The 132,510-nt window shown below is 30.5% G+C and overlaps 15 protein-coding genes and 1 long non-coding RNA gene across 20 annotated transcripts; 8 read left to right on the forward strand and 8 right to left on the reverse strand.

The window, feature by feature from the left end:
- Positions 1 to 5: 5 nt before the first annotated feature.
- On the reverse strand, positions 6 to 3,416 carry LOC116766581 (cytochrome P450 CYP12A2-like). The gene is made up of 10 exons (XM_032656486.2): positions 3,278 to 3,416; positions 2,980 to 3,083; positions 2,523 to 2,656; positions 2,290 to 2,408; positions 2,093 to 2,209; positions 1,616 to 1,894; positions 1,375 to 1,531; positions 927 to 1,139; positions 498 to 669; positions 6 to 197 (listed from the first exon to the last, which is right to left on the reverse strand). Exons 1-10 carry the CDS (start codon positions 3,358 to 3,360, stop codon positions 43 to 45), a joined length of 1,533 nt encoding a protein of 510 aa, XP_032512377.2. The 5' UTR covers positions 3,361 to 3,416; the 3' UTR covers positions 6 to 42.
- A 10,891-nt stretch (positions 3,417 to 14,307) lies between these two features.
- On the forward strand, positions 14,308 to 17,340 carry LOC116766338 (carboxypeptidase Q-like). The gene is made up of 3 exons (XM_032656169.2): positions 14,308 to 14,593; positions 15,117 to 15,246; positions 16,135 to 17,340. Exons 1-3 carry the CDS (start codon positions 14,391 to 14,393, stop codon positions 17,224 to 17,226), a joined length of 1,425 nt encoding a protein of 474 aa, XP_032512060.2. The 5' UTR covers positions 14,308 to 14,390; the 3' UTR covers positions 17,227 to 17,340.
- Positions 17,341 to 27,097: 9,757 nt separating this feature from the next.
- On the forward strand, positions 27,098 to 27,936 carry LOC116766265 (probable DNA-directed RNA polymerases I and III subunit RPAC2). Its single transcript, XM_032656069.2, has 3 exons — positions 27,098 to 27,259; positions 27,571 to 27,671; positions 27,745 to 27,936. The coding sequence occupies exons 1-3, from the start codon at positions 27,236 to 27,238 to the stop codon at positions 27,929 to 27,931; spliced, it is 312 nt and encodes a 103-aa protein (XP_032511960.1). The 5' UTR covers positions 27,098 to 27,235; the 3' UTR covers positions 27,932 to 27,936.
- A 1,926-nt stretch (positions 27,937 to 29,862) lies between these two features.
- Positions 29,863 to 31,325, reverse strand: LOC116766453 (small ribosomal subunit protein uS5). The gene is made up of 3 exons (XM_032656295.2): positions 31,169 to 31,325; positions 30,353 to 30,872; positions 29,863 to 30,160 (listed from the first exon to the last, which is right to left on the reverse strand). The coding sequence occupies exons 2-3, from the start codon at positions 30,869 to 30,871 to the stop codon at positions 29,894 to 29,896; spliced, it is 786 nt and encodes a 261-aa protein (XP_032512186.1). The 5' UTR covers position 30,872; positions 31,169 to 31,325; the 3' UTR covers positions 29,863 to 29,893.
- Positions 31,326 to 32,182: 857 nt separating this feature from the next.
- Positions 32,183 to 34,483, reverse strand: LOC116766193 (N(4)-(Beta-N-acetylglucosaminyl)-L-asparaginase-like). The gene is made up of 6 exons (XM_032655946.2): positions 34,169 to 34,483; positions 33,949 to 34,102; positions 33,407 to 33,635; positions 33,088 to 33,281; positions 32,909 to 33,016; positions 32,183 to 32,732 (listed from the first exon to the last, which is right to left on the reverse strand). Exons 1-6 carry the CDS (start codon positions 34,293 to 34,295, stop codon positions 32,489 to 32,491), a joined length of 1,056 nt encoding a protein of 351 aa, XP_032511837.1. The 5' UTR covers positions 34,296 to 34,483; the 3' UTR covers positions 32,183 to 32,488.
- Positions 34,484 to 34,603: 120 nt separating this feature from the next.
- LOC116766194 (adenosine deaminase-like protein) lies at positions 34,604 to 36,427 on the forward strand. The gene is made up of 7 exons (XM_032655947.2): positions 34,604 to 34,825; positions 34,909 to 35,057; positions 35,196 to 35,384; positions 35,461 to 35,680; positions 35,755 to 35,911; positions 36,040 to 36,140; positions 36,235 to 36,427. The coding sequence occupies exons 1-7, from the start codon at positions 34,787 to 34,789 to the stop codon at positions 36,421 to 36,423; spliced, it is 1,044 nt and encodes a 347-aa protein (XP_032511838.1). The 5' UTR covers positions 34,604 to 34,786; the 3' UTR covers positions 36,424 to 36,427.
- Positions 36,428 to 36,635: 208 nt separating this feature from the next.
- Positions 36,636 to 37,363, forward strand: LOC116766196 (mitochondrial import inner membrane translocase subunit Tim8). Its single transcript, XM_032655949.2, has 2 exons — positions 36,636 to 36,850; positions 36,999 to 37,363. Exons 1-2 carry the CDS (start codon positions 36,752 to 36,754, stop codon positions 37,170 to 37,172), a joined length of 273 nt encoding a protein of 90 aa, XP_032511840.1. The 5' UTR covers positions 36,636 to 36,751; the 3' UTR covers positions 37,173 to 37,363.
- LOC116766195 (RNA transcription, translation and transport factor protein) lies at positions 37,361 to 38,595 on the reverse strand. Its single transcript, XM_032655948.2, has 4 exons — positions 38,412 to 38,595; positions 38,104 to 38,328; positions 37,850 to 37,936; positions 37,361 to 37,780 (listed from the first exon to the last, which is right to left on the reverse strand). Exons 1-4 carry the CDS (start codon positions 38,470 to 38,472, stop codon positions 37,482 to 37,484), a joined length of 672 nt encoding a protein of 223 aa, XP_032511839.2. The 5' UTR covers positions 38,473 to 38,595; the 3' UTR covers positions 37,361 to 37,481.
- A 267-nt stretch (positions 38,596 to 38,862) lies between these two features.
- On the forward strand, positions 38,863 to 40,927 carry LOC116766447 (dehydrodolichyl diphosphate synthase complex subunit DHDDS). The gene is made up of 5 exons (XM_032656287.2): positions 38,863 to 39,163; positions 39,237 to 39,370; positions 39,454 to 39,602; positions 39,999 to 40,174; positions 40,475 to 40,927. The coding sequence occupies exons 1-5, from the start codon at positions 38,972 to 38,974 to the stop codon at positions 40,673 to 40,675; spliced, it is 852 nt and encodes a 283-aa protein (XP_032512178.2). The 5' UTR covers positions 38,863 to 38,971; the 3' UTR covers positions 40,676 to 40,927.
- Positions 40,870 to 42,729, reverse strand: LOC116766446 (protein FAM50 homolog). The gene is made up of 6 exons (XM_032656286.2): positions 42,221 to 42,729; positions 41,997 to 42,086; positions 41,600 to 41,804; positions 41,347 to 41,501; positions 41,135 to 41,247; positions 40,870 to 41,041 (listed from the first exon to the last, which is right to left on the reverse strand). The coding sequence occupies exons 1-6, from the start codon at positions 42,563 to 42,565 to the stop codon at positions 40,942 to 40,944; spliced, it is 1,008 nt and encodes a 335-aa protein (XP_032512177.2). The 5' UTR covers positions 42,566 to 42,729; the 3' UTR covers positions 40,870 to 40,941.
- Positions 42,730 to 42,956: 227 nt separating this feature from the next.
- Positions 42,957 to 51,003, forward strand: LOC116766226 (gem-associated protein 5-like). The gene is made up of 18 exons (XM_032656009.2): positions 42,957 to 43,332; positions 43,400 to 43,559; positions 43,758 to 43,974; positions 44,110 to 44,737; positions 44,888 to 45,073; positions 45,247 to 45,492; positions 45,590 to 45,776; positions 46,000 to 46,162; positions 46,405 to 46,561; positions 46,851 to 46,990; positions 47,309 to 47,430; positions 47,686 to 47,860; positions 48,291 to 48,659; positions 48,942 to 49,089; positions 49,420 to 49,499; positions 49,649 to 49,781; positions 50,129 to 50,215; positions 50,344 to 51,003. The coding sequence occupies exons 1-18, from the start codon at positions 43,133 to 43,135 to the stop codon at positions 50,597 to 50,599; spliced, it is 3,654 nt and encodes a 1,217-aa protein (XP_032511900.2). The 5' UTR covers positions 42,957 to 43,132; the 3' UTR covers positions 50,600 to 51,003.
- A 219-nt stretch (positions 51,004 to 51,222) lies between these two features.
- Positions 51,223 to 69,469, reverse strand: LOC116766086 (kinesin-related protein 4). 2 transcript variants are annotated; one of them, XM_061522757.1, is made up of 29 exons: positions 69,165 to 69,469; positions 68,570 to 68,804; positions 68,142 to 68,295; positions 67,784 to 67,858; positions 66,960 to 67,165; positions 66,335 to 66,460; positions 65,961 to 66,096; positions 65,092 to 65,300; positions 64,059 to 64,174; positions 63,858 to 63,917; positions 63,237 to 63,346; positions 62,950 to 63,117; positions 62,729 to 62,882; positions 60,136 to 62,606; positions 57,185 to 59,643; positions 56,937 to 57,111; positions 56,721 to 56,850; positions 56,203 to 56,314; positions 56,084 to 56,114; positions 55,871 to 55,979; positions 55,348 to 55,387; positions 54,955 to 55,120; positions 54,465 to 54,567; positions 53,653 to 53,824; positions 53,273 to 53,441; positions 52,952 to 53,075; positions 52,616 to 52,695; positions 52,220 to 52,315; positions 51,223 to 52,021 (listed from the first exon to the last, which is right to left on the reverse strand). In XM_061522757.1, the coding sequence occupies exons 1-29, from the start codon at positions 69,313 to 69,315 to the stop codon at positions 51,875 to 51,877; spliced, it is 8,484 nt and encodes a 2,827-aa protein (XP_061378741.1). In that variant the 5' UTR covers positions 69,316 to 69,469; the 3' UTR covers positions 51,223 to 51,874. The 2 variants fall into 2 exon arrangements, with proteins under 2 accessions (XP_061378741.1, XP_032511628.2); XM_032655737.2 differs by having other exon boundaries at positions 57,185 to 62,606.
- Positions 69,470 to 69,866: 397 nt separating this feature from the next.
- On the forward strand, positions 69,867 to 72,381 carry LOC116766087 (protein MAK16 homolog A). Its single transcript, XM_032655739.2, has 8 exons — positions 69,867 to 70,013; positions 70,084 to 70,130; positions 70,212 to 70,355; positions 70,474 to 70,656; positions 70,828 to 70,957; positions 71,192 to 71,395; positions 71,682 to 71,753; positions 72,265 to 72,381. The coding sequence occupies exons 1-8, from the start codon at positions 69,999 to 70,001 to the stop codon at positions 72,364 to 72,366; spliced, it is 897 nt and encodes a 298-aa protein (XP_032511630.1). The 5' UTR covers positions 69,867 to 69,998; the 3' UTR covers positions 72,367 to 72,381.
- A 13,620-nt stretch (positions 72,382 to 86,001) lies between these two features.
- On the reverse strand, positions 86,002 to 88,805 carry LOC116766350 (tenascin-like). Of its 4 annotated transcripts, none has more exons than XM_061522781.1 (7): positions 88,640 to 88,805; positions 88,069 to 88,122; positions 87,869 to 87,997; positions 87,203 to 87,334; positions 86,706 to 86,810; positions 86,389 to 86,556; positions 86,002 to 86,194 (listed from the first exon to the last, which is right to left on the reverse strand). In XM_061522781.1, exons 1-7 carry the CDS (start codon positions 88,719 to 88,721, stop codon positions 86,085 to 86,087), a joined length of 780 nt encoding a protein of 259 aa, XP_061378765.1. In that variant the 5' UTR covers positions 88,722 to 88,805; the 3' UTR covers positions 86,002 to 86,084. The 4 variants fall into 4 exon arrangements, with proteins under 4 accessions (XP_061378765.1, XP_061378764.1, XP_061378767.1 ...); XM_061522780.1 differs by having other exon boundaries at positions 86,706 to 86,837; positions 88,640 to 88,800; XM_061522783.1 differs by lacking the exon at positions 86,706 to 86,810 and having other exon boundaries at positions 88,640 to 88,804.
- Positions 88,806 to 90,628: 1,823 nt separating this feature from the next.
- LOC133319245 (uncharacterized) lies at positions 90,629 to 93,871 on the forward strand. Its single transcript, XR_009752925.1, has 2 exons — positions 90,629 to 91,079; positions 92,484 to 93,871. It is a non-coding gene; the product is annotated as an uncharacterized LOC133319245 (long non-coding RNA).
- Positions 93,872 to 97,336: 3,465 nt separating this feature from the next.
- Positions 97,337 to 98,706, reverse strand: LOC133319251 (gallerimycin-like). The gene is made up of 2 exons (XM_061522974.1): positions 98,546 to 98,706; positions 97,337 to 97,924 (listed from the first exon to the last, which is right to left on the reverse strand). The coding sequence occupies exons 1-2, from the start codon at positions 98,619 to 98,621 to the stop codon at positions 97,758 to 97,760; spliced, it is 243 nt and encodes an 80-aa protein (XP_061378958.1). The 5' UTR covers positions 98,622 to 98,706; the 3' UTR covers positions 97,337 to 97,757.
- Positions 98,707 to 132,510: the final 33,804 nt, after the last annotated feature.

A 132,510-nucleotide genomic window follows, 5' to 3' on the forward strand; every position in this document is an offset into this window, starting at 1 on the left:
ACAAATTTTAATATGGGTTCATAAAAAAAATACAAATAAATTTTATTTAATATCTTTAAAAACAAAGTTGAAGGGTCCTTTGAAATAGTTCATTGCACTTTGGTACATGGTCGGTGGAGGACCTCTCCATTCGAGTTCGAAGTTTTGTATAATTTTTGAAAGTAAGCTTTCTAACTCTAACTCCGCTATACGACGACCTGAAAATATTAAAGTTAAAAATAGTTTAAATACAACAGAACTGTTCTCATATCCAAACCTATCAGGTAACTGACACAAGAATTGAGTGAATACCGAAATTCTTTAACAAAATAGGCTTAACATTAGGTGACAACGGAAGTTTTAAAATGTTAAGCTTCTACTAATTTCTTCCGAAAAGTCATAGTTTGTATTCTCACAAATCATTAATTTTACTTCTTCGTAACCTCAAACTTTTAAGTATTGGTCATTTCCGGCTTTTTATTTCACGAAGTTATATTATTATAGAAAAGAACCGTTACCTATACAAATTCTTGCCCCAAATCCGAAAGGGTTGTATGCAAACGGATGTGCATTTCCGTGATACAGAGCGTGATCCTTGTCAACTAACCATCTTTCAGGAATAAATTCATTAGCTCTCGGATACTGACTTTCCATCTTCGAAAGGTACTGGTGAGGAAATACTACAAACATCTAAAATAGAACATTTCCATTAATAAAACATTAAGAACAAAAACCATTCTCAGTGTAAAGATTCGACTGAAATATTGTTTGCGGTTTTGTAAAACTAACTTAAAAACTAAAGTCGTAATTTATATATTATTCACTACCTTAGAAGATGATTTAAAAAAGCGTTAATATTTTAAGTTACTTTTAAGCGAATATTTTACATTCGAAAATCATGTATTTAAAAATTTGGTTAGTAGTTATATAGATCACATTTTGTTTACATCTTTCGGTATTTCGTATCCTAAAAGGTTGTACTCCTTTGTACACTGTCTGATGTTTCCACCAGCAACTGGCATTACTCTTAAAGACTCCTTTATGCAGGCCTTTAGATAAGACTTCCTTTCGTCTCCAGAATTAACTTCCTGTCTTAGTGTATTCTGTTTTTCAGGATGGCTTGCAAGAAGGTACAACGTGCAACTCATAGTATTTCCAACCTAAAGAAAAACTAATAATAATATAACCTTTATACGAATAATAATAAAATCTAAAATATTTAATAAGTAAAAACAAAAAATGCATATTAAAAGAGTTACCGGATAGAAGAGTTCATATACAAAACGTTTCAAGGCTTTGACGCAAACAGAAGGTATAAATCACTTTATATAGCCAATATTGTAGTGTACACAGACATAAAAGACTAACTTGACGAGCATAATTTATCAATTTTACCGTATCAACGCCAGTAAACAGTAAATCGCCGGCCATAATGAGGGCAATTTTTTCATCCACTTCGAGAAGTTTTTCCAGGACGCCCTTTTTATCATCGGCACTATGACCCCTTTGGCTTAATTCATCTTTTGCTTTCAGTACTAAACTTCTTGTAATACTGAAATAATATAGCGTGTGCACATACAAATAAAGCTCGATATTATGAGACATATTCAACATGTAATTCATTATATATATTTACCTATCTATATCACAAAATACTTTCATAGCTCGCTTAAAGGCGGGAGTTGGATAATACCTCCATAGACTTGGCTTGATATCTAAGTTTTCAGATATTGCAAAAAACTCATGAATAAGTGTTATCAGACGTCGTACAACTGAATCCGATTCCAAGTTTTCATTGAAGGAATTCAAACGACTTCCTAAGGCCACAACACCGACAGATTCCAGGGCCCAAAGGTACATTAAATAATCGAAGTTTTTTGTAATCATTCCGTCTTCATCCCTTAAATCCTTTATTCTGTGATTAAAAATGTGTTTTATTGAAATTCTTGATACACATATTAACAGCTATCTTCGATATAACATGAAGGTCAGTATTTATATGAAGGTCAGTATACAGTAAAGAATTTTTGTATCAAATTGTTTTAAAATAATATAATTAGTAGCAAAATTTTTGCTATTTATCGAAATTACCTGTTATTTTAATACTACCAACCTTTGGACTACATCCTGAGCAACTTCACCTATGGGCGTATCGTACAGTTTAATGTTATCTGGGTGCATTATGATAGGGTTAACTAAAGAGCGCAGTTGCTTCCATTTCTGACCATGGCTAAAATCAGTTATGTTATATTATAATATTTATTACAACTGACTCGTTATTTTTAATATATATTTTTCAATACTGCTTACTCGCTTATTAAACCAGTGAGTCCCGGTGCACCGCCTTTTGGTTGGTTATAAAAGTTCCTATAGTGATACAATACATCAAAACCAGGACGAATCGGCAGCCAATTTTCGCCACGCAATACCTGTAATAACAAATTTTTAAAGATATGCTTTAACTGTTCCTTCAACAAATCGAGTATATTGAACAAAAAAATATTTATTATGTAAACGAAATTATTAAAATCAAAAAAATCTACCTGCGCCATGCTATCTGGATCAAAAACAAAAATTGCGGGTTTCCCAGCATATACGCTATTCAATCTTACTAGAGGACCGTAGTTTTTGTATAACTTTTCTTGAAATTCAAAACCATTGCATTGGTAAAGCGAGCCTGAAAATAATAAATTTGATTTTTTAGGTACAATAGAAATATATTAATGTTATTGGTATCAAGTAGTATTTGGTGTTTTTATGTTAGGTAGTAAAACACCGGAATTATACTGCTGAAAGCACACACTTTAGAATCGTAAAGATCAAAAAGTATGCTAACTCTGATAGTATTCAAAGCTACGATAGATAGTCTAGTGTTATTATCACCAGTTATTTGAGATCTAAAATTAAGAGTTTTGTACAGAGTCTTTTAAACGTGCATAGTAGAGCTCTCTCTCGCAAATCGCTTATAAAATTATTTAAACATTAAAAAATAGCACCAACCGCCGGGAAAATAATGGTGAAGCTGTCCTATGATAGGTAATGAAGACGGCCCTGGTATTTCTTTCCATGATTTTATTTTTCTGCACGATGAGCTATAAGCCGATCTTAAAATAATCACAGCAAAATGTTACTATTTATAAATATGTCTTACAGTTATTAAAAGAAATTTAGAATTTTCATTTAAATGGTAGTAATAGAAAATATTCTTCACGAAAAACAGCTTGCAGTCTTGCAAGTTTTGCAATCCTTTCCTGATAAAGTGCAATAAATGAATGGTATTTAAAGATAAACATTTTACCTTATATTTATTTCAGTTGCAAAAATAAAATTCTTCATATATAATTTATTCATAATGGGTCCGTTATACTTTATTGCGATCATATTAAAAATATAACAAGTTTAACTACGGTGCTACCAAATGACAGACTGGGACGTAATTACTTAGTTTAATAAAAACTAATATGAAAGTAAAAAATACCTTTAACCATATTTAACTATATACTTTTAAATTAACGTGTAAGTTTGTATAATATTTTAGGCAAAAAAACTGTTTTACGCCCATGTGGTGTATATTACGATACTGAATTTTTTTTTAGATATTTTTGACCATTATGTTCCATGCAAACAAAAAAATAGCTTTAAGTTATTTTACATACAAATCACTTTTCTTTGTAATTCTTTATTTTCATGATATTATAAACTCATTATTTAAATTTAAATTTGCGATAAACCACGTTTTATAATTAAATTGTTACTAATTGTAATTAGCAATGCAAATACGACGTTATCTTTATAAAATTACATTTTAAATATATACAATACTTACTATTTTCCTCTTGTATAAATATATTTTTTATTTTTTGGTGAAACCATACTAACCTACAGAAAAAAAAATATATAAAATTGGGTATCGAGAATAATTAATTATCTGTGGAAATTAAGTAAGCTTTTAAAACAATACTCTATTAATTTACTATTAAGGTTACATTTTGTAATTAGAAAGTATATTAAAAAAAATACAATTATAAACTGTAATTTATATTCTGATAATTAAGTTCCAACGTTCTGTGTAATGAAAACGTTATTCACTTATAGATAGGCCTAGTCATTATATATTATTCCATCAATATGAAATTATAAACCTGATTTCATTCTTGGCCAATTAATTTGGATATCTAATTAATTTTAGAACCCAAATAAGCTGATTCTAAAAAGATATCTGATATAATCTGTGTTACGAATTAAAGAATTGGTATAATAGTATACTATATAAGTTTATTGGCGCCTTAATGATGGAAAAAATATCTTACATTTACTTTTTGTGTCTGTAATCTGAGGATTCCATGCACTTGTAAGATGTGGAAAGATTTAATCCTATTTTTTAAGTTCCTTCCACACGAAAAAGACCAAAACAGAATTTTGTCACTTCCCCTTCTTATGATATAATACACTGATGTCGGTGAATGCCACTTTTTTGGTAGACTATTTGCTTCTCTATTGTTTTAAAATAGTGATTTCCAACCTTTTTTTGACTAGAGACCACTTTGTATTCTTTGTTGTTCGCATGGGACCACGATGTAAAAGAAAAATAAAGTGAATGACTAAGAAAATAAACCTTAACAAAAAACTCAATGTATTTTGTATCAACAAAAAAATGTTATTAAGACATTAATAAAATTTAAAAGATTTTTGAATTCGTTCACGGACCACTTCTTGAATACAACAGGCCACCGGTTGGGAACCACTGTTCTAAAATAATCATGTTTAAATTCTCTATGCAACTTATTTATTTATGAAAAATAAATGTTTGTCCAAATTCACAAATTTTTATACTGTTTGCTTAACCTAAATTACAATTGGATAATGTATATCGAATTTAATACAAATTCGCTGTTTAAAGAGAGAGAGACGCCAGCCTCGCTGACGTCACTTCTTTCAGTACGTTTTATGATATTTTAAAATGAAACTTCAATTCTTCTAAATGTTCTTGTATTTCTCGAAGATTCTTCATAATCACATCCTTCAATGGTCCGCACTCACTGAACTCTGCTGTCGTGCGCCCAGACGTCGTATTTATACCAGAATTCAAACATAGTTCTATTCTCCTTTTAAACAGTCTTTGATTTCGTTTTTACTTTTAATAATAATTATGAATATCAATAAGTTTTTATTAAAATTTAAGACAGCCTCAAGTTATTTTCATGTTGCATCCGTCATTAATGGTGATAGCACCGATATGTATCCTATTTACATTAAGTATTATTTCGAACAAAGATCCTGTTTCCTATTACCAATCACTACTTATACCTCCAGGAAAATATTTCCTCTGTTCGAGTTTACCTTTCTGCTTTAGTTTAAATTTAATTTTAAACTGCCGTGCCACTTAAAGGCTTTGTGTTCGCTCGTCGTCATAACAAAAACTACATAACAATGAAACTAAGCACGAAGGAATTTCTCCTAAAAGAACCAATTCGAAGAAAATATAAGAATATGAATTAATATTAAAATATTTGGTTGACAAAATACTTATATGAATTGAATTTCGTGCAAAAAAATGTTTAATACTATTTAAGACCGTCGTTCACGAACTGTAAAGGTTACCAAAAAATAAAGACCCATAAACGTAAATATATCGTTATGAAACAAAAAAATGTTAATAGCTTATAGTTTTATTATTTTTAAAAGATAGTAAATGTATACCTTTATAAAAAAATTAAGGAAATCCATTCGAAGTATCCCTTTTTATTCGACTTGTCCATACATTTTTTCTTCCTCTTAAATGCTTCAGTTTCTCAATGTTGAAGTTTTACTTCCAATACGTCAAGGGTTTTTGACCTTTCGCAATTTCTTTATGGTCACTTTATCTGAAAAGGAAAATGGATATTTTAAAAACATTATTCATATTACATATGCGTTTTTTAGAAATAAAAAAAATATTGTAATATAACTTGTAAGATTATAATGCGGATATTTAAAGCGGTCACAATTACAAATATATTTACTAATTCGGAGTTTGTTTGTTATTTTTCTCCTTTTTTCTATAGAAATGGAACGAAGAGTTTTTTAGAAGCTAGATAGTGGAATCCAATAATGTTAGATTATGTTCTTTGTTAGTTCGTGCTTTATAAAGAAAATAATGATATTTAAAATTTTGGTTTTGTGAATCTATTTTTGTGAAGCACTGATTTATTTGATAAATATTATGAAATCTAAAACATTCTTTACATATAAAGAATATGTTGTATAAAACGTATGTATAGGTTTTATATTTCTAATTTATTATATCAAATTCACTACAATAAATTTCTTACTTTTTTGGAATAGTATATTGTTACTTTGTGACATATCCAATAACAGAGTACGCATAATTCTCAACTTCAAATTAATCTATACATATATTAAGACAGTAAAAATCAAATGTCTGTACATCAAATATTTTTCCAAAAAACTGATAGGAGGCAATTAATAAAGAGTCATAGAAACAAAAAAAACAATTTTTTGAATTTTTTCTCTCCGTCTGTCTGTCTACCTGTGTGTCTGGTACGTGATTACTTCAAAACTACTCAACGAATTTGAACGCGGTTTCGACAGTTGGATTACATATAATTAAGAGCATTGCCAAAACTTTGTTTCGTCAAAATCGGTTAAGGGAAAAATAAGTTATGGTCAATTGAAAATTTACTAAATGCACTGCTTCAAAACTTTAAACACTACAACTTAATATTGATTAGTTATATATTATATATTAGTTAATAATTAATTAGTTATATTAGTTACTAAAAATATGTTCTAATTTATGTTAATCTTAATATTAAAACTTATTAAAGGTAACAAAAATAAAAAAATAACGCAGTTCGCGCGGACGCGGTTGAAGTGTTGAACACTGTGCTCAATAGATGGCGTTGATAAAATACGTTATCAACCTAGATCGCGGTGTAAGGATCTCCGTTATGTAATGGCTACAATGCGATTCGAAAGTTCAGTGACGTTTTTTAGTAGTGGGTGTCTATCATTTGTTTGTCTATTGTTTGTTGGTTGTGGTTGTCTAACATTTGTTATGATTTCTTTCTGTATGTTATTATTTTAAGTTTGACATATATATGGTTATGCGAAAAGCGACCAACACGGGGGCGGAGCTGCGGGCAACAGCTGGTTAAGAAATAAAAATAGATATGTATTACTGAATTAAGAAAAAAATTATAAGGGTAGTTTTAAAAGACGTTCCCTTCTTTAATTATTCTTTGTATGACTAGAAAGGAATATAGGAAAACTATTGAAAATTTACATTTATTCAAATAAGACTAATATTATTCGGATATACTACGCGTGCTTTATTTTTGTTTTTGTTCTTCACATCTCGTCTGCCCGTGATCACGGTTGCTGAAAAGTAACGGAAACGTCGGGAGTATGTAGTTTTTAACAAAAATAAAGCACGCGTAGTATTACCGAATAATATTAGTTTCATTTAAATGAATAAAACTCGTGAAAGTCTTAGATCTCATTATATTTACATTTAGTACAATATCTTTAAAACTATTGATCAGTCTCAATAACAGGTAAATATAGAACACATTGAGAAAACTTATTATATATTTTTGCAACACACGAAGGAAATAAAAATTATTTAATTTAATTTTGATAAATTTAATGTAATATTTTTTTTACATAATATCTTTCTTCAGAAAACAGAATGTACTAAATTTACCCGTCACAGCGGTGAGATCGTTGAGACAGCCCCTTGAACACTAAGTGTCAAAAATTCAAATTAACTACCGAATTTACAAACCCTCGCACGTCTGGCTCCATTCTTCGCACCAGACAAATACTTTAAGAGAAGTGCTTACTTACAGAATTGTATCATTTATTCACCCTCAGCGTTTATTGCATGTGTAATTCAAACTGAATATCCCACTTAGGAGATTTTACGATCTAATCGTTCTCGAGCGGAATTTAGATTCGACGCTTAACTTTTTTTTTTAATGAAAGCTTATTTGTTTTTTAAAGATCTCATTGAAAGTTTTAAAAATTCCAGAACATATAAACATCATGAAAGCATCAGTTAGTTTGAGTTGTGATAATTTTGTGAATATTTATAGTTTTGTGTGATGTAATGTGTAAGAATTTGTATCTAGAAGTGATAATTACGTATCGTTTTTCCGAAGAAAATATTTGAGGTTCAACTATATATAAAATATTACTAGATATGTTATGGAATTAAATAAATAAACAATCAGAATAAATAGTAATGGCAATAGCATAAAATCTATATTTCATATTTTACTCGTACATGAATCCGCCTGATGTCAACCCACAGACGATATAAATATAGCATTCAGCATGATATACAAATTGCTAAACGAAATGCGTTCAACAATGTGAACTATATTGATTCTATGAAATTAATAACTAATTTTACAAAATCAAACGAAACTTTGTTTAAATATAATAAATATTCATGATTTTGTACAGCTCGAAATATTTTATTGCAAATACTGTGAATCATTTCGCTATTTGTACAAAGACATAATATTTTTTTTATCATCCCTATAATGTACCTATATTGATTTTTTAAAAAGGTAATATAAAAAGTTATCGTTAACAACATCCGATTCCAACATGACTGTGCGAATCTAGTCTAAAGTCATAATACAACAAATATATATATGTTTATTACTATTTATTTTAATATTAACGTTACAATATAAAATTATAAATGTATATAAAATTATTTCACAAATTAGGACAACGACATCTTTTAAGGGAAGCATCTAACAATTAACACATGACCTACCTGACTGTATTAAAATTAATGTATAATTAAAATATAACGGAACTATCAGCATTAATGACGAATGAAACATAACAATAACTTGTGGCTGTATTCAATTATTATAAATACTTTTTGGTACTCATTATTATTGTTATAAGTAAAACGAAATCAAACACTGTTTAAAAAAAGAATAGAACTCTATTTGTATATTGTTATAATTACGAAGTTTGGACGCACGACACCATAGTTCAATGAGTGCGAACCAATGAAGAATGTGACTATGAAACACCTTCGAGAAATACAAGGACATTTAGAAGAATTTGACGTTTCATTTTAAAATATAAAGGAACGTTTTGAAAAGAGTGACATTAGTTGTTCATACTAAGGTCCTTCATACAGAATGTTTTTTTGCGTATAAAATATAGAAATAGATATTAACAATTTCCCGGAACCGTTATTATTGTTATTGATAACTTAAAAAGCTCTTTTTATTATAGTGTTTTTTATTAAAAATGTAAGAATCACATCACGCGATTGAAAATAAAACTCTATATATTCGTAATGTAAACTTTGGAAACTGCTTATATTTTAAAATATATTTTCTATTTCGTTTGACGCTATTATAACATATTGATTAATTTTCGTTGTGTGGGAACATTCCAAAAGTTTGAAAGTAGAAATCTTTACAGAATATAGTTCTTTTATATTATGTATAGTTAGTTGTTCCAATAATTTTGTTGACGCTTATTCATCAACATACGAGGGTGGGTCAAAAAGTTCACGAGACGGGATGGGGTAACGAGAAAGAGATAAAAGACAAAAAAAAAAATTCCTTCCCTATGTATTCTCTTTTAAATATTATACATTTATTAGATCGATCAATTAACTTATTTATACCTTCGAAAAAAAAGTTTTGTCTTTATAGAAAATGCGCTCTTCACGTCTTTGTAGGGTAGTCAAACGACAGTGTGCAGTTGACAACTGTTTATTATTGAATTACCCTCAACATCTTCCTCTTTTACAATGATAAAGTTGAACGTACATACTTCACCCTAACTTATAAACTAAACATATAAACAATATTATTAATTTTATCTTCTATTTCTAGTACAAGTAGCTGGGAGAGAGTAATCAGATGACACAGGTGATAGAGTCATGCTCGGCTTATATAAAGAGGAATCATCACTTGTCTCGTCAGAACGGCTATCATAACTACACCTATTAACCTCATTACCCTCCCCACTTGTTTGAAACTCGTTTGAGATCCTTACGGTACCACGCCGAACGCTTGGCGGAGTTTCTTACACTTGAACAACGTTATCCGAGGTATTTTTTATTAAATGTCGGCAATTTCGTCTATACATGTCTAACTTATTTTTGTTCTGCTCTAACATAATAACATGATCGCTGACGTTTAGATCTGGTTGTTCTCTACAGTGTTGATCATAATACATCTTGCTTTTTATTTTATTTTTCTATCGGCTTTTTATGTTGTAATTGATCATCGAAATAATAACGTCTTAACAAGTCAGGATGCGCTGGTAATCTACAATTTCATCTACGACCCATTAGTAGCAAGATTTTCTCTTGGTTTATTTCTATAAACCAATAAGTTTAAAAAGAAATCAGTTTTGCTGTCTATTGATTTTTTTTAAATTTTTTTTTTAATAGTTCGAACTGCTTTCACTTTTGCCGTTTGACTGTGCTTAGTGTGGAGATTATGTTACATGATTGAAGCCCCATTCGTCAACAAACTGCTTCAAATTTCTAGAAATATACTGTGGGCCATTGTCAGTTGTCAATAATTACGGTTTCGCAACTATATAACATAAAAATATTTTAAATTATTGGCTACGTAATATTTGTGTTCAGGCCAACCTTTTTTTTTGATGACGCAGGAAAACTCTTTTTGCGAGCCGTCTAACCGGCCTTGGTGGGGCCGAAGAGGATGTGTGAGACTCGGCCTGGGCAGGCCCCTACTCACTAAAACCACTGCGAAAGCCAACGGCCGCTATGTTGGTGTACCCCGGATCTGTCACCGACAGGACACACCAGAGACTGGCCGGTCCTGGCAAAGACCGGACTTACTCCCTCGGAAAAAGGGGACGATCCCGGCAATTAGGATCGCCCCGACGACGCCGGGCTATCACAGGAGCCGGGTTACCAGCCCGACCCCAGACCGGAGTGCAGCGGCGCTATTTGAGGCGTTGCAAATATCGCCTCTGGCGCACCCCCGACCGTCGTCTGCGGAGGGAGGGTGCATCGACCGCATCCTCCCTTTCCCGCTCAAATGCCTCCTTCGTGGACATGACCATCTCACAGAAGGAGGACACCGCCAGCCAGGACCTGTCACTCTCGAGAATCTTCGAAAGCGAGAAGTTCACTCTGCTGAATGCTGCCACAAGTTCTTGGCGTTGTGCAGCCCATCTCCGGCACACCTCGAGGGTGTGCTGGGCCAGGTCCACCGCAGCGTCGCACTCATGGCAGCCTCCTCCCGGCTCTCTCCTGGCCGTCCGATACAAATAATTACCGAAGCACCCGTGCCCGGTGAAAACCTGCGTCAAACGGAAAGTGAGGGGTTTGCGTTTCCACCTCATCCAACGCTCTTGGACCGGACGGATGATTGTCAAATGAAACGGGACCGATAATTGTCAAATGAAACGGGGCTCTCTGATTGGTCGGTAAACTGTTCATATATATTTTATTATTGAATATTGTCGTTTGACTTTCTAAGGGCAAGTGTATAAGTTTTAATTAGTTAATTAGTAAAAAGTGAATTAATTTTTTAACGATTGATGGAAAATTTTAGCTGTGAGTTCTGTGCTCGTGACGTGTGTTTATCGAAATTAATTACGAGTAGATTTTCAATATTGTCGTTTGATAATAAAATTATGATAAATACAAAGGGAAGGTGTGTGACCGGTTGAGACTGAACCAAAAGAAAGTTAGTGTTATTCGTTTTATTAAAAAGTATTATGATAGTTTTAATTAGGTAGAAGTTGTGTACACACGTACACAACTTGCTACCTAATTAAAAAATAAGTTATTTTGTTTGCTTCGTTTCTTGTTTTGAAATAATAATAATAAGAATTTTTGGATCTCCACTGGATATTCCGATTTACATAACTTTTATAAAGCAGTGATAAACAAATCGTAATCGTTTGAAGATACTTTCGTGGCTCAGAGGTAGTTGAGAGATTCATAAAATATATAGATGGTCGTTCAGATCGGGCTGCTGTCACTTTATGCGCGAATATTATCAATGTTTAAATGAAACTAATATTTTCGGATTACTCCGCGTATTTTATTATTTTAAAAACTACCTACTCCCGACGTTTTGGTTACTTTGCAGCAACCGTGATCACGGCAGACATCTCGTCTGCCCGTTAAAATTTAATGAATAATCGCGAAAGATCTCATTATTCTCAATGGTTAAGAGGAGGAAATTATGATGAAAATTGAATTTTTTTTTCAAACTAATTCTGCTTACCCAATCCCAAATCTCTGTGCAAAGTGTGCACTCTAGTAAAAGTACATAAGTCGGCACTCTCATCATCTGATTTGACCGACCAAAATCCCGAATTGGCATCCAGGACTGAAAAATATTTAGCCCCGATCAGTTAAGTGGCCAATTCATTAAAAGTCGGCAGTTGAAAATGTGAAAACGGTACCTTCCGCGTGGCGTGGTAATTTATATACCTATATAAAACGATTCGCAGTCATTCTCCTTGTATGTGATGTTTTTATTGTTTTCCTCATGAACTCGTATACAATGTAACTTTTTAACTGGTTTATTCACTTTACACACTGTAGGAAAATAACCATAATTTTGACACACATAACACTGCACCGAAGTCGTGGGACAAACGATACCGTGAGTACAGTGGCCTCCGCACCGGGGACAAGCGCGGGCCTGGTCGCGACGGGCTGGTGGCTCTGGGGAGCAGGGTACGGCGGTAGGTGCTGGTAGCAGGTGCTGGCAGTGTCCGGCGCGAGTGCCTTGGGCGGCCTCGGCACGGCAGCTCGAGCCACGAGCGCCTCCTCGAACACCGATCGCGTCAACACGTGCCGGTGCCGATGCTGTCTACAAACCGCGCGCTTCTGCCAGGACGCGACTACTGTCTGCCGATATTTCGTCGAATTGACATATTTTAATCCCTTTTCGGAAAGTGAGATCCACCGTTCTCAGCAAGCTTACACATAGCACCATACTTTTAGGCCACTACGATTCGATCTCGAATAATTTCTTCATTCAATGCATTGAATTCGCAAATTTTACTTAAAAGTTTTAATGCGGTGACGTACTGGTTAATGTTTTCACCGTCCTCCTGGTTTCTCGTGCTGAAAGTGAAACGTAACGTTCGATCTGAACCCGAAGTACTCATCAAATTTTTTCAGCACGACCGTTACGTCATTCTTTTCGTCGTTGTTTGAAATACTGAACGTCTCGTATACATCGCAACCTTCCCTTCCGATCAAGTTTATAAGCAAGCTAGCTTGCACTCCAGCTACCTCCATGTCCATGCATCAGCCCGGCTGACGGGGTTGCCTTCCAGACACTATTCGGACGGTGGTCGGGCGTGTTGTATTCTTAAAAACACAAAACGTCCTTTATGCAAATATTTCGTGAATAAACACTTTCGAACGCTTTTTCTAATTAAAATCCTATTTCTGACACCATATAGAATTGTCAAACGACAGTATGCACTTGACAATTGTTTATAATTTAATTACCCTCAACAGTCTTCATCGTGGAAAATTTCTTCCCTCGAAGCCCTTGTTTCATTATTGGAAATAAATAATAAATATAAATAAAAAAGTGACCTTGTTTCCCATCCTCCCTCCTATTCCGCGAACTATTTGATCTAACTACGTAAATAGTATATTTTATGCCTAGTAGAAGATGGTTTATGCCTTGTAACGGTAAGTCTGAAGCAGCAATAGAGCCAGATCTAGCAATTCCTTCATCCTTGTAAATAAACAAAAACATTTTTTAATGAATTAATACAATTAATGAGTAAATAAGAATACAAAAAACACGGTTTTCTACTCACAGTAATAACAACGCGTTACTTAAGATTAAGAACAATCGAAATAATGAAACAAGGAAAAAATCTGTAAATAGTATAAAAATGATGAGGACATAAATCGTTGTTTAATTTCATGTTATATTTTTTAATAATTGAATTTATTCCAATTTTCTACAACATTGACTGAAATGTATATTGCTTTCTGCGAGAGTTCAGTTTATTTTTCCGATCAATAACTATTAGTAACAATAACAAAAAAAGTGAAAAAAAACCTTGTCAACAATTGTCATACTTTCATTTTGTGGCAAAAAATTCAATTTAACGGTCATCAAAAACTATATATTTTTTAGTGTAAATAATAATTCCTAAAAAGGCATCTAAATAGCTTTAGCTATATTTTGTATAATATATTTAAAATTTACCGAAACACAATTGACAGTTACAAAGTTCTTTGTCTATGAACAACCTAAGACTGACCTTAAAATAACTATGTATAATGTACATCCTGTCATAATAAACAACTCACTCAGATACTATAGAACGGTCTTCATTCATGCAAGATTATTCTTCAAGAGCAGTCGTTTTAAGTGGTCTATACATGACATCGAATAATGTTGGTTTTAATAAAATTGTGTTCGATTTTAATTTTATTAATTGGTGTTCAAAGTAATCCAGACAGAAGAAAAAATTACTCGCAATTAAAATCATGTGATATCGGACCTTTGGCAGAAGAAATAGCATCCTACGAATCCGTGGTCAAAAACATTATAAACTACGTAGTGAACGGCCCGTTTAAAGGAAAAACATATGATGAGTATGTATTAAAAAATTTAATCAAAGTAAAGCATTTATAATCATGTTTTCAAAATAACTCCTTTATTAAAACATTTATTCATTTTGAAATGGATAACAGTTTTCTAAACAGTATATGATTAGTTTTTATCTCATTTTAAGATAAAATTGAGGAAATCACTTGACCTTATGAATTCATCGATACTTCGTACTGACTTATGTATTAAGTACCTGTCGGATATGTTATAAATGATAAGATAGAGAAGCTTCTTTTTATCAGACAAATAAAAAAACAACCCACCTATTTAGTTCAAAATGAATGAATGGGCTCACATCTTTACAACCCCTTTATTATTATTATTTAAGCGAGGCCAAGCTTATTCCAGAAAACATAAAATTTGTTTCAGCATTTCAGACTAATTGATAAAACAAATAACTGCTTATAAACTAATAAAAGAATATATATCAGAATTCTATTTAGTTTTTATATAGTTTCTAACATAATTATTTAAAAAAAATGTACATTCCTCAATTTTTTGTTGTAGATTATCGAAATTCGTCGATACTTTTGGTGCTCGTCCCTCAGGATCCCAAATACTCGAAGACTCTATTGATTACATGATTCAGCTGACTAAGGACGAGGACATAAATGACATCGTTACGGAGGAACTAGAGGTAATTAAGGACAATTGCCAATACGCATTACAAACATTTATCTCTGATTTACACGTGTTATATTTCTTTCCTTGTTATTGAGGTTGATTATATTATTTTCAAAACAGTTAGTTATCACATACCTTAGTTGACCAAATCCTGTGTCCTAACCAATAGAGTATTTTTGTCGAAAACTTCATTAATAAATAAATATTCAAAACTTTATAACGTGCAATACGTAAATGTCTCACCTGACCTTGTAAGGTATCATTTTTTGCTCGAAAATTTAACAAAAGTAGGCAAGTTGATTTTTAAGTTTTTTTTTTAAACTTTAAAAATCAACAATAATAAGTTTTTTAGGCTATTTTTCACTACTTTCACAGAAACAAGAAAGATATTTGAAAAACAGATTAAAAAGATTAGTAAAATTAATTTTGTCTTTTCAATCGATTTTGATTTTTTATTTTAGGAAATATGAACTACTTTTACCACTTTTATTCGCAGTTATTAAATTAACTTTTCAATTAATAATTGGGAACTTGGAAAATAACCTAAAAGAGAATTCCACTATTTTTAAATAATTTGTTAATCAAAATCCAGAAATTGTAGAATGTTTGAAGAGCAACTGTAATGCGGTATTCAGGATATTGCTGATTGGAATCTAACTTACGTCGATGAATTTTCCATAGTATATTTTCAAATTGATTTTTATTTGAATTATTAGCTCAACATCGCATTAGTGGTTAGAACATAATTATACGAAAATAAGTTATAAAATTTATAAAATCTGTCAATTAAAAGAAAACAACAACATTGGTCAGTCACTGTCACATCTACTAGGAAACTTAATGGAAACAAACCTATTACGTCTGTTTGAACAAAATTTTTATTAAATATTACTCTTAACAGGTACCACATTGGATGCGAGGAAAAGAAGAAATTACTATGATTGAACCACGAATAAAAAATATTGACTTATTAGGTTTAGGACAAAGTGTGAGCACACCATCTGAGGGTATTACCGCTGAGGTGATTGTGGTAAATAACTTCGAAGAGTTGGCTGAGATACCTAACGAAGTTGTTGAAGGTAAAATTGTATTATACGACCCTATTTTTACGACATATGGTGAAACAGTTGTATATAGATCACAGGGTGCTGTTAGAGCAGCTGAAAAGGGAGCGGTTGCGTCATTAGTGAGGTCTATTGCACCATTCTCTATTAATTCACCTCATACTGGTTCACAAAATTATAATAATAATGTTAAAAAGATTCCAACTGCAGCCATTTCCATCGAAGATGCTGATTTAATGAGAAGACTGTTTAATAGAGGTCAAAAAATTATCTTAAATATAACAATGACGTCCACGTCTGAGACAAAAACCTCCAGGAATACGCTTATCGACCTAAAGGGAACTTTAAACCCAGAAAAGTTAGTTATTGTTTCTGGTCATATAGATAGTTGGGATGTTGGACAAGGTGCCATGGATGATGGTGGTGGCTTATTTGTAAGTTGGGCAGTACCAGTCATTTTGAAACAACTAAATATGAAACCAAAGAGAACTATAAGGTCTATATTTTGGACGGCTGAAGAGTTAGGATTAATTGGTGCTTACGCCTATGAGGAAAAACATAGAAATGAAAGTCATAACATAAATTTCATAATGGAATCCGATGAAGGTACATTCGCTCCACGTGGATTGGCTGTTGGTGGCAGTCAGAAAGCTCGATGTATTATAGCAGAAATTTTAAAACTATTCGAGTCTATAAATGCTTCTACTCTCGTTGAAGAAGACAGTCCGGGCTCTGATATTAGCGTTCTTATTAAAACCGGAATTCCAGGAGCCAGTCTTCATAATGCGAATGAAAAGTATTTTTGGTTTCATCACACGGAGGGAGATACTATGAATGTAGAAAGTCCTGAAGAACTTGATCTATGCGCGGCATTCTGGACTGCGGTGGCATATATAATAGCAGATATCTCTGCTGATATACCGCGTTAAAATTTAAACGAGGAATACTTTCATTGACATTTAATTATTTACTAAACCTAATGGCTTGTTTACATTTAAATTATTTTCATTCATTGATTCTTTAATTATATTCGTGAAAGAATATTAACCGTTTTATTTAGTTACCTCTATAACAATATTACACTTTTGTGCCTGAATTGATATTTATTATTTTTCGTCTTTTAATAAAATTTTATATTTTAAATTATCAAATTTTTTAAGCAACAATAAAAATAGTGCATATATTTATTATATGAATAAACTGTTTATAAACATTAATCGGTATTAATTAAAACCTCTTTTGTTCATTTAAAAACCATTCATTTAAAAAAATATGTGTGCTCTCAAACTCCAAAGTAAAGTTTTGATATAACGAAAATATCAAAAACACAGACAAATAATCTTGAATATAGGTTGTTAAGAATGAATATTTTCCAACCGCAAGTTGTTTTACATATTTTTAACAAGACGTAAATTTATAAATATTTAACAAATAAGGGGACAATTCTCAGAAATACAGATCAGTAAAATAAGAGTGTCTGTAGGTAATTACTAGCATATTCACTTGTTACTACTTTCATATGAATGTTTACAAGGTGTGTACACCAGAACAACATTGTTTATTATTTTTGTGTTTCTGTGTTTTTCGTATAATAAATGAAATGACTAAACCGATTATGAGCCTTCGCAAATAGTTGATGTGCTAAAGAGAATTTATATCACTTTTTTTTTATATCAATAATAAAAATTATCCGTTCCGTCTGGACATTGTTAATGAGAAATATATTTACGAAATATGGTTTGCCTTGTTTTTTTTTTTGAAATGAAAAAAACAATTTTTGTAAATAATTCTATTAGATAGAACCTATTTGCTTGGTAAAATTAATGAATGTCGATTTTTCGAAAAAAATTATGGAGAGAATATATTGTTATTTTATTACATAATGGAAAAACGAGTATTTAACTTAGTTACATTCAAAATTAAATATAATATAAGATAATATTGTAAGTAGTGGTGGCCTGGAGTTTAAAGTCCCGTCTCTCATACGTGAGGCCGCGGGTTCGAAACCTGGCAAAGAGTATTTAGACACCACTGACGGACGGTGAAGAAAAAACATCGTGAGGAAATCTGGTCTTATAATTTCAAACTATAAGATTGAAATCGCCAACCCGTCTTGAGCATGCGTGGTGATTAATGCTCTAACCTTCTCCATGTGAGAACAGGCCTTTGCTTAGCAGTGGACTCCGATAGGCCTGTGATGATGATGATGATATACTACCCAATTTACTAAAGCTTGACCACAACAAGAAATTAAGCTCGTGATCTACATCCTTGAGAAGAAATGCAATTTGCATTGTTCAATGTAAATTTGTTAATTCCAAGTAAGTGTCATAACATACGACTTTTTTGCAAAAAAATATTATTACAAGAATATCTAATGGATTTTTTGAGTATGACGTAATTAGTGTATGTTTTATCCACTAAGTATTTATCGAACTAGAATTTTGCACACTCTCACAGAAAGTGTTGTTCAGTTTTGTGTAAGCTGTGCCTGTCATTTTGAAGAATTTAACCCCAATTGAAGAATACATTTTAACATATCATTCATTCTCCGATTATCTCCGACGAGATAAGAAACTTTTTATAATCGGCTATACTCCAAGTTCGACAATTTTTTTATGTCATGATATACTAATTCTACAATAGTGTATATTTGCTTCGGTATAAAAACTCTTTATTTAAAAAAAAGAATAACTTAATTTAAAATCCTTATATCGCGAGGGAGACTTATAATGAAATAAATCCTGCCATCATTGTAGGCTTTGTCAGAAATATGTCACCTTAAATATACATGCAAATAAGTTTTCAAGTATACATTAAGGTGAAAACCGCAGTCGTTATGTGAGCTTCCCCTAGGCCTAACAATTTTAATTATGTGTGAATTACGGTAACTCGTTCCCTCCGACGCATTTAATAAGGACTATCTTATTAACAACTCTCTAAACACCTTAACACAGGCTTCATGAAGTAGACTTTATTTTAAAGTTAGTTTTAATTAAGTGGCATTATATTTTATAATTCTGATCAAACTTCGTAAATATAATTAATATATAATTCGGTAATGACGTCCTCCAATTTATCTAGTCTTTATATTGTTTGTGATATATAAACTTTTAATAATTATATTTCTAAGAAAAAAAATATACGTACACACATAATCTATAACAGGAGAATTAATATAACATAAGTGGCAGGAAAATACTTTCTCAATAATTGTGTGAAAAAAGTGTGTAAACTCAATTCTCTATACCTATTAACCTTATCGTGACAGCACTCTATTGAATTATACATTACTCTTGATATTAATATTTAATGTATAATTTTACTGTTTATTATTAATATTGTTTAAAAAAAAAATTAACACTCTTACTAGCGATTACTACAATCTTAAATAAAAAGAATACAACGATATGTTGGTACAGCTATACAATTTTTATTTTCAACATTAAAACGAAAATATAGAACAAGTAACTCATTAGAGAACCTCCAACGAACTAATACGATTGAATTTCTATTTTTCTTAACACTTACCAGTTTTGTAAACAGTCCCAAAACGCTACGTTTGTAAAGAACGAAGTTTATTTACCCGCAGAAAGTTAAAGTATAACAAAATTCGGTTACTCATTTAACAATGTACTTACATTTTAGTTCAAGAGTAATTTTATATTTCTTATTGTTTAGAAGCACAATTACATATTATTTTTATATCCTTGTAAGATTATTGGAAACATGTAAGCTTTGTTACGTACCTATACGTCTTATATATGATTATTGTCGTATTTATTTCAAAACACAGCAACAGATTTTTTCAACAACAAATTTTAATATTAAAAGTTGATATCACTTTGATTAGACTAGATTAAAATTCTTAATTTCTGCAATGGTTCCTACTTAATTATTAAAATAATAGAATAAATAAGTTAGCAACATACATGAGGTAAAAATAATAATATTACATATAAATAATTCGTATAAAATCAAGTATGAAACAAATAATAAAACTTCAATCTCTGTTTTAAAGTTGCTACTTACTGCTGTAAACGCTGATTATAACTATATTGCTGAACTAAGAATTCCAGAACCACGCTGTTTGAACCGTAAGCATTTTTGAACGTAGGTGGAGAAGAGAATATTCAGAGCTTTAACTGAAACAGAAGGGCGCTTGGGCATTACTGCTGGGACCTGGGACCTGGACAAGTTTGTGAGTTTTTTTGTGAGCTCTAACTTACGCATACCTTAAATAAAACATATGTATAAGTTTTAAAGGTGATCCAGTTTATAAAGTAGCCCCTCGGAGCCCTACCAATAGCAAATAGTGAATAGTAGAAAAAGGGCAAAAAAAATTTACTGTCAGAAAATTTCCGCCTGTAAAGAAAGTAAATTATTCAGAAAATGTATATGCCTATTCAATCCTGGACTAGCTTGATGGACTTATAATTTTCAAGAAATATATTTTTCAGTAATTAATCCAAGATTTCCAATATCGTTCGAAAAAGGTATAACAAGGTTTTATAGATAAGACAGCAAAAATATTCCAGTTTCATTTTATTTTTGCAAAAAAATCTGCTACTAATAAGAATTCATTGGCTTTTAAAACTAGACCAAAGATTTATCTCATTCTTTTATTGTATCGAAATCAGTATGGATTGTAGTTAGCAAGTCAGTCGACCTGGAGATTATCGGCAAAAAAGTAGGGAGATAAATATTATTTTGGTAAAATCGTCATTAAAAACGGAGAAGAACATGAGAGAATGTCGCTTTGCCAAACACCAGCATAGAGATCAGCCTAATAAGAGAATGAGCCATCGGAGCAGACCAATTGCTGACAACTATACAGTTAATACAAAAGCAAATAATCTTAGGTAGACATATATATAAACTGTTTATAAATTCAGATAAAGTGTTCCTGAAGATAAACTTATAAGATAAGCATTGTTAGATGTTTTATGTCTTATGGTATCACCAGATCATCAATCATCTAATTTAAATCATCAGAACAAAAATCAACTCATGAAGTTAAAGTAAATCATATATTATTAAAATCAGACGTTAGATTAGAGACACAAAAATATCAATTAATATATTATAGTATTTAACACTTAATATGATGTAATTTCTACGTAACCAGTACCCTTGTCACAAACTTGCATCGCAAAATTAAATATGGGGCATTCTGAGTGTTTCATTCATAAGCCTACGCTATATTTTAGTTTCTGGATGCAAAACTGATGGTGAGTTTAGTACAGAGCTTGTCAAATCCAATATCAACGCTATATGTACTGAATTCAAAACCCAATTATTTAGTTTGTTAAAACTTTTTCTCTTCTGACACTATTATTAATGAAGTCGCCGTCGATATAAATTTTGGACCTCACTGACTGTTTTAAAATTATACCCTTTTAAGTATTTTTAAATAGAATATATATATACATATTTGGAAAATATAAAAATTATCGTTTATTTAAATGTTAGTAGCATTAAAGAAGTTGAAGTTTTGGCATCACTGAATAAATAAATACTGACGAATAATAAACTAAATGTTGCGATGAATTTAGAGAATAAAGCGTTTATGCGATAACTGTAAACTTTTACGATATTACTTGGCATAATGACGGTACCTCTTGGAAAATAGATATCGGCCCTGGTGACTATAAGGGATCTGAATAATAACAGTTTGAAATCGCTATGCATTAAAATTTTTGTAACCCAAGCGAAACTGGCTCACATACCTACTCTTAAAATATTGTCAATCATTATAGTTATATAAAATTAAGACAAATATTTTTAGATTATAAAAAGTAGGGAATGTTTTTTGTAAAAATTATATTATATTATTAGATAATTTCTTACTGCTTGTTATAAATCTGTTTTCTTTATTATTAATATGTCATTATTAAATCACTAAAGTCTTGCCTTAATTAATTTGTTGTATTTGAGTACATGTAACCTTGAAAGCGTCACGTAAACAGGTTAAGGGCCTAAAGGACTTAGGGTGACGCACTTCACAAGAAGTTTAATTAGGAACCACAGCTCATGATGTTTTCGGGTTCTGCTTACAAAAAAAAAACCTTTTTATATCTATGTTTAAGTATCATAATTTCTAACGTTACATCTTGCTCGTTTCGTCTAAACGAATATGTTTTGTTTTATATAATTTAGGATTTCTTTATGCATTATCTTAAAAAAACAGGTTACCAAATATTATAAAAATAGCATAGGATATATCTTAGCTCTTATCAAACTTAATACCCGGCATAATATGAGCGTTCCGCTAAAATTGCTCATAGTGTAAAATCACTTTTAAGTAGATAGCCAAATATATCTTAACTTGATATTCTCTCTAAGGAACTAAAGCACTTCTATGCTCCTTATGAATAATGCATTCCCATTACGATCTTAAAATCACTATAAATTTTAAGAAGTCCTGCTGGGAGTTTTAGTTTTTACAACTCTCATTTAAGAATCACATTATAACTTCCGTCCAAAAGTTCCTTAAATTTCAAATACTTTTGAATTATGTGTCACTCTAAAGTCTGAAAACCAAAAGAACTTCTGAAAGGCATACATTTTCTTTGTCAACAATTATGAGTACTTTAGAGCTTTGTATCTGAAAACGTTTAAAAGTTTAAAAAAAATTGCACTTATTTAAAATTGCTTACATATGTTATATTACTAAATTTCAATTTATAAGTATGAATTTAAGAAAATTAACGGAATTTGAATCCTCTGTAACGTAAACTTTAAAATTAAAAGCACATGTTATATTCTATTATATTTTATAAAAGTTAACTTCTTTTATTTTTTTCTTCATACATTATGTACGTACCATTTAACTTGCAAAATTTCTCATCTATATTTTACAAGCTTTTATTTAGCTTGCTCCATATATGTGGATATATAAATTATCATTTAATAATTATTATTACTTCTAATATCTCCAAAATTTTATTGCGTTTTGTTCCTGCTTTTTCTTATAGTATTATTTGTCTTCTTAATCTTGATTTTGGAGATAAATCGAGTACAAGTAATCGTCCGTCTGAAAGGCTTTGGAGTACAATTACTTCGGCTCTTCACAATCAAGTTTTTGGTCCAGCCATAGCATCACGACTACATGGTACGATGTAAAGATGACCTTCCTGTACTGACAGATTTTAGTAATACCTTTAATCCGATCGACTTGAACTTACTGCTTCAACCGTTACATCAGTATAAACTTTTATACTTAGATTCCAACTAGTTCGGATGCCTGTTATTATTAACTGTGTCCTTTCTAGTTTTTGTGATATAGGAACCTTTAGTTTCTTTCCGGCTTATTTCCTTTTTTATTAACTCCGGTATAACTTTTCTGCAAACACATATTCTCCCCATATATCGCAAAAATGATCTGAAGTGTCTAAACAGCGTCTCCCTGAACCGTTCAAAGCGCAAAAACCTCAGAAACTAATCTTCACAGTACAATACGGCTATTGATTCAGGATTCAATAACATAAATCAAAAATAAAGTTACGCGAGCTTCTCAAGAAATTTGGAGATAGATTTGACAGAAAAAAGGCCTAAGTGAACATCATCAACCACAGAATTCTAGGCGACAGACAAAAAGTAAAATTTTTTAAACTGGTATTATTGTCGATAGCCCTGACAGTTTCCCTAAGTTAGTATAAATACTTTCTTTACTTTTCCAATTCGATTTGAAAACTTTTGTTTTCTAAATTAACTGGCAAATTATGTAGAAAAACGTGGATATGGTAGATATAAGTGAAAAAAAAATCCAACTATGTACATACCAGGACCTAAATCTCCAGACAAGGTTTTATAGCGTAGAAATTTTATAAGACGTTGTAAGTAGACAGTTAAAGTTTGGGAATAAAAAATATATTTTAAGCATTTAACACATTTAAATAAAAGACTGTTTTGTAAACTGGTGTTTTACTTTTAATTATTCCACTTATTGTGGTGTTAGTGGTTTGTTAGGATTGAGTTTTTATGTTTTCTGGCCATCTTTACCTATGTATAAATAATTAATACCATATAATTAAACATCAGCTGTTATGGGAATGGTAATCCCGCACACATGAAATATTACTTACTAAGCTCTGGTGAATGACAATGGATTAAATAGCAATTTCTATAACATATATCCAAATCTTGCGATTTATATAAAACGCTATTACAGTAGAGTTATCTCTATTTTCTGATGGAGGTGGATCCAAAATAGATTTCCTCATATACATATTATATAGGATAAGTAATCCGCTATCCAGGGATTCCGAAAATGGAACATTGAATTCGTTCTTTCAGCTCACCATCAAGAAACAAATTGGATCCTTATAGTATTTTATTCTTATTCAAAGTGTCCTTTATAAATACGTTTTTTAGGGATTTTTTTACTCTTTTTTGTACACATACTTAGGCAATGGTAAAAATGTGCCTTACTCCCAACAAATGCGGTAGTTCCTTGTGTGTCGGTAATCAAATACGAATATCTGTTATGTGACCTCGTCACGTCATTTCTATGCATTTTTTAAATAAAATATTTTTTATGAAGTGTAGAAGAATAGTCACACGTGAAAACTTATTTTCGCTTATAAGATTTTAAAGGCTCAATAATAGAAACATTATTCTTTATTATATCACCTCAAAATAAAACTAAGACATAAAAAATACAATAAAAAAAGAATTAAGTACAAAGCGATTAGCACTAAAAGGCGATCTCTGCAAAATAACTCAAAAAGGATTAGTAGCTAGAGTTTTTAATTTTATGAAGCGTTGGAGACGTGCAGCTAACTTTTGATACATATATATATATATATTATTACATATACATACAAATACATGAAGTATATTACGATAACATATAGAAATAAATAAGACAATAAATAATGCTATTAATAAGCTCTTCATGTTAAATCGTGTCATAAAAAATTCTTCATATTTCAATGACTCATGTATTAAAAGAAAATTGGTTGAAACTCTAGAATTCCATAACATACATTATAATAAAAAATACATATATATGTTATAGATATAATATGTTTGTTTGAAGTAAAAACATGTGCTCGGATGTATTTTAATTATGGCAATCTATTTGATCATCAACTATTATTAATAATAGGATCTAAGGATTATCCTTTATCGTACATTTTATTTGCTTTAAATATTGTAGTAGGTTTTACGGATTTCGGCATTTCATTCCCAAGCGAATTTAAGCAATGCTGTGTTTTATAGAAATAGATTAAATTGAGATATATATATATATATCATGTTTATTTCACCTAAAGTTCTTTTGCAATGTTGGTAAAGTCGTAAGGTTTATTATATATTGGTAAGTGTTGATAAAATTATGTTTTTTTAATGTTCTTATAATTATATTAAGGTATGAGATAGTTAGCTAGATACGGTTATAAAGAGATATGAATTAATAATTGTATTTGTTGAATATATTAATTTAACAACAAGTTAGAAAACAAAATTTAGTTTCTCAACCATTTGGATGAATTAGTTTTGAGTACTCTAAGGTCTGAAACAATCTATCATATCATATTGAAGCTTCAATAATATAAGAGCTATGAATATTGAGATCTAAGATTTTCGCGAGTTTTATTCATTTAAATGAAAGTAATAGTTTTCGGATAAACTACGCGTGATTTATTTTTGTAAAAAACTACATACTCCCGACTCGTAGTTCATCCGAAAAATATTAGTTTCATTTAAATAAGCTATGAATATTTTCGTATCCAACGACCAGCCATGACACTGATATTTATAAACACAGGCAACCTAGTCGTTTGTTAAACTTTTAACGAAACCTACTCATGTTAAGCTTCTGTTACGTGACGTATTAGCCCTTACATGCGTGACAAAAATAGTAAAATTACAAACTTCAAATGTACTTTATATTAGAAGGTTAAATGTTTTAAAGTTAGTACATAAACAATAAAACAAAGGAATATAATACAGTTTTGTTTATTTTATTTGTTTTATGAAATATATTAAATTTAATATAAAAATTAAGTTTTAACAGTGAGTGTTAAGAAAATTATAATTATTATAAAATTTCAAGTCTTTCATCGTCCCACGCTAACTATTTTATTAAGCAAACCAGCTAAAGTGTAATAAAAAAAATTGTTGAGAAAGTAAATACATATATCTATAGAATTTCTCCTGGTTTATGCGCCGAAGTTAAGCACGAGGGTATGTTTATCGTCGCCACCTCATCAATGTGAAACGTGACTTCTTAACAAAATATAAGACATATTATGTTATATTTAAGTTATTTTCGATGATACTAAGAAGTAGAAATACATTCCATTAAATAACGTTATACTAATCAACATTTTACTTTGAATAAAACTGAAAAAAATATTTTTTACCTATATATCTTTAAAAAAAAAGATGATTGATTAAAAAAATATGATTTTAATATTTTACAAACTTATCTTGATATAGAAAAATACAAAAGCCTTATAAAGTGTTGCGAACTTAATTTCAAAATCTTATTAACTACAAGAATGTTTGTGTTAACAAGTCTGAATTTTTATATAGTTCATTCATTATTGTTATTTGTACCTTTTTTCATTTATTATTATTTTTATATACTTACTATTATAACTTTATTAATTGACAAATTTTTAAAGGGTAATTTTTAATTTTAAGCCATAAATTATTAATGAATAAATAATATATTCATTTCACTTTAGCTTATATTTGTTATCTAAATAATATAATGTAATTTAAACAAATATTATGAATTAATTTGGAATAATTACTGAATTTCTATTCTCAGTGACATTTGACACTGACAGCTACAAACAATGTAATCAACATGAAACTCGCTGTGTGCCTTCGATTTAAAAAATGAGTAATAGTGAATAGGTTATGTTTATTCATTCATCAAACTAATAAATACATATTTGACTTTAATTTTAACATACAAACTGCATGACGATGATGAAAATATCTGAGGTATATAAGCTTTAACCTATACTAATCCATTTCCTTTTGTTTTGAATGCATCTGAGTTACTAATAATAAAGCTACTTAAGACTTGAATATTTCTTTTATGTAACTGTAATGAATCTAGTCTCAACAACACTGATTTGGATATATTAATACATATAAACTATATTTGATTTGATAACTTTCACTTCATTTGTTTTATTTTTATTCAGAACCATATGTTAAACATATATATATGTATATATATATATGTGTGTGGTTTATAAATTACTTACTGAAGTAATTTATGTTTTGAGTGTTAATATTTTTTTTTATAGTTGCCAGGTGACGAGGATAATGGATTGACCTGTAGAACTTACGTCTTTCAAAATGAAAGCCACACATTAGGAAATGCTTTAAAATGTATCATTGACAGATAGTAAGTGACTCACATTAATAAAGGTATTCTTAACAATTACTCTTATCTGATTAATATATTATTATTTTTTCAGTGAAGATGTCCAATTCTGTGGATACACTGTCCCTCATCCAGCGGAAGCCAAGATGCACTTCAGGATCCAAACCCAAGAAACTCCCACATTAGATATACTGAAAAGAGGCCTTACAGACTTGCAAAAAGTCTGTGAACACACAATAGATTTATTTGAAAAGGAAGTAAAAGAATTTAGCAAACCTTAAACAAATGATGTTTTATTTACCACAAATCTTTCAGTCTCTTAAATTATCCTTGTAAAACTAATATCTGTATTGACATTTATATTTTACTAAAGTAATACTAATGTTACAAAAGTAAAATTCACTTCAATTAACTGTTACCTATGTTATTTAAACAGCATTCATCATCACAGTAGTTTTAAATATTAATTATTAATTAATCAATAATCTTCATTCACAAAAAAAGATCAAAATAATTTCAAACATGTTTGGAATAACTGGAAATATATTTATCTAAAAACCATTAGCTAGTTGAAATGTACTAATTTGTAGGATTTCCCATTTAATGCGAGACACGATTTATAAGAATTCTCGTTACAAGTGGCGCCATCCTAATTATAATATTCTATGGGGTTTTCCAATAGGGACGCTTGAACTTTGACAGCTGATTGCGGCCATGTTGTTGTTATATTCATTCCGTCCTCCCAAACCACCATGGCAGGTTACAGTGTCGAGCAGCACGTGCAAATCATAAAATTGTTTTATGAAAATGGGTCTTCAGTTCGAGCAACGTTCCGCGCACTTCGCCCGTTTTACGGTCGCGATGATCGTCCTGCCGAGTCGACTATCCGTCGATTGGTGGACAAATTCGAGTCAACCGGGTCAGTTAATCAGTTAAATTGTGACTTGAGCCTGCACCCGTACAAGATCCAGCTGACCCAAGAGCTCAAGGTTAATGACCATAGACAGCGCCGTGTGTTCGCTGACTGGGCATTAGAGCAGTTGGAAGTTGACGCCGATTTTGGCAAAAAAATCATCTTCAGCGACGAGGCGCATTTTTGGATGAATGGCTATGTCAACAAGCAAAATTGCCGTATTTGGGACGAGACCAATCCACACGAGGTTCACCAAGTGGCAATGCACCCGCAGAAAGTGACTGTTTGGTGCGGATTTTGGGCCGGAGGCGTGATTGGTCCGTATTTTTTCGAAAACGATAATGGTGTGGCCGTCACCGTCAATGGTGAGCGATACCGGTCGATGATAACCAACTTCTTTTGGCCTGAAATCGAGAATATGGATCTGGACAACATGTGGTTTCAACAGGACGGCGCTACGTGCCACACAGCACACGCTACGATGGAAGTTCTGCACGAGCAATTTCTGGACATGGTCATCTCGCGCGGAGGCGACGTGAACTGGCCACCGAGATCGTGCGATTTGACCCCGCTGGACTTTTTCTTGTGGGGTTTTCTTAAGTCGCAGGTCTATGCCAACAAGCCGCAAACCACCGATGCCCTCAAAGTCAACATACGCCACGCCATCGATCAAATACAGCCCGATTTGTGCGCCAGAGTCATCGAAAATTGGACCTTTCGTGTGCGCGCCACCAACCGAAGCCGTGGCGGTCATTTGAATGATGTCATATTCCATACATAAAAATTTCGCAAATATCTTTCCTACATGTATTTTTTTTTGCATTTCAAAGATCAAGCGCCCTTAATGGAAAACCCTATATTATCCTTAGATTTTTTTATTTGGCTCATAATTAATAATGTATCTGAGGATATTGCCAGGCTAAAATTGTGGGAACCTGATACTAAATTTAAAATAAATAGCAAAAATATCAATACCTATTATAATACTAATTTGTATAATTTCCAATTTAATTCAAGAAACTTAAAAGACTTATCACTTATAGACCCATCCATACATTGATTCAGTTGATTCTGTCATTAGATTTTTTCACTACTTTGTTAATATTGCAAGGCCTTGATTTATCAGTTTTATTAGCAATAATTAAGAATAAAAGTATGTTGTAGACTTTATGAATTTTCTAATTATCATTTAAAATGTAAAATCATTACGTTTATTTATAAAGACTAGTTCAACAATCATGTATTCAATATTACATATAAGATTAAATGTTTTAGTTATAGAAAATAATTAAAACAAAATTAATTCCAAAAGGTTTATTTAGAATTACATTTAGACTTTGAATTCAGAGTATGGTGATTTGGTCAATGGAATGTCCCTCCATAAGTCTGGTGTCAAGTAGGCATAGGTCTTTGCAATGGCCGCATAGGTGGCTTTGGCAAAGTTGCCGAGGGTTCCAGTTGAACCACGAGCTGAGGTGTAGCAATCCTGGACTCCGGCCATCTGAAGAAGCTTCTTGGGAACAGGGGCCGACACAATACCAGTACCACGGGGAGCAGGAATAAGACGGACAGTGACTGAACCACACTTACCAGTTACCTGTAACAGATAGTCATTATAAGTAACTTATAAATAGAATAGTTAATCTGGGTAAAATCATGTAATAATCAGACGCAACTAAGCTTCACAGGATGTACCTCAAGAGGATACCACGAATGAAATGATTTGTTAATTCTCATCATTAAGGCTATAAGTGAATATCAGGATAAAAATTATAATCTATAGTTTTACCTTGCAGGGTACAGTATGAGGCTTGCCGATCTTGTTACCCCAGTATCCTCTGCGGACAGGCAGAACGGACAATTTTGCTAGAATAATAGCGCCTCGGATAGCTGTAGCTACTTCCTTGCTGCACTTAACTCCAAGACCAATGTGTCCATTGTTGTCCCCGATAGCCACGAAAGCCTTGAAACGGGTACGTTGACCAGCCCTAGTCTGCTTCTGTACGGGCATGATCTTCAAAACCTCATCGTTCAAAGAGGCACCAAGGAAGAAATCGATAATTTCGAATTCTTTAATGGGCAATGAGAACAGATAAATGCTCTCAAGCTTGTCGATCTTTCCCTCTCGCACGAGACGTCCCAGCTTGGTTACAGGCACCCATTCTTTCTGCTCTTCCTTACCGCGTCCACGGCCACGGCCGCGACCACGACCACGACCGCGTGGGCCACCACGTCCTCTATCACCACCACGTGATCCGAATCCGCCACGGAAACCACCGCGTCCACCGGCTGGAGCTGCGTCCGCCATTCTACAGACATTTAAACTTTATATAAATAACATTATTCAAAAATTAGGTAGCAATGAATTGAGTATATTAGATCAGACGCGTTAAGGCCATCACCGTGTGAACACTATGGTAGATACCACGAATGAAATGTTTTGAAATTCTCATCATATAAAGCACCACGTGGAGATAGGTTACATTAAAATTGTTGTACAAACTAAACCTAGATTTTTGGTAAAGGAAGCAGTAATCTAAGATTTAAGGAAAAATACTCAAAATGCTCAACATTCATAATAATTATAATAATCACTTATACTTACGTTGAACTATGAGCTCGATTAGACGATCAAGTTCAAAATGGACGATTTAAGAAATGTCCTTCATAAGAATGAAAATGAATGAAAGATTGAGAATGGTATGAATGAAAACGTAATTGAATGGCTTGTTGAATGACTTTGAGTTGCCATATTTAAAGTTTCTTGCCAAGTTTATCGTATATAAAACACAATTGAAATCATGAGCTAGAGCGATTCATTTTAATCCTGTAATTTTTTAAAACTTTAAGAAGAATTACCAACCCCAATGCCCGAAGTGTATTTTCTTATCAGATCAAAATAAAATAAAATACTGTGTCGTACCTATGTACTGATAAATATATAAATTAAACATTTTTACTATAAAACGAATAGAATCTATAATTCATTATTACAGAAAACACTATAATTCAGGTATTTTTAATATTTTTTCTGTAGGTGTCTGTCTATCAATTGCTTACGTCGATCTCTGAAAATGGGTACTTAAGATTATTTTTAGTTTTCCATCTTCATTAAACTGAGTTTGAGTATCATTTACATCTGTATTTCACCAAAATAAAAGATCTCTTAACAATAAGAGATAACTTTTAAAGTTATCAAGTTTATTAAAAAATATAAGAATGAACCTCACACATTATAAACCTACTATCCCTCAATATCACGAATCACGAACAATAACAAAAAGTATGTAATAACCAACTATTAAGCACATTTTTATGCAAAAAGTTTTTGGAGGCCTCAGTTTAATCATATTCATAGTAAGAAATTGATTCCTTATTAATAAGTCCTATGAATCTAAAAAGTCGATTTTTATTTTTATTTAATTTCTGTACCTTAAATGATACTTAAATTTTATTTTATTGTCTAGTATACATTTATATTAATCACATACCATACGAATCTTTCTTTACCTTGTTTCACATTATGTGACAAAACTTGTTATTTAAAGTTACGTGAGTTATTTAAAATTCGTATTCATGTGTTATTTTTGAAAACAAAGAATCAATGATAATAGCCATATTTTAAAATAATATTTAATTTACGACATTATAATATTACAAGTTAGTATGTAGGAAATACATTTCATATTAGACAATGAAAATTTAAGTTATATAGGTAGGTAAATGAAACTAATATTTTCGGATTACTACGCGCTATTTTATTATTTTTAGAACTACATACTACCGACGTTTCCGTTACTTTGCAGCAACCGTGATCACGGTTGCTTTAGGTTTAAAAATAATAAAATAGTTAGTAAAAATATTAGTTTCATTTATATGAATACTCGCGAAAGTCTTGGATCTCATTATATAGGTAGGTACATATTTAACGAATGGGCCAAGAACAATTAATTTTTTCAATTTTAAATTTCGTCATAGTTATGTCCTTGACAACAAATGGAAAAGGTTCGTCGCCTAAGCCGTGACAAGCTGCACCATATTCGCCGTCGTTTCTCAAAGCTATAACAGCTCCCATGAAGTCCGGGTAATGTTCTGCTATTCTATTAACAGCAGTTCTGGCGGCATCCGTTGGTGAAGCACCGCGTCGCATTTCCTCCACTGCTAGAAAACTAAACACAAAATTAATTTTCATGCTATTAGTTATTCTTTAATAATTTATTGATTTGGGAAAAACGCAGGCAGGAGACTATAAGACGTAAAGAAGTCGTAAAAATTGATATTTATAAAGTATGTAGAAAATTAACTTCTGTATGTGAAAATGCTTGAATATTTATTAGTAACAAACCTCGGCAAAAACCTGAGCATAATATCCCCATCACCAGTTGCTGTTGCCCCACCAACGGCATTATCTGCATAAGCTCCTGAACCAGGGATTGGGGAGTCGCCAATTCTCCTAAAACAAAGAAATCAATTCATTAATTGTTGAAATATAACAAACTTATACATATATTATATAATAAATACCCAGGTATTTTAAATTTTGCCCCATTTGTTGAGGTACCAGCAGCTACATTTCCCTGCTTATCCACAGCTATCATTCCAATTGTGTCATGGTTGAATCTGCTCACTTTCATAGGAATTGTGTGTTTACTCCTCTTGACAATGTTGTCTATTTTTTTATAAGGTCCACAAAACTTGGTCGGATCAGGCTCCACATTCTGTGATAACAGATAAGGTCAAGTGATTGACTCAAGATAACATTGAAATGAATGAACTTATACAAAAGAACATAAAAACAATCAATCAACAAATGTTTGTTCAATTTACATATAGGATACTATACCATCCAAAAATTTGGTTGGCACTGGTCTCTGTAGTGCCACTTTAACCACATCCTCTTTGATGTTGTAGTTGTTAAAGATTCCTCTTTAAAACCCATTTGTTTAGCAAAATTTGTTGCCATCTCTCCAACAAGAATAGAGTGTTTTGTGTGTTCCAATACATGTCTCGCGACTGAAGCGGCATGTTTCACTCTTCTGAGTGCACCAACAGCACCCACATTCATAGTGCACCTGGGGGAGATAATAAATACACTTAATACCTTAAACAAGTACATATAAATTAAATTATTTGTTAATTGAAAATTTATATATTTTTTTCTCTAGTTCAATTCGTGACTAGTTTTGTCTATGACAATATTTTGCATGAAATATTTTATTACTAATAAAAATAGAAGTAAATAAAATTTTCAGTATAAAGGCCGCTTAAGTTTCCACATCGGCTACCTGCCAGTCAAAGTCCCTTCAAAACTCTTCTGACTGTTTCAAAGACTAGCCAGACAAAACAGACACACAGTTTCTATTATAATAAATCAAAAAACAGCACCCGTCCATAATAAGAGCATCCAGGGTAGTTTCAGATTCTTCATCTGGGCTTCCTCCATACCCCACAGTTCCATCACATTGTTGTTTTTCACATACTGAAGTTCCTTTTTCAATAGCATCCAGTGCAAAGCCAGTTTTTTTAAGGATATCCCAAGCTGAAATCAGCATATATTAATTATGAAGATAAGTGGTTGAAAAAGTAAATAAATTACAGTTCATACCTGTTACCGTCGCATTTACGAAATTCCATGTTGTGACTACGACCGGCAGTTTTGCATCACTATCGACCAAAGAAGTGAATGCAATAAAAATAAATACTTTCAACATTATAATTTCTTTACAACCCATATAATATATATATTTTAAATATATATTAACTAATTCATTAATTAAGATAATTATTTTATTTTTAGTTAAATGTTTTAAACTGATTCTTAGTACTCATCCTCTACGTTGTGATTGTTGACAACGTGAAATACTAATATTTTTGAGCACTCTGAACGTAAATATCGCAGAATATTTTCTTCAAATAATATTAAATTTGACATTGAATTGTCAGTTTAGATATGGTTTTGAAATATTGAATTATGTACTTGATACTGATAAATTTTAATCTTTTTATAAAAAGCATGAAACCTGATTATCCATTATGCACTCAACAAATAAAATATGTAAATAAATTGTAAAAAAGAATTATTTAAAATTTAATTCATATAAACAAGAGATAGAAACTAAAACAAGCCTATATATTTTTCTTAATATATGTGTGGTGTATCATTCATCAATTATGTCATTTCGAAATAAAACTAATTTTTGACAATACTTCAAGACAACCAAAAATGGAGTTGAATACTTTCTGCCGAGAACTTCCTAAAATAGTCAGTTATTTTTTAACTATACGGCGACTTGATTATCATTGCATTCAATACATTTATTGGAAACGTTTATATATTTTTTAAAGGAATTACATGCCCACCTAAATGGCTCTCTGAGCCGTTCTACAATGCTCCAACTTCAACGTTACCTTGCAGATTCTGGCGTTTCGGATAGGTCAAACGCCTTCTTAGATGAATTTCAAATTGGTTCAGGAGATAAACGTAATTTATCAGAGTAAGACCAGTTTTTAATTTTCTGTCAATACCTGCAACAAGACTACATAACACATGTTATTTTCAGTATGAACTAAATAATGTATAATTTATCTTAAATCTATTTGAAATTTCAATTTGTTATCAATTCTGTTTCCAGTTGCTTCCAAGTGTTCAATATTGCACATTCTTTAACAAGCACTCAAGACACATTAGCCATGGCAACAGCACTGACACTAAAAGAGTTTGAAGATGATGGCTGTTGCTACATAGAACTTCGAAGTACACCACGTGACACACCACATATGACCAGCAGACAATATATCGAAACTCTCATTGAGACTTTAAAGTATATATTTATAAGATTAATCTGAAGAAGTACTTCGTGTATATATATTAATTAAAATTATCTCATAAAATTACAGCACAGCCAATACAAATTTATCAATTATTTCATGCCTTATAATATCTATAAACCGAAGTCGGTCACAATCTGAAGGAGATGGTATAGCAGATTTGGCTATTGAATATCACAAGAAGTATCCTAATTTAGTGGTTGGCATAGAACTTAGTGGCAATCCTACAGTTGGTAAATTCCAAGATTTTGTTCCAGCCTTACAAAGAGCAAGAGAAGCTGGTTTAAAAGTACCTTCTTATATTTGGTATAAAAAAATTAACCAGTTTCCAGTTGTTTTATAGAATATAATCTTTATTTTAAGATAACTTTGCACTGTGGAGAAGTAAGTAATCCAGAAGAAGTATTTGATATGTTAATGTTTAAAGCAGAAAGGATAGGTCATGGAATATGTATACATCCTAACTATGGAGGAAATGAAAGTACCTGGAATCTTATATGCAATTATCAAATACCAGTTGGTAAGTTATTTATAACTAAAAAAATATTTTATATTGCTTAATTCAGATAAAAAAATATATATTAATAGACAATATTTGTTGCAAATTATTTTTATCATAAAAGTGATTTAAATCAATATTTGTTTCAGAGGTTTGTCTTACTAGTAATATAAATACTAAATCTATTCTCCAATATAGTTCTCATCATTTCAAAGAACTGTATAGTGCAAATATTCCTATTATTTTATGTGTGAGTATTTATTATTAGTTGTTTAATGTTTGGAGTATCAAATCTATTATTCATATTTAAAATGACATTAATTAATTTTTTCTTATGATTATAGACTGATGACAAAGGGGTATTTGCCACATCTCTGTCCCAAGAATATTCAATATGTGCTGAGACATTTGGCCTTGATGCTTCTAAACTAGCAAGATTAAGTCTTAGAGCCTGTGACTACATATTTATGACAGACAAGCGCAAAATACTACGGGAAAAAATTTTAAACTTCATAAATAAAAATGAATTATAAAACATTGCTGGTATTTATTCGATTATTGTTCCACATAATGTTTCCATATCCAGCAAATTCTTTTGAAATAAAATTTTGTAATGAAGTATTAGTATGTATGTAGTTTGAAAGAAAATCTAAAAATATTATAAATATAACTTAAATTCATGTTACCAAAATCACCGTATTCAAAGCTGAAAAAACGTTTATGTCAGCTGTCAAATGTTTGCCTTACAAATTACAATTTACTCAAATCGTTCTTGTCTTCTGAGTTGTAACCTATAAAGTAGTTATTAATATACAGTACTGGTGCTCTGAAATTAATCAATAAAAGTTAACAAAAAACAGAATGAGTGACTTATCAGATTTCTCTATGGATAAAGGTGGAGATTCTGAACTCCAAGATTTTCTGATAGCCGAAAAGCAAAAAGCTCAGTTTAATGCTCAGGTCAGTTGTAAATCAATTTTGAAGTCCTATTAATTTAGTAAGAAATAACAATATATTTCCGAAAAAGAGTTATATTTAATCTCTCTAAAGAAAGTTATATAAATAATGTTTGTTTAAGTAAATTTATGGTGCTTATATTTTGTTACAGATACATGAATTCAATGATTTCTGTTGGGACAAATGTGTTGACAAGCCTGGGGCCAAGCTAGACTCGCGCACAGAAACATGCATCAGTAATTGTGTTGAAAGATTCATTGATGTTTCCTTGCTAATCACCAATAGATTTGCCCAAATGCTTGAAAAAGGTGGAGGCATGCAGTAGACAAAAGTTGTTTATATTGTTTTAATGTTATATAATTCCTTTAACTCAATTATTTGTCTTAAAATGTTGACCTTACTGAATAAAGAATGTTTACTTATGTTTTTAAATAAAGAACATCAATTTTATGTTGGTTACGCATTTTAAGAGTGTATTTTTATAGATTAAACTAGAAATAAAGAAAGACAAACTTATTTGCTTAGTGTTTTATTATATTTTAACCATCGGAGATATTTGGTGTTGTTTACTTTTCAGTCAAAAAAGGTTGCAGCTTCAAATTTATTTAAGTAAATCAATATCAATAGTAATAATTTATCTCCCAACTCTGCCCAATGTGGTGTCAGTGCGAGGGTCGGCTGTTACAGATTGTACTGCAACTAGAGCTTCATTGATTTTAGTTTGAAGTTCCCTCAAGTCCTGTATAAACAAGAGTTTCAACACATCGTTGGGTTGTTGCACAATACTTGCATCACCTTTGTTATGGTCGGGATGAGGTGCAGTTTTTAATATCTTTGCTACTGCTGATAGTCTGAATTTTGGATTGGGATGTGGACCTACACCGGTTAATGCACATACTCTATCGACACCAGCAACAAATGCAGAACTGCCAACTGTAGAGAATAATAAAACATCAGAAATATGAAAGATAAATTATTTATCAATAAAAAAACACAACTTACAGTCAAGATTGTCCAATGGGTTCGAAGACACCACATTAGGTGTTGCTTGTTTAGGTTGTTCAACTTTGACATCCTTATATTTAGTAACTGAAATAATATTATTCAATGTTATTTAAATTCTTTTGATTGATTATAATTATACTATTTTGATAACAAATATTAATGAAGTAGAAATAACTAATTTTTAGTTTCTGTTACAAGAATGTTACAGTATTGTGTAATAGAAATGTAAATAAATAGGTACTTAAGATTACCGTTGTCTCCATATTCGAGCCTCACAGCGTAGGAGAGAAGCCAATTTAATTGTTCATTTGGATCTCCACTATTTATTGGACTAACTAGGTCTTTCTGATATGTGTCATATGCTTCTTTCCAAGAGTCACTGTCAATATTTCGCAGGCCTTCCCTTTCTTCTATTTTGTAATGCCTGATTTTTTGGTCTTCTAACCAAAGAACGATACTTCTATATTCCTTTTCATCTAAAAGTAAAAGTATTAAAAATATTTTCTTGTGAGGAGTTTTTTTCACCGGCCAACTGATAGTAACTATTTATTTAATTTACCTTCACAATTAAAATTTTCGGGATTTGGATGACCAAGTGCTTTTAATTTCAGCTTGAACATATTATTTTTTAAATATTAATACTCTTATCTTTTATAACTTGTATTTCAATTTGATGATTTATATTTTGTAAAAAGGCACCTAAATAATTATTATACTCACATTAGAATATTGAAAAACTTGGTTGAACGTCAAAAGTGACGTTTATCTATTTCAACAGAATATGCCATGGATGACATGGATTTTTTAAAATAATTAAAAAAAATTACTTAGTGTATTGCATTTGAAAAAAATATTACTAAAACAGTATTTTAATTTAGAAATAAAATAGTTTTATTATATACGAATATTGCATTTAAATCAAAAATGATAAAAGTTACCTAAGATGTCAAAACTTACGTTTTGTGACTTTTGATGTATAAAAGTAAGACTAATTATATTTTGTTACCAAAATAATAGTTACATAAATATTCTGATTTCTTCATTTTTAATTGTCAGTCAATATATCTCACATTTTGCTTGAAACCGAGATTGCTTGTGTTAATAAGTAAATACTTTAAAATGACGACGTGGATAAAAGATAATTGTGTATCGTTTTTTCAACTGTTTTGTATTAAAGTTGTGAAGACTGGAAGAGTACCACAACATATTGCATTTATTATGGACGGAAATCGTAGATATGCTAAGAAAAACAGCTTTGAATGCACTGTAGGACATTATAAGGGCTTTGATAAGCTCTCAGAGTGCTTAAAGGTACCTCTACATAAATCTTTATTTAAAACAAGAATTTGAATATGTTTTTAAATTTTCTCATCTTTACTTACAGTGGTGTCTAGATCTAGGGATTCCAGAAGTGACAGTGTATGCTTTTAGTATTGAAAACTTTAAGAGAAGCAAAAAAGAAGTTGATGCATTAACAGAATTAGCAAGAGAAAAATTTCAGCGCCTCTTAGATGAAATGTACCTATTTTGTTTTACTTATATTTCCAAATAATTCTGGTACTATAATAAAAATTTTATGTTGTATTACTTTTGTTGTTTAGCGATCAAATAAATGAATGGGGAGTAAGATTGAATGTTGCTGGCCGACTCTGTCTTTTTCCACATGATCTACAAGTGTTAATTTCTAAAGTAATGCTAGCTACGAAACATAATAACAAGCTGCAACTTAATATTGCATATGCTTATACCGGTGAGTCAAAAATTTATATTATTAAAAACGTATACATCTTTAGCCTACAGCTAAACTTTCATTCTTGTTCATAGTTTTAGTAGAGATTTGTATATATTCAAAATTAGTATTATATGAGATATTATTGAAATCCACTACATTTTTAAAAGGTATGTGTTATAATTTAAACAAATAAAAAAAAAATTTAACATGTAAAATAATATTATCATTATTATTTATGGTTTTTCATCAATATATAAACACATCTTATACAGATTTTGTAATAGAGCAAGAGCACTATCAAAAAGATTAGATACCTCCTTGGTCTAACATAGTTACACATAGGATATTAAAAAATGTAAGAAATTTGCTCTGTGCTGTATTTGTATATTTAACATTTATTGTAAATTATTACAGGTCGTGATGAAATTAGTCGAGCGGCTTCTCATATAGTGGATGGCTTGAAACGTAAAGAAATATCTCCTGATGATGTCAACGAACACTTGATGTCACAGGCATTAGATCTCGGGGAGCCAGATCTTTTAGTTCGTACTTCTGGAGAGGTTCGGCTATCAGATTTTATGTTATGGCAGGTAAACTAATCTTATTAATATTAAAAATGCGAATTTGTTTGTATGGATGTTTGTTTCTCTTGTGACAAAAACTACTCAACAGATTTTACTGAGAGTTTGCAGAAATGTAGTTGGAACACAGATTAAGGTTCACAGCATAGAAGTTGTTATGCAGAAGTCATATAACGGGTGATGCCTCTGTTGATTTGTCAATAAATCTATTGTTTTAACACACACCAAACATTTCTCTCTGAGCCCAATTTTGAAGTCCACATGGGCATTTATTTTCCTAACAATAATATACAATGTTTTTTTATTCAGATATCAAATACCGTACTGTACTTCACTGATGTATTATGGCCAGAATTCTCCATATGGAATCTTCTAGCAGCCATTATACACTTCCAAAGACATTCACCTCCAATTATTGAGGAAAAGGAAAACTCTCCTGTTATAGAAAAATTCTTGAGAAAGCTGGAAGATACCAAATGGCAGCAATTAGAAAAAATTGTTGCCTGTTAAAAAAAATACTACATAAAGCCTCGTTTTTAAGTTTTAGAATTAGTTTTATTTAAGCTGTAAGTTAAGTTTATAATATGTAATATAAAATAGATATATTCAATTATTTATAGAATGTGTTACTTAATATATTATTTATTTAATGCTTGAAAATGGATTCTGTTATGGTTATTGCATATGGCAAGGAAAAAATAGAATTGTAAATTTGTACAATAAAAATTTATTTAAATATTAAAGCTATTTATTGCTTGATAATGTTTGTAAAGTTTCTATTTCCCTTTAACAGTATATTTAGAGTATGTCTTAGTTGGATCATAAGGTTCCCATCTTGACGCTGGGAAAATATGTTTGTTTCTTTCATACCAGGACCTGAAAATTTGTAAGGTATTGTTAATGAGAAAGTATATATACATAAATATTTTAGGGTAAATTTAATTAACTTTTTTATTCAATGTCACAAACCTTAGTAATACTTTTCCTGCATGAGAGTCTTGTTTTTCCTGTGTGGCATCATTAACTAATCTTATATCATCTGATGCATCAAATTGGAATAATGGACCGCTTTTACCTCTCGCCTTAAATATTACAAAAATCAGTCAGTGAAAATATAAAAGAACAATAACAAATTTTATTTTACTATGTAGTAAGTTAAAGAATAAATAGAAATTACATACCTTTGTAACAATAAAATCGTAAAAAGTGTAATGGTGAGGTAATATCAAATCCTCTTTGACATACATGAGTTGGTCAGCGGACACCGTTTTCAATTCACTAAATTCAGGTCTCAATGTATCCAAGCATCTTTGTAGGAATTGATAGATTGAATTTCCTTACGAAAAAAAAAATTTCATAAACTTTGCATATACAAGTTTTGTTTGAAGAGATAACAACAAAAAATTTTTTAATGATTATGTATGTATCTATTACCTTTTTTTAAAGTAACATTACGCCTATGACCTGAACCATCCCAATAGCTGAATGTCACAGTGATTGGTTCATCTTTGAGACTGGCTTGGGTCATGACCCACTCTAGCCTTAATTCCTCTCTCAATTTCAGGTCAGCCTCCTCCCTTTCTCTGTCAGGTAAAAATGATGTATCTACATCTGGATTCTTTTTTATTTTTTTACATACCTGGAATATGTTCCTTTAATAATTACTTTTATGTAATTAACTTTTGCGCCGTTCTTATTGAAGGTAATGCATGATAATAAGTAAATCTTATTTCTTACAGAAATGGATTTGTAAACAAAAAGGTTTTATATTTATACAAAAAAAATGGGAGTAAAATATAGATTGATATAATATCTGGAAATAATAATATACCGTCTCTTCCTGTTCTTTCCATGGAGTTTCTTCTTCAGCATCATCATCATCATCATCTCCTTCATTGAAGTCAAATGAAAGTGCTTGAATCTAAAGTAAAATAAATATGCATTGATCCATATATTATCAGTAAATATTCAAATTAAATGTAAACATCATCAAAATTAAAAAAATATATGTTTGTGTAACTATTTTATATTGTATCAAATCTGCCAGTTATTTACCTGTCGTTTTTGTTTATTTTTTTGGGATTGTTTTGCTTCTATTTCTTTTTGTCGTTCTTTTTCCTTTTCGGCCTTTTTTTGAGCAAGCTTTTTCTCTCGTTCTCGTACTATATGTTCTTGTTTTGCTTTCATTTCATCTAATGTTACGAGACCTATAGTTGAGCTTTTTAATTGTTGTTCCACTTCATCATAATGAGTTGCGAACTTATTTTCAATATTATCAATCTTAAGATCTTCTTCTATTTTCTTTTTTCTCAGCTCTATTTCCTGTTGAGCTTTTTCTCTTTTTTTCATGAGATGCATGGCTCTCCCAGCCTCGGACGCTGCACCCTTGTAGTGGGCCATTTTTGAATTGTGTAAAGTTTACTTATATTTTAAAAATTTAATATTAATCTTTTCACTCTCTGTAACAGTAATTTCTAGAATAATGGTCACAGACTTTAGTATTTATTGACAGTTACAAACAATCGGAACTGATTCTACGACCTACGCTTTGTAAAGAACTGAGTTGATTACTGACTGATTGTCATTGTCATTGTCATTTGAAGGTGTCTGTCACATTTTTTCCTTTTGATTTTTTAAATTGGAGATTTAGATGAAAAAAAAACGAGAATATTCTTAATTGCAATTTTTAATATAAATCAACTGTAGTTTTTAATATAAATATAATATCTATAACGAGATATATAGCCGTGTACTCGAATCTGACAATTGTAAGTTGTAACTAACAACGATATTTATCAATTTCAAAATGTCACTATGACAAATCAAGAGACAGCAGTTAGTGTATTTAATTCAACCAAATAATTGAATTGTGCTCTGACAAGTTAAACTCAAATCTGCCGGTCCGTACAGTTGCACCTTTTTCTGAAAGTAAAGAACTTAAAACTATCCAAATATAATTATTTTGATATGGACGAGACTGTAATATTTCCGTCGCCAAATTGGTTCCAAGCATCTGTGATAGCGATTTCTCATGATGGATGGCTTATTTATGGCGGGCCCATTAAAAGCCTTTGTATCTTAGAACCGTTACATTCTGAACACGATGGAGTTTTCAAACACAATCAATCTTATAGAGCTCATGTGATGAATAAAGCACATTTAGAAAAGTAAGTTCTGCTTCTGCTGTATTTTTAAAATTTTATGTCGGAAATTAACATATTTTTTTTTTTTAAGGATCACAAGTGTGGACATTTCAAAGGAATGGCCAGAAAAGAAATTAGTTTTAACTGGAAGTGCTGATGGTTGTGTAAAGCAGTGGAACTTAGAACATTTTAAGAACTCTTTAAGACTTAAATCTACCCTCAGTCATGAAATTCATTATAATGATAAAGAGGTATGTCTTATTAATGATATAACGGACTTAAATTTGTCTTATATTATACATTTCAAAGATAATTTAATTAAATGAGCTATTTATGGAACTTCATTTATAAATTACTTAGTAACACCCATTTCTGTTAAACATGTGATGTTTAAATTTTATTTTCTATGTTATTGTAATGCACAGATGCTATTTTTACATTGATTTCAGGATGTAGCTGGTCTAGGTTATAGTACGGATGTGTTTGCCATCACAGTGGGAGGCTATGGTAATATCGTGAAATGGGATTTGAAATCCAATGTTGTCAAGACTTATAATCAATTTTTAAAAAGCTTCAAGCCAACTTGTGTTGCATGTTCTCAGCACACACCATTAAATGTTGCCGTGGGAACAAAACAGGGAGTTGTATTTGTTTTAGATTTAAATGGTAAGTTAAACAACATAATTAATGCCCTTTTTATTTGACAAATTTTCATTATTATTTGGTTGCAGAGAATTTAAACATTTAAATATAAGTTATTTTTTAGTAAATAGTAAATTAAAGTGAGGACTTCCATTTCAGGGAATGGCAAAATTGTCTATAAGGTGAGGGGTCAGGATGATGAGATAATCAATTTATCATGGTGTCCACAATATGAGGTGATTCTTAAAAAGACCCTCAAAGAATCACAAAATCGTACACATCTAGAAAGTAAATTAGATAAATTAAAATTAAAGGATGCTGAAGAAGATTTAAATGATTCAGGAATATCAAAGAACCTTCCAGAAGACAGCTTTGATGAATCCATTGCACAGGAAGATGATATGTTTGATATATACAAAGACCATGAAGCAGATGAATTTGGTCATAAAAAGTTTCAGCCGACCGACATCATAGTGAAGTTGAAAAAAGAAACACCTCCCGGTGACTTTTTGGCTGAGTGCTTAAAACTAAAGGAGGCAATAATAAATAAAAAAAATGATAAGGAATCTTCAATAGCAACTCTAGTTGATGCATTGGATAAGACGCATGTAGACAGTAATGATTGTGGTGAAAATAAAACAGATGTTAATGAAATACAAACAGACGGGGATGACTTGCATGAAACAGAAAATGCAGCAGAGGTTACTGAAGAAACACAAGCTAAAAAAATGGAAGAATGTAGTTCTCATTTGCACAAACATCTCTTGGCTACTATCGGGAAATACGGGTTTGTTGATAATCTTGGTTAGCTATAATTTTACAAATTTTTATTAATTTGTGGTAGTGCTTTAATTTTTATGAATGGGAGATAGTAGAGCGTATTTTCAAAAAAAATTATATATAGACAATGACTTTTTATTTTTTTAATCATATTCAGGGGCGTAAGGCTGTGGTCCAAATCGGGGAAACTTGTAGGTTCTTGTGTTGTACCAAACGCCGTGAACAAGAATCATAGGAGTAAAGGTCCCATAGCAACAACATTATTATGGTACAAGCCTGATGTATTGCTCATCGCGGATGGAAAAAGTCAATTGCTTGAGTGCAATCCAATGAAGATAGACTGGTACTTCCTAAATTTAAATTATAGTTTATATAATATAATATGTGAGAGGAATTATAACTGTGTTATTTTGCTCAATACTGATTTGCACCGATTTGGATTTCTTTTGATTTATATTTGCATAAACTTTAATGTAATTATTTTATATTATAACATCATGGGTATGGATATTTCAGTAGGAACAAACTAGATTGGCAGATAATCCACTCGTTGCACAAACGTGGTTTGTACGCGATCGCAACTAACGCGCCTCGTGTCCAAACAGAAAATTCGAATGGTTCAGATGATTGGCTAGTTTGGACGATTGCGCAAGATCGTAACATTGTCTGTTATTCTATGGAAAGAAAGGAAAAGATATCTGTGCACAACACCTGTGGAGGCTTTGTATACTCCATACAGCACTGTCCTTATGATGCTAAGAAGTGAGTACTTAATAGGTAGAAAAATCCTATTTCCTAGCTAGAAAGATACTGGATAGACATATAATATACTATTAATATATATTTTTTATAATACCAGGATAGCAGTAAGTGTAGGTGATGGGGCTGTACGCATTTGGAACACAGATACGCTTGTAGAAGATGACAGCAAATTGTCTATGGGTCATGTGACTTCATACTGGCAGAATGTTCAAGGCAAGGTGTTGACGGTTGCTTGGCATCCCACAAAAGAGAATTTACTTGCCTTTGGTACTGCTGAAGCCAGGGTTGGTAGATTAATGACATTAAATGGCTTAAAACAATTTTTCATACATTCAACTATTATATACACAAACAATATTAATAAGATTACTGTAGCAAGGTATTTTATTAATACGCTGTTTGACATAAAGTTTATAGTTAAATTAGTAGATGCACAGATCATAAATAAATATATATATATATATAAATATATATATTTGATAAATAATGTCAACAATAATATTAAAGGTGGGTTTGATTGATACAAGTGGTAAGACAGAGCGGCCGGCCAGAACATTACTTCCAGTACTACAAGGTGGAGTGTATTCTTTGTGTTGGGGACGGAATGATCAACTTTATGCCTGCGGTGGAGGGAAACTGGTCGTCTATAACACAGATGCTATCGATAAAGGTGCGTAGAATTACACAAGAGCACACGTTCCTTAGCTTTACAATAAATTTGCACAGGCTATACAATAAGACCATTAAATCCTTTTGATAAACGCTAAATTTAATTTTCTAAATTTGTTGGTCTGTTATCTATTTATTTGTAAAATCTTACTCAAACACCATAATATTTTAAATATTAACTGAATCTTAATAAAAAAATGTTTTTTTTGTTCATATTTTTTTTTATTAATAATTACTTTACAGATCCAATGCCAATAAAAGTTCAATTTGAAGGAAAGCAATGGGAATTGAGTTCAGTGTTGTTTCATAGCCGAGGTCTAGTGTGTGGTGGAGTTAATGGGGCTTTGGCTGTATTAGATCCTGACACCAATGAAATTTTAACTGCGTCTTTTATATTTGGGTATAAAAAGCCATTTTTCTATAAGAAAAGAGTCAGATAAGACAAAAGTAGGATACAAACCTGCAAACTCCGTAATGTAGCATTTGAGTTGATATGCTATCTAAGCTACCGTGCCCACATACACAATTTTAACATTCTATACATTTTTACCGTTACATCGGTACGGTGTTGCCATCTTTTACGTTTTTAGGGATTTTTTTTTTAAATATTAATTTCTAAGATACATAAAAATCAAATTACTACGGGACTGTTAATTCATTAAATTAATGATGTTAATTACATGTTTCAGCAAAATGATATACACTACAGAATGGCACCCTCAGCAGACATCTACATCCAGCGAGGATTCTATATATAGAGACTTAATAGCTGTCTCGTCTCTTGATAAAGCGTGCAGTATTGTAATCGTGGAGTATAATGACAAAGGAGGTTTGATATACATCATATATTAAGATACTGGATTTTTTTTGGCCCTAAAATAAGAAAGTTATATAAATCGTTTCAATATTACAGCTCTGTTAAAAATTAGGAGATGAACATAATGTGTTTATAGTTTATTCCATAATGTTTTTGTGATTGATGTATTACTGAAAAATTAGAAAAAAATATAGAATTTTGTAAAATAATAGTTCATTTACGACAGATATCACGTGTTCTCTTTAAAAATTCGCATTTTCTATCTGGCTTTGGCAGAATATACAGTGCAAAAGGACATAAAAAAATATCTTAATATTCATATCTTTTCAGACGGTCCTAAAATACACCCGTTTAAAACTTTGTCTGGTCACACGGCGACCGTGCTACAGCTGTCATGGAATCCACACAACGATGTCCAGCTATTGTCGACCTCACATGATACCACAGTTCGAGTAAGTCCATATAATATAAGTTGCAATATATTTTTTCCCTACTGCTCCCTTCCATCACCTACATTAATAGAGAGGTACACAGTGTGTACTGATCAAAATTATATTTTTTATGGTTTTATTTGCTACTTTCGCTTAATTTGCAAACGGCTTTTTTAACTCAGAATAGGAATAGCAGGAAAGGGTATAGACAATGTTAAATAATGTCAAATTGTGATTTTTTTTTAAATGTTGTTCAATAACATTTTTTTTGTCCAGATCTGGGATATCTCATCTGGTGAATGTACTCATATTTTCGGAGGTCATTGCCACGCCGCGCTCAGTGCATGTTGGAGCTCATTTCCATCACTGTCCAATGTAGTAATGTCAAGCGGGTCCGACTGTTGTTTGAGATTGTGGCAAGTGGACAGACATACAACAGATGTTTATACTGGTAAGAAGACTTCTTGCTTTATTCAATATATTTACATCTTAAATATTATTTTTCCATATATATATATATACGAATTTAAGGAACATAGGAAACAAAACGAAGTAGTGATTTTTCAAATCTTTCATAAAAATAGTATGGTCCTATGGGAGTACAGTTCACCGCGACATGAAACGTGAGATATCTTATTTTTGGATCATCTACGGATTTAAAAAAAATATAAACTCGACCATGTTATGGAGGAGCCAGATAGTTATATTTAGTTTTAAATTTCTTTTCCTTTATCTCAAAGAGGAATGTTTGCATACAACAAATTTCGATCATCCCTTAAAATATTAATATACTTCTTTCTTCCTCGATTTATCTATTAGTGTACGCCGTACTTCTTATAGAATAATTTTCTATCAGTCATAAATGTTCAAAAATGTTTCAGACATGTTTCGCAAAATGGCTCCGGGAGCCGCGAAAAAAACTAAGACTAAAAAGGCTGAAATTCAAGAATTGGAAAAAGGTGAAGAACAAGTCGCTACCACCTTCGATACGAAAGCGTCCACCAAAGCACCAAAGAAATTCCTCTTACCTATAATTAGTAAACAAATATCGCCATGCACTGTGTACAGTGTGAGACAAATGCTAGTCAAATATTGGAGCGACCGAAATGGAACAAACGAGAAGGCGGCTAACGGTCAACCTGATGTCGTGGAAGAAAACGTCGAAGGGAAGGAGGCAGAGGAAAAAATCGTGGAATTCACAAAGATTTTCGGTACAACGAATGATTTGAACGAAGTCTTGGACATGGAAAGTAAGAGACATTTTGTAGATCTGACGCAAACGGAATTAAGCTCCGTATACATATAGCTACCATACTGCGCCATGCTGTGTGCCTGGAGCACGTTTGAATCCTCACACTACGGAATGCTTTCGTTTCGCTTTGAATATAATCTACGTCAATATGTCTCATAAAAAACTGCTAATTCCCTGTATGTAGTGTGACGAAACGAACTTGGACTAATGCTGTATCTAACATAATATATTATATAAATTGCTCTACCAGAAACCATGATAACAATGACACGTGTTCCAGTGGCTCGTCACTCCACATGTAACCGTTGGGAGTCGTGTGTTGTGCTGAACGTGCTCCGCGGTCAGATGTCCGATATGGTGACGTCAGCGGCCACCCGCGGGGAGCTCTGCCCGTTCATTGTGAGCCTCGCCCCCACCGTCTCTCACAAGTACGTACTATACATACCCACGCAGTATTTAGAACACTCACAATACATACATACATACCCACAACTGCTTAGTCCAAATTTGCATATGAAGCATGGCCAGTTTTTTATTCATAAATCTTCGCATTTTTTAGTATTAACGAAGATAATTTATTGAAAAAGAAACGAAAAACTCTTACCATAAAGTGAAAAGATGAAAACTTGGACTTAGCACATATTAATATTACGGCTTTGTTATAAATTAATCTTTCTATATCCATACGTAACAAAAAGTTACTAACTCAATCATTTAAATATTTATATATATATATATTTTCAATTTATTTTTTCTAGATTTTGGAAAGATGCAACGCAAATGTATTTGGCTCAAATCGATCGAATGATTGCTAAAGGAGAGGAAGAGAAGCTTAGCGGTAATGAATTTATTGGAAGAAAATATTCCAATAAGACAAATTCAAAGATTCTAAACTTTTTAAGTATTTAAAACTTGAATATGCAATATGATTATTTTTGTAATATTTTATTAACGAAACAACTAGTATTGTATCGATTTGGTTGATAGAGAACAAACAGTACGGTGGCGCCATCTACCGTAAGGCGTGTCTTCAGCTGTGTTCACACGACGTACGAGCCGCCGTACATACACTCGTAGACGCGAGACTGTTCAAGGAGGCTTACATATTGGCGAGGGTCAGGTACATGAAATTAAAATTTTGATAGAAGAAAATGATTTACAGACAGTTAATAATTTTTACCATAGAATTCATTTGATAATAATCATTAAATTGTAGATCACTATGTAAAGATCCGTCAAAATCTGCTCGTGGTTCTGAAAATAGATTCTCTACAGTCATCAATGTGTCCGTCCAAATATTTTTATATAATTTAATAATGACTTTATGTAACTGTTTTTGTTTGAAAGTTTTTCAATATAAATTCTATAAATAATGATAACATAAAATAATGAAGGTATATTGAAGTATAATGAGTAGTATAGTTGGAAATTCGATTATTATTTAATTAAGATAATCCGAAATCTCAGGCATATGGACAGCATAGCGGAGGACACGTTAAAGAAATGGGCAACTGATTGTTTACAAACTGGCAACATTTGTATGGCTGCGGTGTGGTAAGTTTATTGAAGAATCAATCTGAATAAAAATCATAACTATCATATTATTTTGATAAACGTTGCTACGTCATAATGAATTTATTAAAATTCCTGTATTCAATATATGTATTTAAATTGTTTTATAGTTATTTAGCCTTAGGCGATCCGTACCAAGCCGCTCTGGCCTTGTCAAAATCGGACGATCAAGAACTACTCGGCATAGCGTCGGAACTAGCGAAGGAATCTGGACAGGCAACATTCGCTAATCATATAGAAGATAAGAAAACGCAAATATTAAGCGAAACGTCGGAAAATGATGAACAACTAAAGAAACTTCCTACAAAAATCGATCTATTGATTGATAGTGTTGGCACTAGTGAAGTTACATCGGATGTGATATGAAAACTAGTGATGTAAATTTATAGATATTGTGGGTAAATTTTTAAAATTAATTCACTTTAAAGTATCCGAAGTCTGTGAATTTGTGTGATTTAATAATAATTGTTTCGTCTGATACATACATACATGTTGTTTATCTTACTTCTTAACGTTTTGAGATATTATTGTCTTGTAAGTTGCTGTTGAGTTTAATCTTTAGGGAAATGATATATTTGGTAAGAAATCTCATTATGAAGGTACAAAGTATTTTGCACCAATCAGGAATTTTGCTGAGAATTTCTTTTTGTATTGTATTTCTTAATAAAATGTGTACTATTGGAGATTGTATACTTTTATAGGCAACAGTTTTATTATCATTTTTTTTAGGAATTGTTAATGTCTAGTAAGATTAAATAGTTTTCTTTAAATAGTCGATAATTTATTCAATCTTCCTCTATAATTTTTTTTTATTGTTTTGTATAAAAAAAATATTCTTCTTTACTGCAAGATAGTGTGATGAATGTTGCCAAGAAATCTTGAATTTTTTTTTATCTCGATTATAATAACCTCTAATGTTTTTTTATTTAGTAACGAACTTACGACACAAAATCAAATACCTTAAAATACGATGAAATAAAAATAACGAATTAAAATGGTCATTCAATCATTTTAATAGTAATATTAATGGCAGGCATCGCATACAATTACAGAACATAAAATACCTCTAATATTACTCGATCATCTTTTTTTCGAATATTATTAAAAACGCGTGCTCGTAATTTGTGCATAAATTAGTAAAGCAAGTTATTCCCAAACTTATTTTTCTACAAGCTCAAGTAAAATAGATTAAAAAAATTATAGAAAAATATTTTAGGAACGCTTTCCATCTTGGACGTCATTATATGAATTTTAAATATAGAATAAGAAATTTAATTCAAATAATAGTGACATCATTCAGTTAAGTACAGTGATGCTTCATTTTGAATGAAGCGATAATTAAGATACAATGATGGCACCCCGTCAATGTTATATATATTTTAATATTTATAAAAGCTCTCTTATTCTCAACGATTAACAATTTTAGTATACGTTAATTTTCTGTAATGAAATAAATGCTTCTGGAATGTCCTATTTCGTCCAGTAATAAAAAAAAAAAATACTGTTAATCGGTTCGTATATGATAAACAAAATTAAATAAATTGCCACGTTACACAGACAAATTGGTTGAATCAAAATCAAAATCAAAAGGCCAGCTTCCATAATAATATAGTTGGTGTAACAAAGAATATTTTTTTGTTATTATTTCTTCACGTTTTGCTGTATAGGATCCTCGTTCTCTCTGTTGGAGTCTATTGATTTGCCGCGTTTCTTGCAGATTGTGACAAGTTTCGCATTCATTTTCTTCAGCTTTTGATTTTCTTTCATAACATCTGACAGCTGTTGGTTCTGAAATATGTTATCGTACACCTCTGTTATCTGGTATTTGAACCATCAATTATCACTAAAATGTTAGTATAATTAGGTTATTCAATTAAAAATATTTTTTTCTAAGATTACTTGAGACCAATAATTAAGGTATTTTGTAGTTGTACAAGCATTTTCATTACATCTCATTCGAGTGACATAATATTATTATACACGTACTTGTACAATAGCACTTCCAGTGGCCACATATTGTGTTCCGACCGATGCTAGCTGATGCTCCAACGAAGTCTTCTGTTGAGACAGTTTTTCAACAATCTGATAATAAAATAGAAAACAATAATAGTTACTTTAATTTTTGAACAAATATAACTCTATCTTATTGCACCCTCGTAAAAAAACAAACATTACACTTTATATTCAAGCCCGCTTACATGAATAAACGAGATTCTCTCATTTCTCTACTGTTTTGCGTAATGTGGAAGGGACACGGGCATGACGTTTCTAGAATGTATTATTTAACATCCTTTACTTTTGATATGTATGTTCAGACTGTATTACTAATTTTATTCGTTTCGTCTAGATCGGTATATAAATAAACATAATAAGAGTATTTACCGTTTTAAGCCTCTTCATTTCTTTGGAATCCTCGAAATTGAGTTTGGAATTGTCTTTCTCCACTTGGTAAATCAATAAATCTGTAACAAAAATTTAATCAAATCAACAATTCAGTAACGAGGAATCCTATTGGCATTAAGATTAACGCAACTAATTTTAAAGTCAAACATGTTTTCGTACTTTTTAATAAAAAATAAAATATACCGATAACGATTACAGCACTAATCTTTAAAAGCTCGTTTCAAACTAGGTTTACGTTTCTCGCGTATTATAGAGGCAGAATGTTATTTTTTGTATAAATACAATTAGTATAATCTACTGTAATTTATTTAGTACCATCACTAGTTTCAGTAGCGACATCTATCCGTTGAGGCGTGAGTCTGTTTTGATCGTGTAGCGTTTGGCGTCGCTTACGTACAGACTGGACAATACTGGATTGTTGGTATTCTTCTAACTTGGCCTGTAAGGAGCGATATATAAAGTAATTATTATATTTTTGTGCTTATTGTATGGTGTTTTGTACCATTACAGTATTCTCAACCTAGACATAGTTTTCGATACTGCTTTTCTGCTCCTATTATAATATAAAATAATAATGAACCAACAAAAGAAGTATGTTCTTTGTAATCATTATATATAATGTTAATTTCTCCCTACCTCCAACGCAGCCTTAGCCTCCTTTAACTTCTGACACTGCTGTTCCCTTTCTCGTAAATATTCGGCGCACGTTTCACATTCCTCGTCAAGAGCTTTGTAACTTTCTTTTAGTTCTTCCAACTCCCGCTTACACGTCGCTAGCTCGACTTTCATGGCCTCGAACTCTTGGCTAAAATAAAATAGATATTTGACTTTAAATTCAACACTCATACGAAGACAATGTTTTTTTTCTCATTGTTTACGACAATATATTATTTTCATGCCAAGAATGTCTGAGTAAATTTTATAAATTAAATTTCAATGTACAGATTTCAAGTACAATTCTGATACTGAATACAAACTCATGTCAGATGTTTTTAAAAAAGGCATAATGAAACAACCTGTCTTTATTTGTATTTCTGTCTAAGGCCTTCTGCATCTTTGCCATAGTATTTTTGAGATCTTGTTTCTTGTATCTCAATTCCTCAATAGTTTTCATCAGCCTTTTGTTTTTTTCAACTTCAGCGTCGTAGGACATCCGATCCACAACCACTGAGTGCAGATTCGTCCAATCTGTAAAATATATGATTAAATTTAAAAGAAATATACAGAGTCTATTATTAATATAAGGGGCCCTCCATAATGTACGTCACATGAATTTTAGGACTTTTGGACCCCTCCGCCTGTCCTTGCCACATTTTTATAACCCTGATGTGAAGACACCCATTTTTTAAATTTATGTATGTATTAAAAATAATCGTGAGAAAACAGTATTTTAATTTTTTACCTATTTTTATTAAATAATAATCTAATAAATGAGTGTCTCACTTACATTACAACGCCGCTCTAGATGTTAAATGACATTGCATGAGAGACTATCTCAGAGAGAGAATGCTAAATTATTAATAAATTTAGATATAGTTCGTAATTTTTTTTAAATATTCAAATCTCATCCAAACTTTGCGTTTTAGTATTTTAAATTTTAATACATGACGTCACAAAACTATTGACCCCCCCCATGCCTCCTGTCACACTTCGGTGATACCCTCCCTCCCCATTAACGCGTGACGTACTTTATGGATTGCCCCTAATGGGGTCCCCTACTTTATTTCATCATACCTTCAGACAATATATTGAGAAAACATTAATGTAACACAAAAATGATAAATTACTTTATGTAATTGTTAATATTATTATTAAAGCAATAAATTACCTTCTTCAGTATTAACTGAAACATCCTTGAATGTGCTCTTAATATTTGTACTGTCGTTAGGATTCATTGTTTTCATCTTGTCCCTCAGTTCCATGATTGTATTCTAAAAACAAAAGTAACATTTAATTTTCAACTTTATATAAATTTGCTTTTAATTTAAACAGGTTTATAAAGAATCTATTTTCTGTTTGATTATATAAATAACTCAATGATATTAATTTCTCGTTTAAAACATAAGACATTTAGGGAAACTGGCACTAGACAAACTAAAAAAATATCAGTACCAACTGCAAAAAACACGTTTCTTTAACAACTAACAGTATTGCTTACAAATACAATAAGTTAAGACTGCAATACATTAAAGAAGAAACAAATGCCCTGGTAGTTGTTGACGAGATTTTTGCTATTATCTCAAAATAATGTGGTATCAATATGAAGTAGACGGAATAATGCGACCAGAGATACATGATATATATTATTTTTATTCTACCTCTAAAGCCGTCTTTTCCCTCTTAAGCCTGGCACACTGTTCGTCCCTCTCCCTCAGGTACATGGCGCAAGTGTCACACTCTTCGTCAACCTCCTTGAATCGTTCACGCAGTTCCTCCAACTCACGCTGGCACAAAACCAGCAACCGTTTAAAGTGAGCTGCTTCACTGAAAATATTTACATTAAATTATTGATGATAATTAAACTTTATTAGTTTCAATAGTAAAGTAATTTGTATTTCTCTTAAACAAAATTGTTACCTCTTTAAATTATTACTATTAAACCGCAACATTTAAAGAGGGTTAATTTTTACTAACGGATTTACTTAAATGCCTATTATCCAATACAATTTTATGCATAAATGTCATTTATATTGTAACTAGTGATGCCTTACCTGTCTAAGCTGCCAGAAGACTCGTGTGAATTATCTGCAACTAAAGGAAACATTCTATTATGACAGCAAAAAGGTTTTATTTTATTAGAGTAATTCCAAGACTTCATGACTTCATAACAGTAATGAAAAAAAAAAACTTAAACAATGAGATCTAACACATTCGCGAGAATTCATTTAAATAAAACTAATATTTTTTTCGCATTATACTACGCGTATTTCCTTATTTTAAAAAACTACATTCTCCCGACGTTTCGGTTACGTTTCAGTAATCGTGATCACGGGCATGATCCGAAAAATATTAGTTTTATTCAAATCTTAAATAATTTTCATACAGAGGCACACTTTCTCATATCGAGTATATGACTATATATGATAATTATTCATATGCAAAACAGACATGTAACATTTGCCTAATAAATTATTTCTTGTTAATACAGAATAATCTGTAATGAAATGACTTCTTGAACAAATGTTACTTGTTAGGTTAGTTGTTTATATAACTATACTATACAAGTGTATATACCTTGTTGTTCGTTGTGCTGCACACTCCGCTGAAGATCGTAAGCACTCTGCCGCCGTCGTCGGCTCGCCGCTACGCTGCTTGGACGGGAATGCTCCTCGTTGGTATCACTCTGTACATACATACAAATTTCAATTACTATTAGCACTACTTCAATATATGGTTTTGATACATAACAAATTAACTTTCGAAATGTAGGCAATAAATTCTATTTACCTGGTCGTGTTTAGAGAGTAGACTGTCACGTCTGTAAAACAAAAGTTGAATAAAAATCGTCACTAAAGCATCACAATGGTTGATGTATTATATATTTATCACCAAGTGTTTACGCTCACCCTCTGCTAAGCCTGATGGGAGTGCTCCGACTGGAGCTGTCCTCATCAACATCCATGAACAAATCGTCCGGCTTCGATTTCGATTTGAACATTGCCTCGAGTTTTTTATGATCTGTAATTTTGGTTGTAATTAAATAAAACGTGTTTGCAAAGAGGATGATTATGTTATTGTCAATTTTTTTTAATAAGACCAAAGGATACCAAATTACTTCTACCCGTACAATTAACAGCTGGGTGAACATTATATATGTAGAGTACGGATTTTATCATTATATATGAAATTTATCATTTTACGTCAAGTTTGTCCAGGACACACCAAGCTCCGAGACAGATAGTGTTAAAGTTATAAAACTTCTTCGGCAACTCAAAGCAACGTTATGGAATTGCACTGTATATATATATATATATATATATATATATATATGTATATAATTCAAGGAATCTAATAGTAGTTCACCCATTTTTATGTAAAATCCTCTAAAACTGGGAGACCAAAACATCCTATTGAAAATATCCACCTTCGATATCTTCAGAGAATATCCTCTTAGAGTCTTGTATGCTCTGCCGACGTCGCCTCGTCGCCTCCGGCACGCAGTCCATAGACACTCTTGGCTTTGTTTCAGCGGATTGGAGCTCCCTTATTTTCAGCTGAAACGTAATATCAATTAATCATTTTATATTTAACAGAATATTTTCAGAATGAAATTTATTATCTACCATCCTGTATTATTTACCTCCAAAGTGTGCTTCAATTCTTTCAACTTCTCGTTCTCTTCCTTAGACGTCTGTACTTCAGTGTTGAGTTTTTGACATTCCTCTTCCAAGGATTTATATTTCTGTGTCATTTCTTCGATTTGTGTTTCTTTTTCAATGTTAGCTTTATCAATTTCAGCTTTTTGACTTTGTAGCCTGGATAATAAACATTATTATCAGAAAACTGTTTGTTTGAACTACAGTAACAAATTACTTACACGTAACATACCTATTAATAATTTTAGTTTGGATCGCCGCTGTCTTTTCGTGGGTCCGAATATTAGTTTCTAATCTTGCGCAATTCGTACATTTTTCTTGCATTTGCTTTTTGAGCGAATCATTCTCCTCTAGCAACGTGTCGGATTTAAGATTTAAGCTCTCAATGACATCAGAGCTCTCACGCACTGTTCGTTTCAAAAATTCTATTTCCGTGGTCATTTTTTCAATATCAAGGGCCTGTTCGTAAAGCAATTTTTTAAGATTTTCCATTTCAACGCCGGATGTTTCCTTTTCTCTTAGAAGTACTTGGTTCACAGAATTCAGAACTTCTAATTCCTTTTGGCACATTTGTAAACTCTTAATAAATTCCAACTCCTTAGCTTGCTGTTCCGTGAGATGCTCGCTTCGTTTCTTCTCTAACGATTCAATAGTCTTATCTTTACTTGAAACATTCTGCTTCAATAGATTTACTTCATCTGTTAATTTACTAATAGTGTTCGTGTTAATTTCGTTCTCTCTAACTTTCTGTTCGTAGATCTGTTTCAAATCAGCGTGCAGTGATATTTGGTCTGCTATATTGTTCTCATATTCCAAGGCTTTTCTGTTCAACTCTTCAGCCAGTAACTGCGTTTCTTTATCTTTTTGCTGCAGACTACACCTTAAGTTTTCTATTTCCACATCGACTTCAAGCTTGCGACCCGCCAGCTCCGTGTTTAATACACTATTAAATAACTTATCTAAAAACTGATCGATCGGCAAAGATGAATCAATTTCTTCCTTTATTATATTATTAATGAGAAGCTTGCGATAGTAATGAGATAATTGGTCCCTTAAATCTTTATCTTTTTTAATTATATCAATGGTAACCGCATTGCTAATTTCAAACATTTTATTTTTTTGCCTCTGAAGCAAATCATAATTTGACTCTTTTTCAGTTAGCTGAGACTTTAAGGCTTGTAAACTTTCGTTAACAGAAATCGACTCAGCGACCATATTTTGTATATGCTCTTTCAATTGAGCGATTTCTTCCGTATTTCTCTTTAAATCCTTCTCATAGTTTCCATTGAGTTTATTTATGATAGCTTCAAATGCATTAGAACTAGTGAGTCCAAATTCTGCATCAACCACCTTTAAAACCGTACTCCTAAAAGCAACTATCGCTTCTTCAGTCTTTAGTTTATCATTTATCCCACTAATGTTTTTTCGTACTTCAGATACAACATCGGCAAATCTCTGCAAGTATCCATCCTTTTCTTTGAGCGCCTTCATCACACCAGATTGTTCATTAACGAGTTTATTCATTCGTATCTGAAGATCGCTTTTCTCTTCATCAAGGTCTCTCAGTTTATTAACCAAGTTTTCGACCTCATTTGCGTGTTTGATTGAAAAATCTTCAAACAGCATCTTCATAACGTCTATGATTTTATATTCAGAATTCAGACTACCTATTTTAGCACCAGTTTTTTCGCTATAATAATTGAGACAGTCAGTTTTATCACAGAAGTATACATCGACGGCTTGCGCCTCGGAAACTTTGGATGCGTCGAATTTGTTTTCGTTAGCATTCCCGTAATCTTTATTAAAGCTATACATGTGCGTGTCCATAATACTTTCGTCCAGATCTAAATTTTGTGACATAGATAAATTGCTATGTTCCAAGTGTTTCTTTATAGTAGTGACTTCTTCTTTTAATTCTATACAGTCCTCTTTGCCTGCATGCAATTCATTTTGTAACGTGCATATCTTGTTGTATCTAGACGAACTATCCTGATCGCTGTAACTTCTATCCAGCCTCGAATGTGATTCGGCCGTTAGTATTCTATTTCGCAATGAATTTATCGTCTCGTCTTTTAAGGCACAGTTTTCACAGACAGTCTTACTCTGAGATTCTAAATCTAACGGTTTATTTAGACATTCTTCATTTAATTTTATGTTATCTTTTAAATTATCCTGTTCTTTCTTCAGAGCATCAATTTCCTCTATCTTTTCCATCACTTCATTGGATAAGCTGTCGTTTTCTTCTTGTAGAACGCTGAGCTTTTTATTAGCGTTATCAATTGTTGCGGTAAGTTTGTCAATTTCATTGACTTTGACTTGATATTTTTTTTCCAGATCGGTCAATTTTCTTACTAAGGCATCACTAGACGGTATTTCCAAGGTAAGATTGTGATATTTTTTGGATATTTCATCTTTTTCGCGTTCAAGATCGTTTAATCTCTTTGACAAATCTTCGATTTCGTTCTTATGCGATTCATTGGAGCGGCGTATGTCATTCAAGTATTTATCACATTTTGGACAAGCATCTTCCGCGATGTCCGGTATTTTGATAGGGCTAGTGAGCGTTGTGACGAGAGCTTTCGATTTACTTTTAGCGTAATCATCTACCAATTCACGCAACTTGTCGTTTTCATTCTTAAGCGAGTCTAATGTTTCTATAGCTTTCTTCTCGTCTAGCGGTTCCAAATCCATCTGAGGATATAATGGGGATTTAGTCACTTCGTTAAAGCTCGTTTGACAGGCTACATCACTCGAAATGCAAACTTGTGTTACGTCGAAACACGTTTGGTTATGGGCTGTCATAGTGGTGTCGCAAGTGGTGAGTGTTACATTAGTGTCTAACATGAGAAGGTCATTATCGAAAGTAGACTCGTTTTTGAATGTAGAGTGTAATGAACTTGTGTCTAAAGCATTGGGCAGTGAGTACCGTTTGAAGCTGTCGTTATGTTTCCCTAAGCATTCCGACTTTAATAATAACATAAGATCTTGTAACTGCCTTTTAAAAGCCGGTATGTCTTTTTGACAAACGTGGTGGAACCTATTATGATGGTGTTGTAAAAACTTAACTTGGGAACTGAGCGATTTGTTCTCTGCGTATGTTGTCGCGGTCAGTGTGGACAGCACGGTGCGATGGTTGAGTACACGCTTTTGTAATTCGTATGAATGTTCTGACAGTGACTGTACCTCTCTTTGGACTTCTTCCCTCTCTCTTATCAGTTTATCGTTTTCGCTCTGCAACCGTTCAATGGTAGCGTTTAACTTATGTTTCTCTTCCACGAGTTTGCCTACATCAGCTAATAGCTCTTTGCACTGGCATTTATCAAATTTGGTTTCATTGTAATCGGTACACGAACTAGACGAGGTAATTGATTTTTCGTCATTGAAATCGATAGCATCCGCGATTCTATTGCAACATATGGTCAATAGACTCGGTGGCGAATTCACTTGCTTGTAATTATTTTGTTTGCTAGAGTAACATTCTCGATCCCCGCACGCCAAACTGTCGTCATCGTTTATCTGCGGCACATGACGCATGTCTATATCAGAGTATTTCGATTTCAGTGACATGTTTTCGGCCTCCAAAATATTAATTTTATCCTGCATCAAGGCTTCGAGATCAATGAATTCGTTCTTCCAACTCTTAGCTCTATTTTCAATGATATCCATTTCGCTGGATTTAGTACTCAATTCTTCACGTAAATGGTTCAGTAAATCATTAGTATCCTTTAAATCTTTGGTTAGATGTTTGCTGTCTTCTTGAACTTTTCTTATTTCGTTTGTTAAAAGAGCTTTATTTGCCTCTAAGTCGGCTATCCCTTTTTTCAATTTGGAATTTTCTTCATTCAGTTGTAGGATTTTGTTATTAGCATCTCCTAGTGAATTCTCGACCTCGTTACATTTAGATTGTTCTGATTTGAGGACTGTGATATAATTATCTATTTTATCAATCGTTAATACTACATATTTGTAACCAGTTTCGTATTCTTCATCAAAATCACATGACACTTCGTTTTCAATACCAAACTTTGTAGATAAATCTGTTACTTTCTCTAGAATGTTCTTCATAGTAGCAATACGACTAGACATTAAAGTATTGACTTCTTGCGACAGCATGTTATTTTTGTTTGTTTCACTCTCTAAATCTTTGGATATATTTTCACATAACGTTTGACATTCATTTAATTCAGAACTCTTACAGTCGACAGACTGTATGAGAACTTTTTGTGCACATTTAATAGTACGCAGGAGGTTACTAATTTTCTTCACTAACTTATCACAGTCACTCGTTTCACAGTCAACAGAGTCTTGTTTCAACACATGTTCTTTTATTTCTTCTAACACAGCGTTTCTATATTCGTCACTGAATTCGTCTACTTCGTTGTCCAATTCCCTTATTTTGGTTTTAAGCAACTTAAGTTCGTGTTCAGTTTGTTGGAGCTTAGTGAGTACATCGTTCTTTTCTTTGACTACATCTCTAGCTATATCTTCCAGTACTGTCAGATTATCGCCCAAACCATTAAAAGCAGCCACTAGACTGTCAACGTATTCGGGTATTTCATTTATTTCTCCTTTGAGTAAACTTATGATATCTTGAACTTTCTTCAAACCTAATTTTCCTTTATCAATAATTTCTTGAGTATCGTTCCCTTCTTTCTTTAGTCTTTTAATTATTTCTTCCTTGTCTCTTACAGCGATCTCTAGTTTACTAATCTTCTGGCACATATCTCTGGTCTTACTATCATTTTCTTTTTTAATTGTTGATATTTTTTCATTTAGTTCTAAGGACACCTTATTGTTGGCCTCTTTGAGTGTATCAATATCATCGTTGTGCTCGTTTATTTGCTTTTCAAGTAAACTCTTCTCTTCCTGAATACTTGTTAATTTATCAGTGAGTTGTTGTTCAATGTTTATGAGATTACTCTTTTCTTGTAACAAAGTGTCTATAATCGAAATGTTATTGGTACACTCGCTATTGAGACGTTCAATCTCATTTTTGAGTGAATCTATTTCAGTCTTCTTCGTTGCCAGTTCCGTTTGTAAAGCTTCTAGATTTTTATTATCATTTAGATTGGCCTTAAGCTTCTCTTTTTCCTCGTTCCGTAACTCCAACGCCTCTTTGAGGGTTCGTACAATATTTTTCATGTTCTCGTTGTTCGTCTTGAACAGTTCTTCGTTTGTTATTATAGCTTCCAGATCTGAGCCACTTATATTTTTAGTTGTGACGTCACTTTTGGTCACTTTAATTTGTTGTTCTCGAATTAAGTGGCTATAAGATTCAATCTCCGCATTGGCTGCCTCAATGAGAGATTTTTGGTCGCTAATAGTACTGTTCAAACTTTCCATTGAAGTCTTTAACAGCGAGTTTTCATTGTCCAACAAAGACAATTTTTCATTCAGATCCGATATAATTTCTTTAAATTTGTCATTTTTCTCCTCCAAGCTTTCTATTTTGAGTTTCTGGGAGTGTAGATTAGCCTCTAACTGTACTATGGTCTGGTCTTTTAATGTCATCTGTGCTTTCAAATCAGAATAGTTTGGACACTGTTCAGTTTCCAATACACTGCTTTCGAGACTGCTGTTCACTAAAGATATATCTCTCGATAGATCCATAAAGTTTTTGAGTTCCCTCTCTATTGCTTTTGACGATAATTTACCTGCGAAAATTATTGATAAAATATTAAATTATGAACTTTTTTCTTTGGCAAGTAACTGTACATATAACTATATTTACATTCAAATATATGATCGAGAAAATATCATATTTCTTTATGCATACCTATGTTTTTATTTTTATTTTTATTGTTCACTTCTTCAAGTAACGACAGCAGTTCATCTTCTCTGCTCTTAGACTTTTTCTTTAACGTTTCATAGCTCACTTCCCAATCGGTAAGCTTCGTATTATGTTCTTTGCAGGTTTGCTCTAAACTCTCCTGAAGTTTACAAACAATCAAATAAACAATGATTAAATTACCAATTTCTTAAACTAATAATTCTTACCTTAATTGAGGTAATATTCATAATTTTCTCTTCAGCTTCATTAATTTTACACTTGAGTCTCTCCATTTCTTTGTCCTTCTCATTGCTGATACGATTTAAATTGACTATATCGTCTTCTAGCTTGCCTATTATTAAAGACTTGTCTTCTAATTTCTCCATGAGTTCAACCTGTGATATATAATTTTCTTAGTAATTACTCAATTATACAGCTATTGCATATAAATGAAAATTTTACATGAAAAATACGTTTTATGACATATCAAGAGGAAATATTATAAATAACTTACAATATTAGGTGTATAAATCTTTTCCCTCTCTGTTAGCTCAACTATGTCTTTCAAGTTTTTCTCAGCCTGTTTTGCAGTTTTCCTTAAGATGCAAGGGGGAGTTTTTGATTCTAAAATAAAGTCGGTTTAAAATACAAAGTAATTTTTTTTTGTATTAAAAAATAAAGCAATTTTATCATGTATATGTTGAATTACCTAATGTATTGTTAAATTAATATATATATATACACACACACTTGTTAAGTAGGTATAACTAATTACCAAGTACAGAAATGTTAAAGAAATTTAGGTATATTTAAAGATATTGTGTATGTTTATATATTTTCTTTTATAATATCTTACAAACTTAAAAAATAATGTATTTTGAGAGTCGAAAAATCGTATTTATAAATGATTTTAAAGTGTTATAATAATTAATTACATAAATATATTATATACATAAATATTAAATCTTGTTTTGTTTCATCACGGCGACTGGATATCGCTACCTTTATCTCGATACTTACGGAATATGGCAATACAGTAATATTTTCTTGTATTATCTTATATGAGCCAAAGACTAGCCATATAGGAAAAGGAATTCAATTTAATTGGTCATATACATCAGTGTAAGTCACTTACGATAGCAACTATGATACGGTGAACAGGGCTGGATGTCACTTGAATCGTCGTCCTCACTGTCTGAAATAAATTTAATAATATTCTAGATAACCAAAAGGCTTAATGTCAGGAAATAACAAAACATAGAAGTCTGATTCTATAAGAACTTTTCTTATGTCATTACGAGCTAAGGCACTTATCACAATAATAGTAACTACATACCAAGTTCTATGACTTCGTCGATGCGCACGTTGGGCGGCGTGACCGCGCGCTCCTCGCACACCGGCCTTAGAAATGATCCCGAAGGAATTGACTCACGACCGTGTAGGGCCAAGGGGCTGAAAAATATTACAGAACGTACAAATCACTATCATACTATAAGTATAGAAGACACTAGTAGTAGGGATAGAGGGATAATGCCCTCATCAAAGCACGTGCGTCTAAGACAATACATGATGCAATAAGCAATTCTTGCCTGATTTTTTCCAGTTAAATTTTTGTATCGACATATACTATAAAATAAAAACAAAATTTCCAAAAACGTATGTCCTTTTATTGAAACGTATCGAAGATTAATAATTGCAGAATAAATATTTATTGCTTTTTAATTACCGTTTAAATATTTTTTTCCTTGAATACTGTAAAGATCAATGTTACCTGTCAAAGCTGACAATAATTTTACTTCTGCCAAAAATTTGAATGTAGAAGATTTTTGTTTTACAAAGAAAAAATATGTATGTATATAAAGTCTTATATGAGAGAAAATTATAAGCATTTAATGACATTTTAATAATATATTTGTATTTTTTTTATGAATTTTGCCTTTTTTTAAATTTAAACAAAAACGATTTATACATAGAGATAAAGTGCAGTGTCTGTGTGTAAAACTGAAGTAACCGTTTTTACAACATGCACATGATTCATGAATATATATATATATATATATATATGGTAAATACACAGAAATATATTTTTTTTACAAATTTTTGTCTGTTTGTTCCTGCTAATTTCTAAAATGGCTGGGCCGATTTTGACGGAACTCTTATTATTATTTAGCTGATGCAAAAACAAGTAATTTTAGCTACTCTAATTTCGATCCCGAAATTAGCGTTAACACGAGCGAGTGGGAGGCTCTTCCGGTGCTTAAAAGTTATTGTTTTTTTGTTTTTTTTTTTTTACGCAGGCGAAGTCGCGGGTACCACCTAGTGTGACATAAAATTGTTAGATTATATAAGATTTATTTGAATAGACTTACTTATATTTCAAGCTGGGAGTACAAAACTTTGGTATATTAGGAATTGGATCTTCTTGTATCGGATGTAAGGTTGATATGGTCACACGTCGCGGGTGGTGCAGCTTCCTGCGAGCGCTGCTCGTCACGTCGGGATTACGGTTTTGACCGAAACCATTCAATATCAGCCTCTGCAGGTTCGCGATCTGTCTCTGTAGATTGCAGTTGTCTTGCTGCCAAGAAATATACTTTGTGACTATACAAAAATATTACTGTTATTTTAAATAATTGTTGATTTTTTTGAAGTGATCACTTCTTAGGGGCGGGTGAACCGCTTCGTAACGTAACGCTTAACGTAACTAAATCTGGTTTCAATTTCTCTCACGTATACAGCATCAGTATTACACTATTTTTTATTGTATTCATACACAGTATCACAATTTAATGTATATAAAATTTAAGTAATAAACCTATATATTTTTTTTATTACAAAATTTCTTTATTAAATAGTTTGTTATATATTCTAGTCGGGCGTCCCGAGACGCACAAATTAATTTTTATTATAGAGATATATGAAAAATTTCGTCACATTAAAATCTAGTATTGAGTGTAGTCTTAACATTACTAAATTCAGTCTACAAATGAAACCTTCCCCGGACGCTCCCCGGATGCCCTCTAAACCAGGACAAATCCGGGGACACCCGGACGGATGGCAACCCTAAACATTAATAGTAGGACTGTATACTGTCGACCAGTTATTGAAGAACTCTTCTGTACAGATAAAACAAGACTTTCCAATTCATTGTTACATATACAGAACACACACCTCGGATCACAACTGATATTAATTTATTATAACATGGTTTCTGTATTATATGAGTGCATATGTTTACCTCAACATGTTTCTTGCTCTCTAGTTGTGTTTTAAGCGACGAGAGTTGTTTGGTGAGCGATTGTATCATCGTAGCGCTCGTGGTCACAAGATTCACGGCTGGAGTGTTCTTGATGGCTTTCGCACGATTTGCAAACCTAGGAAAAAATTATAAATGTTATTGTTATGTATTAGTTATACTTGCTCGGTGTTGTTAAAATAATAATATGATGTCAAGTGTAATGTAGGTAGATTAGTTTATTTGTATTGGTCTCTGTCAGTCAGTTTGCTACTTAGCACAGTACAGACATGACGAATTTAATATAGTTTCATTGAATACTACAGTTATATATCCATTAATTCAGTATATATATAAATTAGTTTCGTGTCGCTCACTGTAATGTCGATATAGTTTCTTCAACGGCTGCTGGTGTGACCGCACATATTATGCCCGTCTTCGCATTACCTCCGAGGGAGTTTTGTAAGATACGCGTCAACCTACTGTCGCGGTAGTTGACATGTCTGGAAATAATATTAAATACATAATACGCTAACTGTATATAAGCAATTACAAAATGCATATGTAACTTGAATTTAAGATAGTTGTGCCACATTTGACACAAAACTATTTTCACTTCAGACGGATAAATTCCTTTGATTGATGTAAAATTAAAATACAATCTCCTATTAATGCTATCGTTTGGACGAGTGATATTAAATTGTGTCACATTTTATCATTAATATAAAAGAATTTTGCTAAGATAATTTCTTGCAAGATAAGCTTTAGGATTGATATAAAATAGTCGAGGTTTTATAAAATGAAATCAAATTTTACTACAGTCAGTTAGGGGCGAGCAAAACTATCATAAGCTCATTGGGACTAATATCAAATATATATAAGAAACATTAAAACTGGATTTTTTTTTAAATATAAACACAAACAATCGTTTAAAGATTGCTGATTTTTGAATATTATTTTAGAGATTGCTGTAAATGTTCCATTTTAAACTTTAAGACATACTTATTTTGATCTTCAGACAGTTGTTTGATGACTAGACCCAGAACTGAGAGCGATTTGTTGATGTGCGTCCCTTCTCTGAATCTGAGACCGGTTGCACCGGTTTGTCCTGATCTCTCAGAGCCGGCTAAGTCTACAAGGTTCAACTGTGACACATTCACTGAGCCAACTTCCTGCTCACCTTCGATGTGTTCCCGGGATTCTATCGTCTGAAACAAATTTATAAGCCATATAAATGTGTAAGATTGAAATATACTCATTATAAGGAGTATGGAGTCGAGATATGATACTTGATAGAGCTATGTAAGTTATTAGACAATTTAATTACTAACCATATGCCTGTTTTTTCCGAGATATCCTCGGGTTTGAAATCAAAGAAGAATATAATATAGTGTATTTAAATATAAGGAACCAGTCAACCTAAGTTATAAATATAATATACGGTCTATTTTAATGTCTAAGCTACATCACTAGAAGGTTTCATAAAAACACATAAATTACTTTATATTTAAAGACTATAATAAATGAGATCTAAGACTTTCGCTAGCATTCATTTAAATGAAACTAATATTTTTTCGCATTACTACGCGTATTTTATTATTTTAATATCTACATCCTCCAGACGTTTCGGTAACTTTTCAGCAACCGTGACCATGGTGTGTAGTTTTTAATATAATAAAATACGCATAGTAATGCGAAAAATATTACTTTTATTCACACTGTAACAAAATTTTGAATTTATAACATTATTGGAATAGTAGGAAATATTGTATAAAGTATTTGTTGTACAAATGATGTTTGTTTATTTGTATGTAATATTAACTTACAATTTGAAAAATCGAATGTGATCTGCTACTCTCCTCATTCATGTTTGTAGAGCCAGTCTGTCTGTTCGCCTTACCCTAGAAAGATAGTTTTAGTCACGACGCGATATGTTCATAAGATTGCACTTTGAAGGTCATACGAAAACAGACATGCATTAGCATATTTATATAATAGTATGTCATAATGACGTGTACAGCACATTTTGATTTCCATAAAGGGAAATATCGTTGAAGTGAGTGGGTGTTTAGATTATAATAAAAACTATGCTATAATATTTATTGAAGTTCAATTTATGTTTTCTTATGTAAGAAAAACAATATAAAACACTATTAAATATTCCAGATGTAAACAATAATTCACCTGCTCCATTAATTCCAGCACTTCGTCCGGTGAGACCGTAAGTTTCTCGGTGGTACATAACTTTACACCGCTATGGGTCTCTTGGATTTTGACTTTATTGTTCAAGTTGAGGAGATCTATCAGTGACTCATTATATATTTCAACATAGGACACCCTGAAAAATTTATTAAAGTTAAACAAAATAATTATAACTGGTATAAACAGTTCCAACTAAATTTTAACTTAAATTAAAGCTTCGTCCAAATTTATTATAGATTAAAGCTAAATTCTCCATCTCAGGGAACATAAGAAATACAAGTTCTTGGTTACTCCAATACAATGAATCCAAAATACTTTCAGGATTTATTGAATACTTGTTGAATGATAAAATAAAAATATATATTTTTTTTATCAATGGAGTTCATATCATCGATATTTTAATATATTACCTGACCAAAAAGTCTCTATCGGGTATGCTTTTTATAATATCGAACAGATTGAATACTGCAAGAGGTATAATTCCTGGAGCCTCATCGGTGCCTGTCATGGTATAAGTTTTGCCAGAGGATGTCTGACCATATGCAAATATTGTTCCATTGAAACCTGTTGTCGCAGCCTCCACAATAGGTTTGGCAACATCATTGTACACATCTTCAGTTTTAGTCGTAGTGTCATACACTTTATCTGAAAGATATATAGGTTTAAATTAAAAATAGAAAAGTATATGGGAATATTTTAAATCTTATACAAATGTTGAAAAATTTAATAAAAGGCGAACAATCGGTGGGAATAGAAATACTTTCACTTTTAAGCTGTTTGTGTAAACAATAATAGGAAGAATATAAAAAGTTAGTTAAAACGAATAAACTCAATACTAATAAAAAATATTTTCAATTATTTAGCTATACTACAGTGTAGTATCTGAAGCGGAAGCTAACCTTCACTGTTTATTTTTTTGTGTAAGTATTACATAAAAACAATTTCCAAAAATAATTAAATAAAATAGCCCGCTTTAATGATAACCCCAAACTAAGTTTTACTTACCGAATGTAAAACTTGGACCTACATCTCTTCCACTTAGGTCTATTTGATACAAAGTGTTATTGTTTATTCGCCACTGGTAAGAAAGCTTCTCGTCTATTTCACGAGGAATAAGAGGCCGGACTTTTACAACTACTTTGATATTATCACTCATTTTAAATATACTATGTTTATTTCTTATGAATAAATATTAATAACTAATATATACTATTAAAATATCGGTTAAAAATTGTGCGCGGTAAACATTTTAGTAACTTTTGATTTTACTTTAAATTGTAGATCGTCACAAAACGAGAAACTGCAACGGACATTTTCAATTTTATTTTGCAAGACAGAGACAAGCGTTTATACAGATCACCAAATACAGTCTATGAATTTTGAATATGTGTAAGATTTACAATATTTCTGCTTAATTAACACAACATCAATTATAGCAAGAACTCTATTTTTAAACTTTTATACATAATTTATTTTGACGAATTGGCAGAAGATTGCAAATATATATATATATATACTAATAATTGTTATCCACTTGTTTGTTTAATAAAAAATGACGATTTGGACAGAATACATAAAAAATCAAATTATATATATAAAATTAAAACTTGTTAATATTATAGATGTAACAAAAATATTTAACTTATATTATTTTACCCAGTATTTTCAAAATTATTACAGGGCAGATAATCAGGTACGTACCGAGTAGTACTGAGCTTAGAAGTTGTCAATGCTAGTTCACGTCAATGTCATAACTATCTTCCCATGTGTGTTTTTGAGGAGTTCAATACTGAAATAAATTAAACTCCCGGGCAAATAATATATTTTTGTTTATTAACAATGCAACATGATGATGTAAGTGTAGAATAGAACTATAATAAGTAGTAACTTCGTTGGATATTTATATTATATGTTTTGTTTGTAGGTTGTTTGGGCGATTATTAACAAAACACATTGTTCACATAAAATAACGTAAGTATTGTAATGATAAAAGTATTGTAATATATGTATTGGAAGAAGATATTTAATACAGTTTAATAACACAAATTTTAGGACAAAGACACAGCAGTTTTGTCGAAATGAATATAACCTAACTGGTTTATGCAGTCGGGCATCGTGTCCTCTAGCAAACAGCAAATACGCTACAATAAGGGAAGAAAATGGTATTATATACCTTTATATGAAAACGGCTGAAAGGTATTTCTTCTCTTGTCTTTTTTGTTGTGTAAAAATTGTTTTTAATGTCTATAAATTGTTATATTTTTATAGGTAAATAATTCCTTATTTTAAAACATATTAATTTTACTTTTTAAAGGGTTATGTTTCCTGCCAAACAATGGGAGAAGGTAAAATTATCCAGAAACTTTGAGAAAGCCATATATCAGATAAATGAAAATTTGTTGTATTGGCCAGCATTTATTAAAGCCAAATGTAAACAGAGATTTGTCAAAATAACTCAATATTTGATACGGATGAGAAAACTTAAACTTAGAAGAGTGTAAGTCATTTTATTTTATGTTATTTATAGCCATTTTCAGTTCATCTATATCTACCTTAATAATGTAAACATTCACATTAGTTGATTATGAATATTACATCTGAAAATTAAACACACTGTAAAATTCAACAAAATTTAATACCTTATTCAAATGATTATTATTAATTTTAGCAAAGAATTAGTCCCAATACAACGTAAGATAGAAAGACGTGAAAGAAGGAGGGAGGAAAAGGCACTTGTGGCAGCAAGAATAGATAATGCCATAGAGAAACAATTGTTGGAGAGATTAAAGAAAGGAACTGTAAGGAGATTTTACTATATTGAAACAAAAAAGTTTCATATAAGTTGTACAATTTTTTTAACTAAAAAAAATTGTAGTCATAACTTTTGCTTATTTAAATGTATATATGTAAAGGAATATTATTCTTGTGCTTACAAAAGAGTATTTTAATAGATTATGCTTAAATGTTTATAAAAGATTTATATATATATATATATAAATCATTATATTAATGTTATTGTAATTTTATGACAGTACAATGACATCTACAACTTCCCACAAATGGCATTTGACGCAGCGCTCAAAGCTGAAGAGGTTTCAAGTGAAAGTGAAGCTGAGAAATCTGATGAGGAAGAAGTAGAAATGGAATTAGAACCGGAATTGGAAAGGGAACTGCGGAAGAACATTGAAGAAGCCGACGAGTTTGTCGAAGCTGACAGTGATATGGATTCCGATGTGGTAACATAACTACTATAATTGAAACTAATATTTTCAGATTACAGATTACAGATCATGGGCAGAACAGATGTGAATGTCTGTCTATACTACTATAATTATTTATACTTAATTCATTATTAATTTAATGTCTTATATAAACATTGTTATCAATAACTCATATGTATTTCGTTTGTTTTTTTTTTATTTTTGATGATACTACAGGAGTTAGTGAAGTATTTGTTAAGAACTTTTATTATGAATTGTATAGATTTTATGGAAAATCCATTAATGTTTTTTTTTTTAATAGGAAAGTGAATCTGGTAGGAGGGAAGATGCGAATGTCAGTAGTGACTTTGAATCTGAAACATCAGATATAGAGGTAATTGTGACAATTTAATAGGACTGGCTTTTATATAGATTTTATTTATTTGGATTTTAAAAATATGCAAACGAAGTATGTAATAATTCTTTGTTTTAAAAACAACATATTTGAATGGTCCTGATAGTAAGATGTCACTGGAATTTAGAAATGTAGGGACAAGTGTGTTTTGAGAATAAGTTTTGGGCATTGAACCGTTAGTATAATGATCACATCCCCCATCATTCAGACAAAAAGCATAAAAAATAAATTAATTAAGTTATAGTCAATACAACATATCAAATATCCCCAATTTTGATTGAAATTAATTTTACTAGTTTTAAAAAATTATACAAGTGTCATTAAGATCATGTATATTTGTAAATCCTCTGTAGGAAAGTGTTAATTGCTGGGTCTGAACAGTTTTGTTTATATATCGGTAGAGAAATTTTTATTTATAATTAAAACTATTAATATAAAAAACTTTCGAGTGACATATGTTTCACACTTAATATTTTCCATTCTTCCATAGGACATAGCGGAGAGGATTCCAAGGATAAAGAAACCTCGTGTTGAAATTGAGTATGAAACTGAACCGGTGGCCAGTGTTTCAAAAAAGAAAATTAAAAACTGATATATCAAAACCTTATTCTGTATTTTTATTTTAGAATTTTAACCCATTTTCATTGTAAAACTAATTTAACGTGCCCATGTCATGAATATAAAGGGCGGGTCTAAACACTTAGAACGCTGAAAAGACGCGATTGTTTCTGCTATTCGAGGTCTATATGTGATGTGAAAAATAAAGCATAGGAGTTTGGATAAAACTAAACGCTGAAAATTATACAAAATAATCAAATCGACCTCTAAGAAATGGCTGATTAACGAAATATACAGAAATCTTACATCTGTTCTTAATTAACTGACCTACAAATAAAATATGTTACTTCTATACTATAATAGACCATCACATCAATATTGCAAATTTCTTAAGTTCCTGCCATAATAAATTTTTACTTAAGAATCACTAAGGAGTCTGAATAGAAGTAGTTATGGCTAAGACTTCACGATTTAATTATGCTCATCCGTTAATTAAGAAAGTTCGAATTCATGCCCCCGTTCCACACTGGCGTATTGGAAACTTCAAACATTATTAAATTTAATGTCGGATATTTGTTTTTGTTGAGTTTTACCTTAAAACCTTGATTTGTTATAAACGGTGTACATTATTAATGTTCCAGCTTTTGTTGAAATAAAATCTTATTAGTAACAATTTTATGGATATCGTAATATAATAACTGTTTTAATTGCACTTCATTGTAAACGGTCAATGGCCGCTGTAGATATTTTTATTTAATAAACACAGATACTAGCTTTGGTTCTAATTGTTTATTAAATTTTTATGAAGCGCTGAAACGTATTTTATCATTCAATAAATTCGTTCGCAGACAATTTTTCACGTTGATTACGACAAAATTGACGAATTTTCAGTTTGTTTTGTTTTCCTTTGTTCTTTAAATGTCAGCTAATTGACACTGTCATTTAAATTTACCCAGTGAATTCAAAATTGAAATTTTATGTTTAAAGGGATACCTATAGTTTATTTCCAACCGTCAAGATATGTGATGTCTTACGTAAAAAAATGTTCAATTTATTTAAGCAAATCTTCATAATATCCTCGGTTTTAAACCTTTTAAGGAATTTCGATCGATGTTTAAGTATGAAATTTAATGTACTTTTTAAAATTTTGGTATCTAAATATATATAAGTACCTACATGTATATACTGCTGAGCTTAGGCTAGACACAGTCTGTAATAAAGCATTCGAAATCTGTGTGCGGTCCTTAGAGAGACATTACTAGAAATACGGACGTAGCCAAGCGTAGGCAAAGTGTAATTACCTACCAACATATGCCCTATGTTCTATTTTGTCCCTACTAGTTATTCTGGTTGCATACAGGATTTATAAGTATTTATTTAAAGTATAAGGACTTATGTTTTTCTGACGTAATCAAATAGAACGCTATTTAAAAAAATAAGCATCTTAAATTAAATATATATTTAATTTAATGAATATTCCATTTTGTTAAAGCACTAAATCCATAAAATTTAACTAGTTTTACATTAGAAGGTTTGTGTATATTTATTTATTATAATTTAAATTTTGATACGATATACCTATTTAAGTTTGAGTTCTTTGAAAAATATTTGCCGTTATATAAAATATGGAACCCATTTGAATATTCTCCTAACCCGAGAACCATTTGAATATCTGCTATAAAACAAGAGAGAGCTTTGTTCGATTTGCAGGCATTGCTTTATTTATGAAGCCACCATTAGCGCCACCCCTTGAGTCTGTTTCACAGTTTAAAAATATTCGCAGTTTACTTCCTTTTAAAAGCACTGTGTATAAAATAGTGTCTTCGTTTTCCGTATAAAAGAGATATTAAGCAATGTTTTGGAAAAAAAAACAATTTTGTATGTTTTGTGAAAAAATCCTTTTGAAAAATATAACATATGATTCTCAATTTAATTTCCTCTGCGTATAGTATTATATTAACTATGTGCTTCTTGATTAATTTATTAAAACTCATCTTCCGTATATACAATTTCGATAATCATTGACCCACTTTCCTAGCGTATTTTATGTCTCATTAATTAATAAACATACACGCTCTGTGGCTTAGCTCGTATGGACTCTTTACTTTTCATCTCAACGGACGGAATTCTACCAGAAATATTAAATACGTTGGAAGCGCATTCTCATTAAAAATACCGCCTTCAACAAATGAACTACCTGAGCTGAAATCGACAGAAGAAAATTTTGAATATTTCACTGATTATTCAAATTTTCCATATAGTACGTAGTAAACAAAATATACCGTCATAATACCCTATGATTTCGACAAAGGATTAAAATTAATTGTGTCGCTTAACACCGATAAGTGGATGGACTTTATTCATAATGATAATACCGAGTGAATCAACTGATCCGTGGGTCAGTTCCGAACGTGACCAAATATTTCAGCCATGTAACCCGATTTGCTTTGCTTGAGATAAAGCGGTTTTGCCCTTCACAGAGCAAACAAATTAAATAACATGTACGCACATTAACTACATGTGATAGTCACAAAATGACGTAACAATCTAACGTAAAAATCAAAACAACAATAAAATAAATCTAAACATACGGTTTAGTCTTTTTTGGATTAAAAATATTTCAAATTGTCTATTTATTTCGATCTCTCTTTATTACATTTAAATTAGCGTATAGTTCTCTTGAACGTCATTCAATATTTTATACATCATCAGGGCTTAAATAAAATGAAAATATATAAAATTTCAGTTAAATTTGTCTTAGTCACATTGTTATAACAATATACCTGGTAATTAATCTTTCTCTCAAATATTATATGCTACATTTTGAAGCATTGAAGACACCGAGTTGATAATACATCATAGCTGACAGTAGCGAGGAAGTGCCTACGTGGTCATCGGAAATTACACTTTTAATCCCCGACACATGTTACAGCTCTTATAAATTAAGCTTAGTGAGAAAAATTCTCAGCTATTAAAGGATATTGCGAGCTCATGTTTGCTTTTATTTTTATTTTCCCTCTATTCTTTATTTTATTTAATACATTGGAACGTAACTTTATAAACAAGTGTTTTGGAAACATATATATATATATATATATACACCTTTTAAATAAACATCATAAAGAAGTTTTAGAATTATTTTCGTATACTGGTAATAAAAGTATTTAAAGTTGTTGAGTTAGTTATTTGTGTAGTGTAGTAAAAAGGAACAACTTATTTGTTAACTGAGTTTATATTTAGTGAAGCAAGAGTAGTTGCCCTGGAGTTCGCGCGAGTTGAATGATAACGGCTGCAATGTCGGATGAGAATAAATCAAAGGATTTATTTTAGACATCGTCCTCATTCAATAAAGATTTTGTCTCCGCTCTATGTTGACGACTGTATGACTTCCAGAAGCTATTGTATAGGGATAATGAGATTGCCAAAGAATATCCCTTTAAAACATTTGATATGAACGTTACAACAATTCAAAACGCGTGTATATGTAGGTCTATGATACATTAACAATTCAAATTAGGCATTTAAATTTTCTGGCCATACAATAATTATAATATAATTGAATATCATGAATGGAGAGTAAAGTTTGGTAAAACCAAAAATCAAACAGAGAATTTAGTTAATTAAAAATGAATGACCAATCTAATATTTATTCAGAAAACATTCCCGTGTTCAGAGTTTAGTGAGCTCGTCATTCCGGACTTAATTTGTGAATCCGCGAGAATTCTTCAGGAGTTCTGAATATTTCCATTAGTGAGTAATGTTTTCTGTAAAGTTAATTTATACATAGCACGTACTCGACTGACATAACGTTGGAGCTATGACGAAATATAAAATAATGAAGTCATTAAAATATATAATGGGGGTGAATAAAATATATATGAAAAAATATTTATGAAAACGGCGACAAAGATAAAGGAAGCGCACGTACAATACATCACATCGCTGTAACAAGAACTAGCGTGGAGTATTGACAGTGCTATATTAATGAGGTTGTCACCTGCAGGCATGAAGCGCGGAAACTCAGCTCTTTTGTTCTGCCTCTTATATTCAGTTTGCTTTAAATGTTACTCTAATACGATTTTCCTCCGCCGTCTCTGGATCTGTTATAATGTTTGCATTACCCTTTATATGGTATTATATTTGATGAATATAATGGAAATTCTAATTCTATATTATTTTATATAAATTTCCATTCAGTTAGATTTTTTTGTACGTACATATATGTTATAAGAATGCATCATATGAAACGGACTAAAATCATTCTTTTAGACGCAATATATTAATTTCTTTCATATTAAATCAAGTTCTAATTGAAAAATAATACACAAAGTAAATGAACCCTAGCTGTTGACGTGCAGGGTTAGTTTCACAACTAAATATATAACTAAGATCCCAGGTGGCTTAATTTACCGCAGTCACCCTGAGCTCGTAAAGCAAGTAAGCTAATGAGTAATGCGAGAAGTATTTAAAATTAAGCACGTATGTAACGACATACTGTAATAGAAACTAATAAAAAGTTAAACACTCTAGAAAGTTCTACGTTACATAAATAGAATATGAAAAACACACAAAATAGGTAAGTAGGTACTTAAAGCAATTTAATGTATCACTATTTTGTAATGTTATCGGTGCGGATAGTTTGAATGATCAAAACATTCAATCACTGTTCCAACAATATCTAACGCCTGAACATATTGTATTAGACAAACAAATGTTTTGTATGTTTTGGGATATATTAGACGTTATATTGAAGTTATAACCGCTTTTAATGAAATTTCGGACTAACTTAAACAATTTGTTTTGAAGCAATTAAAAGTAACATGACGTAGGAGCTAATAGATGTTGGAATTTTGTTTTATTATTACAATGAAAATATATACGTTTTCATAATACATTGAAATTTATTATCATGACTAAAATTTTATTCAATTAAACCCTTAATTGGACTCGTTATTAATGTTATTAAATAAATTCTTGGTTATTGTGAGATGTTTTTAAACACTTTAATTTTATAAACCACTCGTTATTCGAAATGATCAAATTAATTTTTAATTTTATATTATATAACGCATGAAGTTTAAATCTTAATCAATCAAATTATAAAACGTTTTCACACAATCAATACGACTTGTAAAATATTGATGAGTGGGCACAATTAAACTTCTCAAAACTGATTCAAAATCCGTAGATTAGGGTCGATGGGTCGTTGGAAATCGATTTCGTTTACTGAAAATACACATAAGACCCACCACAATACACACAACACAATTATAATAATATTAATGGGACTTTTGATACAGAATTCCATTATTTTTATAGGATAACAAAGTTTTTGCTAATTTTTTTTGCATATGTGCTTCATAAAAATGAAATATTTTGTTACTCTATTAATATTATCTGTTAAAAGTTTGAAATTTAATATTTATATTGAGAATGAAAAAAAAAACAACCTTTTTTATTACAATACTAAAGATTTAAATGATAAAAGGTAAGATCTAGAAAACGTTACCTAGCCATTTCTTTCGTTTTCAGCCTTAGTTGTCCTTTCTCGGTATTCAAACCCAGAATGTCCCTGAATATTTGTTTTCCATTACATTAAATTAATGTAGCGGCGAAAGATTGATGAAGTGGATTTATTTGAAGTGATTTAGTCGGAAGGGTTGTTAACGCTTTTCAAATAAGATAAATAAAAGGAAGTATTGAGAGGCGTTTATTCGGTAATATTATATAATCCGTCAATTAATTTCATGTAAAATTGTTATGTTTGTTCTTAATGATTGATACGAAAACATCGTTGTGAATAAATAACAATTACACTATTTGGGATATCGAGATGAACAGGTTATCTCAAAGTCAAAGAGGCCATCTAGTGTACTCGTTTAAGGAGTATCAGAGTCACGTCCCAAGTAAGGCAACGAAGTAATTAAGGATATTAACACAGAGGTAGTGAATACCGCGGCGTAGGTATGCCGATATTACGTACATTCGCGCTCGTTCAAGTGCTATGGCACATCACGGAGCTTCCCGTTGTCTTCGATTTTTATTTGTCTTTGATTACTACGATTCCTTTAGATACCAATGAACGATTTTCAATGCTCTGTTGCAGTTATTATTCAATTCGAACAATGGAACAAACGATTTTATAAAACTTTAGAGTCATGAAATAATTTATATCTATATATATTTATGAAATATAGTATAGCAATAAACGTTCAAACAAAACAATGACATATCACCGAAAAGTGATGTTAGCGATACGTATAAAAATATATTTTATGGTATATTTTATCTTTATCCATTTTGGAAGCATATGGCTCGTAAACAAGAGACAAATGGGGTAGACAGTAAACGTACTAGTGGTAGTAAATTTGTCACGGCACGGATTAGTTAGGATAGGAAACTACGAAATGCGGTTATAACAGTCAACAACGCGGGGTTGTCCTCTGAGATGACAGGTTATAGATAAGTTCACTTGTTTAATTGAAAATCCTCTTGCAAATAATCAAATTATCTAGAACACTGAACGTTGTGATTAAAATGTGTATTTTAATTTATCTAGTTCGAGAACATTTTGATTCTTGAGACAGACGTAATTAAATTTCGAATACAAAGTAATTTAAAGTGTATGTGAGTGTGTTAAATTTTTATATGGCGTGAAACAGTGTGGTGTGATTAGTCTGTAGGCGATAGCTACAATTATCCTTTGTCTGCGTTATTTTTTTTATATAATTATAATTATGTAACCAGTTCTTTTAATTCATACAATAAATTTGTTTTTCTACTAATTGGTATCTGTTAATTAATTTACTATACAGACGTTTTGATGGATGTCAAAGCGAAATTTATTCCTAAACATTTCCGATGCTGTAAAAAAAGTTACCGTAATTACTGAAACTCATAAATAAGGTATGCGATGAAAATATATCAAGGGCCATTAAATGCCAACGTTATAAGCATGTCAGTCTAGATTTTAGGTTGACATTAGGGTTGTCATTTTTAACCAGTCTCTTATGAAATAATGTCAATGTAGCTATGTAGCGAGAGAGTTGTTACTTCGTATCTAGACAAGTAAGCAGTTATTGGGAAATAATATTCATTTAATGCAATGTTTATTTAGTCAAATGGTATCCGATAAAAGATGTTTGAATGTATATATATTTTTTAGTAAAATTCAAACTATATATCCTATGTTTTTTTTTTATTGATTATCAAGTGCTTCTTCCGACGTCAGTATTGTTTTGCTAGCCCTGGTTAAACTCATCTGGCGCAGCGCAACGTCGCGTCACAGTAAATTAATTATTTCGCGCGTTAATTGCGCTACGAGAGTAATATATAGAAACAGACGATATAATTATTTACCTGAAATATTTCTAAAGCCGGGATTATTTTATGCTTATAATGAATCCGTACGCGGAAATTAATAACAGCTATTTTAAATTATATCTTTGCATTCATATTTTTCCTCGTTTATTTTTCGATACCCAATGTTAATATATTTTATTAAATATGTGCTTGAATCGGTCAATTATTGTACATATGTTTCTATATTTTAATTTAAAAAAAACTTATTATTTAAATATTTGCAAAGTTTTTTTTAATCACGAATTTCTAATCCTCTTATGTTCTCTAAACTTTTATTGTCTCAAATCATTACTTATAATTATCCTGTTCCATATTACATAATTAAATAAATATGAAATACTTTACAAGTCCACAAACTTCAGTCCATGTGATATTTAGTTAAATTTAATCCAAATCGGAACAGTATTCGTGTGAATAAACTCTTAATTACCAAAACATTAAATAATTAATTATAAGTCTGAAAAATTATAAATGCTGTTTGTATTTATTAAATGTATCGTGTGATTATAAACGGATTTTCAATACAGGTATATCTACTTTAGCGTTCACATATTTAGACAAAAAATTTTAATTCTAGCCCATTCTGTTCTCATCTGAATTGGATTTAAATCAATTAATTCATTCCTTACACTTAGGTTATCGTGTAATGAAAGAATAAAATAATTTTATTCAAAACAAAAATTTTAAGAAACTTTTAAGTAGGTTGAAATTATAACATAAGATTCAACTCTCGCAAATTAATTTCCCGAGAGTCCCTAAGGAAGACTCAATGAAATTATCTTCTCGTTTGGTTCGATTCATTAGAGAAGGAATTTGAATTTTTTGATAAGTGTTGACTAGAATTTTAATTAAAGGTTTTCAATATTAAATCATCGTCATTGTGTTTTTAGAGACGATACTTGAAGTTTGATCAAAGGAAGAGCCCTTGATCTTTGTGTTACGAGCTCGGGTTTCTTTCCCTAGTACTTGTTTGCGTATCGAAACTTAACACCTCCCTAATTAATTATATTATAAGGTATATAACATTCATTTATTATAATAAATAGGACTTTTGTACATATAAATAAAAATAAATCGAATATTGGCTTTATATAATTTCGTCCGTTTTTGGGAGAAGCACTCCAGCAATAGTCATCGAAACGAAACCGTTCCGTTATTTTACTTAATGCCCTTCGTAAATATTAACGAATCCGCTATAAATTTGTTTGAAAAAAATGTACGTTTATCATCGATCTAAAGGGGCTTCGAATAAAGGTCCGTGACGCGTAACCAAATTCCGAGGCATGAAACAATTTAACGCATAATGATAATGAATTTCACAGTTATTTTTGAATATATTTCGTTCGAAATTTATCGAATTACAGCAGTGACAAGTACAACGATGTACATAGATAATCATGTTTCTGTTTACAAAAATAGATTGCGATTTTTCGTGACATGTCGTACCTATTGGATTGGATGTCGTTGCTATAAACTGTAAGAAATAATAACTACGGATCATTTACTTGTTAGGTAAACTTAAATGAAATACTATAATATCTTATAAGTTTTTTTTCCTATTTTCGTCTTTACCTTGAACTAGTCAAATATAATATTGCCCACTTATAATAAGTATGAACATTTAGTAAATCGTTATCAAAGCTATTGACACTCGCTAGAACAATAAATATAAAAGATTCCTTCACACAACTTTTCAGATTTATCCCTCCGCGAATACTTGCCATACGTCTTTCAATCTTCATTTCCTCTAAGTTCAGGAGAGTTGTCCACTTGCTTATAAATAACTAAACAAAAATGTCTTAACTAAAACTGACCGATAATGAGCGTACTTATATTGATAGAATGTTTCAGCTTAGTTAAAATATTTTACAGATTTTCGTACAAAATACTTAACGCGATGATTGAAAATATTGCCACCTATATATCTTTGTCGTACCCATATAGAAAATACATCTATCATTCTATATCAGAACGAGCAGGGTAGGAAAACACGGCGCTGGGAATCGATGTGTTTGTTTTGATTTGTTGTTTCATTAGGTGAGATTCCGGTTCAAAAAGATGGAAGGGGAAATAAAATTTATAATATTGTGTTATAAAATAGCGAACAGATGGGTTATAAGATTTTGTGAGACTACCCTCATCTGAAATTACATGCACGAAATAACATGCACGTCTATTATCATCTCAAAGTAAATAGCAGTTGGAGTAGAATCTGCGTGCAGATAAGCAGATTACGTGTATTATACTCTAAATTTTTCCGATTAACTATTTTAAATATATAAGAAGTCATACAACCTATATGGTTTCAATGTTTTGAATTCCGTATAGACTTAAATTATATTTAAAAATTGTGAGCTAATAATGCTCAACACCTCTTTTTAACGGCTGATATACACGTATATTAAGAATAAAAATTCAATCTTTGTTTACTTTTCTATAGAGTTGCAAGTTATCTTTCAGGTAGTTAAATAAAAAAAAAAAAACAAATTAAACACTATAAAATCAACAATGTTGTAAATCCATGGTAATAGTACGACTGATAATTTTGTTAATTTCAAATAAAGTTCTCATTATATATCATTATATTAAAATACTAAAGCTCCCATGGATGAATTATATATTATAAACGTTTTAAGAAGATTAAACGAGTACTTTATAATTGTTCTTACATTGTTCTAGTAACAGGATCATCTTTAAGTAGGGCAAGTAACTGTTAATACACCTTTAGTCGACGTTTCGCTTGAACCTCGTGCATTCATGTGTCATTATCACACAACTTTTGTAAATCTTAACCAATGAAGTCCAAGAAAATGTCAGAGACAATTAAAACGGGTTCTAATAATCGGTGAGTACTGGTACTAGATTTTTTTGACTGCTTCCTTTGTAACTTGTAAATCGCACACAGTTGGAGGATGTGAGCGCAAACGATCTTCATGTGTGACATTTCCCCTATTAAAAAGATTACACCACCGCTCATTAGTTGTATTTTCAATTTCATATGTTTTCCTCGCTGCCAAGGCTGCTTTTAACTTTCGTTTCCAATAAAGTCTCAACTTTCTTTCTTCATATTTATCGTACTCCATAAAATTTATTACATACAGGTACTGCGTCGTCAACAAACAGAGACAGAAAAATTTAATAAAAAAAGTAAAACAATTTTTAAAGATCTATTGATTAGTCTTAGAAAGTATCGACTTGATAAATTTAGGAGTAGGAAATCTAACATACGAAAACGACATCAGTTATGAGACACCCACTGCGTTTCATTACGTTTGAAAACTGTAAATTTAATTTTCAACCAATTTTTTATTAATTTAATTGTATATCTGAAAAGAGTAATGTTAAATAGGACCAAGGAAAGTGAAGAAAAAACCAGTTTTCTAGAATATTTTACAAAAAGTAAATATAACATTTTATCTAATATATATATATATCGGTGCTATCAGCATTAATGACGGATGCAACATGAAAATAACTTGAGGCTGTCAACAGTCATTATTAAACTTATTGGTATTCATAATTATTGTTAAAAGTAAAACGAAATCAAAGACTGTTTAAAAGGAGAATAGAACTATGTTTGAATTCTGGTATAAATAAGTGTCTGGACGCACGACAGCAGAGTTCAGTGAGGGCGGACCATTGAAGAATGTGATTATGAAGAACCTTCGAGAAATATAAGAACATTTAGAAGAAAGGAAGTTTCATTTTAAAATATCATGGAACGTACTGGAAGTGACATTAATGACGTCAGCGAGGCTGGCGTCTCTCTCTCTTTAAAAACAACGAATTTTTATTAAATCCGATATATAGTATATAGATATATTCATTGTGATCCACACATAAAACACGACCCCCAGTCTCAAAGTTTTTACATCGATATCACTTATTTTATTCACGGTTAAAATAAGATATATCACATTTGAATTTTCGAGAATATGATAAGAGATTTATAGTCAGAAGTTTATCTAGTACTAACTTAAAAAGTTAAGAGGATGATAATGGAATCTGTCTCACTTGATATGTTAGGTCTAAGAGAAGTTAGTCTGTTAATTTGTTACCTATATTTTAAACAAAGTTATATATATGTAGGTATATATATATATATATATATATATCTAAACTGAAACTGAAGTGATGTCTGCATGTAATTGAAAATTTTCATACAAATATGATTTTCCATTTAACCATATTTTATATTAGCTCCGAACTGAGGTATTGCTGTGTACATAAACATATTATAATATTTTTAATTCTAATTGAAATAATAAGAAAATGAAATGAATTAATAATAATCAACAAAATTTATATTTACAGAAAGGAAAGACATAAATACTAATCGTATTATCATATAATGAGATTAGGTACATGAAAATTATTAATATTTCTTTTTATTAATTTCTCAAAAGCTTAGAATATTTTATTAGCGAAATCAACGTTATCCTTTTGACGATATAATTATATCAGATTTTTTATAATTAAAATAGAATATTCAAGAAATATTATACGTTTTCATGTCACTGTAACTTAATAAGAATTAACATAGTATAAGTGTCTAAAACATATTACAACACTATTCCTAATAGGAATAGGGGCTAGGACTAATAGACAAAATTTTTCTAATAATAATAACATATAGGAAACGTCGCCAAATAATCAGTAATACTAATAAATCTTTATTGAAACCAATTATTTTTTTCAACATATATGTAATTAGTTTTGACAAAGTAAGTTCATTTTTGGTTTTATAAAGCGAAACTTAATAAATAACTGAGAGTAAATGTATGTCTTATTATATTTAGTAAATGTGTGTGTTGCAAAATGATACTTAAGTCTTAATCTCATTCCTTGGAATTGTCATATTGTATAGGGTACTCATTAAAAGGACTTTAGATATTTCGGGAAAGTTGGTAGATCAATAAGGCGGACTAAAATTTATCAAGACCAATCATTACAGTCTCCGACAACTGCCAAACTGTCGAACTCAGTAGCGATTCTTTTATTAATTGAATGAGGTAACTTGTCGAAAGTAATTAATTGGATTTCGATAAGTAGGTAATTGTGTTGTCTCTTAAATAAATTTTACTTTATTCTAAGTGTAATTAATGTGACGTCAGTGTAAATCGACTTTTAATTTTTAGAAAATGAAAGTTTGAAAGCGTAAATTTCTATCTTGTGAACTGAAAAAAATTTGGTATATTTTGAATTTGATATTTTTTCTTTTATATGAACTTTGCTATTCCCAAAATTCTCGTCTAACTGGAAACGAAAATATTCCGACTTTTAATGCATCTTTTCGTGTGATAGTAACAACGTAGCGTATATTTAGGTTTTTTTTTTGTTTACAAAACAAAAAACCGAAAACCTTCAGTCTGTTGTTGTTGTTGTTGTTCAGTAATAACTTCCAATTATGAAACCTAACAATTTTCACCGATAAAAAAACTTTCGTGTTTGGGATTTTAAATTTTTTATTCTAACTGAAATAGAAATCGTATACATGGATTATATTTAAACCCGGTTTGAGAGGCATTATATTTCATTTTCTATGTAAGGCGTACATCACATTTGTATTTCCCTACTAAACAAATGTCTATTTAGGAGAAAAAAAAAATTAATTGAAGCAAAGTAATAAATTTTTATGTACATACACAATTATTGTGTACAAAATGTGAGATACCTTAATCTAGAATTTATATTAAAACGTTGTACATTTGTAGATTATAATAATTCTGCTTTTGTTCCACCGCGAAGATTAGTTCTTTGGAGTTAATTAACTTAGTTCTAAGTAGGTTTGAAATCCGGCCGCCAATTAAAACTTGTCCAAATTAATAAGAGTCACGTACGCGTTTGAAATACACGCACATAAAATAGTTTCATGATTTAGTTAAGTTAAATTTAATTTGGTATACATGTGTGAATCAAACCATAATGAATGAAGTTAAGAAAACTAGGGACTTTATTGATTCATAAATAGAATTTTTTTAAAGCCCAGTCCAGTGAATTCAAATTCCTACATGTGTTGTCCGCTTTTAAAACTAGCTACCATCAGACAGTTAGAGCAGGATAGCTTTTCCAATAGCAAGTGCCGAGGAATGAAAGACTTTATTGGTCGTAAATAGAAAATTACACTGTCGGTCGACTCAGGGTGATTTTCACCGAACGTTCCCTGTTAATATTGAACGAAGTCAGTTTTCCTCATGGTCATTCAGAGTCTCTTACTTTGTAATGTTTTTTATATCCCTAGAGGTAATTGCGTATTTAATATACATATAATAATTCGGTATCATATTTTAAATAAAAAGTCAAAACGTAATTTTAGCATAGATTATTATTGATACAAAAATTAAAATATATTTGTTAAATGTTGCATGAAGAAATCAATGTAAGGTATTATTAATAACAATGACAGGAGCCCTGTCTACACATCCCTCCTATGTAGTGCATTCGATGGCACATATCATTACAGGCAACCACATCGCAAGCTCCCAGAGATCTGACTTTGCCTGAAAAACGATAACTCGTATAAATATATTGGATTCATGGATGTATTTTGACATAGTTTTATTTATATACAGCTTCCTAATTTCTTTTAAAATAAGGATATCTTTGATAATATTTCACTATCAGAAATTCTACTTGGACATCTTTTACCTAAAAGTATTTCAATTGATGTATCCATACAATAAACTTAACGTACTATAGTTATCACAGATGCACTGTCCATCAGTGCAATGTCCTGCGGGTAGTCCAAGATTCTGACAATTGTCTTCACATACACTTTTACTGCATTCCTTTTCATTCTCCTTGTTGTTTTCAGACACTTCATTAAAGCCAACCGCTTTTGTATTTATGATATGGGGAGTTACTGAAAAAGTTAAACAATGTAAAAATATGTTTTACTTGTATAAGTTACAATTAAAGAACATAAAGTTAAATGATTCTTACATTAGTGTGAATTTGGATTCCCCTAACAAAGCACACTTTTCAATTTAACAGTAATGCGAATCAACTTACATTCATTCCTAAAGTTGTCGCACTTGCAGCGGTCTCCAACACAGACACCTCCCGGGAATCCCAGGCGACGGCACAATTGATCACAGGCCTGATAGTTGCAGCTGTCTAGTTCGTTGATATTTTGGAGGTTCACTATAATGTGGACCGAATTTTAATTATTTAAAAAACCTTACAGGAATTATAAACACAGAAATATATACTACATATTATGTAAACATGAAGCTTCTATGTACTGTACCTATATATAATTAAAAATCTGATTTTAATTTTTTTAAATCCTTTCTATATATTTTTAGATGGCTGTTTTGAAGTAATTTTTGTCTTTTATTATTTCAATTGAATCATGTTTAACTTCAGATTTAAAACATCATTTTATTATGGTCGAATAATTTGGCAAAAAGCACCAGTGTAATGTCCATAACTGGAAGAATATTTCTTTTCAGTCGCGGTTACATTAAAACAAAGCCCACTTTTCAAAATAATATGAAACAACTTACATTCATTCTTAAAGTTGTCGCACTTGCAGCGGTCTCCGACACAGGCACCTCCCGGGAATCCCAGGCGACGACACAATTGGTCACAGGCTTGATAGTTGCAGCTCTTGAGTTCATTGAGCTTCAGATGGTGTGCTATAAACAATATGCTTGATTCAAAATATTTTACATTAAAATATAATAAGACTGTATTTAATTTTGTAGTAATTATTTGCATATTAATTTAATTTATTATATAAAATTACATAAGCCAAGAAGCCTATAAAATTACATATCACAAAAAAAATTGTGGATATATTTACGCACTGCTTTATTTAAGTAAAGATATATAAAATATTTTAATACTCTATACAATTTGGTTGTTAAACTTAATTAAATAAACATTTGTAAATAAATCAGTATTTAATATACATAATTATTAAATATTCCTCTCACCGTTACGGTTTCAAATAATATAAGTTTGTGATTAAAATGGATCAAAGATTTGGTTTTTCCCATGAATTTTTCCTATCGACTTCTCTCCTATAGTCATTAAAATATCATCTATGTTAGGTTACACGTAACTTAATTTATTTTAGCAAATATTAATAGCTTTAAGTTAGTAGCAATATTAAATAGATTTACTGCTTGCAATGATTGTTATACGTAATTTATATTTTAAGGGATTACGGTCATCATTGCTGTTACAGATGCAATGGCCGCTTCTACAGGAGCCGCCGCTGTAACCCAAACTCTGACAATGGTAATTACAGATTGCTGGTCTACAATGTTTTCTAAGTAAAGATGCAGTTTTTACCCCTAAAAATATTTAGTATGAAAGACAGCTTTAACAAATTTTTATTCATTTAATGTTACTCAAGGTCGCTTACCTTCTACTTCATTATCCATATCATTCCTGTATTCCATTTCATTGCTATTAGAATCTAAAAAACGGTATATTTTAGTGTAAATAAAATATCAAATTGTTGTAATTATAATATAAAATACTAATGTCACCTTATATTATTATACTTAGAAAGATTCAGTTTCAATGTGCCATATGTGATGTAACGTTATTATGAAAAATTTATTGTATAAGTTTATTTTTAAAGGCAAATTAATATCATTAAAGCGAGTATTATTTGGACAAATTATACGAAGTATAAATGAATAAATATATATAAATTGTTTCCAACAGCTTTAACTTTTGTTGTTAATTTACAGATATGTTAATCAATCAATTTATAATCCCAAATTAATTATATATAACAACATATAAGCGACCCAATTCAGTTATCATTCTTAAAAAAAATTGCATAAAACTAAGGAACCACCTTTGGTACTGTGCCCTACCGAACATAATATTTATATTTTTATATAATTATTTTTCAACATGCATGATCATACTCATTACCTAACAATAATTCGATTTTATTATATCATGAATCTTTGATAACTCACCTTCTTCATATATGTTAACCGTAACAGCGGCCTTAACGACACACAATACTGCCACGAAATATATTACTTGGAGACCTGACATGACGATAAACTTCAGCTTAGAACAATTATTATGAAACTAACTTTGGATTTGGTCAGGGCCTTTTTATATCGTATTGGTACTCTTGACGGGACTGAACCGGGATGACTTTTCCTGATTTGTAAACAATCCATTGTATACATATGGTCTTGTGTTAATTCATCCTTAGTATGTGTTTATCAGTTAACCAAAAGTGTGTAAGTTATCGGGCTCGATAATTTTCAACTATTGATAAAATTGTCGTATGTTTTGTGTATTTACTAATTTCTGTCTGCGACTTCGTCTGCGTGTACTTCGGAATTATGTTTAGCGAGAAATGTGTAAACTGTGTTAAAACTAACTACTCTGTTAACTTGTGTATTAAATAGAATAACCAACCAGTAGCGACATCTATAACCTGCCTCACGTAATCATACGCAATAAAACTGTTATACTTTGATCGCATTGTAATTAAACTACGTCTTATTCTGTTTTCTCAGCTTGACTACGTCAGAGTTTCGTCAAAATCCGTTGGTAGTTTTTGCGTCTTGGCGTACGCCTATTCTGCTATTACATCCTCACAAACTTTCACACTTATAAAATGAGTAGGATGCACATATATCAAAATCATACTAAGGCCACAACTTAGAACTTTAACTGATAAGAAATCGTTGCTTAGTTCAAATATTTATAAAATAAATATTATCAAAACTTTGTCATCAAAAAGAAACGGACCGAATTACACGTTGACATTTTATGTAAACATTTTTTGTTACGTTTACTCTTTTGTTTAGACTTGTTGTCGGACATAAGATTAAAAAAAGTATTGTTCATGTATATTCTACATTACTGTAGTTTTTAAATGAAACTAGTATTTTTCGGATGAACTACGCGTGATATATTTTTGTAAAAAAGTTTCATACTCCCGACGTTTACTTTTCAGTTTCAGTTTAAGTTACTTTTACCGTGATCATGGTTGCTGAAAAGTAACCGAAACGTCGGGATTATGTAGTTTTAAAATAATAAAATCCGCGTAGTATATCCGAAATATATTAGTTTCATTTGAATGAATACTCGCGAAAATCTTAGATCTCATTACTGTAGTCTTATTTAAAAATAAATTTAGTAATTGTATCAAAAAATAATGCTAAATTCATCCCATACACTTCACGAATACCTTATCCTACCCTGACTCCATTTGGTGAAAACCTACGGGATGTTCGTGTCCTGACATGGCAGTTAAATGTATAGTTTGTCTGATTAATCGTGTCCGATTTATTTAATTATTAAAGCAACTAGAATTCGGTGAGATGAGTTAGATATTGGAATCTTAATGTGATCCTTAGTATGGGTATATTTTCTGTTTGAATTTTGTTTTAAATATTAGATCAAAATTTAGATCATAATTATACTAGTTATGTTATAGTCATCATACGGCTGATCTCCATATTATGCACCAGGGCTGTTCAAGAGCTGGTTGACGTGTTCTACTTCTCATCGTACACATGCACATGCGAAATCCAAACATGCGAATCAAGCGCCCTAAGTTATTGACAAATTGAATTTCCGCTGTATTATGAGAACAAGCTCTATCCACTGCAATCATAAAGATACATATAAACAACATTATATTATTTTCCTCTGCCATCCTCAAGATACGAAGGAACAGAATAGATATTGTAGTGAAATAAATATTGGTGTTCAGTGACCTGTTTGAAACCGGGTAGCGTCGATAAGTATGCTAAAGCTATTTTATTATTAATAACAGAACAGTTCCCTTTAAGTTAAATAAATAAGAAACATTTATTCTTTTGAATTGTTACAATTTTTCTGTTTATAAATGAAGTAGTGAAGTGTTGAAAAGAAAACTAATACTGTACTAACGTGCTCATTTTCAAGCATAACTTATATATGTACCATTCATCCCTTATGTCTCTATTTATATAATGAAGAAAATTTCATGATCCGACAAAGTGTTACCAATTAATGTACTGCAAATTATATATCATGTTATCGAGTTGGAAAGGCATACTATGGCGTTGTTTAGTTGTGAGTCATACTGTGGCAATTTATATCATGTGAGAGGTTTTTTACGGGGAATTCCTTTAACTTAATGGTAGGAGTCTAACCGAGTGCCCGCATGTTAACGACTATAACAATTTACGCATTATAAAATAATGCTGCACTGCATAGTTGTATTTACATTAATTCGCGTCGCGTTGATAACCGACTAGTTTCTTGAAACTCTTTCGATAACGGTCAGTGAAGTGTCATTATTAAGCAAACGTGCTTGTGATAACGTTACTAGAATCGTGCAAAATAAAATGAGTTTTTATATCAACATCTTTATCATGTTACTTATTATGAGTGTTGGATTCGAAGGTATATTACACTGAAATTATTTTTTTAAAGAGACTTTTCATAGAATACGTTTTAAAATATCTTTCTTCGCATTGTTGTTTAGGATATTTATGTAATAATACGTTTCAATATCTCTATATTCCCAATATAGTATTTCTGTTGCTAGCTGACTCAGTCGGGATGGAAACAAAAACGTGACACCAAGTTTCATTACTTTATGCTAATTTTATTGGACAAAAATTGTATCTAACAAAAGATTTTTTTTTTACAACATTTTTTATTTAAAAATATTTTATTATCAAGCTGATGACGTTTCCAAATATTGTTATTTAACAAATATTAATACAAGTCATGAATTAGTCTATGAAATTATTCATTTATATCCCTTATTTGGAACTTGACAATAAGCAAAATAAGGGATTCGGGACATTCATTCCTATAAATTCAGATCTGTTTCGAGCATAGTCGTAACTAAAATTTATGTTATAGGAACATAAAGTTCTAAGCAAATATCGTAATATATTTTACGGTTTTCCTCCTAATTCGAAAATATCGATGTCGTCTGATGAGGAAAATATTAATTGGCATTGCAATAAGTAATAACTGTTAGACAGCCTTGGCTTTGATGTGGCATTTTAATTATCCCAGAGCTAGTTTAGTTAGACCTCATTAATAGACTGGAGTGAGCTACAGTTTGGTAGATATGAATGTTTAATGATAATTATATTCCATCTTGCAGTGGTTTTCTTTAAATGAGCGTCAATTTATACTGTTAATTGTTACAGAAATTAACATTTAAACCAGTTTTACATTAATTAATTACGATTTACTATGGTTATGTCAAATGTTTGTTTATTAATCGTAGTGACTCCTATGGACGACTGTTCTGGCTTCTATTAGGTTTCACAAGAGTTCTCATGTCCCGGAGTATATTTGTAATAAATTAATGTATTTTTTCCAAGACATTTTTGAATTTTCCCAAATGTTAATTTTATAAATGCTTACAAAAGATAATCACTTAATAACTCAGTGAATTAATAAACTGTGGTAAAAATGTTTATGTTTCTTAAGACGCGATTTTCGGACGCTTAGCTAAGTTGAGCAAGAAGATATTATACTAAAAGCGTTATATAAATTGAAAAGTAATAGAAAATACAGTTAAATAATCTTCTTTTAATATTATTGCAACAACATGGATTTATTTATTGTGAAAAATTAACGCAATCAGCGACTTCTTGTCGATAGATAATCATCTTTATAAGAGATTATAGTAGAGAACAACACTAACATATAAGATTGTTATATTCTTTAAGAAAAGAGTTTTAATTTTTGAGATGGTTGTTTTTATTACAATCTTAATGAACAACAAGTTATGTTATGAAATCTTGTGAAGTTATTGTAACTGTACAACTTATATTGTTTCAGTGACCGGGACCTCTGCAGTACGCCGTCGCTCCTGTCGACTGGACTGTTCAGAATATTGCCAAACCAAGGGTATCGCAGAGGGAAGATGCAGCCGCAATGGTGCATGTATTTGTCAACGATCGTTTTACAATACATAAATGACTAGTTGTGCATAACATACATATGTTGTAGTATATAAGTAGCCTATTTAGTTTTAGAAAATTTTAGGACGAAACCTCTCAGCATTCCATGGATTCACCGTGCGGGTGGCGGGTCCATCGCGTTGCAGGGAGAGAAGCTTCAACGGTACCTGGGACTTGCGACCCAGGTGTAGGTTTAAGGGGCCCCTATCTAACGCGCGTTAATATTATTTTGTGATTTCTGTAAGATTTAAAAATTATGTTAATTTTTTTTGTGTAATTTTAAACCACAACAAGCATAAAATTGAAATATGGACGAAGATTAAAAAATACAAGTTTGCGTAGCATAGCAAGATCTAAGACTTTCGCGAGTATTCATTGAAATAAAACGATTATTTTTCGGACTTACTACGCGATTTTGTCTCGTCTCCGCGTGATCACGGTTGCTGCGAAGTAACCGAAACGTCAAAATTTAAAATAATTAATCTCGTAGTGAATCCAAACATATATTTGTTTTTTTTTTGCAAAGCATAGTTTAAGATAAGAAATGCAATTTCGTTTTCAATTAAGTTTTTTCAGTATTTTTATTTTATATATACATACATTGTTACAATTGTAATATCACGAGTTAATTATATTTATACAACAGTTTGCCGTAGTCACGTGAAAAATATATAAATTTTTATCAAAGTTTATAATTTATTCAAAAAACATTAGGGTAACGACCTAAGCCAAATAAAACAAGTGGACACTTACAAACGCCCTTCAGTTTAGCAAGACCCCTAATTATATAATCATGTTTATCGCCTCACTGTGCCGGAATTGAAGTATGCTCTTGAGTATGAATGCTGGTAAATCTAAATTATAATATGTACCCTACTTATAACAGTACAAAACATTCAAACTAAATAATTAATTTTCATTATTGTTGTAACCTCTTCTTAAGCTGTGATAACCTACACATAGTACTGTAAAAGTAAATAGTAAAACTATTTTTTTTTATGTATATTTTTATGTGAAACAATTTATTTTATTATTAACCGCATTATATATCTGTACATATATTTTTAATGACATTCCTTTGAAGTGTTGTTTATATTGTTGATCTTAAATTAAAATCTTATTTTTATTTTGTTGTATAAAAGCGTTTTTACTTTCAATAAAATATTGTTAAAATTATATTTTTATAATAAATAAACGAACTAAACGGAAACAATATCTCAAATTGTATAATATCCTTTATCAATAAATGCAATGTTAAAAAGGTAAGAGTTATTTTAATCTATTTAGTTATGCATTTATTTTCTTCTTCGTCTTGTGCATTGAGACTTTTAGATTTCAATTCACATACAACAACTCTGAGCTTGTATCGAGACCTCCTGATACGGTATACGGCAACACAAAGCTTTCTAAATGTCCTAATAAAATAGCAGTACCTTCGTATTTGTTATAGAATGTTCTCGGAATTCTGTTGTTTCATTTTATGAATTATTTATCAGATAAATTTAACAGAGATTAAACTGTTTGTATGTCACATATTTATGGTAGTAAAAGGTTTGTTTTATGGAACACTACTCCATTTATCAAAACCGAACCATTAAAATGAAAAGATGAAATTTAAACTGGAGAACAAAATCTGAATCATTATATTATATCTATTAAAGATTTTGATAAGATCAGTATCAACAGTAAAAAACATCTATTAAAGTTCAGTATAATACTGGCAGGAAAAAGAATGATCGAAATTCAAGCAGTTTGTTAAGATTTGAAATAATTGAAATAGTTTTTATATCGAAACAGCTAAACGTAAGGGATGTGGTCATATTTGCCATTGTAAATTGATGATTATATTTAAAAATGAAATGTTACCTTTATTCGGATTACAGAATATAAAAAATAATTATTCTCTGTTGATCTATTTAATTAATAGTCTTATTTACAAAGTAACTTTGAAGCAACCCAACAATTTAAATAAGTTCAGATATTTGGAAAGTTATAACGCTTACTCGGAGATTTGTCTTTACTTATGAAATTATGATTCTGTGAAAGTAACCAAATGTTGGTTATATGAAATACTCAGTAGTAGATTTAAGTTCATCTTACAATTAGCTCTAACCCCAGCGTTACTAGACTATTGTTAGAGTGATTTAACATGCCGATGGACAGCGATAGTTTTTCAGGTCCTTGTATCTTTTTATGGATTTTAACCAATCACATCTTTATATCAAACCTGAGTTTGCCTAACTGTAAATCGTAACAGGTCATCAAAAAGCCCAAATGTTTTACATTTCCTCATAAAATTCGACGAGAATTTAAAATTTGTATGAAATCACGAGCAATAGCAAATTTTTATTCACCATTAATTCTATGTCAGTAGACATGATTTTACTTGATCTTTTATGTTGTCATAAGCAAATATTATAATACAACAGTGATATAATTCAAAAGTTTTGAAAAGTCATTTTAATTTTTTGTATTAAAATAAATTTAGTCTGTTCGTTCATGTTTCACATTATAAATATAAAAAGTTGTGTTATTCTAAAAAATAAATTTATTATTTTATGTGAAGTGTTAAACAAACACTTGTTATAAAAAAATTATATACTCGTATTAAACTAGTCGGCTTATCAAATCGTTTTTGTAGATATTAAAAATAATGTTGTTTCTTTTAAATAGCTATCATGCAGCTATATTTATGTGAAATAAGTTTCTAACAGGGCCACAGCCACTTTTTATTATATAGGTTGTTGCGACCTAGTTATAAGAACATCGCAGATTAATATAGCACAACCCGACAAACTTTACCTTAGTAATTATAGCAAATTCGTTGGAGCCAAAATTATGTACTTAGGCTAATAACCTATCGCCCTCAATTCAGGAACGTATTTACATAGCGCTGATATGATCACCTGTAAACAACCGACTTGTTTACAATTTGTCATTTGGAGGTTGGTTCCGTGTTTTACATATGACAAACATTAAATAAAGTTTTCGTTCTATTACAAATACACATATAAATAACTAAATTAACGACTTTGATTAGGACCGCTATGATCTTTATTTGGTGGGTTCATAAATTTAATTAAAAACTATTGTTTCTGTAAAATTAAGTAAAGACGACAGAATTAAATGTTGGATCGCTTTAATATTTTTGTTAATCCTTTTATTTACCGTCTCCGATTTGCGATGTTTGCGCAGAAAAAAAATTGAGAGAACAAATTCAAACCTCGCATAGCTGCGTCAAAAGCCTCCGTTGGGTGATATTCGTGTTATTTAAAATTTATTGGCCTTGTTAAAATTGGCTATATATATGATGACTTTTGCAAGGAAAACCGCTGTTCATATTAGTTAAGCATTTTCTATATAAATATTATAAATGAGTTGATAAAATAGACTTTAATTAGCGTAGCATGTCAGTGAGTTAAAAATTGTATTTTATTCCAATCGTTATCAATAATATTTAAAGTACTAAAAAATATTTAAATTGATGAAAAATATATGAAAAGGATGGTTATGTTTCTTTCAACTATATTAAAATATATATATTACTAGTTACAAAATTTGTAAGTTTGTTTTAATATATATTATAACTTCAAAAATTGCTGTTGAAAAGTTATAAATCATACTAGCATCGATTACATAATACAATCATACACATACATCAACAATACATAATACAATTTAGTTATGATACAGAGAAGTATTTCTTTTTCTCTATACAAAAGGATGAACAAAAATATTGTAATAAGTTTACCTAAAGTATAATATAATGAATGACTGCATTAAGTTTAATTATGATGAGTGGCCCGTCATTAAATTTCATCATTCTCTAACACAAACAAGAATAAATATAAAAACATTGGCATAAAAAGTATTTAGAAGGAACGAGTTTTCCACTACTGAGATATAAAATAATTATTAGGTGGTATTATTGGACAATGTGATTTTTTTAGCCTTATATGTACTTCTAAGAGTATTTAGATTGCACTGACAGGCGGTGAAAGAAAACATCGTGAGGAAACCTGGACTTACCGTTTCAAATTATAAGTTTGAAATCGGCAATCCTTCTTGAGTAAGCGTGGTGATTGATGCTCTACCTTCTCCATGTGAGAAGAAGCCTTTGCTTAGCAATGGACACCAAAAGTCTGATGATGGTGATTATTATTATTGGTCACACTTCGGCTATGACGTTATATTACTGGATATTGTTGGAGTAGGATGGATTGTTCAATAGCAATCTTCAGATAAGTAAGTATGATTCAACTTTATTCACTTATTTCCTAAATCCACTGATAATATTGTCAATCTTTGATTGTTTCAAAAATGTCGCTTACTAGTTTTATTTGTCTTCTTTCTGTGTTATTCACTAACATATGTTTCTATTTCATTTTAATAATGTCAATATTTATTTATTTCTTTATTTATTCATAAGTCCAGAGGTATTTTAAATATATATGTAACATTCTGAAGAGACACATTTTTAATTAATTTCTTCGCTACTGCAAACATTTAGTTGACTGAGGTTTTAGAGTTTATCTTATCAAAGAGAAAACAGCGGACGATATTATTTTCTCGGAAAAAGTTATAATGAATAAATAGTAAAAATATGAATACTAATAATTATTGTTATAGATATATAAGGTTTGGAAAAAACTAAATTGAACGTTTTTTTTTAATTAAATTGCTAGTCATATCATATAAAACTGTGGGCAAAATAATACATATAAAAACAAATTTCATTGAAACTTTTAATAATGTTTATTTATTTCTAACACTTATATTAAATTTCAAAACTTATAATCTAATACTGAATATTTTCTAACTAAAAATTCATATATTATAAGAAATTTTGTACACATCAGATTATCTGAGTCACGATTACGTGAAATTTAATTAAAATATACAGAAAACATTATATGTTTGTATATTGTTTTAAATAATATATAATAATAAAATCTAACATATTATTACATGACTGTTCATGTAAGGAAAAATAATATTGTACTATTGTTACAGAATTTATAACAACAAATGGCACAAAATATTGTTGACTGGAAATATTTTATTGGATCTTTAATACTGAACCACTATTGTACTATTATAAAAAAGGTCTATCTATTGAAGTTGATATTTGTTAAGAAGGGACGCTGCGGTTTTATCGCATACATTGGCATCCATTGATGGTGCAGTATCCTCCATTGCGGTATCCACGCTGCCTACACCTGGCAATGCACTCGTAAAATACACACGGAGGAAATGGCGGCTTAGCTGTTATTGTGATTGGCTTGATTATTTGTCTCTTTTCTATTTCGTGGATAAACTCTGAAAAATGAAATGACCGCTTTATTAAATTGTTATTTTATGAAATAAATTTCTATAATCTCATTTAAACAAAGAAAAAAACAGCTTATTCTCAATTCCTTTGGTTGATTTGAAAGAAAATTACGTTTCGATTTTGTTTTTTTCTTTTAATTAAATCCAGTTTCTTCATACATTTATTTCTAATTAAATAGGACGAAGGAATTAACAGCAAGGAATTTAAATTTCCGGGAAAGCTAAAGAAAATAAATCTTAATATTATATTAACGCATACAATATTTTATATTTTTTTGTCAATGAAAGCTATTGGTGCTAAAATGAATGACTTATTTTTAAACTGGGGCCGTTTTTTTTATTAAATCATACAGTATTGCTTTGTTAAACGTTCACTGAACCGATTCGGAAATATTAAGAAGAATTTCAGATATGGATGGCTGTTTTATGAGAATAATTTATTTATGTTGCATGTGTGTACTTATTTGTTAGTGAATACAATGACATCTTTTGTTATGCTTTTATGATTATAAAGGCGTTTGAATCTTTTATTGAAAAAATATGCATGGAACAAAAAATGTCTTATCGTGGATTATAAATCAAATTATGATAAAAAAAAAGTATACTGACCTGATGACTCCTCATTTTCAGCAGAAGCCACAAAGGCGATTGCAAAAACGACCAATAATACAAAAAATGCCTTCATGATTCAATCACAAATGTGTCTGTTGGGAAATGGGATTGAGGAGCGTATATATACATCCATGCCACGCCTTCGGACATCTTTGTATTAAACTTATATATTCCCAAGTTATTCATACATATCCACATTAAAAGTTGTAGACATAAATTCGTTCCAGTTAAACAAGCAATGTATGTTAAACAGAAATTCTTTACCATGTGTAAGTTAAACCGAAACGAGCCGAGGGAATACCCGGAGTAGTGTCACTGTTTTACCCTAGTAAAGAATTGCAACGGTAATAGCGGCCACACAACTCTCAACTGTAATGTGTTAAGTACAGAGTTGGTTCTCGTTTTGAGTATTACGGGTTTCTTTATTTAGAAATGTATTTGAATTCCTAAAGATAAGATTAGCGATGAAATGTTTTTGTGTACACACGTTACACTTTTGCGAGTTTCTAATTGTGTTTCCTTTGAGTAATTCGTTTCGTTTTTAAATGATTTACTTTGTTTATAATCAACCATAAGTGTTATGTTAGCATCAGTTTTAGAATATTTATTAGAGACTTGGCTAACCGGAATTTATAGTTGGCAACGAGTTACGAATAATACCTTTTATTAATTAAAAGGACGTACATAAATATTAGTAAATGACATGAAATAACAACACGAGAAGCAGAGATTTCTGTATACTCAGATACTTAAAAAATCTGATAAGGTTTTAGCTCTATTTAATGAACTGCCGAGAACCAAACAAATTCTCTTTAAAAGTAACTTTGAGGCAGCTTTACGCGTATTTATTTTTAAACGCAGTGCGCCAGAAATTTGTAAGGCTGCTGCGTTTAAAATATCGTAGTGTTGGGAGGAATATAACGTTTGGTAAAAATTTACTAGAATATTTGAAGACGCTCTGTGAACACTTTATCAAAAAGGTTTCTAGCTGTAGAAATAAAATAAAAATTGGAATTATATAAAATGTTGATGGTTTTATTCATTTTAAATTAAAAAATATCTACTTTTATTTATTACTAAGTGATTTTAGTGAAGAAGTAAATTTTATATCATAGTTATATGATATGATAACTTCTTATCATCAGATGATTAATAACAGGACCGATTGACAGACATTCACATCTCGTCTGCCCGTGATCACGGATGCTGAAAAGTAACCGAAACGTCGGGAGTATATATTTTTTTTTAAATAATAAAGCATGCGTAGTATATCCGAAAAATATTAGTTTCATTTAAATTCCGTAAATATTTTTATGTAACTCATAAAATCAAATTTAAAGATGTTTTTAATACTTGTACGTTTTATGCAAAGATAGACGTTAAAAGGTAAAATACTATCACAAATATGAATGGAAACTTTAATAGAAATATTTCAAATTTTTATCCCAATAAGTATATAAAAAAAAATTGCGTCTCTGGAGTACTTACATTGTGTTTTATATCTCACTTTGTCTGGATGAAACTGTGAAAGTCGTTATTGGTTAATAAATGACTTGTAGAAAAACTACCCGGAAGGTGAGATTAAAGTAAGTGGAGCCAATTTAAGAAATTACATCTATTAGCACCAGAGGGCGCTACAAAGTTAATACAAGGACATAACTCCCTGGCATGTAAGTGGCGCAAGATTTTCGATAGGCTTTATAACCTACTATATGTGGGCCTTAAATAAAATTCGGGTATACTCAATAAAGAAGGATCCCTCAGTTCAACATCAATCAAATGATTATTCTTATCCAGTACGGTTACAGAATTCGAATGTCTCATCATAATAGGACAGTTCTTTTATGAATAATGGGTAGAAACTAATCATTTTGCATGCGATAAGTAAAGAGCTTATGAAATTTAAGTGATATATTCGAGTAGCCTAAATCGTTGTATCTTTAATACAGTTAACATTTACTATATAAACTAATTTTAATAATGTTTAAGACGGAGGTAATTTGGTTAAAAATACTCAGGACTGTAAGGTTTCTTCTGTTAATAATAATATTTTTTATAGTAATATTTAATTATTTTTTATTAGGTTCAGAACTAGTCACTTTAAAGAAAAAGATACTGGAGTTAGATGATGTAGAAGTTAATTTACATCTTATCTATAACAACTTCAATCTTAAATCTATAACAAATTTAATTTTGACATAAATAACTTGAATATAATTTAAGTAATAGTAATTTTTGTATCCATAAAAATTCCCCGATCATGTTGAAAATATACAAATGAACTAAATTATAAACACAAACCATATTTTTTTAATGTATTGCAAATACAACAAATTAATTTTATAATTATTTTAACAATTGTTTATGTTAAACTAATAGAATATAAGTATATGATTTGAAATAAAATAATGTCATTCAGTTGTTTAAATGTGATATATTGATCGACTCACAGTTCTCGGAACGCGGTTAATTACCGGTTTTGCGGGACTTCCCTTGATGTCGATGCACCTTGTGCACTAATTATTATGTAAAGGTTTTGCTGTTTTGACTTTTTTATCGCATACAAGCGTATGGGGTCCATAATAATATAAAAAAATATTTTAACATATATTTTTTATAAGTGTATTTTTAGATAAATCTATTTATAACAGAATGTGTTAGTTATATATAGATAACATTTCCACTTCTCAGCTTGTTAAACTGTCTTCCATATTTTCCTGTTCATCTCATACGCATCACAACAACCAGTCAGATAACACAATTTAAGTTCGTCGGTAAACGCTTCGTTGACTGCCTCCGGCATGGTTGTGTCTCTCCGAGAAATACTGAGCATTTGGTCTCATATGATTTTTAGTTGCATTAAAGCAAATATAGTCCAAATTGTCTATAAGACTTAAAGACTAACAATATGGAATTTATTAAGAAAATATCCAGAGGCGCGCTTAAATGGTTTTATTACTTATTTATTTCATTACCGTGGCACTTCTATCGGTAAGAAGCTCGTGAACTATTCGGTTAGTTGTTAACCTAAATAACACAGAGCTATATGGCGTTAGGTTATATTTTTACGCCTTACTAATCATAATAGCATGATAGTTTTATTATGTCATCGACACAACTCGACACAGATTCATTCAGTTATTTTATAAAAGCTTCTTTTTTTGTTTCATTTCGTTATTCAACCGTTCTACTTTTTGTCCTGAATCAATTTTGTAGCATGTGCGTATAAAACTGCCGTTCTACAACAATGCCTGAATATGATGACACATTAAGATAAAAACAAATGTAATCAAGATAAAACTCAATGTTAATATAAAGGCTGTATTTTTTCAAGACATCATATACAACTCTAAATAAAATCTGTAGGAGATAAAATAAACAGGAACACGGATACGAATAATTGATCATAGAGCCAGTAAATAATTAGCCAACTACCTTTAATATTAATAATCTCGAGAACCAATTAGACAAATGAAGACAAAATAATTTCTTATAAATAGTAACGCAATTAATAATATTGAATAATTATCGATTTGAGATATCAGGAAAACTAAATATGTAGGACCTTAAAATAGATGTACAATAATTTAGATTAGGAATATCATTTTTTTTTATTATAATCGGATAGAGATTTACTTTGTTCTTGGTGTAATCAAGTAAGTACAATAAAAAAGAAGTCTCATAAATTTCCTATATTTAAGATCTTATCATCATCAGCCTGTAGGTGCCCACTGCTGAGCAAAGGCCTCTTCTCACATGGAGAAGGTTAGAACATTAATCACCACGCTTGCTAAAGACGGGTTGGCGATTTCAATCTTATTATTTGAAATTATAAGACCAGGTTTCCTCACGATGTTTTCCTTCACCGTCCGTCAGTGGTGTCTAAATACTCTTAGAAAGTACCTATAATTTGGAAAAGATCACATTGGTACTTGGCAGGTTTCGAACCCGCGGTCTCACGTATGAGAGGCAAGCCTTTAACCTCCCGGCCACCACGACTTTTTTATTCTTAAGATCTTATATTTCTAGTATAAAATCTAAGTCACCGAAACATGATATATTTTTTTACTCTATCTTGAGATTATTTCCTGACATAAGAAAGTAAGTAAACGTAAAGAAGAAGTAACCTGTTAATATATTGCCATTGGTGAAATTAAGATTTCTTCATTAATTTGTTTGATTTTGTCTAATGTTGTTTTTGCTACATGGCATTTATAAATCAGGGTTGCCACTTTATTGATCAGTAAATGCCGGAATTTACAAAACCGCTATTTGTTTCATCCCTATCTTTCACGAGCTATTGATGAGTAGTTTTTCGATAGGTGTGGGTACCGATGTTCGCAATTTATTTTATGGGACCAACTTTTTTGGGGAAAATGTGCGTGACGACGATTTTGTTTTATCGAGTTTTATCTTTATAATAGTTTTTGATAAGGCAAACTATAATATATTTGTTTTTTATTCAACTTATTCTCCACTTGTACATTTTATTACATAGTTTAATCGTAATTAGATCTTGCAGAATATCATGTCATTTATATTTACTGGGAGGGGAATGAAAGGAAAAAATATTCGTTTTTACCTATGCTTAGAAAATCAAATATATCATGTAACTGGACCATTAAAACGTCAGTTAATTTCAAACAAAACAAACAGGCTTATGAAAATGCTTACACTAAAATAAAATTTGGCTATTGAATTTCAGAAGAATATTTAATTAATGTTTTCAAACAATTGTTTCATATGTAACAAAGATCTGTTTTAAAATAAACAAAAAATATATGTTTTTGAAATATTATTCAACTATTGTTGAAATAGTAATGTATTTTTAGGTTTCAAGTTCTTTGTTGAACATATTTGTTTTAAGTATAGAGATGTTTATTTTAATTAAAAAGCAGTTTACAATAGATCTTAAAAATTAAGCTCCATGAATGTTAGTTTCAACTTTATTTTAAAGCTCAACGGTATACATTAATGGGATACACGTTTTTAAAAGAAAGACGGGAAACCATTATTTTCCATTAAAAGAACGGCGGTTAAGACGGTACACAACACTTAACTGGGTTACGTTTATATAATGGTTAAAAAAACTTATTATATAAATTAAGATTATAGTATTATTTAATATTACATTGGACTTAAAAATTTGTGTACAGCAAAATATCGCTAAAACTATTTAACTTTAAAATTCTTGTTGTCTATAGTAAAAATAAACAATGGAATTAATAATCAAAGAAATTGATTAGATTATTTAATTTTTACATTGAAGAAGACTTGGAGGAATCGGGTTTAGTTTTTAGAATAAATGCTTTGATGTTTTATGTTTTGAACTGACGTTTTCATATTGTAAAATCTGTATAAAGATGGTATAGAATGTTATTATATTATCTATCTACTATTTATCTATATAAGTATATATATATATATATATATATATAAGAACTTTTTCCTCAATTCTTTTTAATTTTGCTGCTTTCTAGTTTAACAAAGAAAAACAAAATCTACGTCTTGAAGCTAAGAACAATATATTATGTGTAAAGTTTTAGTTGTTTCTTCTTTGTTTAAAGGATTGAAATGTTAGATAGAAAAATTGAGAGATAGGTGAGGATAAAGAAGAGTTCTCGTACGTTTATATACTAGAACTTAAATGTAAAAAATTTACAATTGTTTAAGAAACAGATGTAAGCAATATAAACATAAAATGGCATGTAAGAATAATTTTAATTAATATTTTCGATCTAAGATTTTCGCGAGTATTCATTTAAATGAAACTAGTATTATTCGGATTTACTACGCGGATTTTTATTATTTAAAAACTACATAAACCCGACGTTTCGGTTACTTTGCAGCAACCGTGATCACGGGCAGACACCTCGTCTGCCCGTGATTATGTAGTTTTTAAATAATAAAATCTAAATCCGAATAATACTAGTTTCATTTAATATTTTCGATATAGTGTTGAATTTATGCGACAAACGATGATATTATCAATGTAAAGCTGATGATAAAAGTTTACACTAGAAGAAAATTAACAAAGATAAATTTCGTTTTTCTTTAAATTACCTAACAGTGATTTTTATGTGCGTTAGCTTATGTGGCAATTCATATAAAAATGGATAATTTTTTATTGTAAGTTTTTCAAAAAGTTTATTTCGAATCAGCATAAAAAAAACAATTCAATTTATTAGTAAAATTTTAAGAGTGAGCAATGAAATGGCTAGATAAAACCCAATTATTGTATAGAACGATAAGTTTTTGAGAAATAATGACGGTTAAAACATTTACGTACTATAAATTTCAACATTTGTAAATCTAAAATTATTAAATAAACAAATTACAATCCAATAATGGAAACCAATTAAATTCAATACTTTCGTCAACAGCCGCCATTGCTTTCAAGTATTGCTGGCGTATTGTGTTCTGTAGATCGGCAATAAGCCGGTAAGAGAGTCGTCGTCAACTGGATAAGCCTGGGGTGCTGAACGGTTCCGGTCACATGCTCTCTAAAGTTGACGCCTGGTTGGAGTAAGCCGATAAGACTTCTCGGTGCCGACTCCTCGTGGCTATATTCGAGTTATAATCTTATATAAAGAACACTAAATCAATATTTAATTTTCTATATATTTTTGTTCTGTTTTTAAAGATATTTACGATATAATGTATTTATACCTATTATTCTGTATTGTCAAATTTGCTAAAGTTGTTTGTCGTTTACTTGGATCAGCACATGTCCAAACGCTACCATGAAATTTATATCCTTTATTAAATAGAAAAATATCAATAATTAACTTGACTTCAGCAAAAAACTTTTATGAAATACGAGCCATCGGTTTTATTACACGGACAATAATTTTTTTTACATTAAACTTAAGGTAAAGAGTAATAGTTTTTCTTCTATAATAACTTATATTTAGTGTCATTTTAAGTTGGTTGATTCGTCCATATTAACGCTTGCTTGTAACAACATCACTAAGACCCGAAAACACTTACAAAGTGTTATCCGGAACCAGGGATGGGCAACTACGTGATCAATTACTGCGAAGGCTTACCCTTTGTAAATATAATCCGACGAATAATTTTGTTTATCTATTAGCTTTATAATATTTTAACGTCGTATCCATATAATCACATAAACTTTTAAGCTTCCTAAATACCAAAATTGTCCCATCAAGATTTTTGTATGTTATAGAAATAACGAATTTTTATATCGGTTTACGAAAAATGTTTTACTGGACCCCTAACCTATTTTTATTATACTGACTTAATGGTTCCAATGTAATAAAAAATAGTCCTTTATTTGCAAAATATAATATACTATACAACGGACATCTGATAATTGAGTATCGAGAGAAATCAATGAGGGTCAATGGGAGTTCCGTGTTCGCTTCCATTAGTATAGTTAGTCCTAAGTGTTTGGCTGGTTTCTCTGTGAATACAGAAAGAAGAATTTGATTAACAAAGTTACAGAGTCGTTTATTTTCCTTCAACTTCTTTGTAAAATATTTTTTTATTTACCTTATGTTTTAATCGTACCGTACAGGGAAGTTAATTATAGAAATATTTAAAAGTCTAAGTTTTATTTTTGTCTTAACAAGATTAACACCTGTAGCTATGTGTAGGGTTAATAAATATTTCTAGTGTTTAAAAATTATTGTTTAAATTTTAGTGTATTGCAATAAATATTGGTCGGTATTTCTAGCTAAATAATTTTTTTATACTGGCAACTAAAAGTACGTTATCTTTATTCTTTTATTTCATAAAATGACAAAATCTTTTGCATCAGTGATACTCTTTAAATTAATATGAATGCAACAACTGCAACAACAAATAATTAACTGCAGTCATTTGAAATTTTCTACACGTAGCCTTAAAGTCATGGCACTAATACATTAGTGAATTGAAAGAAACTCTTCTATTACGTGTGGGTTTTTACCACTGACCAGAGTTGGGAATGCTACGTGATCAATTAACGCTGACATCCCGTCCTTTGTTGAAGGAAACAATGCTAGCCAAATAGGCTTACATTGATCCAGAGATAATTACCACATTCGCTTCAAATTAAATCATATTACACGGCTTTTACTCCTAAGCGAGTGTTAAATTTATTTTAAACTGTTTTCTGCATGAATATTAACTGAGTAATAGTAAAAACATTTTTAAGAGAATATTCGTATAAAATTGCATTTGAAAATCAAACAATGAAAATCGATTTTTAAAATTCTTTTGACATATAAATATTTTGACATTATTACTGATTAATCTGAAGTATGAAAAATTAGTATTTTCTTTATTATGTTGAAACAATAAGTTAATAAAACTGAAGCTAGTAAAAAATAGTTGAAATGTTGTTAGTTAATAATATCGATATTCAATAATTAAATTATAAGAATCAACGAGATTCTGTTAGGTAGAGGAAATCAATACTTTTGTTCTCAATGTATTTTTAATTAACTATGACTATGAGAAACTTCTTGAACCGATCATTGATACTTAAGTAACAAACATTTTAGAGGTAAGTTCATTGATAATTACGACTTCTGTGTGAATATTTTAAAAAATGTACATAAAATTTATAATAGTGCAGTGCATTGAAGATTTCTATAAAATAACATCTTTTCGAAAGTGTTATTTAAAGATGAAGGGAGCCAGATCTAACCAATATAGTCTATGTTCGACCAACTCGAATCCAGTATGTCGTGTCTGTATTGATCAACCTGTATAAAACGGTTTGATGTTTTTTTTTATAATTATTTGGTATTGAAATAACCTCCTGCTCCAAGGTAATTGTGACCAGCTTATATTTTTTTTATGCTGACCTAAAAGACACTTAAAGGAAGCAATTTTTTTTTCTATGTTTTTTATAAATATCTCTTTATTTACAATTGTATTACCGCTAGTAGTAGTAGTACTTGCCAAAATGTTTAAAAATGCGATGACTTCAGTTGATTTTATTATTAATATATTGCTTCTTTTTGTCACTTCCTTTGGAACGACATTCAAATTGCAGGTTCGTATAAGGAGAAACAAAAAAATAAGAATTGTAATATTGTAATAAACTGATTATTTTTCATCAAAGTAGGAGGTTTGTTTGCACGATGAACGCAGTTCATGGACTACAAATGCGGTTAAGTACCTATTTATCGGGAGTACCCTCCGATCATTGCACTCTTAGCTCATTTAAAAGCACTCAATAGTATGTGTATAATTATACATCCGCATATCTAGTCAATAATTGTATAAAATGAATCTTTTAATGTGGAACTTTACAATTTAATGAAAATATATATTAAGGCAATTTTAACTGCATTTTTTTTAAATTACAAGTTTCATTTAATTGAAAAAGACATTGGTTATATTTTTTAATTTTATTTCAAAAAGAGCTGAGAGAGTTTTAATTATATCGAGGCATACTTTTGCGATTGTCACTAACTGACAATATGTGAACAGATAATTGTGGCTTACTTACTTACTTACTTATATTGAATGAGTACGAAAATAGTCTTCAAGGGCGGTAATTGAATGCTAAATGCATTTCCAATAAATTATTTGTATTAACTATGAAGAAATAACAGTTCAAGTGAAATGAGTGGGAACCGAACAAGTTATAAATTGAATGATTGTTAGTATTCAATTTATAAGTACTCCATTCATAGCAACAAAACGATTTTCTAAGAAGTCTTGAATTGATTTGAAAACCAATCAATTATACAATACTACTTATGTTACATTTTTAATGCATTACAATTCATGAATATAAGAAATCACTTTGATGATCATTAACAAATTACTTTCAAATTTTTCTATACACACTCTTTGATATTAGCGGTATTTGAATGTAATATTATTATCTTTGTCGATTTGATGAATTAACCAAAAAAATATTTATGTTGTTATGAATGTAAACAAATCTTGTAATCAAATTTGAGTTACAGTTCCATTCATTAGAGAGAGTTGATAGCTTCGATCTTATATAGTCTCTGATAAATTAATAAAGCTTGTTTCGATTGAGGTGGTTCTAAGTTAGGTCTGAGAAATTGCCTCTCGCATATCAATTTGACTGTTCAATCTATATTAAAACCACTGTTGCTTCCGAGTTAACCAGAATTGAAGTTATGTATTTGTAACAACAGTTGTAGTAACAATATTATTATATAAAATATTTGTGTAAATAGTACCATAGTTTTGATATATATATTATGAAAATATTATATGTTATGATACTTAATATGATACTTATTAAGTGTATAGTTATTTCATTGTATATTTATCTTCAAAATTTAAATCATTTATTGTCTTAGAATAAAAATGGCATGTTTAGCTTCTTTATGTAATTTACGCACATTTAAGTTCACTTATCAGCTGTAATGTCCACTTTACTGTCGATATCGTGAGTAAGGTTTTAGTAGAAAAAAATTTCATTCAAAAGATCTCTCTATTATATCAACTCACGTTAGGCCATAGGTAACATCTTGACATTTATGCAAAAACTAAAATTAAGATACCATAAAAATATTGTTATTTCCGTTTTAACTTAAGTATGTAGTATGTATGTATAATAAGGATGAGAGAAGAGGTAATATAAATTAAGAAAATTCTCTTCACTCACCACGATTTTAACATTTTCCAACTAAATACGGATAGTTTCTCATTTTTCATTCATAAATCTTCGCACATAATAGAAGCGGGAGCGAGAAGTTTAACAGCTAAAACTCTCTACAACCTACTAAAAGTCTTGGGCATGTCCAGAACCAACATTGATTCATTCTTAGCACGTACTTTGAACGCAGCCTTAGTAGGTTCGTTTCAAATTGGGTTAGTTAGGGAGAAGAGCTTGGACGGTGGAGGTGAGCGTTAAACGCGCATCGGATAGGGACTCCTTAAACCTGCACCTGGGTCGCACTGTTGAAGCTCCTCTCCCTGCAAGGCGAAGGACCCGGCACCTGCACGGTGAATCCGTGGAATGCTGAGAGGTTTCATCTCAACTAATACAGGTTTATGAGCCAAGATATAATGAAAAACTGCCATCGTTTTTATTTGTAAGTGTTTATTTGCGCCACATGAACATGTGGAAGGACTAAACTAGTACTAAAAACGAAATTTGGGGAGTAAAATTGAGTTGAGAAGTTTCCACGAGTTCGCATTTCCTTTATAGGATAGTTGGTGATATTATTAGAAAGTAAAAAGTTATTCTTGATTTCGTGAGTAAAGTTCATATAAAAAATTTTTGCAATTTTGAAATTTCCATTCCATTTAAATTATATTGTTAAAGTCGGTGTGAAGTTTCTCTACTTCGAGATTAATTTTACAAATCAGAGCATTTTCCAGATATAAGCAAAGGAAGAATTTTTTAATACAATCATATAATACTTTACTGCTTACAATTTTTATACCATTGTTAAAGACAAAGATTATTAGAAATCTGCCAGAAAATCGAAACCGAAGTTTTTAGTACTATTCAACCAATGTTGAACAAGTCTTACAAAATCCTTGAAATACTTCAGAAATAACTAAGATATATTATTTGGAAGCATTCATAGACACTATGTTCGACTTTGTATGTGGAAGTTTGCATGGTGATTTTCTCTAGTTCAGGAAATATAACCAAGCTCGTTGGGAATAGTAGAAACAGTGCAATTGAGCGACGAATACAAAGGTAACTTATGTGGGTAATTTTCTCAAAGCCTTTATCCCTTCTATAAATATCAATTTATTTATTTACGATTTTAACTTTAAGTCTTTTTAGGAATTCCAATAAATTGTACTATGTGTAATTCATGTTATTCAAATACATTTTGGTCCTGTTGTATTTTGGTTAAATACTTTTTCATTGTTTGGGTTTTTAGTTAATTTTCAAATTGACAAAGTTGAGCATTAAAAATTCTTAATTTTCATTACAAGTAGATTTTGTCGATAATTGCAAAACTTATTTTTACATTGGGATGAAGAGTTAAAAAGCAGGAGCCTTGTTATTTTGTCCATCAGAAAAAAAGTCTTATTTGAATAGTCTCTTTGTCCGAATACTCGGGTTTCGAAATATAAGTGAACATGTACATGTCCATACAATTCATGGGAATATGGATCTCAGTTTATCAAACCGCAAGTTATTTATTACTTTTCCAACTCTAATTCAGCTCTGGTATGGCATTGTTTATAAAGAAATGGAATTTGAAGTTTTTATAAAATAAAGTTAGTTTAACTTGAACAATTTAATTAATTCTTAAACATTCTTTAAACTTTATAATTAGTTTTCTTCAGTTTTGTTAAAAACAAAATCTCACAAGTTTTTATTGTGTTCACCGAAATATTGTTTACTGTTATGGTGATGTAAGGAAACGTCCATCCAATATTATAAAATAATGGAAAGAAAAAAATAATTACACGTAATATACACGTACAGTGTAAGAAGACTTGCTTTGTTAAATTAGAGGGAAAGAGAGTATTGCTTTGTTATTCTTAGTTCACTGAAAATTTCTAAAAGCTTGTTTTTGTGTTCTTATTTTATTTTATTCTAATGTCCACCAACAATACGGTTATAGATGAATTTAATGGTGAATACGGTTATAATGGTTCCTTAAATCTTTTCATATTTATAATTTTCCCAATCAGTCATTGAGATTAGCTCGTTTACAAGGGTAAGTCGCTTGGCTCAATACCGTAAATTCTTTAAGGGCGTCATTTACATTTTTATTCAAATGCTCGTCACACGGCGCGAGTCGCACGTTTCTAAATACTTAAGCCTGGATGGGAGTATTCATTTGACGGCGGATTTTTGAGTAAAATAAATGCGCGTTTCACAAGATCACGTTAGCACTAGTCTAGTAATTTGATAAGTGAATTAGTATGTGAATGAGGCTAAAACGTGATGTTGTCGGTTGTATTTTATTTCAAATGATCATAACGATGGTTAAATAAATCTGAACAAATTGTTTTTTAAAGTCTCTTTATTCCATTAAAATGTTGTTTTAAATCGAATTATTGTCTTTAGAATATTTGCAACGCTAAAATACATTAACAACATCAAGTTTTGATAAATAATAAGTCATCGCAATACATAGCTTTTCTTGTATACAGCTTTGTACCCATTGATTATATATTATTTTAACTTCATCATCTATGACTAGCTCATAAGCTATACTTACTGAGGCTGGGAAAAAAACTCCTATTTTTGGTATTTTACTACTCGTTACTTTGCAGCAACGGTGACCACGGGCAGGCGTGATGTCATGTTATTACGAGATGACATATCGTCTGTTCGTGATCACGATCCTAGTTTTTTTTTTTAATACTTTTTAGTAACTACTAATTGAAGTCAATTAGTGTCCACAATATCTTTATTATTTTTTAAATGAAATAAAAATATTATCACCGTATTCTGTGCACTATATTACATGCTCAATAAAAAAAAATGTTTTAATACTTGAATTGTTGTCTGTGATAACTATTTTCGTCCAATATACTCGATGTTAGTTAGTGAAATACTCTTGATTTAACAAAATTACTGATCTAAGGTGAACCAGCCTTTACCAGTGCTCTCTGAATGCAATACTCAATGTCTACTATTGTACTTGATTTAAGTCTCCACTGAGCGTACTGTTATGTAGTATATAGTCCATAGTCACCGTCTGTCTTTGAAACAATTTGCCATGTAGTGTTCTGGAGTGTTGTGATTATTATGAATTCATAATGTTTAAGTCATTTCCGTTTTTGATAAAGATTTTATTAATACGTTTATTACAGAACCACAATTGCAGAAATAAAGTCGCCGTAAACAAAATATTTTAAACGAGATTTTGTGCTATTCATTGAGCCTTGAAGTTAAGAAGATATCTATTACTATAAAGAAAATATCAAACTAATAAAATATAGCATAATATCATACCATTGGATTAGATAAAGGTAAAAAATTTAAATATAGTCACTGAACTTAAAATATTTCTACAAGTTCTCGTAATTTACACTGAAAGTTCCAACAACCACTCAACTAAATAAGCTAAAAGTAAATTAAACTTATAAATTAGGACGGAAATATTAATTAATATAAAAGCGCTAAAGCCGCTATTGTGTCACTACTAAATGGTAACGTTTCTTTACCGTCACTGACATGGGCCGGAATCGTTCGTGACAAATTATATTGCTGACGGATGTAACGGCTGATGAAGTGACTTCGATTACTTTTATGATATTTAGTAAATGTTTCGTTATTTCAAATAACATGAAATATAATTATATTTATATTGCACTAAATGAAGATATATATAATAATTAAAACTATTAAATTATATTTTATATAAAGGCCAAAACGAAGTCCTTCATAAGCACTCATTTTATACTTGTTTATTTGTAAATTAAGGCTTTTTTAATAATATGAAAGCGTAATAATTAATTTCGGGGCAAGGAATTAAAACAGATTAATTTCATTGCACATTTTTTATTTTTTTAGAGTTAATATAAGATATTTGTTGGAAAAATAGAAACATAAAGCTATCTATATACAAATGATTACCTGCATCAACATGTAGATTTCGCAGAAATTACTTACGAAGTTAAGAAGTATTACGTCATATGTATTATGTGCGTACCCTCAACATTCCAATTTCATAAAGGAGTTCTACGTCATAACATAAGTGAAAGAAGTATATGCTATAAAGAGAAATAAATAGTTATAAGTATAGTGCAGAAATCAAATTTTATTCATAATAAAATTAGAGCGAAATCAAGAATCCGCCAACGTATAGAACACCAGTACTGCTACAATACAGACAGTAGTTCTTAGCATCCACCCACTTTCCCAGAGACTCTGTCAAAGCCGCAGCTCTATCAGTAATAATAATTTCAAAAAAACGCAGTCAAAAAACAGATATATGAGACGAAACCTCTCAGCGTTAATGGATTCACCGTGAGGGCGCCGGGTCCATTGTGTTACAGGGAGAGGAGCTTCAACAGTACCCGGGACCTGCGACCCAGGTGTAGGTTTAAAGGGCCGCTATCTACCGCGCGTTAAACTCTCACCTCCACCGTCAAAGCTCCTCTTTTCACCTAACTAAATTTGAAAAGAACTAACTAGGGCTGCCTTCGTACGTACTAAGTACGTACCAAGAATGAATTGATATGAGTTCTGGACAGGCCCAAGTCATTTAGTAGGTTGAAGAGAGATTTAGCTGTTATACCTCTCGCTCCCACTTCTACCGCGTACAAATCCACGACGAACCTATTTCGAGTGATACTTTGGATTCACATCGCGAAACTGCTTCTAAGCTATAAAATTTTATATATTATCTTTGACTTTGAATAGACGTATTGAGATTCAAACGGGTTCAGTAAGTTCACAAAATCGTATAGTTAATAAAATATATTTCGAATTCAACTGTAACTTATTTAAAGTATTTAACTCCAAGTTTGACACGACACTCAGTTTGACACGAAATATGCAAAAAAATATTTGGTGGTTTATTAGATCTTTATTTCAAAAAAATTCTATTATGTAATAAATTCTTAGGATCTATTTAAATTAACCTTTCTTTTACCTTATATAATAGGTCCATATTTTTCGTATTAATAATTTTATTTCTTTCACTGATCTGAGTATCGCTGAAACTAAAGGTGAATTTCTTAGTCAACTCGTTATTGCAATGTTTAGACCATTGTTGGAGCTGAAATCTCATTAGTCTACAGTAAGTTTAGAGCCAAGTATTTAAAAAATAAAAAAATCTTATTTTCTTTGTCAATTATTTAACTTCATACTCATATCATAGGGTTACAATAAAAATGAACTGGTATTATCTAGAATGACGTCAACTTTGTAAATTTTAAGTACCATTTAAACTGTGTCTTAAGAATAATAGTTTAACAATTGAAGGGTAAGAAATTTGAAGGTTTTTGAAAATTTTTAATTCATTAGGAGGTTTACAGTTACCCCCTAATTATTCTTTCTTGCCAATTTTGTAGAACCCAAATTGTATTCCTCAAGGGTACTGTAGCAATTTTGACTGTTAAATAATTAATTAAGGTCTTGTATTGTAGCTTCATAACTACAACGACTTCCGCCTACAAAGTACAAGAAAGGCAATAAAAATAAAGTACTTGATAAAAATACATTGATAAACATTAAAAAGTGTATTGAATAAACAATTGAGAGTAAGACAAGTAATTAATTTATTTAAAGTAGTGAATTTATAGGCCCACGAATTATTTAATAAAACAGTGTAAATTGTCTGAAACTACCAAATACCTTTCAGCAAAATCATGGATTAGTGTTGATTAGTTTTGTTTAAGTTTTAATTAAATTTTTAATTAGATTTCGATTTACATTAACTGTTGTTTTATAATAATTATATTTTTGATATGGAATTGAAACATTGTGACATTTCAACCAGTTTAAACTTCGTGAAAACTCCGGATTGATATGACTGTCACGCTATTTGACAGCTAACAGGTTTATAAATAATTAAAATGATATTGTACTAAATACTAATAACGTCAGTTTTGTTATTTACCAGCTGTTAATCTTGCATATACGTATGTATATTGCAAAATCAATCGTGTAAACAGGTATGCTTATTTTTAACTTTTTATTAAAAATGAAAAATTTTGCAAACTATTAATTTATTAATTAAAAAGGACTTTGGGTTACCATACAACACAAATACATTTTAACCTAAATATACATTAATTTTCAATAAGAGTTTCCACATTAATCATAGTTTAAATGTACTTATTAACAATATTATGTATAACGAAAAGAATGTTAAAGTTCTAGAGTGATAAGAAATTCCTATAGTTAATGATATTGGAAGTTGTCTTGGAATTTTTTTAACAGGGGATAAACTTTTAAAAGCGATTGACACTTAAACAATCTCTATACTATTCCTTTCCTTGTCATGTAGTAAGTGCGGTTATGATCTCTCGATGATTGTACGCCTGTTCGAAAGGCATTGTGTCTTCGAACAAAGGAGAGGGAATCAGCGGTAATAGGACGTAGAATCAGCTGTAATTGATCATTTCGCTTCCTAAACTACGATCGCTAAATTTCTAAATATACATTTAGGTAAGATTACAGTTTCTGTGAAATTGCAATTGAATTACACTTAGTTAATTAATTGATAACACATAAGAGAATACTATTATAATTTTTCATATAAATATTTTTTATTGCACAAACTCATATGACTGTAGACGTTTACTATAATAAGTGTGAAGGTGAATATAAAAATACGATTTATAGCAAATTTTTATACATATACTTATTTCCGCCTTGTTATCAAAAGTACCTTTATATGAATAAAAACAAGTGGATGTCTTAATTAGACTAAATATTTAGACTTAATGGATTAAATATATATCAAATATCAGAACGTTCTTTGTTCTTGTATGCGATTGTCCGTGACAAATTACAACGCGACCAAGGATGACGGGTGACGTGTGACTTCTGATATGATAGTAATTCTATACAAAATCATAACATAAAAACAAACCCAAAAAACAACGTTTATTTGAGACAAAAAATATTACAATATATAATGAGATCTAAGACTTTTGTGAGTATTCATTTAAATGAAACTAATATTTTGCGGATTAGCATGCGTATTTTAATTTATTTAGAAACTTCGTACTCCCTACGTTTCGGTTACTTTGCAGCAACCGTGATCAAGTCTGGAGTATGTAGTTTTTAAAATAATAAAATACGCGTAGTAATCCGAAAATAAGGTTTTATGTAATAATATATATTTAATGTAATGCTTGCATATTCTCAATATATTGTAATGAAATAATTTGTTATACCATAAAATGTCATTAATAATGTTATAAATACCTAACTTGTCATTAAATATGTGTTAGGGCAATCAATCTTTTGTAGTTTGCAACTCTGGAATAATCCTGATCAAAGTAGTTGAAACGAATGATATGTAGAATAATAAAATACCCGAAGCAAATCTGAAAGACGGTTTTATTTAACAGTGTACTTTCTGAAGTCTTAGATGTTTTAACCACTATATATGAATAATTCATTACAAGAAATCGAAGGAAATTATTATTGAACCTTATTATTTAACTGTAACATAAAACTCATATAATTCAAAAGCCTTATAACATTTTTTTCGAATTCATAAAAATATTTATATCTGAATTTTTAATTCTAAAAAAAAGACATTAAAATAGTATGTGAAATATTTTTTGGGCATCTTCATGTCGGCATTTTGAAATTAAAATAATATTTTCATTGTCCTTGAACTTGGGTCACAGATTTCACATTTTCCATTATACATATTTTTTAAATACTTACAATGAAATCACAGATGTATTTTTGCTTATTAAATCCTGACAACGGATTTGTTAGCAATTCTTTTCAATCGAATGTGATAAAATTTTTAAGGAAATTTAGTCTTGAAATAAAATGCTGTGTCAGCAATATCGTATTATTATTAGTTTCTTCTCGTAGTTATAGACTAGTTATTTTGTGTACATTCCTGTGAAATGTGTATTAAGTTGAAGAGTTGTAACGGAAGAATGCAAAATATAAGTCGCTTCACTCAAGGCGAACTCAAGGAGAACCCAATATGGCAAGTAAATTTTCGTGCATTCCTGTGATACATTTTGAAATTTCGAATTTTGGTTTCATTTCGGTTTCAAATGAAATAAATACATTACAATGACAATGTGTAAAAAAATTATTTAAGAATAAATTAAAAAATTGTTAAACGAGTGTTAATATTAATATATTATAATAAGAGTTAACCTAAAATTGTCTACATTTCAAACAATAATATTTTACTATTCACACAAATAGATTTCTTGATACCAATTATAAGTAATATAGTAAGAATTTCAATTATATGAAAGTTCTTCTGCGCAATAAAATCTTATACAGAAATAGCATCGTTTACACGTTGATAAGAAACATTATCACAAAGAAATATTACGCCAATATCGTAAGAACCATTACGGGGAACAGAACGCTGAACACAGACATATGGAATTTTGAGGGACCGCAATGTAAAATATATCGTAGTTGTTGAACATTAAGGGTTGGTTTGGTATGGAATTTGTAGCTGATGTATAGTTAACGCGTAGCACGCATTCGGATTGCCTCAAACCAGGTGGAAGAGCCGTGATCGATTGCTTGTCTCCTTGCGGGGGTTTCTTCGATAACAGAGAGGACTTCTTGTAGTCACCAAGTTCAGTTATCATTTATCTTCAAAATCAAAATTATGTTTTTATATCACATGCATCGAAGTATTTTAATGACTTACATGTAAATGCGACAGTAAAAATAATATATAAAAATATGCACATCACACTTAGATTTTAGAACTAAAAGAAAATTAATTTTTTTTTGGCAATTCTTGGATGTGGTTTCTTCAGTCAATTAATTAGTTAAGCTATGAAAATAAGTTGTAATCAGTGTTTTTACTTGATTTTCACCATTTTATCTTTTTTTTATTTTCAATAAAATGTGTTTATATACATACATAACCCTCTAAGTGTAAATGCTTGTTCCTTTGCGAGTCGAATATTGAAAACAATGTTCAATGACATGGTTAATGATATTTTTTGAGATAAAAGATTTTGTATTGGTTTTCTTTGAGCTGTAGACTCTTAGTATTTTTATTTGCCTTGTATATTCTTAGCCTCCTTTACATTATTCCATTCACCAGAAAATAACACAAAAGAATTTCATTACGTGTAATAACCGAGATTCTGCTCATAGTTTCACGTGTATTAATATGTAAGTGATGAAATTGTGTTGAAAAGTCTTGTTTTTTAGTTCAATATAATGTTTTATTTTAGCACAAATAAATTGTTACTATTATCTGAAACTGCTTTTATCTCATATTAATTAGTTGGGAGCTTATATTGCCAGATGAATTGCAATGTATAAGACGAGTTAATAATTTTTTTTCATGTGTTATATGAAATGCAATTTGTACTAATAAGAAAAGTCTCAATAAAAATCATTTTTGTAAAATTCTATTAAATTAATAATTTAGACGATACTTCTTTGAATGTTATAAAATAATTCACATTTGTCACTTTCGGTTTAAAGCTGAATATTGGTAATATTTCTTAGTGAATAATAACAGTTGCAAGTTAATATTACTATTGGTGAATAAATATCGCTGTCTATGTTATGAAACGCACTAATGTAGTTTTTTGTTTTGAATCTGTTTCCATTCGACGAGTTTTCTTTTGCGCTATCATTATTTCACCATAGAATAAGTGTAGGTTAATTTAGGATAACTTACTTTTAGGTCGTTCTAATTTTGTATTCTATTATTGTATATTAGTGTTTAGTTACTTAACCTGTAGAAAACACAGACTTGAAAAGGTGATTAGATATTTAGTTAAGTATTAAATTAAATTAATGGAAATGAAATAAAAATAGTGTTCGTTTATTTTAGGTGTCTGTTTAGTCGATTTTTGTGTAGATATTTAGATTTTATTACTAGATTGGTCAGGTTTGGTTATAGTATTTAAGGTAAAAAAATATTTTTTGCTTTTTTGTTCTGTTCCTATATTATTTTTGGATTCATTTTTTTTTATTTAAAAATTGCTTTTTTTTTGCTTTTTTGTGATGAAAGATTTTGTATTTTTATAAAATATGTCCCTTGGATAGAGCAGCTGTTTCAAGATAGGGAGACCTTCCTTACGTGCATCTCGTATGAGAAAAGTCGAGCTCAGGAGTCTGGAATTGATAAAAGTGAGGGTCTTAAGCATGATAGAAAAAGAAATATAGCTAGACGTCTTCCAAAGTCATCCAAAAAAAGTCTTCAATTTTTTCAGAATTCCATAATCAGGTCTTATTGTTCACGTAATCATCATGGGACCATTTGTGAAGTCTACCCTTATAAATAAATTGAAATTGGTTTTTGTTGAAGTTACTCGTTCTACTTAACATACTTAATGCTAATATCAATATACATATATACAAAATTGAAATGGGACCAAAAGGGAAGCCCAGCTTTCTAAAAAAAATAATTAAGATAGCTTCACCCAGTCGAAATTTATTAAGTTACAAACATAAAAAAAATACAGTCGTATTGATAACCTCCTTCTTATTGAAGTCGGTCGAAAAAAAGTGTTATCTTTAAGGTTTATCGATACCAACTTGATCATTTGATTTAAAATTTGTCAATTCATTTACTTAAACTATATAAAGATTGATAAACTTTTAATTGTTTGTTACAGGTGTTAGCCCTCAGCTAACAGAGTTATTTCCTGTTACATTAAAAAAATATTTTTATAGTTACATAATATTACAACGGAAATGTACAAGCGACCAATTTAATGCACTGCTAAGAGTTGAAAATTGTGGAATTTCTGAAACAATTTATTGCACCTGCTCCTTGGATGTCACTGGGGAAATATAAATAACTTTAAGTTTGTGCTTATCATTTGGTTATTTCAGTGAAATGCAGTTCATATTAAATGTACGGTAAGGTTAACATGTCTTCGAATTACATAGTATGCTCTATACGATATCTTCAAAATAAACAATATATATTTTGCTTTTTTTTATTACATTTCTTCTTTGGATCGGTTCTATATTTCTGAATGTGTACTGCAGATAACATCACGAACTCAACATTTTCAGTATGGTAAATATACTAGGCGAAATTATAAAATAATAGATACCTTATTCTTTCATTTTATTAATTCTGATTACGGCTTTTATTTCCTTTAAGCGTTATTAAATATATATACATATATTTATATAGTATTTTGTATTTAGGTTTTGGGTAGGGTGACTATCGAATTGTCCTGCAACTATAATTATGATAACAATACTTCTATTATTTCTTTTCATCGTATTTTGATTTGTTAAACACATAGTAAAAGAGTGATAATTTACATAGATAAATATATAATAGTACAATTAAAGTTAGTTAGTTGACAACCCAACAAATGACCCTTGTTAGCACCAGAATATAACTCGAAGTTAATAGCAATCTATTAGTCCCTCGGCCCTCTCTAAAAGAAACTAAAATTATCACATTGTGTCCTTTATAAATTTTCTTTTAGAAGATATAGTTTAAATAGTCAATTTACAGTAAAAAATATACCAGTGTTGATATTTTCCTCGAGCTAAAATTATTCAACTCCTTAGGTATGTGAGTAGCGAGAGGGCGAATTCAACACATGTCAATAATTCAGTCTGTCATGATTCAATTGTTTGTGTCAGTTTGTTCCTAGCGTACAAGATATAAATATCCTAAGATGGGTCCGACAATATCACGACAAATATATCTCTTTTATTACCAATCTTTGACAGAACTCCACGTTAAACTCGATGAATTGCGCATTCGTATGAATACCCCTATCCATATTTCCTTATTGAAATTATTTGTTGTTAATGATGTCATGATTTAATTTGCCACTTTTGTCTCGGTTTTAGTGTAAGATGATGTTTTTATAACATGTAGTGTTAAATAAATAACTATTTATTCGAAACATTTTCCTTCTTGTAATAACATAACTTGTGTAATCGAAAGGAACGCGGCACTTTCAAGCTGAAGTGTTCTGTTCTAACCTCAAAATGCTTAATTTATTCGCAAATTCGGAATCTTCGGGAATTTCGGAAAAAGATTATCCTGTACTGAAACAACGTGCGGCAAGAAATGCAGAGTCCGTCGTAAATAGTCTTCCATTCTCCAATTTCCTTCTCTATTGCCTGTCACAATTTTAATTCTTTATCGGTTCTTAATAATAACTAAAACTTAAATCTTTAAATTAATTTGTGCGCATTGTAGTTGGAATAAAAGCGCGATAGCATTCACACGTCCTTGATCAAGCGTATCATATAACGCTAACGATATTATATCGGCTAGAGAAGAAGAAGCTTAAAAAATTGTTACAAGTAAGGAAATCCTAGTATGAATCTTTTAATCTACTTCAGAAACCTAAATTCAAACAACCGCAGTTATTCCTGCATAATAACTTTGAACGTTCATTTAACAATAATCGTTCAGTGTGTATTAACCCTAATTTGTACTTAAAAGAAATACTTGGACACCAGAACAGCGTCAGCCATGAAGAGAAACCATGTTGCCCTGAAAAGATACACCTTTATGAAAACTACATTTTTTATGCTTTGTAGGTTATAACATTAGTTTATAAAAGACTTAACAAAGCTCAAAAAACCTATAATTTATGATGAAAGAAAAAATTAGTAGATGGAAGAAATACCACTTCATAAGTCAGTTAGCCTTTCTGACCGAATGCAGAATACTGAGAGAATCAATTGGTCTCTCATGATGTCAATCCCTAGTTAGACCACTATGTTGTCATCACTATTATGTGCTATATTGTTCAAATGAAGAAATTAAAAAGAAGAAATGTCGAATCCATGCAATATATGTAAAGGTTACACTTTATTCATTACATTAATTCGTTATCTGGAGATTTATTTACCCCCAAATATCTCGTGTGAATCAAATCATAGACAAGTCAGTCTGTCCTTCGTCATCTTACCGCTCACAGCAGTTGACTAGATTAAACTGGAGGAATATTGCCAATGTGATGATAACACAGGGAAACCATTTCTCTATTTAAAAATTTAACACTGTGAATAGATATCCAATAAATCATTACGCTTTCAAGGAAGGCAGCGTTCAAATATAAACATACGACGGCCTCGATTAGGGCGATGTGTTGCCCCATTTTATTGATCGTCTACACACTTTAATTCAATACAATATAATCTATGTAAAATAGTCAGTGACATTGTTTAGATTTATTTATAAACAGAGAGTTCTTATTTAGATCTATCCGTTGTTACAAATGTATTTTAATTATTTAAATATGTGATAAATGTAGTTTTCGTAAAATAGAAGATATACTACATACATTTTCCTCTTCGATCATAGAGCCGAAACAATAACAAATGGTCCACGTAAATGTGTTTTATGATTTATGGCGGCACCTCGTGCCTTTATTGGGTGTTATAAAAATATCCTGCATATTGCATAATGAATATGTAAAATTTTAATATATTATAAAGGAAGGCAATCATTAAAGGAACTAAATAAGTTTTTTGACTGCAGCACAAGTAGAAATCTGCTATCAGGTAGAAATTTTTCAGCATTGAAACATTTTTTTCAATTGAATAACTTCTTTGAAAATATTTGTCATCTGGTTTCAACAACGACCCGACTTGTGAAAATATATATATATATATATATATATATTATATAAATTAATATCAACTTTCATAATCAGAATCAAAATATATGAGTAAAAAGAAAGAAAAGAAAAGGAAAAATGTGACAAAACCTTAGTTTTTATGAAACAAAAAATAGTTACAATGTGTTCCTGTTAGTGCAAAGACAAGTTGTTGATTTCAAAGAAATCTTTTAGTAGATAATCGGTCATTCTGCCCTTTTATCAATTACTATTTTTATGTATAACTTTTATTGTATTTTATGTATATTATTTTAAATGAAAATTGATTTCTAAGAACCTGAATCTCAACTGTATAGTGTAAAGCATTATTGGATCCTTATTTGATAGCTCAAGTCTATTCATTATTCAAATGAAAAATGAGAGTATTACATACAACATTACTTTATATATTTGGGTATCCTAAAAATGCCTGCCTTTTTTATAATAGAGAATGAATTGAAGGTGAGGTGTAATTTGTTCATAAAATTTATTCCATCATACATAATAAAGACTTCTACCACTGACCAGGAAAATTACGGCCTGTTGTGATATTTTTCGTAATTTAAGGTAAATTAAGTCCAAAAGTAATTTATCAAACTTGTGAATCTAATTTGTGAAGTTTAAATGAAGCGAAAGTGGGATTTTAATTGAAATTTCAGTATTCACTATTCCATTTCGTTACCGCTCAACTGAGTTAACGGGCATGCTAAGGAGTTACTGAAAAAGTTGAATGTTACAATTAAAAAAGATTAGCGAACTGAAAATTTTGTTGCCGTTGTATAAGATCTAAATTCAAAATATTAACTTAAATAGCAGCAAATAAAAAACCTCGAAAAATATTTACAAGATAAAAAATTAAGATTTTATATGATATTACTGTATGTAGTGATTATTAGTTATATATATACTTATCCATACCTATAACATTTTATAATGCATGGCCCGTCTTATTAAACAGGACATAAAAAATGTATATTCAAATGCTTTTGACACATCAATTATGTAATCTGTGTACGATTTAATTTGTCACACAAACGATTCCGGCTCAAGACAGAGCGGTGTGACGAAAGAAATATTTCCTGTTAATACCGATAAAATCACGTTACATCGAAACACGCAATTTAGTTAAAAATTAAAAAGCACCCTGTATTCACTAACGTTATCTTATATTTTTTATTCGAACTTATTAAAATATTACAACACTTTTTCTTTTAATGTGTCAATGACCTGGATTATATGATACACATTACATTTACTTCTGTCTTGGTTTAGCTTATCTATTCTGTTGTTTATCTGTTACTTGTAAAATAACCTAGGTTTCAGTTATAAAAAATAATACAAAAAAGGCTAATTATATTTCTAACATTCATATAATGAAGTAAGTTTGAGCTAATAGTTCAATAAAAAAACAAATAATGAATGTTAAATACATATTATCCGCGGTGGTATTTTTGAAACATATCTTTAATACTGCACATTTAGAAAATATTGAAAAGGACTTTTGCAATAACATACGTTCTTATGAGTACATATGCTTATAAAACCGAATGCATTCAGGGCACTATTGCTTAATTTTTAAAGCGACTGGAACACTATATTCTGAAGGTTGCAGGTTCATATTTATAATTACATAGGTTCCGTTTGAATTTGAATTGTTTATTAAATATTGTAGAATGCGTTTAGATACTTAAATCTCTATATTTATTTAAATCTTTCTAACAAAATTTTTATTGTCTCCCAGGAAACGTTTTACGCATACTCGCGTCTACATACCCGTGCTAAAGTTTTGACGTAACGCCAATGACGTCACCGAATCGAAATCAGCCCTCTCCTAGTTCTGTCAGGCGGCCTCTTTCTCACTGACTCGCAGAAGGAGATCGCTACCAACTTTTATCAACATAGACGTGCCTAATGTTAGAAGTTACAGATTTAGCCCCTATATAGGATGGATATAGATCTCACAGCGTCTTTATCCTTGGAACGTCATATAAGATAGACTCTATTCATGTGCAAGACGTCACACTACTGCAGAGACAGCGAACTTTTTCCCGTGGTCACTCGAATTTAGGTAGCGTGTGATATACTTCCCTCCTTATATGTTTCAAAAGTTAAAATTCCTTAATTTTTTTAATTTGATATATTACTTTTGAAATACCAGTAGAATAAAAGAAAGTAACAATGAAATACATGTTAGATACAAATTAAAATAAAATTAAAAGTTTTTTTGTATTATTATAGTTACGGATTTTTTCTAAATTCATTATAAACATACTAAAACAACATGTACATATTTACTTTCTTTGTCTCATTTTTTTGTTCCATTTAATCTACGAAACGGCTGGATTGATTGTGACGGGTCTGTAAGTAATAGACACCTCATGTAACAAAAACCCTTATTCCATATTTATTTGATTTTTTTTTATTTTTATTAATGTTAATGATAATGATAACTACTACTTTTTTTCTAAAACATATGTTTTTATTACATTTATTTAAATAATCACATAACTCCATATACGAATGTATTTTATAATATAAATATTAAAAGAAACTGTCAAACTGATATTCATTACAAAACGAGACAGCTTAATTATTATAACGAGTACGGTTCTTTTTTTAATTCCAATCAAGTAGTTTTTATAGGGTCGTAAAAAAAATTATATAGTTTTCCATCTACCTTTTAATTAAGTTTGTCGTATCTTTTAATCAAGTTGTGAAAGTACATATTTAGTTCATGATATTTCTCCCTTTGGATATACTGTTTAGGGAAGAGACAGAAATTTGGTCGGTAGAACGAAAATTGTATCCTTAAATTTTTTATTGTATTTTAAAATATGGCCTGTTCAATGATATAGATTTGTTGCAACCAATAAAATGTATTAAAATTATCTCTAAATATGCTCATTTATTTCTCCATTGTTTCCTGATTATACTAAAAAGTCAACATAGTGTAATTAAAGTAAGTGGCGACAATTCCACAAATGACAGTTGTTAGCACCAGGGGATGGCGGAAAGTTAAAACGGATCCATTAGTCCTCGACCTCGCATCTCCTAAAATACATGAGTTGGGTAAAATTACCGGGAACCCTAATAGCTATTGATAGAGAAAAATTTGTTGTAAAGTATGTAAACTTATCTTTACTACCGTGATAAAGAAACGATAATTAATTTCAAATATTTCCCTGATTATGAGTAAAAGCAAAATTGACCAAACGATAGCCTAACATCTAACAAGAGTTTGAGGAATAAAATAAAAATGGATAGTGGTGACATTACAAGAAACGTCTTTATATAGTAAGTTAGATTTGTGCGGGGACTGAGCTAATCGATCACTGTCCGCTTTATAAAAAGTATCCAAATGCTTGATATTGGTAAACTTCAAACGACGTGGATTCCACACACCAATGTCTTTCTTAGTCGAAACCATTTTATATCAATTGTTTTTTAGTTTGAAATAAGTACATACCCAGTCGAGAAGGTGACAAATTTATCGATTCTTCCTATCATTCAAATTATTTGCAATTATATAATAAACAAAAATACATACACATAAACTTCATTCATTTTATTTTATTTGTCGCTTGTACTGTAAGATTTGCGAACTAAGTCTTAAAGATATTTTGAGGGCACTAGTTTAAAACCAGATAAATATAGGATCTTAATATTAAATTCCTGGCTGTTATATCACGATAACGTTATATTGAGTCCCAAGATTTTTCAATACTGCAAGCGAATTATTTTAAAGTAGCCAATATTTTATATGCGCATTTTAATAACGACATAATTATTATATTTTTAATAATCTTTTAGGTTTCAAGTTACTTAATTTTATCGAAATAATCGTAATTTATGCATATGGAACTATTTTTTCGCTATTCGATATTTTCCTGGCAAAAATTGTGAAAATCCTAACAAAAATTGCAATCCAATTAAAATCGAGGTTGGTGAGTTGCGTTCACTCTCTTAAAAAACTGTAAAATTATTCTCTTTTCAAATTATTGTACTCTGGATAGATCGGGTATAGGAGAATTCGGCTAAAGGAACTGCCTTTAGAAAAATTATGAGACGGCTTGATGACAATCTTCTCGCTTTGATGTTAAATGAATCTAGAAAGTTTAGTTTAGGCTAAGGCTAACTCTCCACCACTTAAAAACTACTTTATGAAAGAACCTTATATACCTTCTAGCTCGGATGCAGAATGTATTACCTCCATTAATCAAATTTCTGGAACTTACACTGGATAGCATTCTCAAACAGGTATTAACAGTCCAAGAACTCCTCACAAAGTAAAACATTGATGTGAGTACATGTTACACTAGTGGGTAGACTCTTCTGTTGTATCGTGTACTGGAATGGTATTCCTAATAATTTTCTGCATCCCCTAGACTTAACCTAACAAGCTATTCTTAAAGTAAGTTATACTAAACTTCGTAGATATATCACACTTCATAGTCATACATCGAGGAATATGCTGCATGCTTATTTTAGAGAATGTTGATTATGCTCTTAGACAACTATTTATTTTAAATATTCAAAGTATAAAAAGCTATCTAGTCAAACAAAATTTTCATATTGAAACGTAATATTTTTCAGCATTATTTTTCACGATTACCTCCGACCAAAGACGGAGAACAGTATTATATGACATAACTTTAAAAAGCGTCTTAATTTGATAGTGAAAATGAAGCAGCCTTTGTTTATAAAAATATATTTTATTAATATTCTGATAATTTTAAACAATGGATTTCAAACACTTTCAATGGAATACTTAAATCATAATTCCATACCTTCCATTATCTCTTTATTCAATGTAGTACCAGCTATTCTTAATCTTCTACGATTGTTCCGTTTAAATTCAAGACAACAATTATAACCACCTAAAGAATTAAAAATCATTGCAAATGGTAAAACTTAAGGTTTTATATTGTCGATAAAAACTTTACATTAACCAAGTTTATTTAAGCAGTTCTTAACTATAGCAGCAGTTCCTTAAGTTTTTTATTTATATTTAGACTTAGAAAGATTTACTAATGGAAAATCTTTTACTACTTAAGATGCTGGAGAGAGCTTTAAAGTACGCTTTATACTTCGTAAATAAAGATTAAAACTAAAACAGTAATTCATAAGGCTGCCTTTCAACCTTTCTATTGAAAAAAAACCTAGATGACTGTATAAATAGTTGCTGAACATAAATTCTTTCATGACTCTGCTACTAATTTGTTGAATAAATTAATTATATTTTTGTTCATTCTGCTTGCTTGACTTTATGCAAAGTTGTATGTTAATAATAAAACTTAATATTAAAAATTAAAAGAACACATTTACTTTGCTATTGTATTTATAACTATTTACATAAGCAGGCAGAAAGAAGATCATAAAAAGTATATATTAAAAAAAATAAAAATATTAAAAAAAAAACTAAAAATAAAAGTATATATTAAAAATTATAAAATTTTATTCTAAAACTCTTAAACATTTTTGAAATTAAAATAAAATGTAATGACTGTCTGAATGCTCTAACCAATGTAGTTACAGACGAAAATTAAAAAATAATAGTGATTCACAAATAGAACTAAAAAAATTGTTAGTTTTCCACAACTTTGAATGGTTACGGAGTGGGACAGAGTATCTGTCTCTCCTGACCATCCACTCCATAGGAGAAGGTTGAGGGGAGGCTGTGAGAGGAGGAGGTGTGCATACACCCGCCTCCCCTTCTCACAGCTATAGTTTCTTCGGTAGAGATGCCACGAGCTCTTTCATGGACTAACACCTCCTTAGTGAGTCTGGGTCCCTAGAATGCCGTCATAGGATTGATAATTCCGGCGGGGCATTGCAGTGAATGCGAAAGCCATCTCTTGATATCAAACTATTCCCATAAAGGTAACTGTTTGTTGTTTTAGTTTATAAATTGTCGGTCAAGAATGATGCTTCTGCGTGTTTTGCCGGGAGTTCAACATCTCACCATCATTCCTGGAAGGTATGCAGTAATGGTTGATGTATCTTTTATAACAAAATTCTAACAATATACATATACTAAATTTTCTAACGATTTTAACAATTATAAAAAAAATAGAAGGTTTTTTATTTTAAATATTGCATTCATAATTGTATAAAAATTATGTAAATTAACTTAAAATAATAAATTTGTTTATAAACGGGAACCCTTTTATATATGGCGTTGTAAGTAAAGTTCCTTTACTCGGGCCTTCATTATAAATTTAAATGTTTTCATCTATTACACCTGTTGCTGGCTTTACGGCTATTTCATGCTACTTAATGCTGTATATAAAACACACTTTCAACCTTACTGAACACTCATCTTGTACATGTCTCACAATTTTTATTTTAAATGTTTCTTTAGAATAAAGTGTATTTTTCATGATTTCTTAATTATATTTAAAAAAAAAATCACTTTTATGGCTATTGAAATGTGTTTTAGTGATTGGTTTCGGAGCGATTAGTTTTGACACTGCGTCTGAACTAAATGAAATAAATCCCTAACAATATCATATTTAACCTGCAATTTCAATTTTAAAACTATAAGGAAGTCAATTTGATTCTTTGATAGAATTATAAATTATTATAATCAATTTGCAGGTTCACAACATTATCCTTTGTTTGAATGTCATTTCTACGCGAATTAAATCGAGATTGTTTTTTTTTATGTAATACACGATATTCCTTATAATATGTTGAGAATAAATTTTTATTTATGTAAATTTCTGACTTACTACAAAAGAAAAAGCGTATAAGTGTTATTAAGTATTATGTTATTCGCCTGAGATGGGTTTGAGGCACCCACGCGAAGAAAAAATTGTGTCAGTTTATAAGGCAACAACTTTTTCCATTTTCCCTAATCGCCTTCAATGACACCACACCGCTAACATTCCTCGTGGAATTGAATAGTCAAGTATAAGTTTCAGCATTACCCCTTTACATAAAGTTTTAATATCTTCGAGAATTGAGTGGTTTGCAAAGGAAAATTTGTTTTATTTATGGTTGTTATGGAAAAGATTTTTTAAATGTACTAGAAGATGATTAAATTAACATATCGTATTTTCATTTTATGCTTTCGATAATAACATTGTATTGATTTTGATACATAAGATTTTTACATTTTATTGCTATTAAATATACAGGATTAATATATTTTCTTTTCTAGATAATTTAAAATACATTTTTTTTATATTTTTAATATATATATGTATAGTGTGTTATTATTAATGAAGAATCATAAATTTTTATTTTACATTTTATAAAACAATCAGAATATTATATATTTTTTAAAAAAATATGCATCCAACATATATGCAATTATTGGTGTATTTTTTTTTAAATTAGAATATTGATTCCTTAAAGGATATACCGAATATAAATTTAAAACGATATTCTTTAATCCTAGATTTAAATGCTTGTCATTTTTACTATAATCTATGAGCTTTTTTAATCATTTTCAATTTTATTTAAAAAATCCCGACTCAATTTTTTTAACAATATTAAAAGACGTTTCTATCAATTTTCATAAGAAGGTACAGAATTGATAGAATATTATTGTTTCTTTGTCCATTTTATGGAGGGTTTTGTTTCTGTCAATATGTCACCCCCTTAGTAAATCAAATCAATTCTTATTTTGCCCCAAAATAATAAACTTACCTTTGTTTTTGGGACAACCCTTTATGTGTTACGTATTGTGTATTCTGTATTTCACGATTTAGATTGTGGTATATTAATTATTTTTCTTAAATAATAATATACTATTAGAAATAATTTGGATTTTAGCTTAAGTGTAGTGATTTTATCATGATAAAATAAGTGGGACAGAATCTTAACAATTTCTTAGTAGTTTGAAAAATAAGACTATCGCTTAATCCCAGCAAGATGCCAATCCTATCAAAGTACTTGCGTATCGTACTATCTGCAGCTTTCTATGTAGTTACAGTATTTTATCTTTAAACGACATAACAAATATTATTAAGAAAATATTTAATTTATCGAAGGAAAAATAATAGCTTCTAAAATATTTTTCCCTCATATGCTATTTTAATTCAAACTATAAATATACTCTGTTTCATAAAAAATGCAAAACGCAAACTTATGATATTTTGTTATTAGCTTTCATGATTTATGATTTACATCTTACTATATTGACTGGCGTAAAAATGGCCGGTCATATTGCACTACAGGTACGCTTAAACGTAATAATAAAGTTAATAAAAAGTTCAAATATTAAGCAAATTTATTACATAACAGCAGATATAATTCCTAACTTATAAACCGTTCGATAAGCTCAAATTATATTCAAGACTTCAGAGTTGAGACACAACAAATGTTCGCCCAAATCGCTGTAACATGCGATGCTGCGATTATATGCATGATGACACTCGTTTAAAAGCACTACAATTTACTAGAGACAGAATGCGCACTTGTTATTCGATGTAACATTGCGATTGATCACGCGCTGTCTCCGTCTAAACGAACGTCTAGTACGGACGTTGCACTCCAAAAGAAAATGCCTATTATGAACTTAAAAATGACTAACATAACCAGCCAGTGAAGCAGCCGTTTTGAAGGTTTTGCATGATTAAAATGAAATAAATTAAAATAAAATCATAAAAATTTAAAATAAAAGTACTTAGAATTTAAAATCTTGTTTAAATTTACACATAGTACCTTCAAGTTCTTTGTTAAACTTTAGCTTTAATTGGCTAAAAAGAGCACTAAATCATACTTCTAGTAGTATAATAATTAATAATTTATAGTGATACTGTTATAAAATTCATAAAATTTAATTAAATGTTGACTATAACTAAAATAATAAATTTAGCAAATATGTACATATCAAATAAAATGTGAATGTGAATACCAAATACCAGTCTATCATATCTAATATATTCCGGTTATATTGAGAGGAAGATGATATTTCGTGTTCGCTTTATTGCATTCTCGAGTGAATTATTGTGAAATAGCAAATGTTCTCTTTGTATTCTTATGAATATGACATGGAAAGTCGGAGGAGTTTATGTTTTTAAATTTATAATACATTTCTTAGATAGACTTTGTCTCGGAATCATGCTATATGTTCTCTTGAAGCTGATTATTTTGTAGCCGAGATTAAAAAAATTGTTAAAACAAAAAAAAAGAGATATTATTAATATTAAACTTTAAAGATAAATTTATTTGCAAATATTTAACTAATAAGTCGTATTTTATACATATAATTATCGGTAGTCTGTATCCTTATTATTATTTTTAAAGGCTTTTATTAACTTGATTATTGATTATTATATATATCGAATTTGGTTCGCAGATCTGAGATATTTCGAACACATTCAGATTGATGATAATATAATTTCATTTATTCTGTATCATTGTAAATCCAAGATTCCAGCCGAAATTTTCCAAATTGGCTGATATTATTTATTCATATAAGTGCCCTATATGGGTGGGAAGCTGTTGCGTTATGATTGGTACCTAATACATGGTAAGAATATTTTTCAAGTAATATTTTATATATTTAAGTCATATATACATTTTTTTTTCAATAAAACAGTTTAAAATCCATTCGTACTTCATTTTTTTTAACATTTTCGCTTTTAAAAAGAAGATATGTTACTTAATAAGTACAAGATTTCATAAAAAATATATAGTTTTTAGTTCATCAATCTATACATCTACATTCTGCACACACACACACACACACACACACACATATATATATATATATGAAATTGGAGTGTCTCTTTATAATATTGAAAAAACAGTTTTTCACTAGATGCATATGGATATGCATCTAGGGTATATACACC

The sequence above is a fragment of the Danaus plexippus genome, chromosome 15, assembly GCF_018135715.1.
Source record: "Danaus plexippus chromosome 15, MEX_DaPlex, whole genome shotgun sequence".
NCBI classification, from domain to species: Eukaryota; Metazoa; Arthropoda; class Insecta; order Lepidoptera; family Nymphalidae; genus Danaus; species Danaus plexippus.

Coding starts and splice junctions, on each gene's coding strand:
- LOC116766581 (XM_032656486.2), bottom strand. CDS start 3,360: ATGATCGCAATAAAGTATAACGGACCCATTATGAATAAATTATATATG. Junction 1,895..2,092: donor GCTCAGGATGTAGTCCAAAG/GTTGGTAGTATT, acceptor TTTTAATCACAG/AATAAAGGATTTAAGGGATG. Junction 198..497: donor TGGGGCAAGAATTTGTATAG/GTAACGGTTCTT, acceptor TAATATTTTCAG/GTCGTCGTATAGCGGAGTTA.
- LOC116766087 (XM_032655739.2), top strand. Junction 70,356..70,473: donor TATATGAAAACGGCTGAAAG/GTATTTCTTCTC, acceptor TACTTTTTAAAG/GGTTATGTTTCCTGCCAAAC. Junction 70,657..70,827: donor AAACTTAAACTTAGAAGAGT/GTAAGTCATTTT, acceptor TATTAATTTTAG/CAAAGAATTAGTCCCAATAC.
- LOC116766195 (XM_032655948.2), bottom strand. CDS start 38,472: ATGTTCAAGCTGAAATTAAAAGCACTTGGTCATCCAAATCCCGAAAAT. Junction 37,937..38,103: donor GCTCGAATATGGAGACAACG/GTAATCTTAAGT, acceptor ATATTATTTCAG/TTACTAAATATAAGGATGTC. Junction 37,781..37,849: donor CCCATTGGACAATCTTGACT/GTAAGTTGTGTT, acceptor TATTCTCTACAG/TTGGCAGTTCTGCATTTGTT.
- LOC116766196 (XM_032655949.2), top strand. CDS start 36,752: ATGAGTGACTTATCAGATTTCTCTATGGATAAAGGTGGAGATTCTGAA. Junction 36,851..36,998: donor AAGCTCAGTTTAATGCTCAG/GTCAGTTGTAAA, acceptor ATTTTGTTACAG/ATACATGAATTCAATGATTT.
- LOC116766265 (XM_032656069.2), top strand. CDS start 27,236: ATGACGATGATGAAAATATCTGAG. Junction 27,260..27,570: donor CGATGATGAAAATATCTGAG/GTATATAAGCTT, acceptor TTTTTTTTATAG/TTGCCAGGTGACGAGGATAA. Junction 27,672..27,744: donor AAATGTATCATTGACAGATA/GTAAGTGACTCA, acceptor TTATTTTTTCAG/TGAAGATGTCCAATTCTGTG.
- LOC133319251 (XM_061522974.1), bottom strand. CDS start 98,621: ATGAAGGCATTTTTTGTATTATTGGTCGTTTTTGCAATCGCCTTTGTG. Junction 97,925..98,545: donor TGAAAATGAGGAGTCATCAG/GTCAGTATACTT, acceptor TTCATTTTTCAG/AGTTTATCCACGAAATAGAA.
- LOC116766338 (XM_032656169.2), top strand. CDS start 14,391: ATGTTGGTTTTAATAAAATTGTGTTCGATTTTAATTTTATTAATTGGT. Junction 14,594..15,116: donor AAAGGAAAAACATATGATGA/GTATGTATTAAA, acceptor TTTTTGTTGTAG/ATTATCGAAATTCGTCGATA. Junction 15,247..16,134: donor TCGTTACGGAGGAACTAGAG/GTAATTAAGGAC, acceptor TACTCTTAACAG/GTACCACATTGGATGCGAGG.
- LOC116766193 (XM_032655946.2), bottom strand. CDS start 34,295: ATGGGTTGTAAAGAAATTATAATGTTGAAAGTATTTATTTTTATTGCA. Junction 34,103..34,168: donor CGTAAATGCGACGGTAACAG/GTATGAACTGTA, acceptor TGCTGATTTCAG/CTTGGGATATCCTTAAAAAA. Junction 33,636..33,948: donor GATGCTCTTATTATGGACGG/GTGCTGTTTTTT, acceptor TATCTCCCCCAG/GTGCACTATGAATGTGGGTG.
- LOC116766226 (XM_032656009.2), top strand. CDS start 43,133: ATGGACGAGACTGTAATATTTCCGTCGCCAAATTGGTTCCAAGCATCT. Junction 49,090..49,419: donor GCCCCCACCGTCTCTCACAA/GTACGTACTATA, acceptor TATTTTTTCTAG/ATTTTGGAAAGATGCAACGC. Junction 49,782..50,128: donor TACATATTGGCGAGGGTCAG/GTACATGAAATT, acceptor CCGAAATCTCAG/GCATATGGACAGCATAGCGG.
- LOC116766447 (XM_032656287.2), top strand. CDS start 38,972: ATGACGACGTGGATAAAAGATAATTGTGTATCGTTTTTTCAACTGTTT. Junction 39,164..39,236: donor AGCTCTCAGAGTGCTTAAAG/GTACCTCTACAT, acceptor CTTTACTTACAG/TGGTGTCTAGATCTAGGGAT. Junction 39,603..39,998: donor TATTGCATATGCTTATACCG/GTGAGTCAAAAA, acceptor AAATTATTACAG/GTCGTGATGAAATTAGTCGA.
- LOC116766453 (XM_032656295.2), bottom strand. CDS start 30,871: ATGGCGGACGCAGCTCCAGCCGGTGGACGCGGTGGTTTCCGTGGCGGA. Junction 30,161..30,352: donor CTCATACTGTACCCTGCAAG/GTAAAACTATAG, acceptor TATCTGTTACAG/GTAACTGGTAAGTGTGGTTC.
- LOC116766194 (XM_032655947.2), top strand. CDS start 34,787: ATGGAGTTGAATACTTTCTGCCGAGAACTTCCTAAAATA. Junction 34,826..34,908: donor GCCGAGAACTTCCTAAAATA/GTCAGTTATTTT, acceptor TATTTTTTAAAG/GAATTACATGCCCACCTAAA. Junction 35,912..36,039: donor CAATTATCAAATACCAGTTG/GTAAGTTATTTA, acceptor TATTTGTTTCAG/AGGTTTGTCTTACTAGTAAT.
- LOC116766086 (XM_032655737.2), bottom strand. CDS start 69,315: ATGAGTGATAATATCAAAGTAGTTGTAAAAGTCCGGCCTCTTATTCCT. Junction 56,115..56,202: donor CCCATCAGGCTTAGCAGAGG/GTGAGCGTAAAC, acceptor TTTGTTTTACAG/ACGTGACAGTCTACTCTCTA. Junction 53,076..53,272: donor AGGCTAAGGCTGCGTTGGAG/GTAGGGAGAAAT, acceptor CGCTCCTTACAG/GCCAAGTTAGAAGAATACCA.
- LOC116766350 (XM_061522780.1), bottom strand. CDS start 88,721: ATGTCAGGTCTCCAAGTAATATATTTCGTGGCAGTATTGTGTGTCGTT. Junction 88,123..88,639: donor GGTTAACATATATGAAGAAG/GTGAGTTATCAA, acceptor ACCGTTTTTTAG/ATTCTAATAGCAATGAAATG. Junction 86,838..87,202: donor CGACAACTTTAAGAATGAAT/GTAAGTTGTTTC, acceptor TCCACATTATAG/TGAACCTCCAAAATATCAAC.
- LOC116766446 (XM_032656286.2), bottom strand. CDS start 42,565: ATGGCCCACTACAAGGGTGCAGCGTCCGAGGCTGGGAGAGCCATGCAT. Junction 41,502..41,599: donor TAATGTTACTTTAAAAAAAG/GTAATAGATACA, acceptor TTTTTTCGTAAG/GAAATTCAATCTATCAATTC. Junction 41,042..41,134: donor GCAGGAAAAGTATTACTAAG/GTTTGTGACATT, acceptor ACAAATTTTCAG/GTCCTGGTATGAAAGAAACA.